Genomic DNA, 107,801 nt, shown 5'->3' with positions numbered 1-107,801 from the left:
AAAATCAACGAAGGAAGCCGACAATACAGAATAAAAGGGAACTGCACGCCTCGATCAACAATGAGAAGACGAAGTGCGCGACACGCGTGTGTTTGTGCTCCGACAAATTACGTGGTTTTGTGAGGAAATAAAAACTTTTTCCCCTCAGAAACTATCCAAATAGAGAAATAAACATTAATTGTAGTGTTTGTGAACATTATAAGTGCAGTGAACAATAGGAAGTGTCTGTGCTAGTGCTGTGTGCATGTTGCATGTGCTAGTTAGCAGTAGCTAGGAGTAGTTAGCAACAAAGCACAGCTAGCACCAAAGGCGCCATATTGAAGCTGACGATCAGTTTTGTTCAGGAACTTGCGTGGCCCCGAGAAGACACAACTCGAGAGCGCTCTTCTGATTGGTCGGGGAGACGCAAGCAAGGGAGCCAATCAGGGAGCCGCTTTTCCCGAGCATTTCATATAAATATCAGACTCATCATAGCCCTCGTCACAGTGCTCTGGAAGCACTCGATGCGTTCAGAGTGCCTAAAAATGAAAATTAGTTCCCCACCATAATAAAAGTGAAGGAAAAGGCAAAAAGAAAAATAGGCCAGCCGGGAGCAAGCCTAAAAAGCTCCTGGCAACAGCGTATACGGGAAACTACCAGCCAGTTAACAAAAATAATAAAACCTTACCAGCTAAACAGTGAACTGACAGAACAGAAAAACAGCCATAGTGTTAGTAAAATCACAATATCATAAACTCCGGCCCTTACAAGAGCCACATACGTGAACTCTCATACCAATATAATATATTGATCCCAGCTCTTACTAGAGTTACAGTGTGAGCATTTTACATTGCAATTAGTGCTCTGGCCCTTTCAAGAGCCACAGAGTGAACTCCCCACACCAATACAAGCCATTATCTCTGGCTTTTACTAGAGACACCCTGTGAACATCGTACATAGTACTAGTGTTCGGCCCTTACAAGGACCACAAGTGCACCCCGCTCAATCCTAGTGAGACATTGAGAAACTAGTGTCTACGACTGGCCCTTTCGAGAGCCACAAAAAGAAATCGAAATGCCTTTACAGGCTAAACGTACGCGGAAACCCATCCAGGACAGTAAGAACATTTTGAAAAAGTATAAAGCCTTGAAGTACACGCCCATTGGGCCTGTGCCAAAGAAACGAGTAGTGCCACCCTCCCCCCGAATTATCCCAGAGCCAATGGAGCCTCTACCCACCCACAAACCCACGAAGGACAACCAGCCAGCACCGAAGACAACGAGTCAGGAGGTCTTCCCCCCCCTCCCAACCCCACCCCAAGTGGAACAAGCAAACAAGACTAGTGAAGCTGAAACTGACAGCGCGAAAGCAGGTCCGTCAAGAACGTCAAATGACGACACATCAGGATATATCACCCCCAAGAAGACGTTCAGACCAAAAACGTCATTGTGTGCAACCATCGCTTCTGTAGTGCAATTCAGGAACCAGTACTCGGTGCTTCGACAGCAAAAACTTGACAGAGAAGCAGCAGCCGAAGAGGAAGAGGACGACGAAACAACAATCTCAGAAAAGATCGAGAAGATGGACATCATCCAAGAAACGGGAGAAAGCCCCAAAGAAATCCCCCTCCCGAATCTCGCAACGAAGAAGATACCACCCATATACATATACGGCATCAAGAACAGAAGTACATACGTCCAGACCTTGGCTGCCACATGTACAGAACCCCCAGAGGCTTTTCACAACAAAGATTTTATAAAAATACACTGCGCCAATATGCAGGACTTCCAGAAAATCGACGCCTACTGCCTCCAGACGAATGCGTCCTACTCCACGGAGCTACCAAAATCAAACAGACCTCTCAAAGTAGTAATCAGGAAGCTACCTCTTGACACATCACCTGACGACATACATAAAGCCTTAGAAGCACTGGGATACACCCCCGCTGCGGTCTCTCAACTCAGAGGCCGACCAGACGAGAAGGGAGTCAGACCACTCTTTCCGCTGTTCTTGGTCTCTCTCCCAAAAACAACCACCAACTCTGACATATATAAGGTTCGCTTCCTACTCCACTTCAGAGTAGAGATAGAACCGTACAAAGGCACAGACATGCTGCAGTGTTTCAGGTGCCAAAGGACAGGACATTCCCAGCTGACCTGCAATGCCACTCCACGCTGTGTCAAGTGTGCTGGACCCCACCACAACAGAGAGTGCCCCAAAACATCAAGGGACACACCAGCCAAGTGTGCTAACTGCCAGGGAGCCCACCCTGCAAATTACCAGGGCTGCGATTACCTGAAGAAAGCCAAAATGAAGAGGGGGAACCAACGATTCACCGCCCCCAATCCGCCATCAGATGACCCGACAAGCACCTCTGAGACAGCAGACACCCCACAAAAGACAACAAGACCAAGTACGTCCACCACAGACAAGACAGTGAGAAGTCGACCACGCCAAGAAGAGTCCACCAAACCTCAGCCAACGGAAACCAAACAGAACCCACCAGAGAAACCGACCATCAGAGAAACCACCCCAGAGGAAGGGCCAACCAGACGTCAAGATCCGCCACAACGAAAACAAAGCAACCAAGATCAGCCAACCCCAGCGCAACAAGACTGCAGCCAAGAACCATCCCTGGCAGCGACCATCAAGGAAGTGATGGAACTACTAAAGGGACTCAACATCAGGAAATTCATGAACACCTTGAAGTCAGGACTAGAGAAAATGAAAACAGCTACAGACCCCGTCACGAAGTTCACAACTCTCCTTGAAATTGCAGCCAGCATCCTCGATGATGGAACAGAATAAGTCAACCATAACCCGAGACCTGAGACTCGCGTTTTGGAACGCGAACGGAGTCAGAGACCAGAGGCTAGAGCTGACGGATTTTCTCACTCGAGAAAAGATTGACATAGCCCTACTCAGTGAAACTCATCTCCATCCTCCAGACACCTTCAAGATTCGCAATTACGTGATGTATAGAACAGACCGGCAAGGACGCAAGGGAGGCACAGCTGTTCTGGTGAAGAGACACATCGCTCACGACACACTACAGTTGCCACCGTTACAAACCATAGAGGCCACAGCAGTAACCATCCACTCTCCAGATGGCCCCCTTCAGCTCATCTCGGCGTACAAGAAGCCATTGGCACCTATCCAAGCCCAGGACCTGCAAGCGCTAAGAAGACTAGGACATCGAGTTCTCGTAGGCGGGGACCTGAATTGCAAGCACCCCGCTTGGAATTCCAGGGTATCCAACCAGGGCGGACGGGATTTGTTCCAAGCACTGAGAAACATCGACTTCCTGGCCACAGCTCCTCCAGATCCTACACACTTCCCGACTAATGGAGGTGAACCAGATGTGTTAGACATGGCTCTCACGGCTAACATTACAATCAAGGACGGACCAAATTCAGTTATCGCACTTCATTCAGACCACGTCCCAGTCACCATGACGGTAGCGCTGCGTACACACGTTCCAGCCAATCAAGTACCACGCCTCCGTCAAACTAACTGGGACGACTACACCAGGAATCTTGCAGAAATGATCGACCCCAGGCTGCCAGTCAACACACCGGACGAGATAGATGCCACACTTGCAACACTCACGGCATCAATGCAAACCGCATATAGACTGGCAACAACTACCCAACTCATCCCTCCAGAAGAGCAGAAACCAGAGGATCTGAGGACTACAGCACTCATCCACCTAAAGCGCTGGGCCAGGAAGAAATGGCAGGCCACACGCCACCCAGCATTCAAAACCCTATGGAATTCACTGACCACCAGGGTGAAGAAACGCCTCCAGCGCCTCCGACTCAACCAGTGGAACGCCAGACTTCAGGAGCTTGAAACGCCATCCAGAGACTTCTGGAGACTTCTAAAGTCATTGTCAAGAACACCTGGACCCCCCAAAACTCAACCACTACGAGGGCCGCAAGGACTAATTTATTCACCGAAACAGCAAGCTGACCTTCTCGCAGATCATCTGGAACAAACATTCACGGAGAACAACACTCCAGTGCCAGAGGGAATCCTGGAAGCAACACAGCAAAGCATGCAGCAACTAACTGGACAGCATCACCTACCAGCACAAGAGCTAACCACACCTCGGAAGATCCAGCAAATCATCCGAACAATCAATCCAAACAAAGCAGCGGGACCAGACAGGCTTCCACCACTGGCACTCAAACATGCTCCGAGGAAGGCTATAGTTCTACTATGTAGACTAACAAACGCAATTCTAGCAACAGGATACTACCCCGCCGCATGGAAAGAAGCAAGAGTAATTTTAATACTCAAACCAGGAGCGGCCAGGACTGAACCCAAAAGCTACAGACCCATCAGTCTGCTGTCACATCCAAGCAAAGTGGTCGAGCGAGTGATACAACAGAAACTGATGAAGCACATCGAGGAAAACAACATCCTTCCTCCTCACCAATTCGGGTTCAGGCCTGGTCACAGCACCACCCACCAACTGGTCAGAGTAGCTGAACAAATAACTTATCAGTTCAACGAAGGAGGCCACACTCTCGGTCTTTTCCTAGATATAGGCAAAGCGTTTGACAAAGTGTGGCATGCAGGACTACTACACAAACTACTGCAAGTAGGAGTACCACGACACTTAGTGAAAACTCTGAAAAGCTACCTGACCAACCGCACATTCAGAGTCTCCCATGCGAACAACCTCACAGAACCAAGAACAATCAGAGCAGGAGTGCCACAAGGATCCTGTCTATCCCCGATCCTGTACAATGTGTACACGGCAGATCTTCCCACCACCAGAACAACCATGACGGCGACCTTTGCGGATGATACTGCCATCTTCGCAAGTCACCATAACTTCAGATTTGCTCACCTGTACCTCCGCAGACACATCGAACAGCTGGAACAGTGGACCAATGACTGGAAAATTCAAGTCAACACAGAGAAGACAGCACTGGTCGACTTCACTAGGAACCGGACACCACGGGAATACAACTTCACCCTGCATGGAAGAAACATACCCATCCAACAACAGGCGAAATACCTTGGAGTAGTGCTGGACCGTCACTTGAAATTCGGAACCCACCTGGAGGCAACAGCCAAGAAAGCAACACAAAGATTCCGATCCCTTCTACCCATCCTGTTGAGCCCTCAACTCACCCAAGAAACAAAACGACATGTTTACCGAATGTACATCCTACCCATCCTAATGTACGCCCATCCAGCATGGGAACACACATACCAGTGTCACCTGCGCCACCTCCAGGTGGTACAAAACAGAGCCGCCAGGGCCATCACGGGCCATTCTATGGACACCCGAATACTTCAAATTCATGAGGACCTCGATATCCCACTACTTCAAGAACTGCGTCATCAGCAATCAACCAAATTCTGGATGAAGGCTTCAAGATCAACAGATCCAGTCATCGCATCCCTCGGAACCAAAGACCCACCCCGTCGACTGTACAAGATGCCAAAACCGCCTTAACAACATGAAGGACAACTAAAGGAACCTGCGACAGTTGCGGTTCCTTCAATCACATACGACCACCTCAAAATCAACGCCAAGTTTCAACACAGAAAGAAGACAAGGGCTTTGGCCCGTTACTTCCTACAAATAATCAACGGTCAAGAAAACACTCAGCGAAAATTTCATTCTTCAGTATCGTTGAGTTTATTGCAGAAAGCAATGGCAGATACGGCATCAGCACCTGCAGCCCCGGCACAGGCTTCTCCTAAGAAGTCTGCAAAGCCTAAGAAACCAAAAACAACACCTTCTCATCCAAGAACATCAGAAATGGTGAACAACGCCATCAAGAATTTGAAGGAAAGGGGAGGAAGTTCACTGCAAGCTATTAAGAAATACATCTCTCAGAACTACAAAGTGGATGCCGAGAAGCTTGCTCCATTTATCAAGAAATACTTGAGAAGTGCAGTTGCTTCTGGGTCTTTGGTTCAGACCAAGGGAAAAGGTGCATCTGGATCGTTTAAGCTTAGTGCTTCATCGCTGAAGGAGAAGCCTGAAGGTGGATCTTCAACCAAGGCGAAACGATCAGCATCAAAGGAGAAGAAGCCTGCGAAAAAGCCAGCAGCTAAACGTCCCAAGAAGACTGGTGAAAAGAAAAAGGCTGCTGCTCCCAAACCTAAGAAATCACCATCTAAAGTGAAGAAGGCAAAAACTCCCAAGAAGCCAAAGGCCCCGAAGCCAAAGAAGGCTACAGCAAAACCGAAAAGTGCTAAGAAGGCTGCACCAAAGAAGAAGTAAATGTGTCAGTAAATCATCTGACATTTTAAAACGGCTCTTTTTAGAGCCATCAAATACTTTGAGAAGAGTAAAATTGTGCTTTTCCTATCATTATCACATGTTCATTCATAGCAATGTATAGTATACACGCAAGGGACTTTGAGTTTTCTTTTTAACCGAAGCACTTCTTGATGTAAGTGCTTTATAACAGAGGGGAATTGAGGGTGGGGAAAGAAAGCTTTCACGGGTGTCAAGAATGGTGTACTCGAAAAAAAATGGGGAACACATTACGTAATGTCAATTTGTGATCACTTACTTTTTCCTTGTTCCTATCTTCAAGTAGCGAAACAGTACAGAAAACGCACTTAATGCATTTGTTAGAAAAACTTTTGCAGGCTGACTGGGTTCGATTCTCGGTGGGAGCTCAAATGTTTCGCATTGCACGTTAATAAGTAGGTCCACGTTTGAAACAGCCTTGCTGCTGAAAGGGACACTAAACTAAAATCAACTCTTTTCAAGGCTGGGGTGAAAGAAATGTTCGAACTTATTACAACTCGTGAAAGTGAAGTAGACTATGTTTCAATTTAACGTCGTACTATTATGATTTTTATGATAAAGGAGACGGGTGATTACGCCTAATGAATGATGGAAATACTGGTGTAATGAGAAAGTGTTAGGAAAAGGGAACACGCTAATAACCACGGATACCGTCTTATAATTCGTAATATTGCTATAAAGAAAAATAGTAACACCAGCAGAAATGTAGGTGTACAATTGAACTGATGTTAAGTACAAACAGACACTTAAAGAAAGTTTAGTTTAACGTTTGCATTCAACAGCAGCGACCTCTGACAAAATAATATTACTTTTGCTACCTTGGAAGAAGTACATATTTCGCCTGCGAGTTCTATCAGATTAATAACGTTGAGAAGGGCAAACAGTGGTTGAATCGAAGTTAAGTTATGCAACATATGGCAAAATCGAACCCTTGACCACATAAAACGAAGATAATCAATCGGTAAACATAGGGGAAAACTAAAGAATATACTTGAAAGATAGGATGATATACGAAACGACAGGAAAACGAAGGTAGATGTATTAACTATGCAACATACGGCGTGAGAATTTAAAAAAAAAAGATAACAAGTATGGACAAGATCCTTGTTAGGATAACAGCATCTCTAAGTAGTGTATTGGTCCTAAAAAGGACCGTTTTTGAACTCAGTGCCAGAACTTCAAACTTAAGCACGTTCCCCACGGATGCGGCGAGCAAGCTGAATGTCCTTAGGCATGATTGTGACTCTCTTTGCGTGAATAGCACACAAGTTGGTGTCTTCGAAAAGCCCTACAAGGTAAGCTTCACTTGCCTCCTGTAAAGCCATGACAGCTGAGCTTTGGAAGCGAAGATCTGTCTTGAAATCTTGTGCAATTTCTCGGACGAGTCGTTGGAAGGGCAGCTTGCGGATGAGCAATTCAGTGCTCTTCTGGTAACGACGAATTTCTCGGAGAGCCACAGTACCAGGCCTGTAACGATGGGGCTTTTTCACTCCACCGGTAGCTGGAGCACTCTTTCTTGCAGCTTTGGTGGCAAGCTGCTTTCGAGGAGCTTTGCCTCCAGTAGATTTCCTAGCTGTCTGCTTGGTACGTGCCATTGCAACTGTCACGACTTGTTTCAAATAATTGCGCGCTGAATGAAGTCAAGTTATATAAAGAGCAAAACCGTTAAATCAAGCTATTTCTCATTGGATAAAGTCAGTCGAAAAGGACAGTTCTCATTGGCTTAGACACGTTTTGTGTTTTTCCTCCGTGCTTTCCCTGCATGATCGAAGGAACAAAACCACGAGTCTTGGGCTGCTTGGGCTTGTATTTCTCGTGTGTGGTGAGCGAAGCAGTAACATATCGAAATGACAGGACGTGGAAAAGGAGGCAAGGGTCTTGGCAAAGGAGGTGCCAAGCGCCACCGTAAAGTTCTTCGTGACAACATCCAGGGTATCACCAAACCCGCTATTAGGCGTCTTGCTCGCCGTGGTGGTGTGAAGCGTATCTCTGGTCTCATTTATGAAGAGACCCGAGGAGTATTGAAAGTATTCCTGGAGAACGTAATCAGAGATGCTGTTACATACACAGAACACGCCAAGAGGAAGACAGTGACAGCTATGGATGTTGTGTATGCCTTGAAGAGGCAAGGAAGAACCCTGTACGGTTTCGGAGGTTAAGTTGGGGTTCCTCCTATTTTGGATATAAAATTGGCATAAACGGCTCTTTTCAGAGCCAACAAATTTATATAAAGGGAAAGATTTACTTTGTGCGATTTTCTGTTAGATTATAAGAATTCGTGTAACTACATTAAAGCCTTTTGATGCACACTAAATTACAGACGTAGAGAGATTAATTTGAGAAAATCATACGTTTTTTTTTACATTATGTACGTTCATGTATACGTATTCATATCATGTAGCAGTATTAATGCTGGAGAAGGGGTTCTGGTTGGAAATTGGCGATTTGTTGGAAGTAGCGAGCATGAGAGATGCGAAACGCAAGTCGGAATTTCTGTTCTGACAGTAGGATGTACGTATAGAGGCTTATACAACTTCTATACTGTGCTGTGAGGGGCGAATAATGCGTTAGAAACCTGAATCTTGTCCTTTATCTTGTTTACGTGGTCTTGGGTTCGATTTCTTTCTTTTGCGGTAGTGTCTATTGTGATTTACATGTAAATTAATGACACTTCGTAGCGGGTTACTAAAATAAAGAGTAATACAAATATGAGATGTAGGTTAATGCATTGTATACTTCACATTATTTACTAAAGAAAGGCAGTAGTTACAAGAAACCTAGGCTCGCTCGTTGGGCACAGTAGCAAATGAGTTCTGAGATCAGAGAATAAGAGTAGTTGCGTATTACAAACCATATACATATAACACATATCACACAAATATGAATATCGACCTTGCAAAGAATAAATCGTACTTAAGTGTGCATTTAATGTCATTACTATGTTGCAAAAGAAATTTAGGAAAGTTTTCTGATCCGCTCTGTTCATGATGTCATTGGGGCATAGTAATGAACAATAATAAATGTCGAGAACATATTGAACAGAGTAATTTCAGCCAAGCCAACGCAAGAGAGAAACATGAGTGCTTTAAGAATGTTGGAAATTCCTTTGTCTAGCATGAAGTACATGAGAATATGTGGTATGAGGTTTTCTTCCATTGCTGAGAATCTGGGCTCGACTGTCCTGTCCTCTGGGTAATATGAGCCCGATGTACGCAAATATCAAAAAAATGTAGCTAGCGACAATACAAAAGGTAATGATCTTATAATTAATAATGTAGTGGGAACTAAGCACATCGCTGTTTGGAGTATTCTAAAGTTAGTGTGACTTCCTATGGGCTTCAATTACGATCGACGACTACACATATACTAATTAATCGAATAGCAGCGAGAATTTCGAATGAAACTAAGCAACTATCTCAGACACTTTTGATGAGTCTGTATATCGAAAACAATTCATTTCAATCGTAAATCTCCTCTATAAAGGGGTTTGTGGCCCTCATAAGGGCCGATTTGTATGAGATATAGGTCTTACATTTATGCCTTCTTCTCAGTTTTCTTGGGCAGAAGTACAGCTTGAATGTTGGGCAAAACACCACCCTGAGCGATTGTAACTCCAGACAACAACTTGTTTAATTCCTCGTCGTTACGGATAGCTAACTGCAGATGACGTGGAATAATCCTAGTCTTCTTGTTGTCACGAGCAGCGTTGCCTGCCAACTCAAGAACTTCAGCTGCCAGGTATTCCATGACTGCAGCCAAATACACGGGAGCGCCAGCACCAACTCGTTCGGCATAGTTACCCTTTCGCAAAAGACGATGGATTCTGCCTACTGGGAATTGAAGGCCAGCCCTGCTGGAGCGGGACTTGCTCTTTCCCTTGACTTTTCCACCTTTGCCGCGACCAGACATTGTTCAATATTCTTTCGTAATAAGATGAGAGGAAAAATTGCGGCCTCCCATGAATCAAGTCAGTTTTGTTACTACTTCAAGCGTGCACCCGAGTGCATCAAATGAAAAGCAAGGCAGTTGGCGCGAATTGAAACACGTACTGTAATTTAAATGAAGTCGATAAATCGGCGGAACACACTTACACACACCGCTTCCTGTGGAAATAGGCATTGCTTTCCGTCGGCTAGACCCCCTATTGTGAGTCAAGCTTCGCGCTGGCCATATAGGTTGTACAGCCTTTGGCGACAGTCGGCTGACGGGAACCCAATACTATCTCCTCGGGATAGCATTAGAGGAGCAAAAACACTATCACATAGTGACTAAAAGGCCCTTTCGAGGACCATTCTCCCCAATCTGTGACATAGTGACGTGAAGTGTACCAAACAAGTGTGGCCCTTTTTAGGACCAAAACCAAGTGCAGTGCTTTTATAACGAAGTGAAAACACGTCAGAGCCATGCCCAGACCCAGGAAGAGGACGCCGACGAGGAGACCACCAGAGAAGGAGGAAGATGAAGAATTCATCGATGTGGTCACGGTCCCTGAAGCAACCCACCTAGACGTTTCATTCTCGTTAGTGGACCCGGTTACAATAGAGACGACCTTCAGAGCAGCCACGGCAGCTTATCTAACCAGAGTAATCAGCCTGAGAATACTAAAAGAAGAATTCTATGTTGTACAAGTGGAAGAAACCACATACAAAGTGCTCTTCAAATCGGAAGCGACGAGGGACAGATTCCTGAAAGTTTTCCAAGATGCAGACTTCGGCTCGAAGGCTAAGATATTGGAGAAGCAATCCGGATCCCATCCCAGAGAAGAGGTCAAATCGCCAAATAAAAAACAAGAAGCCCCATCACAGACAGAGAAGACTAGCCACACCCAGGAAGATGAACCATACGTCGGCTCTGCTACGAGCCCAAGCCCCATACAGGTGAAAAATCAAAAAACCCAGAAGCTGAAATCACACCCTGGTGAGAAGACTGGCCCTTATCAGGACCACAAAACTACTCCTGAAGACGATGCCAAATCGGACAAACACAAGGAAGAGGATTTCACGTTAGTGAAGTCGAGAAGACAAAAGAAAGAAGACGCCAAACAAGGGCCCGGCCCTTGTCAGGACCACAATTCCAGAGCAACAGCAAACGCAAACAGGAAGCAGCAAGAGTTAGAGACCCGTACTCCCCTGCAAGCCAATGGAAGTAAGAAGACTAAACAACCTGAAGGCTCAGAACCAATCAGATACAGGCAGAAATCAAAAGAAAGAAAAGAAGCAACATTTACGTGTGTTGTCAAAGGTGTCCCTATAAACATAGAAGTCCAGGAAGTAAGAGATGAACTAAGAAAACAGAAGATTGACTTCAGAGGCATAACCCGCATAAAATCAGACAAAGGACCCACACCATTACTAAGGATCTTCTCAGAGAACCCGGAACAAATTAGCAGATTACTGTCATCTGGAGTGAAAATTCAGCATACCCACTACAAAGTAGAATCGTCAAGAACAGTACCAAGACCACTTCCCTGCCATAACTGCTACCAATACGGTCACTTCAAGAACCGGTGCCAAGCCGAAAGAATCTGCAACCGATGTGGGAAACCACATGGAGAGGACTGCAATACACCCAGAAAAAGAAACTTCTGCGCTACATGTATTAGCGACACACACCGTACTGGTAGCGGAAACTGCCCCAAGAGACCAAGAGCTACACAACCAACCAGACCACCACCGCTGCTAACGCCCACAGATGTAACAAAAATCACAACCAACGGCTCTTGTCAGGACCAACAGGCAGCTCACCAAGAAGAAACCAACAAGTCGGAAACACCCAACAAGGAATTACAAAGATGGATCAAACAAGAACTAGAAGAAGCAACAAACAGAATCATAACATGGATGACCTACGTAATAACCACCACAACACCACAGCAACAACAGAAAAATCTTGCAATAGCTCTACAAACCGCCTCCAAGAAGATTTTTGATAATACAGTAAATGCACTCCAGACCACAACAGGGCACCTTTACATCACAAGGACTTTTGCCGACACAGTTAAAAGGAAAACCAGTACAGACCATGCGAAAACAAAGCGGAAGGAACAGCAAGCTGAGAAGGAAGGCAGGGGATAATGCAGCTGTGACGGAAGCAAACAGATGACGACCAGGCCTGGCCATGGACAATGAAACGACTTGCATGCTTAAAAAATAACAGATATCCCACTAACAACATAATCCCCCACCTACAGACAACACAGATTTGCATTAAAAAACTAACAGATTCTAAGCTAGGTTAGCAATATAACAAATAATTTATTTATTATTACAGACGCTTTTACATGGATTTTTGCCACCCTTCAAATGTGGTTTTGCCATGTAAATACTATTGCATGCAGCATGACCGATATAGGGGGTTTTTTCCTGGTTTCCAGGTTTTTTGTCCCTCTCTCAAAACATAATAAACCTTCTCTCGCGCTTTCCTATCATCTATTTTACCCTTCTTTCCTTCTATTTCACACATTGACAGACTCGCGTGTAAATGTCTTTCGAAAAAGATAGAAGCCGCGGCATACACCTACACCCGACAGATACTTTAGTGTACTAATTGCATGTGAGGAGAGGCATGTAGATAGATGGTTGATGCCTTACTCTCTGTCAGGGCGCGGGCTTTCCCGAGGGGCGTCCTTATTTTTAACTTTTCTGTTTTTCTGTTTCTGTTTTCTGTTTCTGCGGACACATCTAATTTTGCTGAACGAGTGAGTCATCATGCCACCAAAAACTAGCGGAAAGGCTGCAAAGAAGGCTGGTAAAGCCCAAAAGAATATCTCCAAGGGAGATAAGAAGAAGAAGAGGAGGAGGAAGGAGAGCTATGCCATTAACATCTACAAAGTTTTGAAGCAAGTGCATCCTGACACTGGCATATCTAGCAAAGCTATGAGTATCATGAACAGCTTTGTTAATGACATCTTCGAGCGTATTGCTGCTGAAGCTTCTCGTTTGGCCCATTACAATAAGCGGTCAACTATCACCAGCCGGGAAATCCAAACAGCTGTGCGCCTTCTTTTGCCTGGTGAACTTGCCAAGCACGCTGTAAGTGAGGGTACGAAGGCTGTTACCAAGTACACAAGCTCTAAGTAAAAATCTTCTTCAAGATTTTTCATTTCAAACGGTCCTTGTCAGGACCAACACATTATTCGAAAGAGTTAAATCACGAAATTTGCTTCATTCTGTTATGTAGAAACACGTTGAAATCCAATTTCTATATGCTGTTAGTAAAAAAGTAAAGCACATAGCGGAGATGTGTCGTGCTTGTATACGAAAGGCATTTACTCGCCGGAGATCTACACTTAGTCATAATAATTTACTTTTAAAAAGTGGTAATACATTCCGTGTTAAGTATAGTAGTAGGTGCACACGGATCGGAAATCAGGTTATTTTAATGTGCCGTGCAAATAAACAGGCTGTTAGTGTAAGAAATAGTGGGTATAACGCTTAGAATATCGATTAATCGCTATGAAATAATGTTGATAAATTATCTCTTGAAAGTACTATAAAATTAATGTTTCTAGTATTTTCGTACTTGAAGGATAATGAAATTTGAAAAAGAGATGCCAACAGCACCTGGTGTTCCCAGGCGGTCACCCATCCAAGTACTGACCAGGCCCGATGCTGCTTGACTTCGGTGATCGGACGAGAACCGGTATATTCAGCATGGTATGGCCGTTGGCGAATGCATATGGCTTCGAGTGAGTTATTGTAGCTACGTAGGTTTGTCGGTGAATACTCAAAAAGACCAGCGCGTGGAAAGCGTTGCTAATTGTTTTAAGTAATGCATGATTACGAAATTATCGTGGTGAACGATGTGAGAATATTCGTCTTTGTGAAAAACAAAATTAGAAAAAGTATACCAACAGCACCTGGTGTTCCCAGGCGGTCACCCATCCAAGTACTGACCAGGCCCGATGCTGCTTGACTTCGGTGATCGGACGAGAACCGGTATATTCAGCATGGTATGGCCGTTGGCAACTACCTTTTCTTCAATGTCCTGTTAAGGAAGTATGTTTTAAGTAAGAATTGACATTATTAACTATAAAGGCAAGCATATTAACGTCGTTAACATTACTTGGAATATACTAATATTCGAATAAATATTTGAATGTTCGAATGATGAGTGATTCGGATGTTCATAGTGCCACTGTGTCCTATCGAGTTTACTATCACGAACCACGTATGAAATTGTATATAAATAAATAAAAATAAATCCTTTATTAAGTATTGATTACAGGAAAAAGGCAAACTTACATTCTTTAATGTACACAATGAAATGTATGAAAGATATTTTTAAGATATGTTTCACTTACCCTTTATAACGCAAGGTAGTTTTCAGTGTAGCATTCTCTTCAGCTGCGAGATAACGTAAGGCAGATGATCATTCAGTCGTGAAGCACTAAAATGTAATATACATTTTAACTATTATCGATAAGAATTATTTACTGCAGGGATGCAAATAAAGTGAGGCAAATTAGTAAATAAAAACCGATACTGTAACTGATAATATAATTAGTTGTATCTGTATTAGTTGTATATACAGTAATCGCACGATTATCCGCGGAGTTGGATGTTGGCATAATCGCGCATAATCAGCAGTATGAGCAGAAAAGGGAAATGAAATGAAATATTTAGATTTACGTCGCATACTTATACCGGTTACGCTAAAGGAGACGGTGATGATGAGTACTGAATGAAGAAAGTGGGAGGAAACGGGAGAAACCCGAGAAAACCCATGAGCACGGTCTTTATGCACGACAAAGTTCACACGGCACGAGCTGGGATTGAATCAGGGACCCCAAGCACCGGAGGCCAAAAAACGGACAAAAAGTCTTTCGTGCAACTTTCGTTTTCGGTAAAAAGTTTACACATAATTTAGAAAGAGTAGTTTTCTGGTCTTTTTATTTCACAAGTTGGTTCATGTCTATATTTTTTACATGCATAAAAAATTTTTCAACTCCCTTGCTTATTTCCTGTTAAAGACCTCTACCTCTGATTGTATTTTTTGCACATATTCTTATTGTTTTCAGACAACATTTCTAAAAGCGTAATTTATCGTCAGCAAGAAAAGAAAAGGAAAGCCTCGGATAGTGGAATGTGTACTGTATATATATATATATATATATATATATATATATATATATATACGTATTAGTATATAGTTTTATTTTATACGTCTCCTATTATTACACAATGTGCAGATATTGTCAAAGCGCAAGTAAATATGTATAACTCCCCGTTCTGCACTTAATAACTTGAAAGAAGTTCGGGGAAGGTAGTGTAACAGAAAGTGCAAACAGAAATGAGGGTTTAAAGGCATTTAATATTATTCCGTAGTAGTATGATTTTTTGTAAAAAAAAAAATATATATATATATATATATATATATATATATATATATATATCTAAACATACATATTCAATGATATAGTAAGAGGTTAGCAGCACTGATAGAACTGCAGAAAGTACAAAACCGTTAATAAGAAAGAGAGAGAGATGGTGGCCGCTTTTGTGCTTTTCATTGGCTAATTCCGAATTGCGCGCGAATACGTACGAGATTTCTTTCTTTTTCCTCTTCGCAGCCCAGATGTTGCCAATTAGAAGTTTTTAGTACTACATTTGTATGAAAATGTTGCCTTTAAGAAATGTGGTTTGCATACAGAGAAAAGAGCAAAATGAATATTTACCTTAGTGGGCATGAAAAAAGACGAAACATTTTGCAAGATGGACACACGAACTTCCTTAATGCAGGCGTTCAGTACATTATTGTAAAGAAAAAAACACTAAAAAGAATTACTTCAATATCCCTAGCAACATTCAACAATTCATAGAGAAAAATCTTTATTTTGAGAACAATGGAAAACTATGTAATTGTAGATAACTACTAAATTTAATGATTAAGGAAAACGTTTAGGCCCGGCCCTTCAGAAAGAAAGTGCACAGAATATTCTCTCATGGAAGCAATTGCAAAATCAACATTTTGTTTGCAGTTATAATTAGAGGATCTATATACAGGGTGTTCGAAAAAGAATGTATCCTCTTGAAAGAAAATATTCTCTGGGCCCCTAATCCTTTATATACCGAAAGGAAGTTTGTATAGCATTTTTTCTTACCTTCGTTAGAAGAATTGAAAGTGACTACTATCGTGACACGGGAGATATTTAATCGATAGTCGAATTACTCACATACTCGAATGAACACGTCTCTTGTAAGGAGAGGAAAGGCTTCTGTGATCCGCTATCGCAGCTGTGTCATATCTGCAGAGAATGTTAGGACACAAACGTGATCTTTGAGAGCCTCGTGAAAAGAAGTCGCATAGTATCATGTGTGGAGACATCGGGGCCATCTGAAGAACGCTTCATCATTAGGACCAAGGGCGAGTTACGAAACACTCTGGGATATATTTATTAACATAACTTCTCGTCATTCTGCAAGTGTGGTGGAGCTCCATCCTATTGGAAAAGGAAACCTCGGGAGCCCTCTTCATGTGTAGGTATCGTTCACATCTGAAGCATGTGAAGATAGATTACTGTACTATCGTGTACCTAAAATCATTTTCTACGAATACGAACATGTCTACACTGAAGGCAGTGCAGCTCTTTTTCTCTTTTTTTTGGTCATGTATTGTAACGCGGGGCAATGCACACAATAACATGTAATGTTGTGTATCATCATAAAGGGCCAGGGCGATGATTGGATCTTGATGGACGTGGAGAACTGATAGGTGATGTGAGTGGTATTGTGATCTATGGTTGTATGTTTACTGATGAATGCATAAGGAGAGGTGAAGGGGTTGCCTTTTTTTTTATGTCGATCGGGAGGGAAGCGATTGGGAAACTTTTGACTTTGTTTTTCAACCGAATATATTGATTGAATAGGTCGCCGACAATTTTACGGGGCGTCACGTCGTTGCCTTTTTCATGTCGATCGCGAGCGAAGCGAGCGTTTTTTTTTTTTTTTTTTTTTTTTTTTTTTTTTTTTTTTTTTACCGACAATATGTATTGAATCGGTTGCCAACACCTTTAGGGGCGCGTCACGTCCTTCTTTCTGTGCTGATCGCGAGCGAAGCGAGCGCGAAATTTTTGACTTTTTTTTTTTTTTTTTTTTTTTTTTTACCCACAATATTTATTCAATCGGTCGCCAACACTTTTAGGGGTGCGTCACGTCCTCTTTTCTCTGCTGATCGCGAGCGAAGCGAGCGCGAAATTTTGACCTTTTTTTCTCTTTTTAATTCTTTTTTTTCTTTAAGAAAAAATATTGATTTCATAGGTCGCGAACATTTTTACGGGATGCAACATCGTTTATTTGTTTTTCCAACCGTCTTTCTGTCTTGAGCCCCCGCCAAGTTAACTTTATGGTGGACAAAAACTATGTGCGGTGGGTTACCGCGGGGTTCTCCCGTTTCCTCCCACTTTCTTCATTCCACCACCATTTCAATCATTTCTCATAATCAGCGCCTCTTTTAGCCTAAGCGGCATAACGTGGGACGTAAAACAAAGATTTCCTTTAGTTGCTTTCTGTCTTGATTACGAGCGCGAAATTTTTTACTTTTTTTTTCTTTCTTTTGATATTATTCATTTAATAGGACGGCAACACCTTTACGGGCCGCCGCGTCGTCGTTTACACTTCTTCAGCCCATATTCTTTCTGCTTGTTCGTTTTCCGGCATCTTGTTATCACCGCCCGCGGCAATGCCTATGTCTTTCATCGCTTTTTGAAGCAAATCTTTAATAAATATGCACTCTCACATTTGTACTAATATGCATACCACAGTGGATAGACTGTAACTAGGAAAGCAGAAGCCTGCATATCATATTATTTAACAGTTGAAAGTGAACTGTCATTTTAAGTTTGATTTTGATCAGATGAGTGCAGTTCAACTCGTCGACAATTGTGAAGATTCTCGAGGTTAGGGACCATCCATTTTGTGCTTTGTAATGAAAATGGCTGCAGCCAAACTTCTCTGATCTGAATGAAACTTGGCATGATGATACATCTTGACCTGCTCTACAAGTTTATTTAGTATTTTCCGTTGCGCAGGCTTTTGCTTCTCCAGGTTCTCCCATGGAACTGAGAAACGTATTCAGTCGAACTTCTGCGGTAAGTCAGTATATCATCCTGAGAAGTTTGATCGAGATAGCAGAGGTTCGACTATTCGTTTTTCAATTCCATGTGATATTACAACACGGTGAACTAAATTTATATAGAAACACTTTGATTTTGTTTTGTTTTTTGCTAGCATTAAACTGAGAAAATGTTATTCAATAGACAGAGAACACCACTCAAAGAAAAGTACATCATAAGAATATATATATGGTTGCTGTGGTTCTCGGTTTAATTTGCTAGTTAAGAAACTTGCTCTAAATAAGTACATCTTACAGGTGAAAAACTAAGCCAGGCGATAGAATTAAATATAAAGTTATACACTTTTATTTTACGTTTACTAGTGTTGGGTTACTACTGTAAAATAAGTCAGTATATATGAAAGATAACTGTATTAGGTACTATTTTCCACCGGCGGTGTATTCTTGCATAGTGTACTTAATGTTTACAAGCGGGGCGCTACTAGTATGGATGCATGACAAGTGCTATTGAAACTCGAAAACTAACTGGTTTCCACTACCCTTGCTTATACGTATACCCGCGTCGCCTTCGCTCCTGTTCACTTTGGACGCACATTCTTGCTATCGCTCAGGCCCCCAGCTTTCTCCTGTTTTGGCTCCCTTAAATAGTATTCGTGCTTTTTATTGGCCACCTGGCAAAGCACTTGTAATGATTTTACACCAGTAACTCTAAAATACATGTGTATTACTTTATTTAATTCTGTCGTCTGCAGAATTTTTTTTTTTTTCGTACAAATATGCCTTTTCATGCAGAACACTGAATTTTGCCTGTAAATTTTTGAGAATATGCTGTGACGAAACTTGAGCACCGTTCTTCTTTTCTTTCTTATCACGAGTCTTCTTTAGCCTAATGAGCACAATCATCACACGATAACGACTATTCTTTTCATTTAACTTGTAAACAAGTTGAACTAATAATAATAATTGATGTACAAAGGAGAAGTGTCCTACATATTTGAGGTAAAAAATAAAATAAATATACTTCTACTTCATCCGTGTTTACAAAGTTAAATGTTATCGATTTACAAAAAATGGTCACCTATCCACACACTGACCAGGCTCGACACTGCTTGACCATACATATTAAAACATCGGTCCCACTGAATACACAAGTAGTAAGCACATTCACATAAAAATAATTAGGATTACAGTATATAAAATGCGTTAATTAAAATAGCAAATGCCTTACCTTATCACAGGCGATCCAAAGCCACTGCACATCATCTGCTACGCACACTATATTCCTCCAATATTTCACTCACTTCCTATATCACGCAACAGAAAATATTAATAAAATTCACTTAGCAACATTTTCATTTTTAATCAACAATACGTATAACAATTAAGAATAAAATTAATTGTGAGCACATTGTTATAATTAGAATACTGTTTTTATTCGTTTACAAATATGGGATTAATATAGAGCTGGCAGCAACAATATATACAACTCATCCTGTATGTATCGTAAATCCTAACTTGAGAAGACATCTCTGACGCAAACAATGAGACAAGAAATCAAATACTATATCCGACACATTTGGGGTTTATTGAACTTCAATGTTGGAAGATACCACCTTGTCGGTAGTACAAATGTAATATCCTTACAACACGCGGAACTTTTGCCAGGCATATCTAGGAATTTGGGAAGATTAATTGATATCCTTAATGTGCAATGTATGATTATGACGCATTGTTATGTACACGCAGACGGAACCAGGACAATCTATAGATGACATTTGCACTGTGTTTGGACAATTTGTTCGCAGAAAATAACCGTTTTTGTCTATGAATACTTGAGAACATGGAAGGTATGAGATATACATTTTATGCGCAAATATTATAATACAAATCATTGTTAGTTTGGTGGATGCGTGAAAGAAAGAAAAGGAGTAGATTTTTGCAGACGTCCGGATATAAAGCGAGAACTGAGAATACGCATCTATAACATCTATTTTCTTTGTGTTAATGATATCGATGAACTAAACGGGGAAACTAAAATACAACTGTTTGCAGTATAATTCGAAGTATAGTCAAGTGCAGAGGCGTACTCACGGGGTGTCCACCGGGTGCGGACTCCTCGCAAAAGTTCCTAAGTGAACATACATTTGCAGACTTTCTCATTAAATGTAGTTATTAACAGGGAAAATATTGATGTATCATCAATATAAATCTGATCTTACACTTCATCTGTACTCTGTCTGTATCATGTTTTTGTGAAAAAGTAAGTGGAATATTTATCGTGTTTTCGAATGCAGAATAATAGTATATAGACATAGTGGCTTGTAGTATTGGAACCTTGCCCCCCGAAGCTTGGATCCCTTAGAAGAAAAAAAAATGCATGCGCGCCTGGTGAAATGGTTAACGAATTCAGTTCACTCGATGAATCGACAGATAGTAATACACATTTCGACAGATCGACAGCATTCGACAGATACAGACATATGAAAGTAGCACAAGAATTAGGCGAAAGTCCGTGCGTTTCCTCAATTCACGTAGGAAACAACAGAAAATATCAACTACCATAAAATAATCCGTATATATATTTAATTTATTTGGAATAAAATAAATATAGAAACAACCTGTTCATACATAACTACGGTAAGTGCGTTAATTGCTAACGTAAGAACAAATATGAAACAAGGCACAAAATAAAAAAGAAAAATAAAGTTAAAGGGAATAAATATTTAGGCTTGATTGTCATTCGTATTAAGAAGCTGGGTAATAAAATGTTAAAATCTACAGAAAATTATGAAATTAAATCAGGATTTGAAATAAAAGTCTATACATTGGAAGTAGGCCAGGGAGTTTGCAAGGCAGATGTGTGCGACACGCGTTACTTTATAGATTCCCTTCATTGAACTATAGTAAGCAGTACGAAGATGGTACTTTGCGTATAATCACAGGAAGGATTGAAGTTAATTACCATGGTAATATAATTATTTATTGATAAGTATTTCCATGTTAAATTATGAAAATTATAAGCACAAGGAGGGTGAAAAAGTAGTGTGACCGACTTAGCAATGACTGAAACATAAAATAGAAAAGCGAATAAAAACAAATGCCTTTTGAGTTATGTGGAATAAAGTTTCTTCTAGCCAGTAAGGAAGAATAGGATCTGGTGCATTCATTGAATACCTGAAAAAAATCGTTTATCAAAATAGAAGGAAACACACTTATCGTTGTGGCAACTACGAACTTCTGTTTACCTCAGCCCGCCTCAGCAAGTGCTTTCTATCCGGTCCGCGCTCCGTAACCAAACTCAACGCTGCCTGCTAGCGAAAATTTCATTCTTCAGTATCGTTGAGTTTATTGCAGAAAGCAATGGCAGATACGGCATCAGCACCTGCAGCCCCGGCACAGGCTTCTCCTAAGAAGTCTGCAAAGCCTAAGAAACCAAAAACAACACCTTCTCATCCAAGAACATCAGAAATGGTGAACAACGCCATCAAGAATTTGAAGGAAAGGGGAGGAAGTTCACTGCAAGCTATTAAGAAATACATCTCTCAGAACTACAAAGTGGATGCCGAGAAGCTTGCTCCATTTATCAAGAAATACTTGAGAAGTGCAGTTGCTTCTGGGTCTTTGGTTCAGACCAAGGGAAAAGGTGCATCTGGATCGTTTAAGCTTAGTGCTTCATCGCTGAAGGAGAAGCCTGAAGGTGGATCTTCAACCAAGGCGAAACGATCAGCATCAAAGGAGAAGAAGCCTGCGAAAAAGCCAGCAGCTAAACGTCCCAAGAAGACTGGTGAAAAGAAAAAGGCTGCTGCTCCCAAACCTAAGAAATCACCATCTAAAGTGAAGAAGCAAAAACTCCCAAGAAGCCAAAGGCCCCGAAGCCAAAGAAGGCTACAGCAAAACCGAAAAGTGCTAAGAAGGCTGCACCAAAGAAGAAGTAAATGTGTCAGTAAATCATCTGACATTTTAAAACGGCTCTTTTTAGAGCCATCAAATACTTTGAGAAGAGTAAAATTGTGCTTTTCCTATCATTATCACATGTTCATTCATAGCAATGTATAGTATACACGCAAGGGACTTTGAGTTTTCTTTTTAACCGAAGCACTTCTTGATGTAAGTGCTTTATAACAGAGGGGAATTGAGGGTGGGGAAAGAAAGCTTTCACGGGTGTCAAGAATGGTGTACTCGAAAAAAAATGGGGAAAACATTACGTAATGTCAATTTGTGATCACTTACTTTTTCCTTGTTCCTATCTTCAAGTAGCGAAACAGTACAGAAAACGCACTTAATGCATTTGTTAGAAAAACTTTTGCAGGCTGACTGGGTTCGATTCTCGGTGGGAGCTCAAATGTTTCGCATTGCACGTTAATAAGTAGGTCCACGTTTGAAACAGCCTTGCTGCTGAAAGGGACACTAAACTAAAATCAACTCTTTTCAAGGCTGGGGTTGAAAGAAATGTTCGAACTTATTACAACTCGTGAAAGTGAAGTAGACTATGTTTCAATTTAACGTCGTACTATTATGATTTTTATGATAAAGGAGACGGGTGATTACGCCTAATGAATGATGGAAATACTGGTGTAATGAGAAAGTGTTAGGAAAAGGGAACACGCTAATAACCACGGATACCGTCTTATAATTCGTAATATTGCTATAAAGAAAATAGTAACACCAGCAGAAATGTAGGTGTACAATTGAACTGATGTTAAGTACAAACAGACACTTAAAGAAAGTTTAGTTTAACGTTTGCATTCAACAGCAGCGACCTCTGACAAAATAATATTACTTTTGCTACCTTGGAAGAAGTACATATTTCGCCTGCGAGTTCTATCAGATTAATAACGTTGAGAAGGGCAAACAGTGGTTGAATCGAAGTTAAGTTATGCAACATATGGCAAAATCGAACCCTTGACCACATAAAACGAAGATAATCAATCGGTAAACATAGGGGAAAACTAAAGAATATACTTGAAAGATAGGATGATATACGAAACGACAGGAAAACGAAGGTAGATGTATTAACTATGCAACATACGGCGTGAGAATTTAAAAAAAAAAGATAACAAGTATGGACAAGATCCTTGTTAGGATAACAGCATCTCTAAGTAGTGTATTGGTCCTAAAAAGGACCGTTTTTGAACTCAGTGCCAGAACTTCAAACTTAAGCACGTTCCCCACGGATGCGGCGAGCAAGCTGAATGTCCTTAGGCATGATTGTGACTCTCTTTGCGTGAATAGCACACAAGTTGGTGTCTTCGAAAAGCCCTACAAGGTAAGCTTCACTTGCCTCCTGTAAAGCCATGACAGCTGAGCTTTGGAAGCGAAGATCTGTCTTGAAATCTTGTGCAATTTCTCGGACGAGTCGTTGGAAGGGCAGCTTGCGGATGAGCAATTCAGTGCTCTTCTGGTAACGACGAATTTCTCGGAGAGCCACAGTACCAGGCCTGTAACGATGGGGCTTTTTCACTCCACCGGTAGCTGGAGCACTCTTTCTTGCAGCTTTGGTGGCAAGCTGCTTTCGAGGAGCTTTGCCTCCAGTAGATTTCCTAGCTGTCTGCTTGGTACGTGCCATTGCAACTGTCACGACTTGTTTCAAATAATTGCGCGCTGAATGAAGTCAAGTTATATAAAGAGCAAAACCGTTAAATCAAGCTATTTCTCATTGGATAAAGTCAGTCGAAAAGGACAGTTCTCATTGGCTTAGACACGTTTTGTGTTTTTCCTCCGTGCTTTCCCTGCATGATCGAAGGAACAAAACCACGAGTCTTGGGCTGCTTGGGCTTGTATTTCTCGTGTGTGGTGAGCGAAGCAGTAACATATCGAAATGACAGGACGTGGAAAAGGAGGCAAGGGTCTTGGCAAAGGAGGTGCCAAGCGCCACCGTAAAGTTCTTCGTGACAACATCCAGGGTATCACCAAACCCGCTATTAGGCGTCTTGCTCGCCGTGGTGGTGTGAAGCGTATCTCTGGTCTCATTTATGAAGAGACCCGAGGAGTATTGAAAGTATTCCTGGAGAACGTAATCAGAGATGCTGTTACATACACAGAACACGCCAAGAGGAAGACAGTGACAGCTATGGATGTTGTGTATGCCTTGAAGAGGCAAGGAAGAACCCTGTACGGTTTCGGAGGTTAAGTTGGGGTTCCTCCTATTTTGGATATAAAATTGGCATAAACGGCTCTTTTCAGAGCCAACAAATTTATATAAAGGGAAAGATTTACTTTGTGCGATTTTCTGTTAGATTATAAGAATTCGTGTAACTACATTAAAGCCTTTTGATGCACACTAAATTACAGACGTAGAGAGATTAATTTGAGAAAATCATACGTTTTTTTTTACATTATGTACGTTCATGTATACGTATTCATATCATGTAGCAGTATTAATGCTGGAGAAGGGGTTCTGGTTGGAAATTGGCGATTTGTTGGAAGTAGCGAGCATGAGAGATGCGAAACGCAAGTCGGAATTTCTGTTCTGACAGTAGGATGTACGTATAGAGGCTTATACAACTTCTATACTGTGCTGTGAGGGGCGAATAATGCGTTAGAAACCTGAATCTTGTCCTTTATCTTGTTTACGTGGTCTTGGGTTCGATTTCTTTCTTTTGCGGTAGTGTCTATTGTGATTTACATGTAAATTAATGACACTTCGTAGCGGGTTACTAAAATAAAGAGTAATACAAATATGAGATGTAGGTTAATGCATTGTATACTTCACATTATTTACTAAAGAAAGGCAGTAGTTACAAGAAACCTAGGCTCGCTCGTTGGGCACAGTAGCAAATGAGTTCTGAGATCAGAGAATAAGAGTAGTTGCGTATTACAAACCATATACATATAACACATATCACACAAATATGAATATCGACCTTGCAAAGAATAAATCGTACTTAAGTGTGCATTTAATGTCATTACTATGTTGCAAAAGAAATTTAGGAAAGTTTTCTGATCCGCTCTGTTCATGATGTCATTGGGGCATAGTAATGAACAATAATAAATGTCGAGAACATATTGAACAGAGTAATTTCAGCCAAGCCAACGCAAGAGAGAAACATGAGTGCTTTAAGAATGTTGGAAATTCCTTTGTCTAGCATGAAGTACATGAGAATATGTGGTATGAGGTTTTCTTCCATTGCTGAGAATCTGGGCTCGACTGTCCTGTCCTCTGGGTAATATGAGCCCGATGTACGCAAATATCAAAAAAATGTAGCTAGCGACAATACAAAAGGTAATGATCTTATAATTAATAATGTAGTGGGAACTAAGCACATCGCTGTTTGGAGTATTCTAAAGTTAGTGTGACTTCCTATGGGCTTCAATTACGATCGACGACTACACATATACTAATTAATCGAATAGCAGCGAGAATTTCGAATGAAACTAAGCAACTATCTCAGACACTTTTGATGAGTCTGTATATCGAAAACAATTCATTTCAATCGTAAATCTCCTCTATAAAGGGGTTTGTGGCCCTCATAAGGGCCGATTTGTATGAGATATAGGTCTTACATTTATGCCTTCTTCTCAGTTTTCTTGGGCAGAAGTACAGCTTGAATGTTGGGCAAAACACCACCCTGAGCGATTGTAACTCCAGACAACAACTTGTTTAATTCCTCGTCGTTACGGATAGCTAACTGCAGATGACGTGGAATAATCCTAGTCTTCTTGTTGTCACGAGCAGCGTTGCCTGCCAACTCAAGAACTTCAGCTGCCAGGTATTCCATGACTGCAGCCAAATACACGGGAGCGCCAGCACCAACTCGTTCGGCATAGTTACCCTTTCGCAAAAGACGATGGATTCTGCCTACTGGGAATTGAAGGCCAGCCCTGCTGGAGCGGGACTTGCTCTTTCCCTTGACTTTTCCACCTTTGCCGCGACCAGACATTGTTCAATATTCTTTCGTAATAAGATGAGAGGAAAAATTGCGGCCTCCCATGAATCAAGTCAGTTTTGTTACTACTTCAAGCGTGCACCCGAGTGCATCAAATGAAAAGCAAGGCAGTTGGCGCGAATTGAAACACGTACTGTAATTTAAATGAAGTCGATAAATCGGCGGACACATCTAATTTTGCTGAACGAGTGAGTCATCATGCCACCAAAAACTAGCGGAAAGGCTGCAAAGAAGGCTGGTAAAGCCCAAAAGAATATCTCCAAGGGAGATAAGAAGAAGAAGAGGAGGAGGAAGGAGAGCTATGCCATTTACATCTACAAAGTTTTGAAGCAAGTGCATCCTGACACTGGCATATCTAGCAAAGCTATGAGTATCATGAACAGCTTTGTTAATGACATCTTCGAGCGTATTGCTGCTGAAGCTTCTCGTTTGGCCCATTACAATAAGCGGTCAACTATCACCAGCCGGGAAATCCAAACAGCTGTGCGCCTTCTTTTGCCTGGTGAACTTGCCAAGCACGCTGTAAGTGAGGGTACGAAGGCTGTTACCAAGTACACAAGCTCTAAGTAAAAATCTTCTTCAAGATTTTTCATTTCAAACGGTCCTTGTCAGGACCAACACATTATTCGAAAGAGTTAAATCACGAAATTTGCTTCATTCTGTTATGTAGAAACACGTTGAAATCCAATTTCTATATGCTGTTAGTAAAAAAGTAAAGCACATAGCGGAGATGTGTCGTGCTTGTATACGAAAGGCATTTACTCGCCGGAGATCTACACTTAGTCATAATAATTTACTTTTAAAAAGTGGTAATACATTCCGTGTTAAGTATAGTAGTAGGTGCACACGGATCGGAAATCAGGTTATTTTAATGTGCCGTGCAAATAAACAGGCTGTTAGTGTAAGAAATAGTGGGTATAACGCTTAGAATATCGATTAATCGCTATGAAATAATGTTGATAAATTATCTCTTGAAAGTACTATAAAATTAATGTTTCTAGTATTTTCGTACTTGAAGGATAATGAAATTTGAAAAAGAGATGCCAACAGCACCTGGTGTTCCCAGGCGGTCACCCATCCAAGTACTGACCAGGCCCGATGCTGCTTGACTTCGGTGATCGGACGAGAACCGGTATATTCAGCATGGTATGGCCGTTGGCGAATGCATATGGCTTCGAGTGAGTTATTGTAGCTACGTAGGTTTGTCGGTGAATACTCAAAAAGACCAGCGCGTGGAAAGCGTTGCTAATTGTTTTAAGTAATGCATGATTACGAAATTATCGTGGTGAACGATGTGAGAATATTCGTCTTTGTGAAAAACAAAATTAGAAAAAGTATACCAACAGCACCTGGTGTTCCCAGGCGGTCACCTATCCAAGTACTGACCAGGCCCGATGCTGCTTGACTTCGGTGATCGGACGAGAACCGGTATATTCAGCATGGTATGGCCGTTGGCAACTACCTTTTCTTCAATGTCCTGTTAAGGAAGTATGTTTTAAGTAAGAATTGACATTATTAACTATAAAGGCAAGCATATTAACGTCGTTAACATTACTTGGAATATACTAATATTCGAATAAATATTTGAATGTTCGAATGATGAGTGATTCGGATGTTCATAGTGCCACTGTGTCCTATCGAGTTTACTATCACGAACCACGTATGAAATTGTATATAAATAAATAAAAATAAATCCTTTATTAAGTATTGATTACAGGAAAAAGGCAAACTTACATTCTTTAATGTACACAATGAAATGTATGAAAGATATTTTTAAGATATGTTTCACTTACCCTTTATAACGCAAGGTAGTTTTCAGTGTAGCATTCTCTTCAGCTGCGAGATAACGTAAGGCAGATGATCATTCAGTCGTGAAGCACTAAAATGTAATACATTTTAACTATTATCGATAAGAATTATTTACTGCAGGGATGCAAATAAAGTGAGGCAAATTAGTAAATAAAAACCGATACTGTAACTGATAATATAATTAGTTGTATCTGTATTAGTTGTATATACAGTAATCGCACGATTATCCGCGGAGTTGGATGTTGGCATAATCGCGCATAATCAGCAGTATGAGCAGAAAAGGGAAATGAAATGAAATATTTAGATTTACGTCGCATACTTATACCGGTTACGCTAAAGGAGACGGTGATGATGAGTACTGAATGAAGAAAGTGGGAGGAAACGGGAGAAACCCGAGAAAACCCATGAGCACGGTCTTTATGCACGACAAAGTTCACACGGCACGAGCTGGGATTGAATCAGGGACCCCAAGCACCGGAGGCCAAAAAACGGACAAAAAGTCTTTCGTGCAACTTTCGTTTTCGGTAAAAAGTTTACACATAATTTAGAAAGAGTAGTTTTCTGGTCTTTTTATTTCACAAGTTGGTTCATGTCTATATTTTTTACATGCATAAAAAATTTTTCAACTCCCTTGCTTATTTCCTGTTAAAGACCTCTACCTCTGATTGTATTTTTTGCACATATTCTTATTGTTTTCAGACAACATTTCTAAAAGCGTAATTTATCGTCAGCAAGAAAAGAAAAGGAAAGCCTCGGATAGTGGAATGTGTACTGTATATATATATATATATATATATATATATATATATATATATATACGTATTAGTATATAGTTTTATTTTATACGTCTCCTATTATTACACAATGTGCAGATATTGTCAAAGCGCAAGTAAATATGTATAACTCCCCGTTCTGCACTTAATAACTTGAAAGAAGTTCGGGGAAGGTAGTGTAACAGAAAGTGCAAACAGAAATGAGGGTTTAAAGGCATTTAATATTATTCCGTAGTAGTATGATTTTTTGTAAAAAAAAAAATATATATATATATATATATATATATATATATATATATATATCTAAACATACATATTCAATGATATAGTAAGAGGTTAGCAGCACTGATAGAACTGCAGAAAGTACAAAACCGTTAATAAGAAAGAGAGAGAGATGGTGGCCGCTTTTGTGCTTTTCATTGGCTAATTCCGAATTGCGCGCGAATACGTACGAGATTTCTTTCTTTTTCCTCTTCGCAGCCCAGATGTTGCCAATTAGAAGTTTTTAGTACTACATTTGTATGAAAATGTTGCCTTTAAGAAATGTGGTTTGCATACAGAGAAAAGAGCAAAATGAATATTTACCTTAGTGGGCATGAAAAAAGACGAAACATTTTGCAAGATGGACACACGAACTTCCTTAATGCAGGCGTTCAGTACATTATTGTAAAGAAAAAAACACTAAAAAGAATTACTTCAATATCCCTAGCAACATTCAACAATTCATAGAGAAAAATCTTTATTTTGAGAACAATGGAAAACTATGTAATTGTAGATAACTACTAAATTTAATGATTAAGGAAAACGTTTAGGCCCGGCCCTTCAGAAAGAAAGTGCACAGAATATTCTCTCATGGAAGCAATTGCAAAATCAACATTTTGTTTGCAGTTATAATTAGAGGATCTATATACAGGGTGTTCGAAAAAGAATGTATCCTCTTGAAAGAAAATATTCTCTGGGCCCCTAATCCTTTATATACCGAAAGGAAGTTTGTATAGCATTTTTTCTTACCTTCGTTAGAAGAATTGAAAGTGACTACTATCGTGACACGGGAGATATTTAATCGATAGTCGAATTACTCACATACTCGAATGAACACGTCTCTTGTAAGGAGAGGAAAGGCTTCTGTGATCCGCTATCGCAGCTGTGTCATATCTGCAGAGAATGTTAGGACACAAACGTGATCTTTGAGAGCCTCGTGAAAAGAAGTCGCATAGTATCATGTGTGGAGACATCGGGGCCATCTGAAGAACGCTTCATCATTAGGACCAAGGGCGAGTTACGAAACACTCTGGGATATATTTATTAACATAACTTCTCGTCATTCTGCAAGTGTGGTGGAGCTCCATCCTATTGGAAAAGGAAACCTCGGGAGCCCTCTTCATGTGTAGGTATCGTTCACATCTGAAGCATGTGAAGATAGATTACTGTACTATCGTGTACCTAAAATCATTTTCTACGAATACGAACATGTCTACACTGAAGGCAGTGCAGCTCTTTTTCTCTTTTTTTTGGTCATGTATTGTAACGCGGGGCAATGCACACAATAACATGTAATGTTGTGTATCATCATAAAGGGCCAGGGCGATGATTGGATCTTGATGGACGTGGAGAACTGATAGGTGATGTGAGTGGTATTGTGATCTATGGTTGTATGTTTACTGATGAATGCATAAGGAGAGGTGAAGGGGTTGCCTTTTTTTTTATGTCGATCGGGAGGGAAGCGATTGGGAAACTTTTGGACTTTGTTTTTCAACCGAATATATTGATTGAATAGGTCGCCGACAATTTTACGGGGCGTCACGTCGTTGCCTTTTTCATGTCGATCGCGAGCGAAGCGAGCGTTTTTTTTTTTTTTTTTTTTTTTTTTTTTTTTTTTTTTTTACCGACAATATGTATTGAATCGGTTGCCAACACCTTTAGGGGCGCGTCACGTCCTTCTTTCTGTGCTGATCGCGAGCGAAGCGAGCGCGAAATTTTTGACTTTTTTTTTTTTTTTTTTTTTTTTTTTTACCCACAATATTTATTCAATCGGTCGCCAACACTTTTAGGGGTGCGTCACGTCCTCTTTTCTCTGCTGATCGCGAGCGAAGCGAGCGCGAAATTTTGACCTTTTTTTCTCTTTTTAATTCTTTTTTTTCTTTAAGAAAAAATATTGATTTCATAGGTCGCGAACATTTTTACGGGATGCAACATCGTTTATTTGTTTTTCCAACCGTCTTTCTGTCTTGAGCCCCCGCCAAGTTAACTTTATGGTGGACAAAAACTATGTGCGGTGGGTTACCGCGGGGTTCTCCCGTTTCCTCCCACTTTCTTCATTCCACCACCATTTCAATCATTTCTCATAATCAGCGCCTCTTTTAGCCTAAGCGGCATAACGTGGGACGTAAAACAAAGATTTCCTTTAGTTGCTTTCTGTCTTGATTACGAGCGCGAAATTTTTTACTTTTTTTTTCTTTCTTTTGATATTATTCATTTAATAGGACGGCAACACCTTTACGGGCCGCCGCGTCGTCGTTTACACTTCTTCAGCCCATATTCTTTCTGCTTGTTCGTTTTCCGGCATCTTGTTATCACCGCCCGCGGCAATGCCTATGTCTTTCATCGCTTTTTGAAGCAAATCTTTAATAAATATGCACTCTCACATTTGTACTAATATGCATACCACAGTGGATAGACTGTAACTAGGAAAGCAGAAGCCTGCATATCATATTATTTAACAGTTGAAAGTGAACTGTCATTTTAAGTTTGATTTTGATCAGATGAGTGCAGTTCAACTCGTCGACAATTGTGAAGATTCTCGAGGTTAGGGACCATCCATTTTGTGCTTTGTAATGAAAATGGCTGCAGCCAAACTTCTCTGATCTGAATGAAACTTGGCATGATGATACATCTTGACCTGCTCTACAAGTTTATTTAGTATTTTCCGTTGCGCAGGCTTTTGCTTCTCCAGGTTCTCCCATGGAACTGAGAAACGTATTCAGTCGAACTTCTGCGGTAAGTCAGTATATCATCCTGAGAAGTTTGATCGAGATAGCAGAGGTTCGACTATTCGTTTTTCAATTCCATGTGATATTACAACACGGTGAACTAAATTTATATAGAAACACTTTGATTTTGTTTTGTTTTTTGCTAGCATTAAACTGAGAAAATGTTATTCAATAGACAGAGAACACCACTCAAAGAAAAGTACATCATAAGAATATATATATGGTTGCTGTGGTTCTCGGTTTAATTTGCTAGTTAAGAAACTTGCTCTAAATAAGTACATCTTACAGGTGAAAAACTAAGCCAGGCGATAGAATTAAATATAAAGTTATACACTTTTATTTTACGTTTACTAGTGTTGGGTTACTACTGTAAAATAAGTCAGTATATATGAAAGATAACTGTATTAGGTACTATTTTCCACCGGCGGTGTATTCTTGCATAGTGTACTTAATGTTTACAAGCGGGGCGCTACTAGTATGGATGCATGACAAGTGCTATTGAAACTCGAAAACTAACTGGTTTCCACTACCCTTGCTTATACGTATACCCGCGTCGCCTTCGCTCCTGTTCACTTTGGACGCACATTCTTGCTATCGCTCAGGCCCCCAGCTTTCTCCTGTTTTGGCTCCCTTAAATAGTATTCGTGCTTTTTATTGGCCACCTGGCAAAGCACTTGTAATGATTTTACACCAGTAACTCTAAAATACATGTGTATTACTTTATTTAATTCTGTCGTCTGCAGAATTTTTTTTTTTTTCGTACAAATATGCCTTTTCATGCAGAACACTGAATTTTGCCTGTAAATTTTTGAGAATATGCTGTGACGAAACTTGAGCACCGTTCTTCTTTTCTTTCTTATCACGAGTCTTCTTTAGCCTAATGAGCACAATCATCACACGATAACGACTATTCTTTTCATTTAACTTGTAAACAAGTTGAACTAATAATAATAATTGATGTACAAAGGAGAAGTGTCCTACATATTTGAGGTAAAAAATAAAATAAATATACTTCTACTTCATCCGTGTTTACAAAGTTAAATGTTATCGATTTACAAAAAATGGTCACCTATCCACACACTGACCAGGCTCGACACTGCTTGACCATACATATTAAAACATCGGTCCCACTGAATACACAAGTAGTAAGCACATTCACATAAAAATAATTAGGATTACAGTATATAAAATGCGTTAATTAAAATAGCAAATGCCTTACCTTATCACAGGCGATCCAAAGCCACTGCACATCATCTGCTACGCACACTATATTCCTCCAATATTTCACTCACTTCCTATATCACGCAACAGAAAATATTAATAAAATTCACTTAGCAACATTTTCATTTTTAATCAACAATACGTATAACAATTAAGAATAAAATTAATTGTGAGCACATTGTTATAATTAGAATACTGTTTTTATTCGTTTACAAATATGGGATTAATATAGAGCTGGCAGCAACAATATATACAACTCATCCTGTATGTATCGTAAATCCTAACTTGAGAAGACATCTCTGACGCAAACAATGAGACAAGAAATCAAATACTATATCCGACACATTTGGGGTTTATTGAACTTCAATGTTGGAAGATACCACCTTGTCGGTAGTACAAATGTAATATCCTTACAACACGCGGAACTTTTGCCAGGCATATCTAGGAATTTGGGAAGATTAATTGATATCCTTAATGTGCAATGTATGATTATGACGCATTGTTATGTACACGCAGACGGAACCAGGACAATCTATAGATGACATTTGCACTGTGTTTGGACAATTTGTTCGCAGAAAATAACCGTTTTTGTCTATGAATACTTGAGAACATGGAAGGTATGAGATATACATTTTATGCGCAAATATTATAATACAAATCATTGTTAGTTTGGTGGATGCGTGAAAGAAAGAAAAGGAGTAGATTTTTGCAGACGTCCGGATATAAAGCGAGAACTGAGAATACGCATCTATAACATCTATTTTCTTTGTGTTAATGATATCGATGAACTAAACGGGGAAACTAAAATACAACTGTTTGCAGTATAATTCGAAGTATAGTCAAGTGCAGAGGCGTACTCACGGGGTGTCCACCGGGTGCGGACTCCTCGCAAAAGTTCCTAAGTGAACATACATTTGCAGACTTTCTCATTAAATGTAGTTATTAACAGGGAAAATATTGATGTATCATCAATATAAATCTGATCTTACACTTCATCTGTACTCTGTCTGTATCATGTTTTTGTGAAAAAGTAAGTGGAATATTTATCGTGTTTTCGAATGCAGAATAATAGTATATAGACATAGTGGCTTGTAGTATTGGAACCTTGCCCCCCGAAGCTTGGATCCCTTAGAAGAAAAAAAAATGCATGCGCGCCTGGTGAAATGGTTAACGAATTCAGTTCACTCGATGAATCGACAGATAGTAATACACATTTCGACAGATCGACAGCATTCGACAGATACAGACATATGAAAGTAGCACAAGAATTAGGCGAAAGTCCGTGCGTTTCCTCAATTCACGTAGGAAACAACAGAAAATATCAACTACCATAAAATAATCCGTATATATATTTAATTTATTTGGAATAAAATAAATATAGAAACAACCTGTTCATACATAACTACGGTAAGTGCGTTAATTGCTAACGTAAGAACAAATATGAAACAAGGCACAAAATAAAAAAGAAAAATAAAGTTAAAGGGAATAAATATTTAGGCTTGATTGTCATTCGTATTAAGAAGCTGGGTAATAAAATGTTAAAATCTACAGAAAATTATGAAATTAAATCAGGATTTGAAATAAAAGTCTATACATTGGAAGTAGGCCAGGGAGTTTGCAAGGCAGATGTGTGCGACACGCGTTACTTTATAGATTCCCTTCATTGAACTATAGTAAGCAGTACGAAGATGGTACTTTGCGTATAATCACAGGAAGGATTGAAGTTAATTACCATGGTAATATAATTATTTATTGATAAGTATTTCCATGTTAAATTATGAAAATTATAAGCACAAGGAGGGTGAAAAAGTAGTGTGACCGACTTAGCAATGACTGAAACATAAAATAGAAAAGCGAATAAAAACAAATGCCTTTTGAGTTATGTGGAATAAAGTTTCTTCTAGCCAGTAAGGAAGAATAGGATCTGGTGCATTCATTGAATACCTGAAAAAAATCGTTTATCAAAATAGAAGGAAACACACTTATCGTTGTGGCAACTACGAACTTCTGTTTACCTCAGCCCGCCTCAGCAAGTGCTTTCTATCCGGTCCGCGCTCCGTAACCAAACTCAACGCTGCCTGCTAGCGAAAATACAGAAGTTAGATGTAAACAGTGCAACCACGCGCGATTTTACTCTCTAATATCTGTGCTTTTCGTGTGGAAAAATAAACTTTTTCTCCCCACAAACATTACCAAACTGAATCGGAACACTTCCTCTCCTTATAGTGACAGTTTTGTGCCAATCTGTGTTGTGAAAGTGCTAAAAAGTGTGCTTTTGTAGCTAGGCTTTGTAGTTAGTGTGTGCATGTGCATGCCGCCAAAAGCACACAACAGGCCCACGCTACAGCACTGAGTATCTCCAACTAGTCATCTGAGAGAGCGGACGGGGTAGTAAGCACCCACCTGTGATTGGCCAGTTCGTACTGGAAAGGTCGAAGCTCATTGGCTGAAGTGATCCCCTACCCCAGACCGCCTATAAAATACAGGACAGACGTTCTACTCGTTCAGTCTGCCTGCGGAAGCGGCAGCGTGCGGTTCGTCGCACTGCCTGCACAAAAAAAGTGAAATTAGAACCCTGAATACCAATAAACATTTACAAACAAATTATATCCGATATAACTATAGTGATATTACCAAACAATAATTGGCAAAAAGAAAAATTGGCCAGCCGGGCGCAAGCCAAAAACGCCTCCGGCAAACGAAACAGTGCACATAAATAGCAAATCAAAAACTTTAGTGACTCTTAACAAAAAAAAATCACGGTAATTCACGCCGCAGCGGTCCTTTCAAGGGCCACAGCGTAGTGCTACCAGTTAACCAACCGAACTGTATCCGGCCCTTACAAGAGCCAGTACCACCAAGATAATAATATGAAACAGGCACCACCCAAACAGGACCCCAACGCCCAGGGCGGGGAGCCCCCCATCAGAAGACCCCCCCAAAGTACGCCAGTGACTACCTTAGCGAACCAACTGAAATCCATGCAATTTAGCACATTGGGTTCAGTGCAAAAACGCCGTGCATCCAATAGGACCAAGCAATTCCCCCCCCTCACCACCCAGGAGCTTCAAGAAGTGGCTAACACCAGTGGCGCCTCGCACCAGACCCCCCCACCACAGCATAACGACGAAAAGAACGAGTCGGTGACCCATCCGGACTCGAACCAAGAAGAGAACCTTATTGAAATGAGTGACTACACAGAAACAGAGGCGGAAGAAGATGGGCACGAGTTCCAGCGTGCCAAGAAGCGTGTGCGTCGCCGTGAAACAGTGAACGTTGCGTCCTTGATAGAATTCAAAAACCAATTCGCTCCCCTAGCGACCGAAGAAAATGATCAAGACCCACCAGAGCAAGCAGGCCCCAGTGAGTCAAACAGCCAAACCACCAGCAAACCCCCCCCGATTTATGTATATGGTGTCGAGAAAACTTACAACTTCTCTCGCACTGTGTCAGCAACATGCCATACTCCTCCAGCAGTGGACCATTGCAAGGAATACATCAAGTTCACTTGCCGTTCATGGGCAGACTACGAGAAAATAGAAGCCTACTGTGTACAAACAAACCGATCATTTGCCTCAGAAATCCCGAAATCAGCTCGATATTTCAAGGTGGTGATCCGCAAATTGCCCCTTGATACCCCCCCGGAAGACATAGAAGAGGAGCTCAACGAACTGGAATACCCAGTTCAAGAAGTGAGGCAGCTGAGGGGACGCACTGACCCGAACGGGACACGTCCACTCTTTCCGCTGTTCCTGGTATCATTGCGAAAAGTGCCAGGCATCTCAGCCATTTACAACCTTAACCGACTACTAAACTACAGAGTTACAATCGAGCCGTATCGCGGACCGACAGTACTGCAATGTCATAGATGCCAGAGGGTAGGGCACTCACAAAGAACCTGCCGAGCAACGCCACGATGTGTAAAATGTGAAGATTCCCACCTCAGCACACTGTGTCCCAAAACCACCCGGGATACACCAGCAAAGTGCGCAAACTGCGGGGGCCCTCACCCAGCTAATTACCAAGGCTGTCCTACATTGAAAGCGGCCAAAGCACGGCGCCAACCAAGAAACCCGGAAGGAAACAAGCAGAACTCCGAACAAACCAACAACGACCAAGGAAACAAAACACCACCACAGAAACACAAGGACTATGCCTCCGCCACCTCCGACAAGGCAACGCCTCCACCCACACACAACAGAAAAGAAAACCAAGCCAGCAACCAACAATCAAACAGCAGCAACAACCCAACCAACCAAGAAGAACAACAAGAGGCAGCACCCACACCACCCAGACCACGCAGGAACAACGCCAAGCAGAACAATTCAGGTCCACGCACCGACGCAGCAGGCAGCCAAGACAAGAACGAAACCACTTCCATTTTGTCCCTTGTGAAGGACATAAAGGAACTTTTCCAGGGGCTGAACCTGAAAACTTTCCTGGAAAAGATTAAAACAGGACTCCGTAAAATCGCAGCCGCTGAAGATCCCATCGAAAAAATGACGACAATGTTCGAAGTAGTAGCATCCCTGGTCGACGATGGAACGGACTAGATCGACAATCTCCCGTGACCTCAGGGTCGTCCACTGGAACGCGGATGGTATCCGTACCCAAAAAGTGATTCTGGAGGACTTCCTCCGACGAGAGAGAATCGACATCGCACTAGTCACAGAAACAAAGCTGAAACCACCCATCCCATTCCAAATCCCGAACTACACCATCCACAGAACAGACCGTCCTGGAGCAACCACCCTCGGTGGCACTGCTATCATCATCAAAAATTCCCTACCCCACGACCCACTTCCCCCCATCCAACTCCAGTCCCTAGAGGTCACGGGCATCACGCTCCACTCACCAGATGGACCAATCCAGATACTGGCAGCCTACAGACCGCATAGCAGGAACCTAGATCCAGAAGACCTTCGGACACTGCGCCGACTTGGCCACCGAGTCCTGATTGGAGGCGACCTAAACGCTAAACATCACGAGTGGAATTCCAGGGTGTCCAATGACAATGGCAGAATACTCCATCGAGCCCTTAGAACAATAGACTTCATCCCATCCGCCCCCACCGAACCAACTCATTACCCACGTAATGGAGGAAGACCAGACGTGCTGGACATGGTGCTGACCGCCAACCTCGCCCTTCTGGATGGCCCATCAGTCCTTCATACACTCAACTCAGACCACATCCCAGTGCTCCAAACAATAGCCATTCGCCACCACATACAGCGCTCCAACCTCCCGAAGATAACCACCACAGACTGGGGATACTTCCGCCAGCTGCTTGCTCAAATGGTGAACCCACGTCTGCCTGTCAACACACCAGATAGCTTGGACAACACAGTGGAGACACTGACAGCGCAAATTCAATCAGCTCACAAACTGGCGACAACATCTACCACAAGGGCCGAAAAACCCCCCAGTGCAGAAGAACATCGCACCACGGTGCTAGTGCAAATGAAGAGATTGGCACGAAAGAAGTGGCAGAGGACACGTCATCCAGCCTACAAAACACTCTGGAACGCTCTCACTTCCAGAGTGCGGAAGAGGCTCCTGCGGATAAAATTAGCACAATGGAATCAGAGACTACAAGAGCTGGACACGCCAAATCGAGACTTCTGGGGACTGGTCCGCCGATTCGCCAGACCATCGGCCGGTCCACGGAATTACCCGCTCCAAGGACCACAAGGCCTACTCTACGAGCCAGAAGAGCAAGCCCAACAGTTTGCAGACACCCTGGAAGCCACCCTCCAACCCAACATCACACCCGCACCAGCCGACACCCGTGAAGCAGTGCGACGCACCATAGAGGATACCAACTTTGACGATCCACCTCCGCCGGATGCACTCACCACTCCGAGGGAAGTCCAACAAGTCATCCGCCGCCAAGCATTGCATCGTGCCCCTGGACCGGACAGAATCACACCTGAAGCTCTCCGGAACATACCGAGGAAGGCCCTGGTCTTGCTCTGCAGGATATTCAATGCCATACTCACCACAGGATACTATCCGAAGGCCTGGAAACAAGCGAGGATCTGCATGATACCCAAACCGGGCGCTACTCGAACGAACCCATCAAATTATCGACCAATCAGCCTCCTTTCGCACACCAGTAAGGTGTTCGAAAGGATCTTCCAAAGAAGACTCATTCAGTTCGTCAACGACAACAATCTGTTGCCCAACCACCAATTTGGATTCCGTGCTGGCCACAGCGCCGAAATGCAACTCGTTCGAGTAGTCGAGCTCATCACCGCCCGATTCAACGACGGAGGCCACACCTTGGGTGTATTCCTCGACATCGAGAAAGCCTTCGACAAGGTGTGGCACGAAGGTCTGATACACAAGCTCCACCTCCAGGCCTTCCCGCACTACCAACTGAGAGTGATAGCCTCGTACCTGTACGAGAGAAGTTTCTACATCTCCCACGCAGGGCACAGCACCAACCCAAGACCTATCCACGCAGGAGTTCCGCAAGGCTCCTGCATTTCACCTATCCTATACGCCTTATACACCAACGACATTCCCACCACCCTAAACACCACCCTAGCAACCTTTGCGGACGACACAGCGATCTTCGCAACACATGGCAACCAACGCTACGCTTCGGTCTACTTGCGAAGACATCTCCAACTCCTCGACGAGTGGACTCAGCGGTGGAGGATCAAGGTCAACCCCCGCAAAACTTCAGTAGTGAACTTTACCAGACGAAGAGTACTAGAGCCTACAGAATTCCAACTAGCGGGAACACCACTACCTGAAGAAGGACAAGCAAAATACCTCGGAGTCCACTTAGACCGAAAGCTGACGTTCGACCACCACATACAAACAGTCACGAAGAAAGCGTCGCAAAGGTTCAAAGCGCTACTACCCATACTCCTCTCCCCATCCCTAGCTCATAAGACACGGAAACATGTGTACGAAATGAGCATCCGTCCAATCCTCCTCTACGCTCACCCTGCGTGGCAACACGCAGCACCTACCAGACTCCGACAACTTCAAGTCCTACAGAACAGAGCAGCCAGGGCCATCACAGGACATTCCATGGACACGCGCCTCCAACAGATCCACGAGGACCTGGATCTGCCGTTCCTCGAAGATGTCAGAAGAAGACGTACAGCAACATTCTGGAGAGCCATCAGGCACTCACCCCACCAGCATGTCACCAACATCGGACGAGCAGAGCCTCATCGAAGAGTCTACAGGATGCCAGGGCCACTACCCTGAACCACTGCCATCAAAGGGACACGCGACAGTTGCGACCCTTTCAGAAGATGACTAACAACCATCAACAGTAATCAATTACAAAACATGATTGAAGGCAAGGGCAAAAGCCCGTAACTTCAAACCCAGGTTAATGCCTGCCACATACTGTCTGTCTGTCTGTCTGTCTAGCGAAAATTTCATTCTTCAGTATCGTTGAGTTTATTGCAGAAAGCAATGGCAGATACGGCATCAGCACCTGCAGCCCCGGCACAGGCTTCTCCTAAGAAGTCTGCAAAGCCTAAGAAACCAAAAACAACACCTTCTCATCCAAGAACATCAGAAATGGTGAACAACGCCATCAAGAATTTGAAGGAAAGGGGAGGAAGTTCACTGCAAGCTATTAAGAAATACATCTCTCAGAACTACAAAGTGGATGCCGAGAAGCTTGCTCCATTTATCAAGAAATACTTGAGAAGTGCAGTTGCTTCTGGGTCTTTGGTTCAGACCAAGGGAAAAGGTGCATCTGGATCGTTTAAGCTTAGTGCTTCATCGCTGAAGGAGAAGCCTGAAGGTGGATCTTCAACCAAGGCGAAACGATCAGCATCAAAGGAGAAGAAGCCTGCGAAAAAGCCAGCAGCTAAACGTCCCAAGAAGACTGGTGAAAAGAAAAAGGCTGCTGCTCCCAAACCTAAGAAATCACCATCTAAAGTGAAGAAGGCAAAAACTCCCAAGAAGCCAAAGGCCCCGAAGCCAAAGAAGGCTACAGCAAAACCGAAAAGTGCTAAGAAGGCTGCACCAAAGAAGAAGTAAATGTGTCAGTAAATCATCTGACATTTTAAAACGGCTCTTTTTAGAGCCATCAAATACTTTGAGAAGAGTAAAATTGTGCTTTTCCTATCATTATCACATGTTCATTCATAGCAATGTATAGTATACACGCAAGGGACTTTGAGTTTTCTTTTTAACCGAAGCACTTCTTGATGTAAGTGCTTTATAACAGAGGGGAATTGAGGGTGGGGAAAGAAAGCTTTCACGGGTGTCAAGAATGGTGTACTCGAAAAAAAATGGGGAACACATTACGTAATGTCAATTTGTGATCACTTACTTTTTCCTTGTTCCTATCTTCAAGTAGCGAAACAGTACAGAAAACGCACTTAATGCATTTGTTAGAAAAACTTTTGCAGGCTGACTGGGTTCGATTCTCGGTGGGAGCTCAAATGTTTCGCATTGCACGTTAATAAGTAGGTCCACGTTTGAAACAGCCTTGCTGCTGAAAGGGACACTAAACTAAAATCAACTCTTTTCAAGGCTGGGGTGAAAGAAATGTTCGAACTTATTACAACTCGTGAAAGTGAAGTAGACTATGTTTCAATTTAACGTCGTACTATTATGATTTTTATGATAAAGGAGACGGGTGATTACGCCTAATGAATGATGGAAATACTGGTGTAATGAGAAAGTGTTAGGAAAAGGGAACACGCTAATAACCACGGATACCGTCTTATAATTCGTAATATTGCTATAAAGAAAAATAGTAACACCAGCAGAAATGTAGGTGTACAATTGAACTGATGTTAAGTACAAACAGACACTTAAAGAAAGTTTAGTTTAACGTTTGCATTCAACAGCAGCGACCTCTGACAAAATAATATTACTTTTGCTACCTTGGAAGAAGTACATATTTCGCCTGCGAGTTCTATCAGATTAATAACGTTGAGAAGGGCAAACAGTGGTTGAATCGAAGTTAAGTTATGCAACATATGGCAAAATCGAACCCTTGACCACATAAAACGAAGATAATCAATCGGTAAACATAGGGGAAAACTAAAGAATATACTTGAAAGATAGGATGATATACGAAACGACAGGAAAACGAAGGTAGATGTATTAACTATGCAACATACGGCGTGAGAATTTAAAAAAAAAAGATAACAAGTATGGACAAGATCCTTGTTAGGATAACAGCATCTCTAAGTAGTGTATTGGTCCTAAAAAGGACCGTTTTTGAACTCAGTGCCAGAACTTCAAACTTAAGCACGTTCCCCACGGATGCGGCGAGCAAGCTGAATGTCCTTAGGCATGATTGTGACTCTCTTTGCGTGAATAGCACACAAGTTGGTGTCTTCGAAAAGCCCTACAAGGTAAGCTTCACTTGCCTCCTGTAAAGCCATGACAGCTGAGCTTTGGAAGCGAAGATCTGTCTTGAAATCTTGTGCAATTTCTCGGACGAGTCGTTGGAAGGGCAGCTTGCGGATGAGCAATTCAGTGCTCTTCTGGTAACGACGAATTTCTCGGAGAGCCACAGTACCAGGCCTGTAACGATGGGGCTTTTTCACTCCACCGGTAGCTGGAGCACTCTTTCTTGCAGCTTTGGTGGCAAGCTGCTTTCGAGGAGCTTTGCCTCCAGTAGATTTCCTAGCTGTCTGCTTGGTACGTGCCATTGCAACTGTCACGACTTGTTTCAAATAATTGCGCGCTGATAGGCATAGGCATAGGCATAGTCTGTTTACCATCAGAAGATGGAAGGATATATTAGCTATTAGCTACTTCATCCAGAGAAAATATTAATAAATTGATGTGATGAGTTGGTAGCAGCGATGATAAGCGCACAACTGGTCTCAACAAGTCTTAACACGAAGGCTTCTGTTCTTGGGTCTGCTGATTGTGTGCTTCCGATGTTGAGTGAAGCCGATGCATAAGTGCGTCCATCAGGTAGATGGTCCTGTTCGTGGTCCTGTACTTGGCCGTTGAAAGTCTTCTTATCTTCTTGGTTGGAGCTTTTGATCTTCTATCTTCTTCTCTTTGTGAATCCGTGAAGAGTGCCGAAGAGAGAAGTTTTTGGCATTGAGTTCAAAAACATTGTGTGTGTGTTAATGTAGGTGGGATGATTTATGTGATGTGAGAAGAATTAGATGTGTTGTTTTTCTGTGGAAATGGGGATAAATTTTTATGAGTGATATAGATATTGCCATGAGTGGTTGTGAGAATATTTAACTGTTTTCGAAAAATTTGTCTGGTGGCTTGAGAAATGGCCTGATGGAGTGTTTTTTGTTTCGGGGGTTCTGTTACTATTGCAAGTATTGATGCTACCCATTTCATGATGGAATTTGTGGCTCGTTCTATTGCTTCGTTAATTTGGTCTTGAAAATCTGAATTTGGAGTGGTCTGTTGCTGGTCGGGTTCTTCTGCTTCTTCATCTTCTGGAATTGTGGAGGTCTGGTGGTGATCCTTGCAAGGGCCAGTTTCTGGTAGTGGTGGGAATTCTGTTGTATTCAAAATGTTTGGGATGATTTGTCTTCTTTCTGTGAAGTGTGGCCTCTTGGGGCAGTCACTGCTTCCTGTGCGGTGTCCTATTGTCTTACAGGTGGCGCAGAACATGCGGTTAATTGGTCTTCCACAAGGTGAAGTGTGACTTTCGCCACAACGAAAACAGACTCTACTCTGCGTACAGAGATGGGTTAGATGGTCGTATTTGTAACAATTGTAACATGGTGTAGGTCGTGCCGCCGATCTTGATGCCTCAACTCGATGTTTCTTGTTGTTAATGATGATACCCTTCGCAATTAAGCTGCTAATGGTTTCTGTATTTGAAGAGAAAAGCCTTATTAGCGGAAGTGGACCATCAGAGTTGCGGATTCTTGTTAGGTTGCAAAAATCTAATCCTGCTTTTGTGAATGATTCCTTGAGCTCTGGAATAGTAAGGTCGACATCTACGCCTTTGATGACGCATGTATAAGTATGTCTGCTGTTCTTCTTGGTATGTTTGTTTGGCGGTGGTGGTAGGATTCCGTCAGCCTTTTTGATGTCTTCAGGAGTCAAAATTGGTGTTATTCTGGTTTTGGGGCCAAAATCACTCGGTTTGAACTTCTTATGAAATGCGTCAAGAGCTCCTTGACACTTAAAGGCAAGATGATATCCTTCTTTGTTAAGGGTTGGACGGCCTGCAATACAATATTCAAAGCCTGGAAGTCGGTCTCTGAGAGGCGAATAGAATTCTTCAATGTCATGAAATTGGGTAGCTAAATGTGTAAACACATAATGTGCAGTATATGAGTTGGCTATTGGTTTAGTATTCTTCTCTGTTTGATGAGGGGGCATGTTTCTGAGTCAGTGGTGGAGGTATCAGAGTTCTTCTCTGGATTTGTGTTGGTGAGTGAATTGTCAGAGTTCTTCTCTGTATGTGTGTTGGTGGGTGAAATATTAGAGTTCTTCTCTGTTTCTGTAGACTGTTGTGTATCACTATCTTCGTGTGTTGAGGGGGGGTCTGGTTTGGAGGTGATAGGCTTCCGAAGACGTTTTCGCCCCATTATAGTGGAGTAAAGTATACTGTGTACGCTATCACTCTTCTCGCACTGTCGTTGTTGCGCGCTGAATGAAGTCAAGTTATATAAAGAGCAAAACCGTTAAATCAAGCTATTTCTCATTGGATAAAGTCAGTCGAAAAGGACAGTTCTCATTGGCTTAGACACGTTTTGTGTTTTTCCTCCGTGCTTTCCCTGCATGATCGAAGGAACAAAACCACGAGTCTTGGGCTGCTTGGGCTTGTATTTCTCGTGTGTGGTGAGCGAAGCAGTAACATATCGAAATGACAGGACGTGGAAAAGGAGGCAAGGGTCTTGGCAAAGGAGGTGCCAAGCGCCACCGTAAAGTTCTTCGTGACAACATCCAGGGTATCACCAAACCCGCTATTAGGCGTCTTGCTCGCCGTGGTGGTGTGAAGCGTATCTCTGGTCTCATTTATGAAGAGACCCGAGGAGTATTGAAAGTATTCCTGGAGAACGTAATCAGAGATGCTGTTACATACACAGAACACGCCAAGAGGAAGACAGTGACAGCTATGGATGTTGTGTATGCCTTGAAGAGGCAAGGAAGAACCCTGTACGGTTTCGGAGGTTAAGTTGGGGTTCCTCCTATTTTGGATATAAAATTGGCATAAACGGCTCTTTTCAGAGCCAACAAATTTATATAAAGGGAAAGATTTACTTTGTGCGATTTTCTGTTAGATTATAAGAATTCGTGTAACTACATTAAAGCCTTTTGATGCACACTAAATTACAGACGTAGAGAGATTAATTTGAGAAAATCATACGTTTTTTTTTACATTATGTACGTTCATGTATACGTATTCATATCATGTAGCAGTATTAATGCTGGAGAAGGGGTTCTGGTTGGAAATTGGCGATTTGTTGGAAGTAGCGAGCATGAGAGATGCGAAACGCAAGTCGGAATTTCTGTTCTGACAGTAGGATGTACGTATAGAGGCTTATACAACTTCTATACTGTGCTGTGAGGGGCGAATAATGCGTTAGAAACCTGAATCTTGTCCTTTATCTTGTTTACGTGGTCTTGGGTTCGATTTCTTTCTTTTGCGGGTGTCTATTGTGATTTACATGTAAATTAATGACACTTCGTAGCGGGTTACTAAAATAAAGAGTAATACAAATATGAGATGTAGGTTAATGCATTGTATACTTCACATTATTTACTAAAGAAAGGCAGTAGTTACAAGAAACCTAGGCTCGCTCGTTGGGCACAGTAGCAAATGAGTTCTGAGATCAGAGAATAAGAGTAGTTGCGTATTACAAACCATATACATATAACACATATCACACAAATATGAATATCGACCTTGCAAAGAATAAATCGTACTTAAGTGTGCATTTAATGTCATTACTATGTTGCAAAAGAAATTTAGGAAAGTTTTCTGATCCGCTCTGTTCATGATGTCATTGGGGCATAGTAATGAACAATAATAAATGTCGAGAACATATTGAACAGAGTAATTTCAGCCAAGCCAACGCAAGAGAGAAACATGAGTGCTTTAAGAATGTTGGAAATTCCTTTGTCTAGCATGAAGTACATGAGAATATGTGGTATGAGGTTTTCTTCCATTGCTGAGAATCTGGGCTCGACTGTCCTGTCCTCTGGGTAATATGAGCCCGATGTACGCAAATATCAAAAAAATGTAGCTAGCGACAATACAAAAGGTAATGATCTTATAATTAATAATGTAGTGGGAACTAAGCACATCGCTGTTTGGAGTATTCTAAAGTTAGTGTGACTTCCTATGGGCTTCAATTACGATCGACGACTACACATATACTAATTAATCGAATAGCAGCGAGAATTTCGAATGAAACTAAGCAACTATCTCAGACACTTTTGATGAGTCTGTATATCGAAAACAATTCATTTCAATCGTAAATCTCCTCTATAAAGGGGTTTGTGGCCCTCATAAGGGCCGATTTGTATGAGATATAGGTCTTACATTTATGCCTTCTTCTCAGTTTTCTTGGGCAGAAGTACAGCTTGAATGTTGGGCAAAACACCACCCTGAGCGATTGTAACTCCAGACAACAACTTGTTTAATTCCTCGTCGTTACGGATAGCTAACTGCAGATGACGTGGAATAATCCTAGTCTTCTTGTTGTCACGAGCAGCGTTGCCTGCCAACTCAAGAACTTCAGCTGCCAGGTATTCCATGACTGCAGCCAAATACACGGGAGCGCCAGCACCAACTCGTTCGGCATAGTTACCCTTTCGCAAAAGACGATGGATTCTGCCTACTGGGAATTGAAGGCCAGCCCTGCTGGAGCGGGACTTGCTCTTTCCCTTGACTTTTCCACCTTTGCCGCGACCAGACATTGTTCAATATTCTTTCGTAATAAGATGAGAGGAAAAATTGCGGCCTCCCATGAATCAAGTCAGTTTTGTTACTACTTCAAGCGTGCACCCGAGTGCATCAAATGAAAAGCAAGGCAGTTGGCGCGAATTGAAACACGTACTGTAATTTAAATGAAGTCGATAAATCGGCGGACACATCTAATTTTGCTGAACGAGTGAGTCATCATGCCACCAAAAACTAGCGGAAAGGCTGCAAAGAAGGCTGGTAAAGCCCAAAAGAATATCTCCAAGGGAGATAAGAAGAAGAAGAGGAGGAGGAAGGAGAGCTATGCCATTTACATCTACAAAGTTTTGAAGCAAGTGCATCCTGACACTGGCATATCTAGCAAAGCTATGAGTATCATGAACAGCTTTGTTAATGACATCTTCGAGCGTATTGCTGCTGAAGCTTCTCGTTTGGCCCATTACAATAAGCGGTCAACTATCACCAGCCGGGAAATCCAAACAGCTGTGCGCCTTCTTTTGCCTGGTGAACTTGCCAAGCACGCTGTAAGTGAGGGTACGAAGGCTGTTACCAAGTACACAAGCTCTAAGTAAAAATCTTCTTCAAGATTTTTCATTTCAAACGGTCCTTGTCAGGACCAACACATTATTCGAAAGAGTTAAATCACGAAATTTGCTTCATTCTGTTATGTAGAAACACGTTGAAATCCAATTTCTATATGCTGTTAGTAAAAAAGTAAAGCACATAGCGGAGATGTGTCGTGCTTGTATACGAAAGGCATTTACTCGCCGGAGATCTACACTTAGTCATAATAATTTACTTTTAAAAAGTGGTAATACATTCCGTGTTAAGTATAGTAGTAGGTGCACACGGATCGGAAATCAGGTTATTTTAATGTGCCGTGCAAATAAACAGGCTGTTAGTGTAAGAAATAGTGGGTATAACGCTTAGAATATCGATTAATCGCTATGAAATAATGTTGATAAATTATCTCTTGAAAGTACTATAAAATTAATGTTTCTAGTATTTTCGTACTTGAAGGATAATGAAATTTGAAAAAGAGATGCCAACAGCACCTGGTGTTCCCAGGCGGTCACCCATCCAAGTACTGACCAGGCCCGATGCTGCTTGACTTCGGTGATCGGACGAGAACCGGTATATTCAGCATGGTATGGCCGTTGGCGAATGCATATGGCTTCGAGTGAGTTATTGTAGCTACGTAGGTTTGTCGGTGAATACTCAAAAAGACCAGCGCGTGGAAAGCGTTGCTAATTGTTTTAAGTAATGCATGATTACGAAATTATCGTGGTGAACGATGTGAGAATATTCGTCTTTGTGAAAAACAAAATTAGAAAAAGTATACCAACAGCACCTGGTGTTCCCAGGCGGTCACCCATCCAAGTACTGACCAGGCCCGATGCTGCTTGACTTCGGTGATCGGACGAGAACCGGTATATTCAGCATGGTATGGCCGTTGGCAACTACCTTTTCTTCAATGTCCTGTTAAGGAAGTATGTTTTAAGTAAGAATTGACATTATTAACTATAAAGGCAAGCATATTAACGTCGTTAACATTACTTGGAATATACTAATATTCGAATAAATATTTGAATGTTCGAATGATGAGTGATTCGGATGTTCATAGTGCCACTGTGTCCTATCGAGTTTACTATCACGAACCACGTATGAAATTGTATATAAATAAATAAAAATAAATCCTTTATTAAGTATTGATTACAGGAAAAAGGCAAACTTACATTCTTTAATGTACACAATGAAATGTATGAAAGATATTTTTAAGATATGTTTCACTTACCCTTTATAACGCAAGGTAGTTTTCAGTGTAGCATTCTCTTCAGCTGCGAGATAACGTAAGGCAGATGATCATTCAGTCGTGAAGCACTAAAATGTAATATACATTTTAACTATTATCGATAAGAATTATTTACTGCAGGGATGCAAATAAAGTGAGGCAAATTAGTAAATAAAAACCGATACTGTAACTGATAATATAATTAGTTGTATCTGTATTAGTTGTATATACAGTAATCGCACGATTATCCGCGGAGTTGGATGTTGGCATAATCGCGCATAATCAGCAGTATGAGCAGAAAAGGGAAATGAAATGAAATATTTAGATTTACGTCGCATACTTATACCGGTTACGCTAAAGGAGACGGTGATGATGAGTACTGAATGAAGAAAGTGGGAGGAAACGGGAGAAACCCGAGAAAACCCATGAGCACGGTCTTTATGCACGACAAAGTTCACACGGCACGAGCTGGGATTGAATCAGGGACCCCAAGCACCGGAGGCCAAAAAACGGACAAAAAGTCTTTCGTGCAACTTTCGTTTTCGGTAAAAAGTTTACACATAATTTAGAAAGAGTAGTTTTCTGGTCTTTTTATTTCACAAGTTGGTTCATGTCTATATTTTTTACATGCATAAAAAATTTTTCAACTCCCTTGCTTATTTCCTGTTAAAGACCTCTACCTCTGATTGTATTTTTTGCACATATTCTTATTGTTTTCAGACAACATTTCTAAAAGCGTAATTTATCGTCAGCAAGAAAAGAAAAGGAAAGCCTCGGATAGTGGAATGTGTACTGTATATATATATATATATATATATATATATATATATATATATACGTATTAGTATATAGTTTTATTTTATACGTCTCCTATTATTACACAATGTGCAGATATTGTCAAAGCGCAAGTAAATATGTATAACTCCCCGTTCTGCACTTAATAACTTGAAAGAAGTTCGGGGAAGGTAGTGTAACAGAAAGTGCAAACAGAAATGAGGGTTTAAAGGCATTTAATATTATTCCGTAGTAGTATGATTTTTTGTAAAAAAAAAATATATATATATATATATATATATATATATATATATATATATATCTAAACATACATATTCAATGATATAGTAAGAGGTTAGCAGCACTGATAGAACTGCAGAAAGTACAAAACCGTTAATAAGAAAGAGAGAGAGATGGTGGCCGCTTTTGTGCTTTTCATTGGCTAATTCCGAATTGCGCGCGAATACGTACGAGATTTCTTTCTTTTTCCTCTTCGCAGCCCAGATGTTGCCAATTAGAAGTTTTTAGTACTACATTTGTATGAAAATGTTGCCTTTAAGAAATGTGGTTTGCATACAGAGAAAAGAGCAAAATGAATATTTACCTTAGTGGGCATGAAAAAAGACGAAACATTTTGCAAGATGGACACACGAACTTCCTTAATGCAGGCGTTCAGTACATTATTGTAAAGAAAAAAACACTAAAAAGAATTACTTCAATATCCCTAGCAACATTCAACAATTCATAGAGAAAAATCTTTATTTTGAGAACAATGGAAAACTATGTAATTGTAGATAACTACTAAATTTAATGATTAAGGAAAACGTTTAGGCCCGGCCCTTCAGAAAGAAAGTGCACAGAATATTCTCTCATGGAAGCAATTGCAAAATCAACATTTTGTTTGCAGTTATAATTAGAGGATCTATATACAGGGTGTTCGAAAAAGAATGTATCCTCTTGAAAGAAAATATTCTCTGGGCCCCTAATCCTTTATATACCGAAAGGAAGTTTGTATAGCATTTTTTCTTACCTTCGTTAGAAGAATTGAAAGTGACTACTATCGTGACACGGGAGATATTTAATCGATAGTCGAATTACTCACATACTCGAATGAACACGTCTCTTGTAAGGAGAGGAAAGGCTTCTGTGATCCGCTATCGCAGCTGTGTCATATCTGCAGAGAATGTTAGGACACAAACGTGATCTTTGAGAGCCTCGTGAAAAGAAGTCGCATAGTATCATGTGTGGAGACATCGGGGCCATCTGAAGAACGCTTCATCATTAGGACCAAGGGCGAGTTACGAAACACTCTGGGATATATTTATTAACATAACTTCTCGTCATTCTGCAAGTGTGGTGGAGCTCCATCCTATTGGAAAAGGAAACCTCGGGAGCCCTCTTCATGTGTAGGTATCGTTCACATCTGAAGCATGTGAAGATAGATTACTGTACTATCGTGTACCTAAAATCATTTTCTACGAATACGAACATGTCTACACTGAAGGCAGTGCAGCTCTTTTTCTCTTTTTTTTGGTCATGTATTGTAACGCGGGGCAATGCACACAATAACATGTAATGTTGTGTATCATCATAAAGGGCCAGGGCGATGATTGGATCTTGATGGACGTGGAGAACTGATAGGTGATGTGAGTGGTATTGTGATCTATGGTTGTATGTTTACTGATGAATGCATAAGGAGAGGTGAAGGGGTTGCCTTTTTTTTTATGTCGATCGGGAGGGAAGCGATTGGGAAACTTTTGACTTTGTTTTTCAACCGAATATATTGATTGAATAGGTCGCCGACAATTTTACGGGGCGTCACGTCGTTGCCTTTTTCATGTCGATCGCGAGCGAAGCGAGCGTTTTTTTTTTTTTTTTTTTTTTTTTTTTTTTTTTTTTTTTACCGACAATATGTATTGAATCGGTTGCCAACACCTTTAGGGGCGCGTCACGTCCTTCTTTCTGTGCTGATCGCGAGCGAAGCGAGCGCGAAATTTTTGACTTTTTTTTTTTTTTTTTTTTTTTTTTTTACCCACAATATTTATTCAATCGGTCGCCAACACTTTTAGGGGTGCGTCACGTCCTCTTTTCTCTGCTGATCGCGAGCGAAGCGAGCGCGAAATTTTGACCTTTTTTTCTCTTTTTAATTCTTTTTTTTCTTTAAGAAAAAATATTGATTTCATAGGTCGCGAACATTTTTACGGGATGCAACATCGTTTATTTGTTTTTCCAACCGTCTTTCTGTCTTGAGCCCCCGCCAAGTTAACTTTATGGTGGACAAAAACTATGTGCGGTGGGTTACCGCGGGGTTCTCCCGTTTCCTCCCACTTTCTTCATTCCACCACCATTTCAATCATTTCTCATAATCAGCGCCTCTTTTAGCCTAAGCGGCATAACGTGGGACGTAAAACAAAGATTTCCTTTAGTTGCTTTCTGTCTTGATTACGAGCGCGAAATTTTTTACTTTTTTTTTCTTTCTTTTGATATTATTCATTTAATAGGACGGCAACACCTTTACGGGCCGCCGCGTCGTCGTTTACACTTCTTCAGCCCATATTCTTTCTGCTTGTTCGTTTTCCGGCATCTTGTTATCACCGCCCGCGGCAATGCCTATGTCTTTCATCGCTTTTTGAAGCAAATCTTTAATAAATATGCACTCTCACATTTGTACTAATATGCATACCACAGTGGATAGACTGTAACTAGGAAAGCAGAAGCCTGCATATCATATTATTTAACAGTTGAAAGTGAACTGTCATTTTAAGTTTGATTTTGATCAGATGAGTGCAGTTCAACTCGTCGACAATTGTGAAGATTCTCGAGGTTAGGGACCATCCATTTTGTGCTTTGTAATGAAAATGGCTGCAGCCAAACTTCTCTGATCTGAATGAAACTTGGCATGATGATACATCTTGACCTGCTCTACAAGTTTATTTAGTATTTTCCGTTGCGCAGGCTTTTGCTTCTCCAGGTTCTCCCATGGAACTGAGAAACGTATTCAGTCGAACTTCTGCGGTAAGTCAGTATATCATCCTGAGAAGTTTGATCGAGATAGCAGAGGTTCGACTATTCGTTTTTCAATTCCATGTGATATTACAACACGGTGAACTAAATTTATATAGAAACACTTTGATTTTGTTTTGTTTTTTGCTAGCATTAAACTGAGAAAATGTTATTCAATAGACAGAGAACACCACTCAAAGAAAAGTACATCATAAGAATATATATATGGTTGCTGTGGTTCTCGGTTTAATTTGCTAGTTAAGAAACTTGCTCTAAATAAGTACATCTTACAGGTGAAAAACTAAGCCAGGCGATAGAATTAAATATAAAGTTATACACTTTTATTTTACGTTTACTAGTGTTGGGTTACTACTGTAAAATAAGTCAGTATATATGAAAGATAACTGTATTAGGTACTATTTTCCACCGGCGGTGTATTCTTGCATAGTGTACTTAATGTTTACAAGCGGGGCGCTACTAGTATGGATGCATGACAAGTGCTATTGAAACTCGAAAACTAACTGGTTTCCACTACCCTTGCTTATACGTATACCCGCGTCGCCTTCGCTCCTGTTCACTTTGGACGCACATTCTTGCTATCGCTCAGGCCCCCAGCTTTCTCCTGTTTTGGCTCCCTTAAATAGTATTCGTGCTTTTTATTGGCCACCTGGCAAAGCACTTGTAATGATTTTACACCAGTAACTCTAAAATACATGTGTATTACTTTATTTAATTCTGTCGTCTGCAGAATTTTTTTTTTTTCGTACAAATATGCCTTTTCATGCAGAACACTGAATTTTGCCTGTAAATTTTTGAGAATATGCTGTGACGAAACTTGAGCACCGTTCTTCTTTTCTTTCTTATCACGAGTCTTCTTTAGCCTAATGAGCACAATCATCACACGATAACGACTATTCTTTTCATTTAACTTGTAAACAAGTTGAACTAATAATAATAATTGATGTACAAAGGAGAAGTGTCCTACATATTTGAGGTAAAAAATAAAATAAATATACTTCTACTTCATCCGTGTTTACAAAGTTAAATGTTATCGATTTACAAAAAATGGTCACCTATCCACACACTGACCAGGCTCGACACTGCTTGACCATACATATTAAAACATCGGTCCCACTGAATACACAAGTAGTAAGCACATTCACATAAAAATAATTAGGATTACAGTATATAAAATGCGTTAATTAAAATAGCAAATGCCTTACCTTATCACAGGCGATCCAAAGCCACTGCACATCATCTGCTACGCACACTATATTCCTCCAATATTTCACTCACTTCCTATATCACGCAACAGAAAATATTAATAAAATTCACTTAGCAACATTTTCATTTTTAATCAACAATACGTATAACAATTAAGAATAAAATTAATTGTGAGCACATTGTTATAATTAGAATACTGTTTTTATTCGTTTACAAATATGGGATTAATATAGAGCTGGCAGCAACAATATATACAACTCATCCTGTATGTATCGTAAATCCTAACTTGAGAAGACATCTCTGACGCAAACAATGAGACAAGAAATCAAATACTATATCCGACACATTTGGGGTTTATTGAACTTCAATGTTGGAAGATACCACCTTGTCGGTAGTACAAATGTAATATCCTTACAACACGCGGAACTTTTGCCAGGCATATCTAGGAATTTGGGAAGATTAATTGATATCCTTAATGTGCAATGTATGATTATGACGCATTGTTATGTACACGCAGACGGAACCAGGACAATCTATAGATGACATTTGCACTGTGTTTGGACAATTTGTTCGCAGAAAATAACCGTTTTTGTCTATGAATACTTGAGAACATGGAAGGTATGAGATATACATTTTATGCGCAAATATTATAATACAAATCATTGTTAGTTTGGTGGATGCGTGAAAGAAAGAAAAGGAGTAGATTTTTGCAGACGTCCGGATATAAAGCGAGAACTGAGAATACGCATCTATAACATCTATTTTCTTTGTGTTAATGATATCGATGAACTAAACGGGGAAACTAAAATACAACTGTTTGCAGTATAATTCGAAGTATAGTCAAGTGCAGAGGCGTACTCACGGGGTGTCCACCGGGTGCGGACTCCTCGCAAAAGTTCCTAAGTGAACATACATTTGCAGACTTTCTCATTAAATGTAGTTATTAACAGGGAAAATATTGATGTATCATCAATATAAATCTGATCTTACACTTCATCTGTACTCTGTCTGTATCATGTTTTTGTGAAAAAGTAAGTGGAATATTTATCGTGTTTTCGAATGCAGAATAATAGTATATAGACATAGTGGCTTGTAGTATTGGAACCTTGCCCCCCGAAGCTTGGATCCCTTAGAAGAAAAAAAAATGCATGCGCGCCTGGTGAAATGGTTAACGAATTCAGTTCACTCGATGAATCGACAGATAGTAATACACATTTCGACAGATCGACAGCATTCGACAGATACAGACATATGAAAGTAGCACAAGAATTAGGCGAAAGTCCGTGCGTTTCCTCAATTCACGTAGGAAACAACAGAAAATATCAACTACCATAAAATAATCCGTATATATATTTAATTTATTTGGAATAAAATAAATATAGAAACAACCTGTTCATACATAACTACGGTAAGTGCGTTAATTGCTAACGTAAGAACAAATATGAAACAAGGCACAAAATAAAAAAGAAAAATAAAGTTAAAGGGAATAAATATTTAGGCTTGATTGTCATTCGTATTAAGAAGCTGGGTAATAAAATGTTAAAATCTACAGAAAATTATGAAATTAAATCAGGATTTGAAATAAAAGTCTATACATTGGAAGTAGGCCAGGGAGTTTGCAAGGCAGATGTGTGCGACACGCGTTACTTTATAGATTCCCTTCATTGAACTATAGTAAGCAGTACGAAGATGGTACTTTGCGTATAATCACAGGAAGGATTGAAGTTAATTACCATGGTAATATAATTATTTATTGATAAGTATTTCCATGTTAAATTATGAAAATTATAAGCACAAGGAGGGTGAAAAAGTAGTGTGACCGACTTAGCAATGACTGAAACATAAAATAGAAAAGCGAATAAAAACAAATGCCTTTTGAGTTATGTGGAATAAAGTTTCTTCTAGCCAGTAAGGAAGAATAGGATCTGGTGCATTCATTGAATACCTGAAAAAAATCGTTTATCAAAATAGAAGGAAACACACTTATCGTTGTGGCAACTACGAACTTCTGTTTACCTCAGCCCGCCTCAGCAAGTGCTTTCTATCCGGTCCGCGCTCCGTAACCAAACTCAACGCTGCCTGCTAGCGAAAATTTCATTCTTCAGTATCGTTGAGTTTATTGCAGAAAGCAATGGCAGATACGGCATCAGCACCTGCAGCCCCGGCACAGGCTTCTCCTAAGAAGTCTGCAAAGCCTAAGAAACCAAAAACAACACCTTCTCATCCAAGAACATCAGAAATGGTGAACAACGCCATCAAGAATTTGAAGGAAAGGGGAGGAAGTTCACTGCAAGCTATTAAGAAATACATCTCTCAGAACTACAAAGTGGATGCCGAGAAGCTTGCTCCATTTATCAAGAAATACTTGAGAAGTGCAGTTGCTTCTGGGTCTTTGGTTCAGACCAAGGGAAAAGGTGCATCTGGATCGTTTAAGCTTAGTGCTTCATCGCTGAAGGAGAAGCCTGAAGGTGGATCTTCAACCAAGGCGAAACGATCAGCATCAAAGGAGAAGAAGCCTGCGAAAAAGCCAGCAGCTAAACGTCCCAAGAAGACTGGTGAAAAGAAAAAGGCTGCTGCTCCCAAACCTAAGAAATCACCATCTAAAGTGAAGAAGGCAAAAACTCCCAAGAAGCCAAAGGCCCCGAAGCCAAAGAAGGCTACAGCAAAACCGAAAAGTGCTAAGAAGGCTGCACCAAAGAAGAAGTAAATGTGTCAGTAAATCATCTGACATTTTAAAACGGCTCTTTTTAGAGCCATCAAATACTTTGAGAAGAGTAAAATTGTGCTTTTCCTATCATTATCACATGTTCATTCATAGCAATGTATAGTATACACGCAAGGGACTTTGAGTTTTCTTTTTAACCGAAGCACTTCTTGATGTAAGTGCTTTATAACAGAGGGGAATTGAGGGTGGGGAAAGAAAGCTTTCACGGGTGTCAAGAATGGTGTACTCGAAAAAAAATGGGGAACACATTACGTAATGTCAATTTGTGATCACTTACTTTTTCCTTGTTCCTATCTTCAAGTAGCGAAACAGTACAGAAAACGCACTTAATGCATTTGTTAGAAAAACTTTTGCAGGCTGACTGGGTTCGATTCTCGGTGGGAGCTCAAATGTTTCGCATTGCACGTTAATAAGTAGGTCCACGTTTGAAACAGCCTTGCTGCTGAAAGGGACACTAAACTAAAATCAACTCTTTTCAAGGCTGGGGTGAAAGAAATGTTCGAACTTATTACAACTCGTGAAAGTGAAGTAGACTATGTTTCAATTTAACGTCGTACTATTATGATTTTTATGATAAAGGAGACGGGTGATTACGCCTAATGAATGATGGAAATACTGGTGTAATGAGAAAGTGTTAGGAAAAGGGAACACGCTAATAACCACGGATACCGTCTTATAATTCGTAATATTGCTATAAAGAAAAATAGTAACACCAGCAGAAATGTAGGTGTACAATTGAACTGATGTTAAGTACAAACAGACACTTAAAGAAAGTTTAGTTTAACGTTTGCATTCAACAGCAGCGACCTCTGACAAAATAATATTACTTTTGCTACCTTGGAAGAAGTACATATTTCGCCTGCGAGTTCTATCAGATTAATAACGTTGAGAAGGGCAAACAGTGGTTGAATCGAAGTTAAGTTATGCAACATATGGCAAAATCGAACCCTTGACCACATAAAACGAAGATAATCAATCGGTAAACATAGGGGAAAACTAAAGAATATACTTGAAAGATAGGATGATATACGAAACGACAGGAAAACGAAGGTAGATGTATTAACTATGCAACATACGGCGTGAGAATTTAAAAAAAAAAGATAACAAGTATGGACAAGATCCTTGTTAGGATAACAGCATCTCTAAGTAGTGTATTGGTCCTAAAAAGGACCGTTTTTGAACTCAGTGCCAGAACTTCAAACTTAAGCACGTTCCCCACGGATGCGGCGAGCAAGCTGAATGTCCTTAGGCATGATTGTGACTCTCTTTGCGTGAATAGCACACAAGTTGGTGTCTTCGAAAAGCCCTACAAGGTAAGCTTCACTTGCCTCCTGTAAAGCCATGACAGCTGAGCTTTGGAAGCGAAGATCTGTCTTGAAATCTTGTGCAATTTCTCGGACGAGTCGTTGGAAGGGCAGCTTGCGGATGAGCAATTCAGTGCTCTTCTGGTAACGACGAATTTCTCGGAGAGCCACAGTACCAGGCCTGTAACGATGGGGCTTTTTCACTCCACCGGTAGCTGGAGCACTCTTTCTTGCAGCTTTGGTGGCAAGCTGCTTTCGAGGAGCTTTGCCTCCAGTAGATTTCCTAGCTGTCTGCTTGGTACGTGCCATTGCAACTGTCACGACTTGTTTCAAATAATTGCGCGCTGAATGAAGTCAAGTTATATAAAGAGCAAAACCGTTAAATCAAGCTATTTCTCATTGGATAAAGTCAGTCGAAAAGGACAGTTCTCATTGGCTTAGACACGTTTTGTGTTTTTCCTCCGTGCTTTCCCTGCATGATCGAAGGAACAAAACCACGAGTCTTGGGCTGCTTGGGCTCATTCTTGCGGAGGTACCCTAACATAACGGACGGTCGCGTTTATGGTTCTTCCTTCGTTTTCGCGGTATCTGCACAGATTTAGTGCCACTATATAGGATATCCCGCTGAAAACCTAGAGCTAAATCCTTTTACCAATACACTCAGTGGAATATCCTATCGCGACGATTATAGCGGAAAGTAGCATAGTGTAGTGATCAGTGTGTTCTGTTCGGATAAGAGAAGCGAGCCACACGTCTAATAGCGGAAAAAAAAATATATTTATACAAACGTGTATGACTGTACTACAACCTCGCAGACCGTCTGCTGTCTTGAGTCGCCTCGACCTTCCCAGCACTAAGATTCGCACTGGTACTGGTGTACGTACAGGCCTTGCCGACAGTCGGGGGTGACTCGAACCATCAGCGATCTGAGAGGTACTGCACCAAGACTAGAACACACCCGGAATTCAACTCTGGATACCTACTGGTGCGAACGAAGGGGTTTGATTTCCGTCTACACGCACGCACACCACATAACATATACTCATCACACTTCCCGCTTAAGGGGAGGACGTGATAGGGACTGACAAAGACCGGTCCACGGACCGCCCCCCCCAACTACCCCCAGACTTTAGTACAAGACGCAAAAACAAGTTAAACTAAATTACAAATAGTTTGGTATATATACACTTACAGACATATATATATATATATACATATATATATATATATATACATAATTCTTCTACAACAAAATGTCTACGTCACAATTATACAGACAGAGCAGTACATCCAATAGTAGATCTCCAGGCCGTCCCCACAACCTGCCTTCGCTAAAGAAGGAAAAGGAAACGAAGGCAAGCACGAAGAATTGGAAGCAACGAACATCAAGCACCTCTACTGCGACAGCAAGCACCAGCAAAACAACATGGCCATCGATAGATAGTCATCCCACACTACCCGCACAAGAAGTGAGAAGTCAAAGTTTCTGGGAGATACAGCACAGTGGGAAATCCATTCCCCAGAGGGAACAGGCTAAAGAAGAAGAGGCAGCTGTGTCCCCCCAAATGAGCACCAGAGCAAGCAAGCAACGAAGGACCACGGCCAGAATAAAAGATATCAGCAAGAACCTAACACAATACCCAAGTGACACCATTGCTAATGAGCGAGCGCTCCCCCACACATCAGAACTCAGGAGGCCGCGAACCCCAAGCACCCCTAGGAACAATACTGCCGAAAATGGCCCTGATAAGGCCCTCACACTAGGGAATCTAGGCCAGAAGCGTCCAAGGAAACAGGCGATCCAAACTAGACCCTGGTATTCGGACGAAGAAGTTGAAAATGACGGGAGACATCAAGAACGAAATAATAGAGCAAAAACCGACACGAACTACAAAGAAGCAGAACTGACAGAAAATTACACCAGCGACACCGAACCCTCATCAGAGGAAGACATTTCCCCTGACAGCGACTGCCCAGGCAGCCAGGGACCGAGCAGCGCTGCCGCAGTGAAAAACACGGGAGTGGCCAGCTCCGTGGCCAATGAAAGAACACCACTGCCCAGCTCACAGACCAATGAGAGGACTCCTGAGGCTAGCCCCTCGACCAATGAGAGGACTCCCCCAGAAAGCCCCTCGCCCAATGAGAGGACTTCAGCAGATGTAGTAGAAGAAGAAGAAGAGGAAAGGTTACTAGCCAATGAGAAACCACTCTCAAAGCCAATACCAAACACCACACCACAAAACAACCACAGCTCAGCTACGAACATCATACAACCAGTGATAATCTACAACATTAAGAGGGAGTTCCAAGACCCTATAACGCTGGAAAAATTCATTACAAACAGGCTAGCAAATATTGCAGTCAACGCATACAACATCAGTAGCGCAAACGGTCTCAGACTAAACTTCAAAACTAAAGAAGATAAAACACGTTTCCTTGCTATATACACACCTAAGGACTTCGGACCCAGCGCCGAATGGGACACTGACAATGAAAGACAACCGGCAAAACGCCCCAAGAATATGGACACTAGGGCCACTTTCACGTGTGTAATACGAGGTGTAAGCACGGAATCAAAAATCGAAGAAATTAAAGCACAGCTATCAGAAAGAGGCATTTCTTTCACCAACATTATCAGAATGAGAAATGACGCGGGGCCAATCCCACTCTTGCGTCTCTTCTCGAAAGACCCAACACAGATAAATACCCTTATCACACACGGAATATCCATTGGCTTTCACACATTTAAAGTCGAGCCCTCCAGAAACTCTGGGCGCCCAGCACCGTGCCCCAGATGCTATGAATATAACCACGATTACAGGTCATGCACAAAAGCACAAAAGTGCTACAAATGTGGGAATAATTATGATAGGAACCACACCTGCTCGCAAACAGGAAAGCGCCCACTGTGCGTTACCTGCAAAAAAGAGGGCCACAAAACTGGAGGGGCACAATGCCCGAGACGCCCTAAACACTCCAAAACTCTCGGAAAGCTAAAACTTCTAGTAACTGACACAAATGGCGCCCCACAGACCAACATCATGGAAGGGGAGAAACCCCCCTCTCCCCCCAGATCCGCACACAAGACAAATGCCACTCGGTCAGAAAGCGAAGAACCGGAGGCAAATCGAGAACATGAACCGAACAGTGACTTACACGCCACCATCAAACAAGAAATAGCTGAGGCCACACTAAAAATCAGAAAATGGGTTGCTGCAATTTTTGCGTTCCAAAACAACGACAAACTAACAGCGCTAAATGAAGCAATTAACACTGCGTCGGAACAATTTTTCGGTGACAGGCTAAACATTTTACTGTCAACCCACGGACATATCAACATCACCAATATCCCCTACACTAATTACCAGAAAGTGAACCACAGGAAAACCAAACTACAGGACCAACACATGCTACAAGAAGAACATGAAGACAGCACATAACGATACAAGTAGAGAAAGAAACCTAAACCAACTAAACATCCTATATGTGAACATACGGGGAATCAGAAACAAAATCAAGGCAATAAGCACCTACGCAGAGGACCACCAAATCGACGTCATCGTACTGAATGAAACGAAACTGACCTCCAACGTGAGACTGAACTCAGTGGGATACACAGCACACAGAGAGGACCGGGACACCCCTGATGGGGGCACTGCCATACTCGTAAGAAAGGACATCCCACACAGAGCCCTCACCCTCCCCGCTAAATACAGAAGCAAAATCACCACCCCGCTTGCCATAGAAATACAAGGGAAATATAAACTAACCATAGCAACCCTCTACAATTCCCCGGATACAAACATAGAGGACTCATTCCCACTCCTGAACTACCTGGCAAAATCACACAACATGATCCTAGCAGCGGATCTAAACAGCCAACACAGGCTCATGGGGGACCCCATTACCACCGAAAATGGCAAAAAATTCTTCCCGTATCTGGCAAATGCCTCATTAATGAAAGTTCATATCGATGGCCCCACCCGCAAAGGAAGCACTGGAGAAGTAGACACGAAACCGGACATAGTACTTAGCACCGTGGGGAACCTACGTATCCATAATCCGACCACCAAAAGAGATTTTGCCTTCAGGAGTGACCACGCCGGAATAGTAATTCAACTACAAAATGTGCCAATTACGCCTGTTCCGCACAAGAAATTCAAAATCTACAGAAAGGCAGATTGGGACGCCTACAAGACGGAAATAGAGGAGGCCGTCAAACATCTTCATCACATGGACACCCCTGAAGGCATAGACATACTAAATAATAATCTCACACAAATCATCCAAAAAGCAGATGAAAAGCATGTACCAACCGCCACCAGGAAAAACAACGGGGAAATACTTCCTATAGAAATAATACGGAAAATACGACTCAAAAGGCACTACTTACGACTACAGAATAACACACCCTCAGAAGCAATTAAAAATCAGATTAACAAACTGGGAAGAGAAATAACAAACGATATAAAAGCGTTCAGGCAGGCACGCTTTGAGATGTTCTGCGACGATCTTGCAGAAGCATACAGGACAAATCTGACCAAATTTTGGAAAATGCTCCAAAACAACAATAAAGACAAACATCACATGGAAAACAGCATCGATGGGGAACTTCTCTCCACGCCAACGGAAAAATGCGCATTCTTCCAGCACAAAATACAACAGAAATACACAGAATCCCCAATTACAGAAGGGGCACATCAGTACATACAGGAATGTGCAGAACGTATCAAGGCGACGTTAAGCCACCACAATGACCTCACTACACAGGTTGCGCACAGACAACCTAGGGGAGATCGTAGGGCGCTAGTGGCCCCCGTGGAAGTTAGCGAAATTCAGGCCGCCCTAAGGAAGAAGAAGAACACAGCCCCTGGCCCTGACCAAATCCAAGCCATACACATAAAGAAAGCACCACCAGCATTCCATGCCGCCCTTGCCCGGCTTTTCACTGCCACAATTAGAACTGGATACGTGCCATCAGCCTGGAAAACTGCCCACCTAATTCTGATCCCCAAGCCTGGAAAAGATGCGAAGAAGTCTGAAAACTACAGACCTATCTCATTAACTAACACCTTCTCCAAACTCATGGAAAAAATTCTAGTTAACAGACTTCATAGCTATTTACAGCAAAGCCACCAACTGTCAAACCAGCAGGCAGGCTTCAGACCGGGGCACTCCACAGTGGACCAGCTGGTGAGACTCAAAAATGACATAAATGAAGCCACTCTAAACAAGAAGAGGGGAGGAGCCATCTTCATGGACCTCAGCTCCGCGTTCGACACTGTATGGCACGACGGTCTGCTCGTCAAACTCTCAGATTTAGATCTACCCACCGCCATAGTCCGCTGGATTCACAACTTTCTTAGGGGCAGAAGCACGCGTGTCCTTATCGAAGGAGAACTATCACAAGAAATAAATCTAGAAAAAGGGGTCCCCCAGGGCTCTACAATTGCCCCCCTACTGTACATATTATATGTCAATGACACTCCTCTGAGGAAAGACTCTAAATGCACAATGGCCCTGTACGCAGACGACACGGCGTACTGGACCACGGCGGCCAATACAACACATATATTAAATAGATTCGGAAAAGAAATTCAAAATTTCAGCAACTGGTGCCACAAATGGAGGCTCACAATAAACCCAAAAAAGACTCAGATCCTCTTATGCTACCCAAACAGAAGGGGAACTAGAAGAGATCTCGATAAAACCATTATGCTGGGAAGGACACATATTTTCCCTTCCAAAACAGCTAAATACCTTGGTGTCACTTTCGACAGATTACTCAATCTCAACGGCCACATAAAAAACACCAAACGAAGAGCCAAAGTAGCTGCCCTAAAAACAAGAAACAAGATAAAAACTGCACCACTGACAACAAAAAACAAAATGCATATCTACAAAACCATCATCAGATCAATTCTACTATACGGACATCAAATCTACAGCAGGGCAAATATAGAAGCCCTCGCTAAGACTGAACGATACTGGCTGCGGCTAACTCTCAACCTTTTTCAAACACCAAAGGAAGAACTCTATCGGCAGGCGGGGATCAACCCACTACCCCTGGAAATCGCAAGACTGAATCACAGATATGCACAAAAAATCAGAAACTCCCCTATCTTCACCCAAAACTACTCGCCAAACTATCTTCAGCGCAGAGAAAGTAAAAGCCTAATTTCCTGCCTACTCCATGCGAGACGTTAGGTAGCACTTATACAAACATACAATCAATAAGAAGAACACAACATCTAACACTACTCCCCCCACAATGAAGAACACAATAGCAACAACCCACACCTCAGAACAAACACACACCTTTTCCCACACAGAAGAACTCAACATCACACTCACAAACAAGTAATACAACAATTTACACAACACAGTTTATGCCTTTTTTATATCTAAAGTAGGAGGAAAGAAATGTATTAAGAAAAGCAATAAAAAATAAATAAATAAAAAAAAAATAATAATAATAATAATAATAAAAAAAAAAAAAAAAAACATAGTAAGTACAACAGACAAAACGCAATGCACCACCACGAGAAACACTGGCAGACAAACCAAAGACAAATAAGACGTAAAGACCCAAAGACACATGACAATTTTACATAATGGATAGAGTAGCAACGGTGCTAATAAATCCTCCCTTCTCTTTGAAGGGGAACCTTCGGTTCAATGATGATGATGATGATGGCTGCTTGGGCTTGTATTTCTCGTGTGTGGTGAGCGAAGCAGTAACATATCGAAATGACAGGACGTGGAAAAGGAGGCAAGGGTCTTGGCAAAGGAGGTGCCAAGCGCCACCGTAAAGTTCTTCGTGACAACATCCAGGGTATCACCAAACCCGCTATTAGGCGTCTTGCTCGCCGTGGTGGTGTGAAGCGTATCTCTGGTCTCATTTATGAAGAGACCCGAGGAGTATTGAAAGTATTCCTGGAGAACGTAATCAGAGATGCTGTTACATACACAGAACACGCCAAGAGGAAGACAGTGACAGCTATGGATGTTGTGTATGCCTTGAAGAGGCAAGGAAGAACCCTGTACGGTTTCGGAGGTTAAGTTGGGGTTCCTCCTATTTTGGATATAAAATTGGCATAAACGGCTCTTTTCAGAGCCAACAAATTTATATAAAGGGAAAGATTTACTTTGTGCGATTTTCTGTTAGATTATAAGAATTCGTGTAACTACATTAAAGCCTTTTGATGCACACTAAATTACAGACGTAGAGAGATTAATTTGAGAAAATCATACGTTTTTTTTTACATTATGTACGTTCATGTATACGTATTCATATCATGTAGCAGTATTAATGCTGGAGAAGGGGTTCTGGTTGGAAATTGGCGATTTGTTGGAAGTAGCGAGCATGAGAGATGCGAAACTCAAGTCGGAATTTCTGTTCTGACAGTAGGATGTACGTATAGAGGCTTATACAACTTCTATACTGTGCTGTGAGGGGCGAATAATGCGTTAGAAACCTGAATCTTGTCCTTTATCTTGTTTACGTGGTCTTGGGTTCGATTTCTTTCTTTTGCGGTAGTGTCTATTGTGATTTACATGTAAATTAATGACACTTCGTAGCGGGTTACTAAAATAAAGAGTAATACAAATATGAGATGTAGGTTAATGCATTGTATACTTCACATTATTTACTAAAGAAAGGCAGTAGTTACAAGAAACCTAGGCTCGCTCGTTGGGCACAGTAGCAAATGAGTTCTGAGATCAGAGAATAAGAGTAGTTGCGTATTACAAACCATATACATATAACACATATCACACAAATATGAATATCGACCTTGCAAAGAATAAATCGTACTTAAGTGTGCATTTAATGTCATTACTATGTTGCAAAAGAAATTTAGGAAAGTTTTCTGATCCGCTCTGTTCATGATGTCATTGGGGCATAGTAATGAACAATAATAAATGTCGAGAACATATTGAACAGAGTAATTTCAGCCAAGCCAACGCAAGAGAGAAACATGAGTGCTTTAAGAATGTTGGAAATTCCTTTGTCTAGCATGAAGTACATGAGAATATGTGGTATGAGGTTTTCTTCCATTGCTGAGAATCTGGGCTCGACTGTCCTGTCCTCTGGGTAATATGCCCGATGTACGCAAATATCAAAAAAATGTAGCTAGCGACAATACAAAAGGTAATGATCTTATAATTAATAATGTAGTGGGAACTAAGCACATCGCTGTTTGGAGTATTCTAAAGTTAGTGTGACTTCCTATGGGCTTCAATTACGATCGACGACTACACATATACTAATTAATCGAATAGCAGCGAGAATTTCGAATGAAACTAAGCAACTATCTCAGACACTTTTGATGAGTCTGTATATCGAAAACAATTCATTTCAATCGTAAATCTCCTCTATAAAGGGGTTTGTGGCCCTCATAAGGGCCGATTTGTATGAGATATAGGTCTTACATTTATGCCTTCTTCTCAGTTTTCTTGGGCAGAAGTACAGCTTGAATGTTGGGCAAAACACCACCCTGAGCGATTGTAACTCCAGACAACAACTTGTTTAATTCCTCGTCGTTACGGATAGCTAACTGCAGATGACGTGGAATAATCCTAGTCTTCTTGTTGTCACGAGCAGCGTTGCCTGCCAACTCAAGAACTTCAGCTGCCAGGTATTCCATGACTGCAGCCAAATACACGGGAGCGCCAGCACCAACTCGTTCGGCATAGTTACCCTTTCGCAAAAGACGATGGATTCTGCCTACTGGGAATTGAAGGCCAGCCCTGCTGGAGCGGGACTTGCTCTTTCCCTTGACTTTTCCACCTTTGCCGCGACCAGACATTGTTCAATATTCTTTCGTAATAAGATGAGAGGAAAAATTGCGGCCTCCCATGAATCAAGTCAGTTTTGTTACTACTTCAAGCGTGCACCCGAGTGCATCAAATGAAAAGCAAGGCAGTTGGCGCGAATTGAAACACGTACTGTAATTTAAATGAAGTCGATAAATCGGCGGACACATCTAATTTTGCTGAACGAGTGAGTCATCATGCCACCAAAAACTAGCGGAAAGGCTGCAAAGAAGGCTGGTAAAGCCCAAAAGAATATCTCCAAGGGAGATAAGAAGAAGAAGAGGAGGAGGAAGGAGAGCTATGCCATTTACATCTACAAAGTTTTGAAGCAAGTGCATCCTGACACTGGCATATCTAGCAAAGCTATGAGTATCATGAACAGCTTTGTTAATGACATCTTCGAGCGTATTGCTGCTGAAGCTTCTCGTTTGGCCCATTACAATAAGCGGTCAACTATCACCAGCCGGGAAATCCAAACAGCTGTGCGCCTTCTTTTGCCTGGTGAACTTGCCAAGCACGCTGTAAGTGAGGGTACGAAGGCTGTTACCAAGTACACAAGCTCTAAGTAAAAATCTTCTTCAAGATTTTTCATTTCAAACGGTCCTTGTCAGGACCAACACATTATTCGAAAGAGTTAAATCACGAAATTTGCTTCATTCTGTTATGTAGAAACACGTTGAAATCCAATTTCTATATGCTGTTAGTAAAAAAGTAAAGCACATAGCGGAGATGTGTCGTGCTTGTATACGAAAGGCATTTACTCGCCGGAGATCTACACTTAGTCATAATAATTTACTTTTAAAAAGTGGTGTAATACATTCCGTGTTAAGTATAGTAGTAGGTGCACACGGATCGGAAATCAGGTTATTTTAATGTGCCGTGCAAATAAACAGGCTGTTAGTGTAAGAAATAGTGGGTATAACGCTTAGAATATCGATTAATCGCTATGAAATAATGTTGATAAATTATCTCTTGAAAGTACTATAAAATTAATGTTTCTAGTATTTTCGTACTTGAAGGATAATGAAATTTGAAAAAGAGATGCCAACAGCACCTGGTGTTCCCAGGCGGTCACCCATCCAAGTACTGACCAGGCCCGATGCTGCTTGACTTCGGTGATCGGACGAGAACCGGTATATTCAGCATGGTATGGCCGTTGGCGAATGCATATGGCTTCGAGTGAGTTATTGTAGCTACGTAGGTTTGTCGGTGAATACTCAAAAAGACCAGCGCGTGGAAAGCGTTGCTAATTGTTTTAAGTAATGCATGATTACGAAATTATCGTGGTGAACGATGTGAGAATATTCGTCTTTGTGAAAAACAAAATTAGAAAAAGTATACCAACAGCACCTGGTGTTCCCAGGCGGTCACCTATCCAAGTTGACCAGGCCCGATGCTGCTTGACTTCGGTGATCGGACGAGAACCGGTATATTCAGCATGGTATGGCCGTTGGCAACTACCTTTTCTTCAATGTCCTGTTAAGGAAGTATGTTTTAAGTAAGAATTGACATTATTAACTATAAAGGCAAGCATATTAACGTCGTTAACATTACTTGGAATATACTAATATTCGAATAAATATTTGAATGTTCGAATGATGAGTGATTCGGATGTTCATAGTGCCACTGTGTCCTATCGAGTTTACTATCACGAACCACGTATGAAATTGTATATAAATAAATAAAAATAAATCCTTTATTAAGTATTGATTACAGGAAAAAGGCAAACTTACATTCTTTAATGTACACAATGAAATGTATGAAAGATATTTTTAAGATATGTTTCACTTACCCTTTATAACGCAAGGTAGTTTTCAGTGTAGCATTCTCTTCAGCTGCGAGATAACGTAAGGCAGATGATCATTCAGTCGTGAAGCACTAAAATGTAATATACATTTTAACTATTATCGATAAGAATTATTTACTGCAGGGATGCAAATAAAGTGAGGCAAATTAGTAAATAAAAACCGATACTGTAACTGATAATATAATTAGTTGTATCTGTATTAGTTGTATATACAGTAATCGCACGATTATCCGCGGAGTTGGATGTTGGCATAATCGCGCATAATCAGCAGTATGAGCAGAAAAGGGAAATGAAATGAAATATTTAGATTTACGTCGCATACTTATACCGGTTACGCTAAAGGAGACGGTGATGATGAGTACTGAATGAAGAAAGTGGGAGGAAACGGGAGAAACCCGAGAAAACCCATGAGCACGGTCTTTATGCACGACAAAGTTCACACGGCACGAGCTGGGATTGAATCAGGGACCCCAAGCACCGGAGGCCAAAAAACGGACAAAAAGTCTTTCGTGCAACTTTCGTTTTCGGTAAAAAGTTTACACATAATTTAGAAAGAGTAGTTTTCTGGTCTTTTTATTTCACAAGTTGGTTCATGTCTATATTTTTTACATGCATAAAAAATTTTTCAACTCCCTTGCTTATTTCCTGTTAAAGACCTCTACCTCTGATTGTATTTTTTGCACATATTCTTATTGTTTTCAGACAACATTTCTAAAAGCGTAATTTATCGTCAGCAAGAAAAGAAAAGGAAAGCCTCGGATAGTGGAATGTGTACTGTATATATATATATATATATATATATATATATATATATATATATACGTATTAGTATATAGTTTTATTTTATACGTCTCCTATTATTACACAATGTGCAGATATTGTCAAAGCGCAAGTAAATATGTATAACTCCCCGTTCTGCACTTAATAACTTGAAAGAAGTTCGGGGAAGGTAGTGTAACAGAAAGTGCAAACAGAAATGAGGGTTTAAAGGCATTTAATATTATTCCGTAGTAGTATGATTTTTTGTAAAAAAAAAAATATATATATATATATATATATATATATATATATATATATATCTAAACATACATATTCAATGATATAGTAAGAGGTTAGCAGCACTGATAGAACTGCAGAAAGTACAAAACCGTTAATAAGAAAGAGAGAGAGATGGTGGCCGCTTTTGTGCTTTTCATTGGCTAATTCCGAATTGCGCGCGAATACGTACGAGATTTCTTTCTTTTTCCTCTTCGCAGCCCAGATGTTGCCAATTAGAAGTTTTTAGTACTACATTTGTATGAAAATGTTGCCTTTAAGAAATGTGGTTTGCATACAGAGAAAAGAGCAAAATGAATATTTACCTTAGTGGGCATGAAAAAAGACGAAACATTTTGCAAGATGGACACACGAACTTCCTTAATGCAGGCGTTCAGTACATTATTGTAAAGAAAAAAACACTAAAAAGAATTACTTCAATATCCCTAGCAACATTCAACAATTCATAGAGAAAAATCTTTATTTTGAGAACAATGGAAAACTATGTAATTGTAGATAACTACTAAATTTAATGATTAAGGAAAACGTTTAGGCCCGGCCCTTCAGAAAGAAAGTGCACAGAATATTCTCTCATGGAAGCAATTGCAAAATCAACATTTTGTTTGCAGTTATAATTAGAGGATCTATATACAGGGTGTTCGAAAAAGAATGTATCCTCTTGAAAGAAAATATTCTCTGGGCCCCTAATCCTTTATATACCGAAAGGAAGTTTGTATAGCATTTTTTCTTACCTTCGTTAGAAGAATTGAAAGTGACTACTATCGTGACACGGGAGATATTTAATCGATAGTCGAATTACTCACATACTCGAATGAACACGTCTCTTGTAAGGAGAGGAAAGGCTTCTGTGATCCGCTATCGCAGCTGTGTCATATCTGCAGAGAATGTTAGGACACAAACGTGATCTTTGAGAGCCTCGTGAAAAGAAGTCGCATAGTATCATGTGTGGAGACATCGGGGCCATCTGAAGAACGCTTCATCATTAGGACCAAGGGCGAGTTACGAAACACTCTGGGATATATTTATTAACATAACTTCTCGTCATTCTGCAAGTGTGGTGGAGCTCCATCCTATTGGAAAAGGAAACCTCGGGAGCCCTCTTCATGTGTAGGTATCGTTCACATCTGAAGCATGTGAAGATAGATTACTGTACTATCGTGTACCTAAAATCATTTTCTACGAATACGAACATGTCTACACTGAAGGCAGTGCAGCTCTTTTTCTCTTTTTTTTGGTCATGTATTGTAACGCGGGGCAATGCACACAATAACATGTAATGTTGTGTATCATCATAAAGGGCCAGGGCGATGATTGGATCTTGATGGACGTGGAGAACTGATAGGTGATGTGAGTGGTATTGTGATCTATGGTTGTATGTTTACTGATGAATGCATAAGGAGAGGTGAAGGGGTTGCCTTTTTTTTTATGTCGATCGGGAGGGAAGCGATTGGGAAACTTTTGACTTTGTTTTTCAACCGAATATATTGATTGAATAGGTCGCCGACAATTTTACGGGGCGTCACGTCGTTGCCTTTTTCATGTCGATCGCGAGCGAAGCGAGCGTTTTTTTTTTTTTTTTTTTTTTTTTTTTTTTTTTTTTTTTTACCGACAATATGTATTGAATCGGTTGCCAACACCTTTAGGGGCGCGTCACGTCCTTCTTTCTGTGCTGATCGCGAGCGAAGCGAGCGCGAAATTTTTGACTTTTTTTTTTTTTTTTTTTTTTTTTTTTACCCACAATATTTATTCAATCGGTCGCCAACACTTTTAGGGGTGCGTCACGTCCTCTTTTCTCTGCTGATCGCGAGCGAAGCGAGCGCGAAATTTTGACCTTTTTTTCTCTTTTTAATTCTTTTTTTTCTTTAAGAAAAAATATTGATTTCATAGGTCGCGAACATTTTTACGGGATGCAACATCGTTTATTTGTTTTTCCAACCGTCTTTCTGTCTTGAGCCCCCGCCAAGTTAACTTTATGGTGGACAAAAACTATGTGCGGTGGGTTACCGCGGGGTTCTCCCGTTTCCTCCCACTTTCTTCATTCCACCACCATTTCAATCATTTCTCATAATCAGCGCCTCTTTTAGCCTAAGCGGCATAACGTGGGACGTAAAACAAAGATTTCCTTTAGTTGCTTTCTGTCTTGATTACGAGCGCGAAATTTTTTACTTTTTTTTTCTTTCTTTTGATATTATTCATTTAATAGGACGGCAACACCTTTACGGGCCGCCGCGTCGTCGTTTACACTTCTTCAGCCCATATTCTTTCTGCTTGTTCGTTTTCCGGCATCTTGTTATCACCGCCCGCGGCAATGCCTATGTCTTTCATCGCTTTTTGAAGCAAATCTTTAATAAATATGCACTCTCACATTTGTACTAATATGCATACCACAGTGGATAGACTGTAACTAGGAAAGCAGAAGCCTGCATATCATATTATTTAACAGTTGAAAGTGAACTGTCATTTTAAGTTTGATTTTGATCAGATGAGTGCAGTTCAACTCGTCGACAATTGTGAAGATTCTCGAGGTTAGGGACCATCCATTTTGTGCTTTGTAATGAAAATGGCTGCAGCCAAACTTCTCTGATCTGAATGAAACTTGGCATGATGATACATCTTGACCTGCTCTACAAGTTTATTTAGTATTTTCCGTTGCGCAGGCTTTTGCTTCTCCAGGTTCTCCCATGGAACTGAGAAACGTATTCAGTCGAACTTCTGCGGTAAGTCAGTATATCATCCTGAGAAGTTTGATCGAGATAGCAGAGGTTCGACTATTCGTTTTTCAATTCCATGTGATATTACAACACGGTGAACTAAATTTATATAGAAACACTTTGATTTTGTTTTGTTTTTTGCTAGCATTAAACTGAGAAAATGTTATTCAATAGACAGAGAACACCACTCAAAGAAAAGTACATCATAAGAATATATATATGGTTGCTGTGGTTCTCGGTTTAATTTGCTAGTTAAGAAACTTGCTCTAAATAAGTACATCTTACAGGTGAAAAACTAAGCCAGGCGATAGAATTAAATATAAAGTTATACACTTTTATTTTACGTTTACTAGTGTTGGGTTACTACTGTAAAATAAGTCAGTATATATGAAAGATAACTGTATTAGGTACTATTTTCCACCGGCGGTGTATTCTTGCATAGTGTACTTAATGTTTACAAGCGGGGCGCTACTAGTATGGATGCATGACAAGTGCTATTGAAACTCGAAAACTAACTGGTTTCCACTACCCTTGCTTATACGTATACCCGCGTCGCCTTCGCTCCTGTTCACTTTGGACGCACATTCTTGCTATCGCTCAGGCCCCCAGCTTTCTCCTGTTTTGGCTCCCTTAAATAGTATTCGTGCTTTTTATTGGCCACCTGGCAAAGCACTTGTAATGATTTTACACCAGTAACTCTAAAATACATGTGTATTACTTTATTTAATTCTGTCGTCTGCAGAATTTTTTTTTTTTTCGTACAAATATGCCTTTTCATGCAGAACACTGAATTTTGCCTGTAAATTTTTGAGAATATGCTGTGACGAAACTTGAGCACCGTTCTTCTTTTCTTTCTTATCACGAGTCTTCTTTAGCCTAATGAGCACAATCATCACACGATAACGACTATTCTTTTCATTTAACTTGTAAACAAGTTGAACTAATAATAATAATTGATGTACAAAGGAGAAGTGTCCTACATATTTGAGGTAAAAAATAAAATAAATATACTTCTACTTCATCCGTGTTTACAAAGTTAAATGTTATCGATTTACAAAAAATGGTCACCTATCCACACACTGACCAGGCTCGACACTGCTTGACCATACATATTAAAACATCGGTCCCACTGAATACACAAGTAGTAAGCACATTCACATAAAAATAATTAGGATTACAGTATATAAAATGCGTTAATTAAAATAGCAAATGCCTTACCTTATCACAGGCGATCCAAAGCCACTGCACATCATCTGCTACGCACACTATATTCCTCCAATATTTCACTCACTTCCTATATCACGCAACAGAAAATATTAATAAAATTCACTTAGCAACATTTTCATTTTTAATCAACAATACGTATAACAATTAAGAATAAAATTAATTGTGAGCACATTGTTATAATTAGAATACTGTTTTTATTCGTTTACAAATATGGGATTAATATAGAGCTGGCAGCAACAATATATACAACTCATCCTGTATGTATCGTAAATCCTAACTTGAGAAGACATCTCTGACGCAAACAATGAGACAAGAAATCAAATACTATATCCGACACATTTGGGGTTTATTGAACTTCAATGTTGGAAGATACCACCTTGTCGGTAGTACAAATGTAATATCCTTACAACACGCGGAACTTTTGCCAGGCATATCTAGGAATTTGGGAAGATTAATTGATATCCTTAATGTGCAATGTATGATTATGACGCATTGTTATGTACACGCAGACGGAACCAGGACAATCTATAGATGACATTTGCACTGTGTTTGGACAATTTGTTCGCAGAAAATAACCGTTTTTGTCTATGAATACTTGAGAACATGGAAGGTATGAGATATACATTTTATGCGCAAATATTATAATACAAATCATTGTTAGTTTGGTGGATGCGTGAAAGAAAGAAAAGGAGTAGATTTTTGCAGACGTCCGGATATAAAGCGAGAACTGAGAATACGCATCTATAACATCTATTTTCTTTGTGTTAATGATATCGATGAACTAAACGGGGAAACTAAAATACAACTGTTTGCAGTATAATTCGAAGTATAGTCAAGTGCAGAGGCGTACTCACGGGGTGTCCACCGGGTGCGGACTCCTCGCAAAAGTTCCTAAGTGAACATACATTTGCAGACTTTCTCATTAAATGTAGTTATTAACAGGGAAAATATTGATGTATCATCAATATAAATCTGATCTTACACTTCATCTGTACTCTGTCTGTATCATGTTTTTGTGAAAAAGTAAGTGGAATATTTATCGTGTTTTCGAATGCAGAATAATAGTATATAGACATAGTGGCTTGTAGTATTGGAACCTTGCCCCCCGAAGCTTGGATCCCTTAGAAGAAAAAAAAATGCATGCGCGCCTGGTGAAATGGTTAACGAATTCAGTTCACTCGATGAATCGACAGATAGTAATACACATTTCGACAGATCGACAGCATTCGACAGATACAGACATATGAAAGTAGCACAAGAATTAGGCGAAAGTCCGTGCGTTTCCTCAATTCACGTAGGAAACAACAGAAAATATCAACTACCATAAAATAATCCGTATATATATTTAATTTATTTGGAATAAAATAAATATAGAAACAACCTGTTCATACATAACTACGGTAAGTGCGTTAATTGCTAACGTAAGAACAAATATGAAACAAGGCACAAAATAAAAAAGAAAAATAAAGTTAAAGGGAATAAATATTTAGGCTTGATTGTCATTCGTATTAAGAAGCTGGGTAATAAAATGTTAAAATCTACAGAAAATTATGAAATTAAATCAGGATTTGAAATAAAAGTCTATACATTGGAAGTAGGCCAGGGAGTTTGCAAGGCAGATGTGTGCGACACGCGTTACTTTATAGATTCCCTTCATTGAACTATAGTAAGCAGTACGAAGATGGTACTTTGCGTATAATCACAGGAAGGATTGAAGTTAATTACCATGGTAATATAATTATTTATTGATAAGTATTTCCATGTTAAATTATGAAAATTATAAGCACAAGGAGGGTGAAAAAGTAGTGTGACCGACTTAGCAATGACTGAAACATAAAATAGAAAAGCGAATAAAAACAAATGCCTTTTGAGTTATGTGGAATAAAGTTTCTTCTAGCCAGTAAGGAAGAATAGGATCTGGTGCATTCATTGAATACCTGAAAAAAATCGTTTATCAAAATAGAAGGAAACACACTTATCGTTGTGGCAACTACGAACTTCTGTTTACCTCAGCCCGCCTCAGCAAGTGCTTTCTATCCGGTCCGCGCTCCGTAACCAAACTCAACGCTGCCTGCTAGCGAAAATTTCATTCTTCAGTATCGTTGAGTTTATTGCAGAAAGCAATGGCAGATACGGCATCAGCACCTGCAGCCCCGGCACAGGCTTCTCCTAAGAAGTCTGCAAAGCCTAAGAAACCAAAAACAACACCTTCTCATCCAAGAACATCAGAAATGGTGAACAACGCCATCAAGAATTTGAAGGAAAGGGGAGGAAGTTCACTGCAAGCTATTAAGAAATACATCTCTCAGAACTACAAAGTGGATGCCGAGAAGCTTGCTCCATTTATCAAGAAATACTTGAGAAGTGCAGTTGCTTCTGGGTCTTTGGTTCAGACCAAGGGAAAAGGTGCATCTGGATCGTTTAAGCTTAGTGCTTCATCGCTGAAGGAGAAGCCTGAAGGTGGATCTTCAACCAAGGCGAAACGATCAGCATCAAAGGAGAAGAAGCCTGCGAAAAAGCCAGCAGCTAAACGTCCCAAGAAGACTGGTGAAAAGAAAAAGGCTGCTGCTCCCAAACCTAAGAAATCACCATCTAAAGTGAAGAAGGCAAAAACTCCCAAGAAGCCAAAGGCCCCGAAGCCAAAGAAGGCTACAGCAAAACCGAAAAGTGCTAAGAAGGCTGCACCAAAGAAGAAGTAAATGTGTCAGTAAATCATCTGACATTTTAAAACGGCTCTTTTTAGAGCCATCAAATACTTTGAGAAGAGTAAAATTGTGCTTTTCCTATCATTATCACATGTTCATTCATAGCAATGTATAGTATACACGCAAGGGACTTTGAGTTTTCTTTTTAACCGAAGCACTTCTTGATGTAAGTGCTTTATAACAGAGGGGAATTGAGGGTGGGGAAAGAAAGCTTTCACGGGTGTCAAGAATGGTGTACTCGAAAAAAAATGGGGAACACATTACGTAATGTCAATTTGTGATCACTTACTTTTTCCTTGTTCCTATCTTCAAGTAGCGAAACAGTACAGAAAACGCACTTAATGCATTTGTTAGAAAAACTTTTGCAGGCTGACTGGGTTCGATTCTCGGTGGGAGCTCAAATGTTTCGCATTGCACGTTAATAAGTAGGTCCACGTTTGAAACAGCCTTGCTGCTGAAAGGGACACTAAACTAAAATCAACTCTTTTCAAGGCTGGGGTGAAAGAAATGTTCGAACTTATTACAACTCGTGAAAGTGAAGTAGACTATGTTTCAATTTAACGTCGTACTATTATGATTTTTATGATAAAGGAGACGGGTGATTACGCCTAATGAATGATGGAAATACTGGTGTAATGAGAAAGTGTTAGGAAAAGGGAACACGCTAATAACCACGGATACCGTCTTATAATTCGTAATATTGCTATAAAGAAAAATAGTAACACCAGCAGAAATGTAGGTGTACAATTGAACTGATGTTAAGTACAAACAGACACTTAAAGAAAGTTTAGTTTAACGTTTGCATTCAACAGCAGCGACCTCTGACAAAATAATATTACTTTTGCTACCTTGGAAGAAGTACATATTTCGCCTGCGAGTTCTATCAGATTAATAACGTTGAGAAGGGCAAACAGTGGTTGAATCGAAGTTAAGTTATGCAACATATGGCAAAATCGAACCCTTGACCACATAAAACGAAGATAATCAATCGGTAAACATAGGGGAAAACTAAAGAATATACTTGAAAGATAGGATGATATACGAAACGACAGGAAAACGAAGGTAGATGTATTAACTATGCAACATACGGCGTGAGAATTTAAAAAAAAAAGATAACAAGTATGGACAAGATCCTTGTTAGGATAACAGCATCTCTAAGTAGTGTATTGGTCCTAAAAAGGACCGTTTTTGAACTCAGTGCCAGAACTTCAAACTTAAGCACGTTCCCCACGGATGCGGCGAGCAAGCTGAATGTCCTTAGGCATGATTGTGACTCTCTTTGCGTGAATAGCACACAAGTTGGTGTCTTCGAAAAGCCCTACAAGGTAAGCTTCACTTGCCTCCTGTAAAGCCATGACAGCTGAGCTTTGGAAGCGAAGATCTGTCTTGAAATCTTGTGCAATTTCTCGGACGAGTCGTTGGAAGGGCAGCTTGCGGATGAGCAATTCAGTGCTCTTCTGGTAACGACGAATTTCTCGGAGAGCCACAGTACCAGGCCTGTAACGATGGGGCTTTTTCACTCCACCGGTAGCTGGAGCACTCTTTCTTGCAGCTTTGGTGGCAAGCTGCTTTCGAGGAGCTTTGCCTCCAGTAGATTTCCTAGCTGTCTGCTTGGTACGTGCCATTGCAACTGTCACGACTTGTTTCAAATAATTGCGCGCTGAATGAAGTCAAGTTATATAAAGAGCAAAACCGTTAAATCAAGCTATTTCTCATTGGATAAAGTCAGTCGAAAAGGACAGTTCTCATTGGCTTAGACACGTTTTGTGTTTTTCCTCCGTGCTTTCCCTGCATGATCGAAGGAACAAAACCACGAGTCTTGGGCTGCTTGGGCTTGTATTTCTCGTGTGTGGTGAGCGAAGCAGTAACATATCGAAATGACAGGACGTGGAAAAGGAGGCAAGGGTCTTGGCAAAGGAGGTGCCAAGCGCCACCGTAAAGTTCTTCGTGACAACATCCAGGGTATCACCAAACCCGCTATTAGGCGTCTTGCTCGCCGTGGTGGTGTGAAGCGTATCTCTGGTCTCATTTATGAAGAGACCCGAGGAGTATTGAAAGTATTCCTGGAGAACGTAATCAGAGATGCTGTTACATACACAGAACACGCCAAGAGGAAGACAGTGACAGCTATGGATGTTGTGTATGCCTTGAAGAGGCAAGGAAGAACCCTGTACGGTTTCGGAGGTTAAGTTGGGGTTCCTCCTATTTTGGATATAAAATTGGCATAAACGGCTCTTTTCAGAGCCAACAAATTTATATAAAGGGAAAGATTTACTTTGTGCGATTTTCTGTTAGATTATAAGAATTCGTGTAACTACATTAAAGCCTTTTGATGCACACTAAATTACAGACGTAGAGAGATTAATTTGAGAAAATCATACGTTTTTTTTTACATTATGTACGTTCATGTATACGTATTCATATCATGTAGCAGTATTAATGCTGGAGAAGGGGTTCTGGTTGGAAATTGGCGATTTGTTGGAAGTAGCGAGCATGAGAGATGCGAAACGCAAGTCGGAATTTCTGTTCTGACAGTAGGATGTACGTATAGAGGCTTATACAACTTCTATACTGTGCTGTGAGGGGCGAATAATGCGTTAGAAACCTGAATCTTGTCCTTTATCTTGTTTACGTGGTCTTGGGTTCGATTTCTTTCTTTTGCGGTAGTGTCTATTGTGATTTACATGTAAATTAATGACACTTCGTAGCGGGTTACTAAAATAAAGAGTAATACAAATATGAGATGTAGGTTAATGCATTGTATACTTCACATTATTTACTAAAGAAAGGCAGTAGTTACAAGAAACCTAGGCTCGCTCGTTGGGCACAGTAGCAAATGAGTTCTGAGATCAGAGAATAAGAGTAGTTGCGTATTACAAACCATATACATATAACACATATCACACAAATATGAATATCGACCTTGCAAAGAATAAATCGTACTTAAGTGTGCATTTAATGTCATTACTATGTTGCAAAAGAAATTTAGGAAAGTTTTCTGATCCGCTCTGTTCATGATGTCATTGGGGCATAGTAATGAACAATAATAAATGTCGAGAACATATTGAACAGAGTAATTTCAGCCAAGCCAACGCAAGAGAGAAACATGAGTGCTTTAAGAATGTTGGAAATTCCTTTGTCTAGCATGAAGTACATGAGAATATGTGGTATGAGGTTTTCTTCCATTGCTGAGAATCTGGGCTCGACTGTCCTGTCCTCTGGGTAATATGAGCCCGATGTACGCAAATATCAAAAAAATGTAGCTAGCGACAATACAAAAGGTAATGATCTTATAATTAATAATGTAGTGGGAACTAAGCACATCGCTGTTTGGAGTATTCTAAAGTTAGTGTGACTTCCTATGGGCTTCAATTACGATCGACGACTACACATATACTAATTAATCGAATAGCAGCGAGAATTTCGAATGAAACTAAGCAACTATCTCAGACACTTTTGATGAGTCTGTATATCGAAAACAATTCATTTCAATCGTAAATCTCCTCTATAAAGGGGTTTGTGGCCCTCATAAGGGCCGATTTGTATGAGATATAGGTCTTACATTTATGCCTTCTTCTCAGTTTTCTTGGGCAGAAGTACAGCTTGAATGTTGGGCAAAACACCACCCTGAGCGATTGTAACTCCAGACAACAACTTGTTTAATTCCTCGTCGTTACGGATAGCTAACTGCAGATGACGTGGAATAATCCTAGTCTTCTTGTTGTCACGAGCAGCGTTGCCTGCCAACTCAAGAACTTCAGCTGCCAGGTATTCCATGACTGCAGCCAAATACACGGGAGCGCCAGCACCAACTCGTTCGGCATAGTTACCCTTTCGCAAAAGACGATGGATTCTGCCTACTGGGAATTGAAGGCCAGCCCTGCTGGAGCGGGACTTGCTCTTTCCCTTGACTTTTCCACCTTTGCCGCGACCAGACATTGTTCAATATTCTTTCGTAATAAGATGAGAGGAAAAATTGCGGCCTCCCATGAATCAAGTCAGTTTTGTTACTACTTCAAGCGTGCACCCGAGTGCATCAAATGAAAAGCAAGGCAGTTGGCGCGAATTGAAACACGTACTGTAATTTAAATGAAGTCGATAAATCGGCGGACACATCTAATTTTGCTGAACGAGTGAGTCATCATGCCACCAAAAACTAGCGGAAAGGCTGCAAAGAAGGCTGGTAAAGCCCAAAAGAATATCTCCAAGGGAGATAAGAAGAAGAAGAGGAGGAGGAAGGAGAGCTATGCCATTTACATCTACAAAGTTTTGAAGCAAGTGCATCCTGACACTGGCATATCTAGCAAAGCTATGAGTATCATGAACAGCTTTGTTAATGACATCTTCGAGCGTATTGCTGCTGAAGCTTCTCGTTTGGCCCATTACAATAAGCGGTCAACTATCACCAGCCGGGAAATCCAAACAGCTGTGCGCCTTCTTTTGCCTGGTGAACTTGCCAAGCACGCTGTAAGTGAGGGTACGAAGGCTGTTACCAAGTACACAAGCTCTAAGTAAAAATCTTCTTCAAGATTTTTCATTTCAAACGGTCCTTGTCAGGACCAACACATTATTCGAAAGAGTTAAATCACGAAATTTGCTTCATTCTGTTATGTAGAAACACGTTGAAATCCAATTTCTATATGCTGTTAGTAAAAAAGTAAAGCACATAGCGGAGATGTGTCGTGCTTGTATACGAAAGGCATTTACTCGCCGGAGATCTACACTTAGTCATAATAATTTACTTTTAAAAAGTGGTAATACATTCCGTGTTAAGTATAGTAGTAGGTGCACACGGATCGGAAATCAGGTTATTTTAATGTGCCGTGCAAATAAACAGGCTGTTAGTGTAAGAAATAGTGGGTATAACGCTTAGAATATCGATTAATCGCTATGAAATAATGTTGATAAATTATCTCTTGAAAGTACTATAAAATTAATGTTTCTAGTATTTTCGTACTTGAAGGATAATGAAATTTGAAAAAGAGATGCCAACAGCACCTGGTGTTCCCAGGCGGTCACCCATCCAAGTACTGACCAGGCCCGATGCTGCTTGACTTCGGTGATCGGACGAGAACCGGTATATTCAGCATGGTATGGCCGTTGGCGAATGCATATGGCTTCGAGTGAGTTATTGTAGCTACGTAGGTTTGTCGGTGAATACTCAAAAAGACCAGCGCGTGGAAAGCGTTGCTAATTGTTTTAAGTAATGCATGATTACGAAATTATCGTGGTGAACGATGTGAGAATATTCGTCTTTGTGAAAAACAAAATTAGAAAAAGTATACCAACAGCACCTGGTGTTCCCAGGCGGTCACCCATCCAAGTACTGACCAGGCCCGATGCTGCTTGACTTCGGTGATCGGACGAGAACCGGTATATTCAGCATGGTATGGCCGTTGGCAACTACCTTTTCTTCAATGTCCTGTTAAGGAAGTATGTTTTAAGTAAGAATTGACATTATTAACTATAAAGGCAAGCATATTAACGTCGTTAACATTACTTGGAATATACTAATATTCGAATAAATATTTGAATGTTCGAATGATGAGTGATTCGGATGTTCATAGTGCCACTGTGTCCTATCGAGTTTACTATCACGAACCACGTATGAAATTGTATATAAATAAATAAAAATAAATCCTTTATTAAGTATTGATTACAGGAAAAAGGCAAACTTACATTCTTTAATGTACACAATGAAATGTATGAAAGATATTTTTAAGATATGTTTCACTTACCCTTTATAACGCAAGGTAGTTTTCAGTGTAGCATTCTCTTCAGCTGCGAGATAACGTAAGGCAGATGATCATTCAGTCGTGAAGCACTAAAATGTAATATACATTTTAACTATTATCGATAAGAATTATTTACTGCAGGGATGCAAATAAAGTGAGGCAAATTAGTAAATAAAAACCGATACTGTAACTGATAATATAATTAGTTGTATCTGTATTAGTTGTATATACAGTAATCGCACGATTATCCGCGGAGTTGGATGTTGGCATAATCGCGCATAATCAGCAGTATGAGCAGAAAAGGGAAATGAAATGAAATATTTAGATTTACGTCGCATACTTATACCGGTTACGCTAAAGGAGACGGTGATGATGAGTACTGAATGAAGAAAGTGGGAGGAAACGGGAGAAACCCGAGAAAACCCATGAGCACGGTCTTTATGCACGACAAAGTTCACACGGCACGAGCTGGGATTGAATCAGGGACCCCAAGCACCGGAGGCCAAAAAACGGACAAAAAGTCTTTCGTGCAACTTTCGTTTTCGGTAAAAAGTTTACACATAATTTAGAAAGAGTAGTTTTCTGGTCTTTTTATTTCACAAGTTGGTTCATGTCTATATTTTTTACATGCATAAAAAATTTTTCAACTCCCTTGCTTATTTCCTGTTAAAGACCTCTACCTCTGATTGTATTTTTTGCACATATTCTTATTGTTTTCAGACAACATTTCTAAAAGCGTAATTTATCGTCAGCAAGAAAAGAAAAGGAAAGCCTCGGATAGTGGAATGTGTACTGTATATATATATATATATATATATATATATATATATATATATACGTATTAGTATATAGTTTTATTTTATACGTCTCCTATTATTACACAATGTGCAGATATTGTCAAAGCGCAAGTAAATATGTATAACTCCCCGTTCTGCACTTAATAACTTGAAAGAAGTTCGGGGAAGGTAGTGTAACAGAAAGTGCAAACAGAAATGAGGGTTTAAAGGCATTTAATATTATTCCGTAGTAGTATGATTTTTTGTAAAAAAAAAAATATATATATATATATATATATATATATATATATATATATATCTAAACATACATATTCAATGATATAGTAAGAGGTTAGCAGCACTGATAGAACTGCAGAAAGTACAAAACCGTTAATAAGAAAGAGAGAGAGATGGTGGCCGCTTTTGTGCTTTTCATTGGCTAATTCCGAATTGCGCGCGAATACGTACGAGATTTCTTTCTTTTTCCTCTTCGCAGCCCAGATGTTGCCAATTAGAAGTTTTTAGTACTACATTTGTATGAAAATGTTGCCTTTAAGAAATGTGGTTTGCATACAGAGAAAAGAGCAAAATGAATATTTACCTTAGTGGGCATGAAAAAAGACGAAACATTTTGCAAGATGGACACACGAACTTCCTTAATGCAGGCGTTCAGTACATTATTGTAAAGAAAAAAACACTAAAAAGAATTACTTCAATATCCCTAGCAACATTCAACAATTCATAGAGAAAAATCTTTATTTTGAGAACAATGGAAAACTATGTAATTGTAGATAACTACTAAATTTAATGATTAAGGAAAACGTTTAGGCCCGGCCCTTCAGAAAGAAAGTGCACAGAATATTCTCTCATGGAAGCAATTGCAAAATCAACATTTTGTTTGCAGTTATAATTAGAGGATCTATATACAGGGTGTTCGAAAAAGAATGTATCCTCTTGAAAGAAAATATTCTCTGGGCCCCTAATCCTTTATATACCGAAAGGAAGTTTGTATAGCATTTTTTCTTACCTTCGTTAGAAGAATTGAAAGTGACTACTATCGTGACACGGGAGATATTTAATCGATAGTCGAATTACTCACATACTCGAATGAACACGTCTCTTGTAAGGAGAGGAAAGGCTTCTGTGATCCGCTATCGCAGCTGTGTCATATCTGCAGAGAATGTTAGGACACAAACGTGATCTTTGAGAGCCTCGTGAAAAGAAGTCGCATAGTATCATGTGTGGAGACATCGGGGCCATCTGAAGAACGCTTCATCATTAGGACCAAGGGCGAGTTACGAAACACTCTGGGATATATTTATTAACATAACTTCTCGTCATTCTGCAAGTGTGGTGGAGCTCCATCCTATTGGAAAAGGAAACCTCGGGAGCCCTCTTCATGTGTAGGTATCGTTCACATCTGAAGCATGTGAAGATAGATTACTGTACTATCGTGTACCTAAAATCATTTTCTACGAATACGAACATGTCTACACTGAAGGCAGTGCAGCTCTTTTTCTCTTTTTTTTGGTCATGTATTGTAACGCGGGGCAATGCACACAATAACATGTAATGTTGTGTATCATCATAAAGGGCCAGGGCGATGATTGGATCTTGATGGACGTGGAGAACTGATAGGTGATGTGAGTGGTATTGTGATCTATGGTTGTATGTTTACTGATGAATGCATAAGGAGAGGTGAAGGGGTTGCCTTTTTTTTTATGTCGATCGGGAGGGAAGCGATTGGGAAACTTTTGACTTTGTTTTTCAACCGAATATATTGATTGAATAGGTCGCCGACAATTTTACGGGGCGTCACGTCGTTGCCTTTTTCATGTCGATCGCGAGCGAAGCGAGCGTTTTTTTTTTTTTTTTTTTTTTTTTTTTTTTTTTTTTTTTACCGACAATATGTATTGAATCGGTTGCCAACACCTTTAGGGGCGCGTCACGTCCTTCTTTCTGTGCTGATCGCGAGCGAAGCGAGCGCGAAATTTTTGACTTTTTTTTTTTTTTTTTTTTTTTTTTTACCCACAATATTTATTCAATCGGTCGCCAACACTTTTAGGGGTGCGTCACGTCCTCTTTTCTCTGCTGATCGCGAGCGAAGCGAGCGCGAAATTTTGACCTTTTTTTCTCTTTTTAATTCTTTTTTTTCTTTAAGAAAAAATATTGATTTCATAGGTCGCGAACATTTTTACGGGATGCAACATCGTTTATTTGTTTTTCCAACCGTCTTTCTGTCTTGAGCCCCCGCCAAGTTAACTTTATGGTGGACAAAAACTATGTGCGGTGGGTTACCGCGGGGTTCTCCCGTTTCCTCCCACTTTCTTCATTCCACCACCATTTCAATCATTTCTCATAATCAGCGCCTCTTTTAGCCTAAGCGGCATAACGTGGGACGTAAAACAAAGATTTCCTTTAGTTGCTTTCTGTCTTGATTACGAGCGCGAAATTTTTTACTTTTTTTTTCTTTCTTTTGATATTATTCATTTAATAGGACGGCAACACCTTTACGGGCCGCCGCGTCGTCGTTTACACTTCTTCAGCCCATATTCTTTCTGCTTGTTCGTTTTCCGGCATCTTGTTATCACCGCCCGCGGCAATGCCTATGTCTTTCATCGCTTTTTGAAGCAAATCTTTAATAAATATGCACTCTCACATTTGTACTAATATGCATACCACAGTGGATAGACTGTAACTAGGAAAGCAGAAGCCTGCATATCATATTATTTAACAGTTGAAAGTGAACTGTCATTTTAAGTTTGATTTTGATCAGATGAGTGCAGTTCAACTCGTCGACAATTGTGAAGATTCTCGAGGTTAGGGACCATCCATTTTGTGCTTTGTAATGAAAATGGCTGCAGCCAAACTTCTCTGATCTGAATGAAACTTGGCATGATGATACATCTTGACCTGCTCTACAAGTTTATTTAGTATTTTCCGTTGCGCAGGCTTTTGCTTCTCCAGGTTCTCCCATGGAACTGAGAAACGTATTCAGTCGAACTTCTGCGGTAAGTCAGTATATCATCCTGAGAAGTTTGATCGAGATAGCAGAGGTTCGACTATTCGTTTTTCAATTCCATGTGATATTACAACACGGTGAACTAAATTTATATAGAAACACTTTGATTTTGTTTTGTTTTTTGCTAGCATTAAACTGAGAAAATGTTATTCAATAGACAGAGAACACCACTCAAAGAAAAGTACATCATAAGAATATATATATGGTTGCTGTGGTTCTCGGTTTAATTTGCTAGTTAAGAAACTTGCTCTAAATAAGTACATCTTACAGGTGAAAAACTAAGCCAGGCGATAGAATTAAATATAAAGTTATACACTTTTATTTTACGTTTACTAGTGTTGGGTTACTACTGTAAAATAAGTCAGTATATATGAAAGATAACTGTATTAGGTACTATTTTCCACCGGCGGTGTATTCTTGCATAGTGTACTTAATGTTTACAAGCGGGGCGCTACTAGTATGGATGCATGACAAGTGCTATTGAAACTCGAAAACTAACTGGTTTCCACTACCCTTGCTTATACGTATACCCGCGTCGCCTTCGCTCCTGTTCACTTTGGACGCACATTCTTGCTATCGCTCAGGCCCCCAGCTTTCTCCTGTTTTGGCTCCCTTAAATAGTATTCGTGCTTTTTATTGGCCACCTGGCAAAGCACTTGTAATGATTTTACACCAGTAACTCTAAAATACATGTGTATTACTTTATTTAATTCTGTCGTCTGCAGAATTTTTTTTTTTTTCGTACAAATATGCCTTTTCATGCAGAACACTGAATTTTGCCTGTAAATTTTTGAGAATATGCTGTGACGAAACTTGAGCACCGTTCTTCTTTTCTTTCTTATCACGAGTCTTCTTTAGCCTAATGAGCACAATCATCACACGATAACGACTATTCTTTTCATTTAACTTGTAAACAAGTTGAACTAATAATAATAATTGATGTACAAAGGAGAAGTGTCCTACATATTTGAGGTAAAAAATAAAATAAATATACTTCTACTTCATCCGTGTTTACAAAGTTAAATGTTATCGATTTACAAAAAATGGTCACCTATCCACACACTGACCAGGCTCGACACTGCTTGACCATACATATTAAAACATCGGTCCCACTGAATACACAAGTAGTAAGCACATTCACATAAAAATAATTAGGATTACAGTATATAAAATGCGTTAATTAAAATAGCAAATGCCTTACCTTATCACAGGCGATCCAAAGCCACTGCACATCATCTGCTACGCACACTATATTCCTCCAATATTTCACTCACTTCCTATATCACGCAACAGAAAATATTAATAAAATTCACTTAGCAACATTTTCATTTTTAATCAACAATACGTATAACAATTAAGAATAAAATTAATTGTGAGCACATTGTTATAATTAGAATACTGTTTTTATTCGTTTACAAATATGGGATTAATATAGAGCTGGCAGCAACAATATATACAACTCATCCTGTATGTATCGTAAATCCTAACTTGAGAAGACATCTCTGACGCAAACAATGAGACAAGAAATCAAATACTATATCCGACACATTTGGGGTTTATTGAACTTCAATGTTGGAAGATACCACCTTGTCGGTAGTACAAATGTAATATCCTTACAACACGCGGAACTTTTGCCAGGCATATCTAGGAATTTGGGAAGATTAATTGATATCCTTAATGTGCAATGTATGATTATGACGCATTGTTATGTACACGCAGACGGAACCAGGACAATCTATAGATGACATTTGCACTGTGTTTGGACAATTTGTTCGCAGAAAATAACCGTTTTTGTCTATGAATACTTGAGAACATGGAAGGTATGAGATATACATTTTATGCGCAAATATTATAATACAAATCATTGTTAGTTTGGTGGATGCGTGAAAGAAAGAAAAGGAGTAGATTTTTGCAGACGTCCGGATATAAAGCGAGAACTGAGAATACGCATCTATAACATCTATTTTCTTTGTGTTAATGATATCGATGAACTAAACGGGGAAACTAAAATACAACTGTTTGCAGTATAATTCGAAGTATAGTCAAGTGCAGAGGCGTACTCACGGGGTGTCCACCGGGTGCGGACTCCTCGCAAAAGTTCCTAAGTGAACATACATTTGCAGACTTTCTCATTAAATGTAGTTATTAACAGGGAAAATATTGATGTATCATCAATATAAATCTGATCTTACACTTCATCTGTACTCTGTCTGTATCATGTTTTTGTGAAAAAGTAAGTGGAATATTTATCGTGTTTTCGAATGCAGAATAATAGTATATAGACATAGTGGCTTGTAGTATTGGAACCTTGCCCCCCGAAGCTTGGATCCCTTAGAAGAAAAAAAAATGCATGCGCGCCTGGTGAAATGGTTAACGAATTCAGTTCACTCGATGAATCGACAGATAGTAATACACATTTCGACAGATCGACAGCATTCGACAGATACAGACATATGAAAGTAGCACAAGAATTAGGCGAAAGTCCGTGCGTTTCCTCAATTCACGTAGGAAACAACAGAAAATATCAACTACCATAAAATAATCCGTATATATATTTAATTTATTTGGAATAAAATAAATATAGAAACAACCTGTTCATACATAACTACGGTAAGTGCGTTAATTGCTAACGTAAGAACAAATATGAAACAAGGCACAAAATAAAAAAGAAAAATAAAGTTAAAGGGAATAAATATTTAGGCTTGATTGTCATTCGTATTAAGAAGCTGGGTAATAAAATGTTAAAATCTACAGAAAATTATGAAATTAAATCAGGATTTGAAATAAAAGTCTATACATTGGAAGTAGGCCAGGGAGTTTGCAAGGCAGATGTGTGCGACACGCGTTACTTTATAGATTCCCTTCATTGAACTATAGTAAGCAGTACGAAGATGGTACTTTGCGTATAATCACAGGAAGGATTGAAGTTAATTACCATGGTAATATAATTATTTATTGATAAGTATTTCCATGTTAAATTATGAAAATTATAAGCACAAGGAGGGTGAAAAAGTAGTGTGACCGACTTAGCAATGACTGAAACATAAAATAGAAAAGCGAATAAAAACAAATGCCTTTTGAGTTATGTGGAATAAAGTTTCTTCTAGCCAGTAAGGAAGAATAGGATCTGGTGCATTCATTGAATACCTGAAAAAAATCGTTTATCAAAATAGAAGGAAACACACTTATCGTTGTGGCAACTACGAACTTCTGTTTACCTCAGCCCGCCTCAGCAAGTGCTTTCTATCCGGTCCGCGCTCCGTAACCAAACTCAACGCTGCCTGCTAGCGAAAATTTCATTCTTCAGTATCGTTGAGTTTATTGCAGAAAGCAATGGCAGATACGGCATCAGCACCTGCAGCCCCGGCACAGGCTTCTCCTAAGAAGTCTGCAAAGCCTAAGAAACCAAAAACAACACCTTCTCATCCAAGAACATCAGAAATGGTGAACAACGCCATCAAGAATTTGAAGGAAAGGGGAGGAAGTTCACTGCAAGCTATTAAGAAATACATCTCTCAGAACTACAAAGTGGATGCCGAGAAGCTTGCTCCATTTATCAAGAAATACTTGAGAAGTGCAGTTGCTTCTGGGTCTTTGGTTCAGACCAAGGGAAAAGGTGCATCTGGATCGTTTAAGCTTAGTGCTTCATCGCTGAAGGAGAAGCCTGAAGGTGGATCTTCAACCAAGGCGAAACGATCAGCATCAAAGGAGAAGAAGCCTGCGAAAAAGCCAGCAGCTAAACGTCCCAAGAAGACTGGTGAAAAGAAAAAGGCTGCTGCTCCCAAACCTAAGAAATCACCATCTAAAGTGAAGAAGGCAAAAACTCCCAAGAAGCCAAAGGCCCCGAAGCCAAAGAAGGCTACAGCAAAACCGAAAAGTGCTAAGAAGGCTGCACCAAAGAAGAAGTAAATGTGTCAGTAAATCATCTGACATTTTAAAACGGCTCTTTTTAGAGCCATCAAATACTTTGAGAAGAGTAAAATTGTGCTTTTCCTATCATTATCACATGTTCATTCATAGCAATGTATAGTATACACGCAAGGGACTTTGAGTTTTCTTTTTAACCGAAGCACTTCTTGATGTAAGTGCTTTATAACAGAGGGGAATTGAGGGTGGGGAAAGAAAGCTTTCACGGGTGTCAAGAATGGTGTACTCGAAAAAAAATGGGGAACACATTACGTAATGTCAATTTGTGATCACTTACTTTTTCCTTGTTCCTATCTTCAAGTAGCGAAACAGTACAGAAAACGCACTTAATGCATTTGTTAGAAAAACTTTTGCAGGCTGACTGGGTTCGATTCTCGGTGGGAGCTCAAATGTTTCGCATTGCACGTTAATAAGTAGGTCCACGTTTGAAACAGCCTTGCTGCTGAAAGGGACACTAAACTAAAATCAACTCTTTTCAAGGCTGGGGTGAAAGAAATGTTCGAACTTATTACAACTCGTGAAAGTGAAGTAGACTATGTTTCAATTTAACGTCGTACTATTATGATTTTTATGATAAAGGAGACGGGTGATTACGCCTAATGAATGATGGAAATACTGGTGTAATGAGAAAGTGTTAGGAAAAGGGAACACGCTAATAACCACGGATACCGTCTTATAATTCGTAATATTGCTATAAAGAAAAATAGTAACACCAGCAGAAATGTAGGTGTACAATTGAACTGATGTTAAGTACAAACAGACACTTAAAGAAAGTTTAGTTTAACGTTTGCATTCAACAGCAGCGACCTCTGACAAAATAATATTACTTTTGCTACCTTGGAAGAAGTACATATTTCGCCTGCGAGTTCTATCAGATTAATAACGTTGAGAAGGGCAAACAGTGGTTGAATCGAAGTTAAGTTATGCAACATATGGCAAAATCGAACCCTTGACCACATAAAACGAAGATAATCAATCGGTAAACATAGGGGAAAACTAAAGAATATACTTGAAAGATAGGATGATATACGAAACGACAGGAAAACGAAGGTAGATGTATTAACTATGCAACATACGGCGTGAGAATTTAAAAAAAAAAGATAACAAGTATGGACAAGATCCTTGTTAGGATAACAGCATCTCTAAGTAGTGTATTGGTCCTAAAAAGGACCGTTTTTGAACTCAGTGCCAGAACTTCAAACTTAAGCACGTTCCCCACGGATGCGGCGAGCAAGCTGAATGTCCTTAGGCATGATTGTGACTCTCTTTGCGTGAATAGCACACAAGTTGGTGTCTTCGAAAAGCCCTACAAGGTAAGCTTCACTTGCCTCCTGTAAAGCCATGACAGCTGAGCTTTGGAAGCGAAGATCTGTCTTGAAATCTTGTGCAATTTCTCGGACGAGTCGTTGGAAGGGCAGCTTGCGGATGAGCAATTCAGTGCTCTTCTGGTAACGACGAATTTCTCGGAGAGCCACAGTACCAGGCCTGTAACGATGGGGCTTTTTCACTCCACCGGTAGCTGGAGCACTCTTTCTTGCAGCTTTGGTGGCAAGCTGCTTTCGAGGAGCTTTGCCTCCAGTAGATTTCCTAGCTGTCTGCTTGGTACGTGCCATTGCAACTGTCACGACTTGTTTCAAATAATTGCGCGCTGAATGAAGTCAAGTTATATAAAGAGCAAAACCGTTAAATCAAGCTATTTCTCATTGGATAAAGTCAGTCGAAAAGGACAGTTCTCATTGGCTTAGACACGTTTTGTGTTTTTCCTCCGTGCTTTCCCTGCATGATCGAAGGAACAAAACCACGAGTCTTGGGCTGCTTGGGCTTGTATTTCTCGTGTGTGGTGAGCGAAGCAGTAACATATCGAAATGACAGGACGTGGAAAAGGAGGCAAGGGTCTTGGCAAAGGAGGTGCCAAGCGCCACCGTAAAGTTCTTCGTGACAACATCCAGGGTATCACCAAACCCGCTATTAGGCGTCTTGCTCGCCGTGGTGGTGTGAAGCGTATCTCTGGTCTCATTTATGAAGAGACCCGAGGAGTATTGAAAGTATTCCTGGAGAACGTAATCAGAGATGCTGTTACATACACAGAACACGCCAAGAGGAAGACAGTGACAGCTATGGATGTTGTGTATGCCTTGAAGAGGCAAGGAAGAACCCTGTACGGTTTCGGAGGTTAAGTTGGGGTTCCTCCTATTTTGGATATAAAATTGGCATAAACGGCTCTTTTCAGAGCCAACAAATTTATATAAAGGGAAAGATTTACTTTGTGCGATTTTCTGTTAGATTATAAGAATTCGTGTAACTACATTAAAGCCTTTTGATGCACACTAAATTACAGACGTAGAGAGATTAATTTGAGAAAATCATACGTTTTTTTTTACATTATGTACGTTCATGTATACGTATTCATATCATGTAGCAGTATTAATGCTGGAGAAGGGGTTCTGGTTGGAAATTGGCGATTTGTTGGAAGTAGCGAGCATGAGAGATGCGAAACGCAAGTCGGAATTTCTGTTCTGACAGTAGGATGTACGTATAGAGGCTTATACAACTTCTATACTGTGCTGTGAGGGGCGAATAATGCGTTAGAAACCTGAATCTTGTCCTTTATCTTGTTTACGTGGTCTTGGGTTCGATTTCTTTCTTTTGCGGTAGTGTCTATTGTGATTTACATGTAAATTAATGACACTTCGTAGCGGGTTACTAAAATAAAGAGTAATACAAATATGAGATGTAGGTTAATGCATTGTATACTTCACATTATTTACTAAAGAAAGGCAGTAGTTACAAGAAACCTAGGCTCGCTCGTTGGGCACAGTAGCAAATGAGTTCTGAGATCAGAGAATAAGAGTAGTTGCGTATTACAAACCATATACATATAACACATATCACACAAATATGAATATCGACCTTGCAAAGAATAAATCGTACTTAAGTGTGCATTTAATGTCATTACTATGTTGCAAAAGAAATTTAGGAAAGTTTTCTGATCCGCTCTGTTCATGATGTCATTGGGGCATAGTAATGAACAATAATAAATGTCGAGAACATATTGAACAGAGTAATTTCAGCCAAGCCAACGCAAGAGAGAAACATGAGTGCTTTAAGAATGTTGGAAATTCCTTTGTCTAGCATGAAGTACATGAGAATATGTGGTATGAGGTTTTCTTCCATTGCTGAGAATCTGGGCTCGACTGTCCTGTCCTCTGGGTAATATGAGCCCGATGTACGCAAATATCAAAAAAATGTAGCTAGCGACAATACAAAAGGTAATGATCTTATAATTAATAATGTAGTGGGAACTAAGCACATCGCTGTTTGGAGTATTCTAAAGTTAGTGTGACTTCCTATGGGCTTCAATTACGATCGACGACTACACATATACTAATTAATCGAATAGCAGCGAGAATTTCGAATGAAACTAAGCAACTATCTCAGACACTTTTGATGAGTCTGTATATCGAAAACAATTCATTTCAATCGTAAATCTCCTCTATAAAGGGGTTTGTGGCCCTCATAAGGGCCGATTTGTATGAGATATAGGTCTTACATTTATGCCTTCTTCTCAGTTTTCTTGGGCAGAAGTACAGCTTGAATGTTGGGCAAAACACCACCCTGAGCGATTGTAACTCCAGACAACAACTTGTTTAATTCCTCGTCGTTACGGATAGCTAACTGCAGATGACGTGGAATAATCCTAGTCTTCTTGTTGTCACGAGCAGCGTTGCCTGCCAACTCAAGAACTTCAGCTGCCAGGTATTCCATGACTGCAGCCAAATACACGGGAGCGCCAGCACCAACTCGTTCGGCATAGTTACCCTTTCGCAAAAGACGATGGATTCTGCCTACTGGGAATTGAAGGCCAGCCCTGCTGGAGCGGGACTTGCTCTTTCCCTTGACTTTTCCACCTTTGCCGCGACCAGACATTGTTCAATATTCTTTCGTAATAAGATGAGAGGAAAAATTGCGGCCTCCCATGAATCAAGTCAGTTTTGTTACTACTTCAAGCGTGCACCCGAGTGCATCAAATGAAAAGCAAGGCAGTTGGCGCGAATTGAAACACGTACTGTAATTTAAATGAAGTCGATAAATCGGCGGACACATCTAATTTTGCTGAACGAGTGAGTCATCATGCCACCAAAAACTAGCGGAAAGGCTGCAAAGAAGGCTGGTAAAGCCCAAAAGAATATCTCCAAGGGAGATAAGAAGAAGAAGAGGAGGAGGAAGGAGAGCTATGCCATTTACATCTACAAAGTTTTGAAGCAAGTGCATCCTGACACTGGCATATCTAGCAAAGCTATGAGTATCATGAACAGCTTTGTTAATGACATCTTCGAGCGTATTGCTGCTGAAGCTTCTCGTTTGGCCCATTACAATAAGCGGTCAACTATCACCAGCCGGGAAATCCAAACAGCTGTGCGCCTTCTTTTGCCTGGTGAACTTGCCAAGCACGCTGTAAGTGAGGGTACGAAGGCTGTTACCAAGTACACAAGCTCTAAGTAAAAATCTTCTTCAAGATTTTTCATTTCAAACGGTCCTTGTCAGGACCAACACATTATTCGAAAGAGTTAAATCACGAAATTTGCTTCATTCTGTTATGTAGAAACACGTTGAAATCCAATTTCTATATGCTGTTAGTAAAAAAGTAAAGCACATAGCGGAGATGTGTCGTGCTTGTATACGAAAGGCATTTACTCGCCGGAGATCTACACTTAGTCATAATAATTTACTTTTAAAAAGTGGTAATACATTCCGTGTTAAGTATAGTAGTAGGTGCACACGGATCGGAAATCAGGTTATTTTAATGTGCCGTGCAAATAAACAGGCTGTTAGTGTAAGAAATAGTGGGTATAACGCTTAGAATATCGATTAATCGCTATGAAATAATGTTGATAAATTATCTCTTGAAAGTACTATAAAATTAATGTTTCTAGTATTTTCGTACTTGAAGGATAATGAAATTTGAAAAAGAGATGCCAACAGCACCTGGTGTTCCCAGGCGGTCACCCATCCAAGTACTGACCAGGCCCGATGCTGCTTGACTTCGGTGATCGGACGAGAACCGGTATATTCAGCATGGTATGGCCGTTGGCGAATGCATATGGCTTCGAGTGAGTTATTGTAGCTACGTAGGTTTGTCGGTGAATACTCAAAAAGACCAGCGCGTGGAAAGCGTTGCTAATTGTTTTAAGTAATGCATGATTACGAAATTATCGTGGTGAACGATGTGAGAATATTCGTCTTTGTGAAAAACAAAATTAGAAAAAGTATACCAACAGCACCTGGTGTTCCCAGGCGGTCACCCATCCAAGTACTGACCAGGCCCGATGCTGCTTGACTTCGGTGATCGGACGAGAACCGGTATATTCAGCATGGTATGGCCGTTGGCAACTACCTTTTCTTCAATGTCCTGTTAAGGAAGTATGTTTTAAGTAAGAATTGACATTATTAACTATAAAGGCAAGCATATTAACGTCGTTAACATTACTTGGAATATACTAATATTCGAATAAATATTTGAATGTTCGAATGATGAGTGATTCGGATGTTCATAGTGCCACTGTGTCCTATCGAGTTTACTATCACGAACCACGTATGAAATTGTATATAAATAAATAAAAATAAATCCTTTATTAAGTATTGATTACAGGAAAAAGGCAAACTTACATTCTTTAATGTACACAATGAAATGTATGAAAGATATTTTTAAGATATGTTTCACTTACCCTTTATAACGCAAGGTAGTTTTCAGTGTAGCATTCTCTTCAGCTGCGAGATAACGTAAGGCAGATGATCATTCAGTCGTGAAGCACTAAAATGTAATATACATTTTAACTATTATCGATAAGAATTATTTACTGCAGGGATGCAAATAAAGTGAGGCAAATTAGTAAATAAAAACCGATACTGTAACTGATAATATAATTAGTTGTATCTGTATTAGTTGTATATACAGTAATCGCACGATTATCCGCGGAGTTGGATGTTGGCATAATCGCGCATAATCAGCAGTATGAGCAGAAAAGGGAAATGAAATGAAATATTTAGATTTACGTCGCATACTTATACCGGTTACGCTAAAGGAGACGGTGATGATGAGTACTGAATGAAGAAAGTGGGAGGAAACGGGAGAAACCCGAGAAAACCCATGAGCACGGTCTTTATGCACGACAAAGTTCACACGGCACGAGCTGGGATTGAATCAGGGACCCCAAGCACCGGAGGCCAAAAAACGGACAAAAAGTCTTTCGTGCAACTTTCGTTTTCGGTAAAAAGTTTACACATAATTTAGAAAGAGTAGTTTTCTGGTCTTTTTATTTCACAAGTTGGTTCATGTCTATATTTTTTACATGCATAAAAAATTTTTCAACTCCCTTGCTTATTTCCTGTTAAAGACCTCTACCTCTGATTGTATTTTTTGCACATATTCTTATTGTTTTCAGACAACATTTCTAAAAGCGTAATTTATCGTCAGCAAGAAAAGAAAAGGAAAGCCTCGGATAGTGGAATGTGTACTGTATATATATATATATATATATATATATATATATATATATATACGTATTAGTATATAGTTTTATTTTATACGTCTCCTATTATTACACAATGTGCAGATATTGTCAAAGCGCAAGTAAATATGTATAACTCCCCGTTCTGCACTTAATAACTTGAAAGAAGTTCGGGGAAGGTAGTGTAACAGAAAGTGCAAACAGAAATGAGGGTTTAAAGGCATTTAATATTATTCCGTAGTAGTATGATTTTTTGTAAAAAAAAAAATATATATATATATATATATATATATATATATATATATCTAAACATACATATTCAATGATATAGTAAGAGGTTAGCAGCACTGATAGAACTGCAGAAAGTACAAAACCGTTAATAAGAAAGAGAGAGAGATGGTGGCCGCTTTTGTGCTTTTCATTGGCTAATTCCGAATTGCGCGCGAATACGTACGAGATTTCTTTCTTTTTCCTCTTCGCAGCCCAGATGTTGCCAATTAGAAGTTTTTAGTACTACATTTGTATGAAAATGTTGCCTTTAAGAAATGTGGTTTGCATACAGAGAAAAGAGCAAAATGAATATTTACCTTAGTGGGCATGAAAAAAGACGAAACATTTTGCAAGATGGACACACGAACTTCCTTAATGCAGGCGTTCAGTACATTATTGTAAAGAAAAAAACACTAAAAAGAATTACTTCAATATCCCTAGCAACATTCAACAATTCATAGAGAAAAATCTTTATTTTGAGAACAATGGAAAACTATGTAATTGTAGATAACTACTAAATTTAATGATTAAGGAAAACGTTTAGGCCCGGCCCTTCAGAAAGAAAGTGCACAGAATATTCTCTCATGGAAGCAATTGCAAAATCAACATTTTGTTTGCAGTTATAATTAGAGGATCTATATACAGGGTGTTCGAAAAAGAATGTATCCTCTTGAAAGAAAATATTCTCTGGGCCCCTAATCCTTTATATACCGAAAGGAAGTTTGTATAGCATTTTTTCTTACCTTCGTTAGAAGAATTGAAAGTGACTACTATCGTGACACGGGAGATATTTAATCGATAGTCGAATTACTCACATACTCGAATGAACACGTCTCTTGTAAGGAGAGGAAAGGCTTCTGTGATCCGCTATCGCAGCTGTGTCATATCTGCAGAGAATGTTAGGACACAAACGTGATCTTTGAGAGCCTCGTGAAAAGAAGTCGCATAGTATCATGTGTGGAGACATCGGGGCCATCTGAAGAACGCTTCATCATTAGGACCAAGGGCGAGTTACGAAACACTCTGGGATATATTTATTAACATAACTTCTCGTCATTCTGCAAGTGTGGTGGAGCTCCATCCTATTGGAAAAGGAAACCTCGGGAGCCCTCTTCATGTGTAGGTATCGTTCACATCTGAAGCATGTGAAGATAGATTACTGTACTATCGTGTACCTAAAATCATTTTCTACGAATACGAACATGTCTACACTGAAGGCAGTGCAGCTCTTTTTCTCTTTTTTTTGGTCATGTATTGTAACGCGGGGCAATGCACACAATAACATGTAATGTTGTGTATCATCATAAAGGGCCAGGGCGATGATTGGATCTTGATGGACGTGGAGAACTGATAGGTGATGTGAGTGGTATTGTGATCTATGGTTGTATGTTTACTGATGAATGCATAAGGAGAGGTGAAGGGGTTGCCTTTTTTTTTATGTCGATCGGGAGGGAAGCGATTGGGAAACTTTTGACTTTGTTTTTCAACCGAATATATTGATTGAATAGGTCGCCGACAATTTTACGGGGCGTCACGTCGTTGCCTTTTTCATGTCGATCGCGAGCGAAGCGAGCGTTTTTTTTTTTTTTTTTTTTTTTTTTTTTTTTTTTTTTTTACCGACAATATGTATTGAATCGGTTGCCAACACCTTTAGGGGCGCGTCACGTCCTTCTTTCTGTGCTGATCGCGAGCGAAGCGAGCGCGAAATTTTTGACTTTTTTTTTTTTTTTTTTTTTTTTTTTACCCACAATATTTATTCAATCGGTCGCCAACACTTTTAGGGGTGCGTCACGTCCTCTTTTCTCTGCTGATCGCGAGCGAAGCGAGCGCGAAATTTTGACCTTTTTTTCTCTTTTTAATTCTTTTTTTTCTTTAAGAAAAAATATTGATTTCATAGGTCGCGAACATTTTTACGGGATGCAACATCGTTTATTTGTTTTTCCAACCGTCTTTCTGTCTTGAGCCCCCGCCAAGTTAACTTTATGGTGGACAAAAACTATGTGCGGTGGGTTACCGCGGGGTTCTCCCGTTTCCTCCCACTTTCTTCATTCCACCACCATTTCAATCATTTCTCATAATCAGCGCCTCTTTTAGCCTAAGCGGCATAACGTGGGACGTAAAACAAAGATTTCCTTTAGTTGCTTTCTGTCTTGATTACGAGCGCGAAATTTTTTACTTTTTTTTTCTTTCTTTTGATATTATTCATTTAATAGGACGGCAACACCTTTACGGGCCGCCGCGTCGTCGTTTACACTTCTTCAGCCCATATTCTTTCTGCTTGTTCGTTTTCCGGCATCTTGTTATCACCGCCCGCGGCAATGCCTATGTCTTTCATCGCTTTTTGAAGCAAATCTTTAATAAATATGCACTCTCACATTTGTACTAATATGCATACCACAGTGGATAGACTGTAACTAGGAAAGCAGAAGCCTGCATATCATATTATTTAACAGTTGAAAGTGAACTGTCATTTTAAGTTTGATTTTGATCAGATGAGTGCAGTTCAACTCGTCGACAATTGTGAAGATTCTCGAGGTTAGGGACCATCCATTTTGTGCTTTGTAATGAAAATGGCTGCAGCCAAACTTCTCTGATCTGAATGAAACTTGGCATGATGATACATCTTGACCTGCTCTACAAGTTTATTTAGTATTTTCCGTTGCGCAGGCTTTTGCTTCTCCAGGTTCTCCCATGGAACTGAGAAACGTATTCAGTCGAACTTCTGCGGTAAGTCAGTATATCATCCTGAGAAGTTTGATCGAGATAGCAGAGGTTCGACTATTCGTTTTTCAATTCCATGTGATATTACAACACGGTGAACTAAATTTATATAGAAACACTTTGATTTTGTTTTGTTTTTTGCTAGCATTAAACTGAGAAAATGTTATTCAATAGACAGAGAACACCACTCAAAGAAAAGTACATCATAAGAATATATATATGGTTGCTGTGGTTCTCGGTTTAATTTGCTAGTTAAGAAACTTGCTCTAAATAAGTACATCTTACAGGTGAAAAACTAAGCCAGGCGATAGAATTAAATATAAAGTTATACACTTTTATTTTACGTTTACTAGTGTTGGGTTACTACTGTAAAATAAGTCAGTATATATGAAAGATAACTGTATTAGGTACTATTTTCCACCGGCGGTGTATTCTTGCATAGTGTACTTAATGTTTACAAGCGGGGCGCTACTAGTATGGATGCATGACAAGTGCTATTGAAACTCGAAAACTAACTGGTTTCCACTACCCTTGCTTATACGTATACCCGCGTCGCCTTCGCTCCTGTTCACTTTGGACGCACATTCTTGCTATCGCTCAGGCCCCCAGCTTTCTCCTGTTTTGGCTCCCTTAAATAGTATTCGTGCTTTTTATTGGCCACCTGGCAAAGCACTTGTAATGATTTTACACCAGTAACTCTAAAATACATGTGTATTACTTTATTTAATTCTGTCGTCTGCAGAATTTTTTTTTTTTTCGTACAAATATGCCTTTTCATGCAGAACACTGAATTTTGCCTGTAAATTTTTGAGAATATGCTGTGACGAAACTTGAGCACCGTTCTTCTTTTCTTTCTTATCACGAGTCTTCTTTAGCCTAATGAGCACAATCATCACACGATAACGACTATTCTTTTCATTTAACTTGTAAACAAGTTGAACTAATAATAATAATTGATGTACAAAGGAGAAGTGTCCTACATATTTGAGGTAAAAAATAAAATAAATATACTTCTACTTCATCCGTGTTTACAAAGTTAAATGTTATCGATTTACAAAAAATGGTCACCTATCCACACACTGACCAGGCTCGACACTGCTTGACCATACATATTAAAACATCGGTCCCACTGAATACACAAGTAGTAAGCACATTCACATAAAAATAATTAGGATTACAGTATATAAAATGCGTTAATTAAAATAGCAAATGCCTTACCTTATCACAGGCGATCCAAAGCCACTGCACATCATCTGCTACGCACACTATATTCCTCCAATATTTCACTCACTTCCTATATCACGCAACAGAAAATATTAATAAAATTCACTTAGCAACATTTTCATTTTTAATCAACAATACGTATAACAATTAAGAATAAAATTAATTGTGAGCACATTGTTATAATTAGAATACTGTTTTTATTCGTTTACAAATATGGGATTAATATAGAGCTGGCAGCAACAATATATACAACTCATCCTGTATGTATCGTAAATCCTAACTTGAGAAGACATCTCTGACGCAAACAATGAGACAAGAAATCAAATACTATATCCGACACATTTGGGGTTTATTGAACTTCAATGTTGGAAGATACCACCTTGTCGGTAGTACAAATGTAATATCCTTACAACACGCGGAACTTTTGCCAGGCATATCTAGGAATTTGGGAAGATTAATTGATATCCTTAATGTGCAATGTATGATTATGACGCATTGTTATGTACACGCAGACGGAACCAGGACAATCTATAGATGACATTTGCACTGTGTTTGGACAATTTGTTCGCAGAAAATAACCGTTTTTGTCTATGAATACTTGAGAACATGGAAGGTATGAGATATACATTTTATGCGCAAATATTATAATACAAATCATTGTTAGTTTGGTGGATGCGTGAAAGAAAGAAAAGGAGTAGATTTTTGCAGACGTCCGGATATAAAGCGAGAACTGAGAATACGCATCTATAACATCTATTTTCTTTGTGTTAATGATATCGATGAACTAAACGGGGAAACTAAAATACAACTGTTTGCAGTATAATTCGAAGTATAGTCAAGTGCAGAGGCGTACTCACGGGGTGTCCACCGGGTGCGGACTCCTCGCAAAAGTTCCTAAGTGAACATACATTTGCAGACTTTCTCATTAAATGTAGTTATTAACAGGGAAAATATTGATGTATCATCAATATAAATCTGATCTTACACTTCATCTGTACTCTGTCTGTATCATGTTTTTGTGAAAAAGTAAGTGGAATATTTATCGTGTTTTCGAATGCAGAATAATAGTATATAGACATAGTGGCTTGTAGTATTGGAACCTTGCCCCCCGAAGCTTGGATCCCTTAGAAGAAAAAAAAATGCATGCGCGCCTGGTGAAATGGTTAACGAATTCAGTTCACTCGATGAATCGACAGATAGTAATACACATTTCGACAGATCGACAGCATTCGACAGATACAGACATATGAAAGTAGCACAAGAATTAGGCGAAAGTCCGTGCGTTTCCTCAATTCACGTAGGAAACAACAGAAAATATCAACTACCATAAAATAATCCGTATATATATTTAATTTATTTGGAATAAAATAAATATAGAAACAACCTGTTCATACATAACTACGGTAAGTGCGTTAATTGCTAACGTAAGAACAAATATGAAACAAGGCACAAAATAAAAAAGAAAAATAAAGTTAAAGGGAATAAATATTTAGGCTTGATTGTCATTCGTATTAAGAAGCTGGGTAATAAAATGTTAAAATCTACAGAAAATTATGAAATTAAATCAGGATTTGAAATAAAAGTCTATACATTGGAAGTAGGCCAGGGAGTTTGCAAGGCAGATGTGTGCGACACGCGTTACTTTATAGATTCCCTTCATTGAACTATAGTAAGCAGTACGAAGATGGTACTTTGCGTATAATCACAGGAAGGATTGAAGTTAATTACCATGGTAATATAATTATTTATTGATAAGTATTTCCATGTTAAATTATGAAAATTATAAGCACAAGGAGGGTGAAAAAGTAGTGTGACCGACTTAGCAATGACTGAAACATAAAATAGAAAAGCGAATAAAAACAAATGCCTTTTGAGTTATGTGGAATAAAGTTTCTTCTAGCCAGTAAGGAAGAATAGGATCTGGTGCATTCATTGAATACCTGAAAAAAATCGTTTATCAAAATAGAAGGAAACACACTTATCGTTGTGGCAACTACGAACTTCTGTTTACCTCAGCCCGCCTCAGCAAGTGCTTTCTATCCGGTCCGCGCTCCGTAACCAAACTCAACGCTGCCTGCTAGCGAAAATTTCATTCTTCAGTATCGTTGAGTTTATTGCAGAAAGCAATGGCAGATACGGCATCAGCACCTGCAGCCCCGGCACAGGCTTCTCCTAAGAAGTCTGCAAAGCCTAAGAAACCAAAAACAACACCTTCTCATCCAAGAACATCAGAAATGGTGAACAACGCCATCAAGAATTTGAAGGAAAGGGGAGGAAGTTCACTGCAAGCTATTAAGAAATACATCTCTCAGAACTACAAAGTGGATGCCGAGAAGCTTGCTCCATTTATCAAGAAATACTTGAGAAGTGCAGTTGCTTCTGGGTCTTTGGTTCAGACCAAGGGAAAAGGTGCATCTGGATCGTTTAAGCTTAGTGCTTCATCGCTGAAGGAGAAGCCTGAAGGTGGATCTTCAACCAAGGCGAAACGATCAGCATCAAAGGAGAAGAAGCCTGCGAAAAAGCCAGCAGCTAAACGTCCCAAGAAGACTGGTGAAAAGAAAAAGGCTGCTGCTCCCAAACCTAAGAAATCACCATCTAAAGTGAAGAAGGCAAAAACTCCCAAGAAGCCAAAGGCCCCGAAGCCAAAGAAGGCTACAGCAAAACCGAAAAGTGCTAAGAAGGCTGCACCAAAGAAGAAGTAAATGTGTCAGTAAATCATCTGACATTTTAAAACGGCTCTTTTTAGAGCCATCAAATACTTTGAGAAGAGTAAAATTGTGCTTTTCCTATCATTATCACATGTTCATTCATAGCAATGTATAGTATACACGCAAGGGACTTTGAGTTTTCTTTTTAACCGAAGCACTTCTTGATGTAAGTGCTTTATAACAGAGGGGAATTGAGGGTGGGGAAAGAAAGCTTTCACGGGTGTCAAGAATGGTGTACTCGAAAAAAAATGGGGAACACATTACGTAATGTCAATTTGTGATCACTTACTTTTTCCTTGTTCCTATCTTCAAGTAGCGAAACAGTACAGAAAACGCACTTAATGCATTTGTTAGAAAAACTTTTGCAGGCTGACTGGGTTCGATTCTCGGTGGGAGCTCAAATGTTTCGCATTGCACGTTAATAAGTAGGTCCACGTTTGAAACAGCCTTGCTGCTGAAAGGGACACTAAACTAAAATCAACTCTTTTCAAGGCTGGGGTGAAAGAAATGTTCGAACTTATTACAACTCGTGAAAGTGAAGTAGACTATGTTTCAATTTAACGTCGTACTATTATGATTTTTATGATAAAGGAGACGGGTGATTACGCCTAATGAATGATGGAAATACTGGTGTAATGAGAAAGTGTTAGGAAAAGGGAACACGCTAATAACCACGGATACCGTCTTATAATTCGTAATATTGCTATAAAGAAAAATAGTAACACCAGCAGAAATGTAGGTGTACAATTGAACTGATGTTAAGTACAAACAGACACTTAAAGAAAGTTTAGTTTAACGTTTGCATTCAACAGCAGCGACCTCTGACAAAATAATATTACTTTTGCTACCTTGGAAGAAGTACATATTTCGCCTGCGAGTTCTATCAGATTAATAACGTTGAGAAGGGCAAACAGTGGTTGAATCGAAGTTAAGTTATGCAACATATGGCAAAATCGAACCCTTGACCACATAAAACGAAGATAATCAATCGGTAAACATAGGGGAAAACTAAAGAATATACTTGAAAGATAGGATGATATACGAAACGACAGGAAAACGAAGGTAGATGTATTAACTATGCAACATACGGCGTGAGAATTTAAAAAAAAAAGATAACAAGTATGGACAAGATCCTTGTTAGGATAACAGCATCTCTAAGTAGTGTATTGGTCCTAAAAAGGACCGTTTTTGAACTCAGTGCCAGAACTTCAAACTTAAGCACGTTCCCCACGGATGCGGCGAGCAAGCTGAATGTCCTTAGGCATGATTGTGACTCTCTTTGCGTGAATAGCACACAAGTTGGTGTCTTCGAAAAGCCCTACAAGGTAAGCTTCACTTGCCTCCTGTAAAGCCATGACAGCTGAGCTTTGGAAGCGAAGATCTGTCTTGAAATCTTGTGCAATTTCTCGGACGAGTCGTTGGAAGGGCAGCTTGCGGATGAGCAATTCAGTGCTCTTCTGGTAACGACGAATTTCTCGGAGAGCCACAGTACCAGGCCTGTAACGATGGGGCTTTTTCACTCCACCGGTAGCTGGAGCACTCTTTCTTGCAGCTTTGGTGGCAAGCTGCTTTCGAGGAGCTTTGCCTCCAGTAGATTTCCTAGCTGTCTGCTTGGTACGTGCCATTGCAACTGTCACGACTTGTTTCAAATAATTGCGCGCTGAATGAAGTCAAGTTATATAAAGAGCAAAACCGTTAAATCAAGCTATTTCTCATTGGATAAAGTCAGTCGAAAAGGACAGTTCTCATTGGCTTAGACACGTTTTGTGTTTTTCCTCCGTGCTTTCCCTGCATGATCGAAGGAACAAAACCACGAGTCTTGGGCTGCTTGGGCTTGTATTTCTCGTGTGTGGTGAGCGAAGCAGTAACATATCGAAATGACAGGACGTGGAAAAGGAGGCAAGGGTCTTGGCAAAGGAGGTGCCAAGCGCCACCGTAAAGTTCTTCGTGACAACATCCAGGGTATCACCAAACCCGCTATTAGGCGTCTTGCTCGCCGTGGTGGTGTGAAGCGTATCTCTGGTCTCATTTATGAAGAGACCCGAGGAGTATTGAAAGTATTCCTGGAGAACGTAATCAGAGATGCTGTTACATACACAGAACACGCCAAGAGGAAGACAGTGACAGCTATGGATGTTGTGTATGCCTTGAAGAGGCAAGGAAGAACCCTGTACGGTTTCGGAGGTTAAGTTGGGGTTCCTCCTATTTTGGATATAAAATTGGCATAAACGGCTCTTTTCAGAGCCAACAAATTTATATAAAGGGAAAGATTTACTTTGTGCGATTTTCTGTTAGATTATAAGAATTCGTGTAACTACATTAAAGCCTTTTGATGCACACTAAATTACAGACGTAGAGAGATTAATTTGAGAAAATCATACGTTTTTTTTTACATTATGTACGTTCATGTATACGTATTCATATCATGTAGCAGTATTAATGCTGGAGAAGGGGTTCTGGTTGGAAATTGGCGATTTGTTGGAAGTAGCGAGCATGAGAGATGCGAAACGCAAGTCGGAATTTCTGTTCTGACAGTAGGATGTACGTATAGAGGCTTATACAACTTCTATACTGTGCTGTGAGGGGCGAATAATGCGTTAGAAACCTGAATCTTGTCCTTTATCTTGTTTACGTGGTCTTGGGTTCGATTTCTTTCTTTTGCGGTAGTGTCTATTGTGATTTACATGTAAATTAATGACACTTCGTAGCGGGTTACTAAAATAAAGAGTAATACAAATATGAGATGTAGGTTAATGCATTGTATACTTCACATTATTTACTAAAGAAAGGCAGTAGTTACAAGAAACCTAGGCTCGCTCGTTGGGCACAGTAGCAAATGAGTTCTGAGATCAGAGAATAAGAGTAGTTGCGTATTACAAACCATATACATATAACACATATCACACAAATATGAATATCGACCTTGCAAAGAATAAATCGTACTTAAGTGTGCATTTAATGTCATTACTATGTTGCAAAAGAAATTTAGGAAAGTTTTCTGATCCGCTCTGTTCATGATGTCATTGGGGCATAGTAATGAACAATAATAAATGTCGAGAACATATTGAACAGAGTAATTTCAGCCAAGCCAACGCAAGAGAGAAACATGAGTGCTTTAAGAATGTTGGAAATTCCTTTGTCTAGCATGAAGTACATGAGAATATGTGGTATGAGGTTTTCTTCCATTGCTGAGAATCTGGGCTCGACTGTCCTGTCCTCTGGGTAATATGAGCCCGATGTACGCAAATATCAAAAAAATGTAGCTAGCGACAATACAAAAGGTAATGATCTTATAATTAATAATGTAGTGGGAACTAAGCACATCGCTGTTTGGAGTATTCTAAAGTTAGTGTGACTTCCTATGGGCTTCAATTACGATCGACGACTACACATATACTAATTAATCGAATAGCAGCGAGAATTTCGAATGAAACTAAGCAACTATCTCAGACACTTTTGATGAGTCTGTATATCGAAAACAATTCATTTCAATCGTAAATCTCCTCTATAAAGGGGTTTGTGGCCCTCATAAGGGCCGATTTGTATGAGATATAGGTCTTACATTTATGCCTTCTTCTCAGTTTTCTTGGGCAGAAGTACAGCTTGAATGTTGGGCAAAACACCACCCTGAGCGATTGTAACTCCAGACAACAACTTGTTTAATTCCTCGTCGTTACGGATAGCTAACTGCAGATGACGTGGAATAATCCTAGTCTTCTTGTTGTCACGAGCAGCGTTGCCTGCCAACTCAAGAACTTCAGCTGCCAGGTATTCCATGACTGCAGCCAAATACACGGGAGCGCCAGCACCAACTCGTTCGGCATAGTTACCCTTTCGCAAAAGACGATGGATTCTGCCTACTGGGAATTGAAGGCCAGCCCTGCTGGAGCGGGACTTGCTCTTTCCCTTGACTTTTCCACCTTTGCCGCGACCAGACATTGTTCAATATTCTTTCGTAATAAGATGAGAGGAAAAATTGCGGCCTCCGAAACAGAAACAGAAAAGCTAGAATACAGAGGGCCCCTTAGCAAGAAAGCTCGCCCCGTGAGTGAAGCACCAACCTATATCTACGTGCTTCTCCTGCATGCGTTAGTAAACCTAAAGCATGTGTCGGTAGGTGTGTTCCGCGGCTTCTATCTTTACGAGACATTTACACGCGAGTCTGAGTTGTATAAATAGGAAGAAAGAAGGGTAAGAAAAAGAAGATAGGAAAGCGCGAGAAGTTTTTTCACATTCTGAGATTTGATAGAGGGATAAAAAACCTGGAAACCAGGAAAAAACCCCCAAACGGTCATGTTACATGCAGTAGTCTATTTACATGGCAAAACCACACTTGAAGGGGTGGGAAAAAATCCATGTAAACATGTCTGTAGTAGTAAATTAATAACTTATCTATTTAATTGTAACCTATCTTTAAATCTGTTAAGTGTTATTACAAATCTGTGTTGTCTGTAAAGGGGGAGGTGTTTTGTTAGTGTGGTTTCTGTTATTTTTTGATCATGCAATGCCGCAGTCTTGTTCCTTGTACTCGCCTTTTCTTCTTGTTGACCTGGAGCTACATCTGTAAAGAGACTAGGTGATCTGTTAGCTTTTGTGGTTATGGCTAGAAGCGTATTACATACATTTGGAATATATTTTATATACATTTGGCATGGATCTATGTAGTCCTTTGTCATCATTTTTATAAATATGTGTATATATATTTATATATTTTTATTTGATATGTTTTGCTTTCTTTGTTATTATTATTTTCTTTTTTATTTACTTATTTATTTATTTTTATTATATTTCATTTATTTATTCATTATTAATATCTTGAGTCTAGGTACATATATACACGCATTCGTACTGTTGCACTCTCTTATACTTTGATACTTATATATACACATTCAC

The 107,801-nt window shown here is 40.1% G+C and overlaps 7 protein-coding genes, 11 non-coding genes and 1 pseudogene across 18 annotated transcripts; 7 read left to right on the top strand and 12 right to left on the bottom strand.

Annotated features, from left to right (window-relative positions):
* Nucleotides 1–5,508: 5,508 nt before the first annotated feature.
* On the top strand, nucleotides 5,509–6,272 carry LOC145677078 (uncharacterized). The gene has a single exon (XM_081747756.1). It carries the CDS (start codon nucleotides 5,654–5,656, stop codon nucleotides 6,227–6,229), a length of 576 nt encoding a protein of 191 aa, XP_081603882.1. The 5' UTR covers nucleotides 5,509–5,653; the 3' UTR covers nucleotides 6,230–6,272.
* A 7,543-nt stretch (nucleotides 6,273–13,815) lies between these two features.
* LOC145677085 (5S ribosomal RNA) lies at nucleotides 13,816–13,934 on the bottom strand. The gene has a single exon (XR_014129615.1). It is a non-coding gene; the product is annotated as a 5S ribosomal RNA (ribosomal RNA).
* Nucleotides 13,935–14,111: 177 nt separating this feature from the next.
* LOC145677089 (5S ribosomal RNA) lies at nucleotides 14,112–14,230 on the bottom strand. Its single transcript, XR_014129619.1, has one exon. It is a non-coding gene; the product is annotated as a 5S ribosomal RNA (ribosomal RNA).
* Nucleotides 14,231–21,697: 7,467 nt separating this feature from the next.
* LOC145677079 (histone H1-like) lies at nucleotides 21,698–35,736 on the top strand. The gene is made up of 2 exons (XM_081747757.1): nucleotides 21,698–22,034; nucleotides 35,642–35,736. The coding sequence occupies exons 1-2, from the start codon at nucleotides 21,698–21,700 to the stop codon at nucleotides 35,734–35,736; spliced, it is 432 nt and encodes a 143-aa protein (XP_081603883.1).
* Nucleotides 27,265–27,383, bottom strand: LOC145677095 (5S ribosomal RNA). The gene has a single exon (XR_014129624.1). It is a non-coding gene; the product is annotated as a 5S ribosomal RNA (ribosomal RNA).
* LOC145677090 (5S ribosomal RNA) lies at nucleotides 27,561–27,679 on the bottom strand. Its single transcript, XR_014129620.1, has one exon. It is a non-coding gene; the product is annotated as a 5S ribosomal RNA (ribosomal RNA).
* A 4,720-nt stretch (nucleotides 35,737–40,456) lies between the features above and the next one.
* On the top strand, nucleotides 40,457–41,075 carry LOC145677080 (uncharacterized). The gene has a single exon (XM_081747759.1). The coding sequence runs from the start codon at nucleotides 40,457–40,459 to the stop codon at nucleotides 41,030–41,032; it is 576 nt and encodes a 191-aa protein (XP_081603885.1). The 3' UTR covers nucleotides 41,033–41,075.
* A 6,839-nt stretch (nucleotides 41,076–47,914) lies between these two features.
* LOC145677094 (5S ribosomal RNA) lies at nucleotides 47,915–48,033 on the bottom strand. Its single transcript, XR_014129623.1, has one exon. It is a non-coding gene; the product is annotated as a 5S ribosomal RNA (ribosomal RNA).
* A 177-nt stretch (nucleotides 48,034–48,210) lies between these two features.
* LOC145677088 (5S ribosomal RNA) lies at nucleotides 48,211–48,329 on the bottom strand. The gene has a single exon (XR_014129618.1). It is a non-coding gene; the product is annotated as a 5S ribosomal RNA (ribosomal RNA).
* A 7,466-nt stretch (nucleotides 48,330–55,795) lies between these two features.
* LOC145677081 (uncharacterized) lies at nucleotides 55,796–56,414 on the top strand. The gene has a single exon (XM_081747760.1). It carries the CDS (start codon nucleotides 55,796–55,798, stop codon nucleotides 56,369–56,371), a length of 576 nt encoding a protein of 191 aa, XP_081603886.1. The 3' UTR covers nucleotides 56,372–56,414.
* Nucleotides 56,415–67,552: 11,138 nt separating this feature from the next.
* On the bottom strand, nucleotides 67,553–67,671 carry LOC145677093 (5S ribosomal RNA). The gene has a single exon (XR_014129622.1). It is a non-coding gene; the product is annotated as a 5S ribosomal RNA (ribosomal RNA).
* Nucleotides 67,672–67,848: 177 nt separating this feature from the next.
* LOC145677091 (5S ribosomal RNA) lies at nucleotides 67,849–67,965 on the bottom strand (annotated as a pseudogene).
* Nucleotides 67,966–75,434: 7,469 nt separating this feature from the next.
* On the top strand, nucleotides 75,435–76,053 carry LOC145677076 (uncharacterized). Its single transcript, XM_081747755.1, has one exon. The coding sequence runs from the start codon at nucleotides 75,435–75,437 to the stop codon at nucleotides 76,008–76,010; it is 576 nt and encodes a 191-aa protein (XP_081603881.1). The 3' UTR covers nucleotides 76,011–76,053.
* Nucleotides 76,054–81,002: 4,949 nt separating this feature from the next.
* On the bottom strand, nucleotides 81,003–81,121 carry LOC145677092 (5S ribosomal RNA). Its single transcript, XR_014129621.1, has one exon. It is a non-coding gene; the product is annotated as a 5S ribosomal RNA (ribosomal RNA).
* A 177-nt stretch (nucleotides 81,122–81,298) lies between these two features.
* LOC145677087 (5S ribosomal RNA) lies at nucleotides 81,299–81,417 on the bottom strand. The gene has a single exon (XR_014129617.1). It is a non-coding gene; the product is annotated as a 5S ribosomal RNA (ribosomal RNA).
* Nucleotides 81,418–88,882: 7,465 nt separating this feature from the next.
* Nucleotides 88,883–89,501, top strand: LOC145677082 (uncharacterized). Its single transcript, XM_081747761.1, has one exon. It carries the CDS (start codon nucleotides 88,883–88,885, stop codon nucleotides 89,456–89,458), a length of 576 nt encoding a protein of 191 aa, XP_081603887.1. The 3' UTR covers nucleotides 89,459–89,501.
* Nucleotides 89,502–94,450: 4,949 nt separating this feature from the next.
* On the bottom strand, nucleotides 94,451–94,569 carry LOC145677084 (5S ribosomal RNA). Its single transcript, XR_014129614.1, has one exon. It is a non-coding gene; the product is annotated as a 5S ribosomal RNA (ribosomal RNA).
* A 177-nt stretch (nucleotides 94,570–94,746) lies between these two features.
* On the bottom strand, nucleotides 94,747–94,865 carry LOC145677086 (5S ribosomal RNA). Its single transcript, XR_014129616.1, has one exon. It is a non-coding gene; the product is annotated as a 5S ribosomal RNA (ribosomal RNA).
* Nucleotides 94,866–102,326: 7,461 nt separating this feature from the next.
* LOC145677083 (uncharacterized) lies at nucleotides 102,327–102,945 on the top strand. Its single transcript, XM_081747762.1, has one exon. It carries the CDS (start codon nucleotides 102,327–102,329, stop codon nucleotides 102,900–102,902), a length of 576 nt encoding a protein of 191 aa, XP_081603888.1. The 3' UTR covers nucleotides 102,903–102,945.
* The last annotated feature ends 4,856 nt before the right edge of the window (nucleotides 102,946–107,801 follow it).

This window comes from Thermobia domestica, unplaced genomic scaffold, assembly GCF_964235325.1.
Source record: "Thermobia domestica unplaced genomic scaffold, izTheDome1.hap1.1 HAP1_SCAFFOLD_607, whole genome shotgun sequence".
NCBI lineage: Eukaryota > Metazoa > Arthropoda > Insecta > Zygentoma > Lepismatidae > Thermobia > Thermobia domestica.
Note: the sequence above shows the minus strand (reverse complement) of the source record. Positions and strands in the feature narration are given on the sequence as shown.

Bases quoted from the DNA above. Each gene is read 5' to 3' on its own strand.
- LOC145677080 (XM_081747759.1), top strand. From the start codon at position 40,457: ATGGCAGATACGGCATCAGCACCTGCAGCCCCGGCACAGGCTTCTCCT.
- LOC145677082 (XM_081747761.1), top strand. From the start codon at position 88,883: ATGGCAGATACGGCATCAGCACCTGCAGCCCCGGCACAGGCTTCTCCT.
- LOC145677076 (XM_081747755.1), top strand. From the start codon at position 75,435: ATGGCAGATACGGCATCAGCACCTGCAGCCCCGGCACAGGCTTCTCCT.
- LOC145677078 (XM_081747756.1), top strand. From the start codon at position 5,654: ATGGCAGATACGGCATCAGCACCTGCAGCCCCGGCACAGGCTTCTCCT.
- LOC145677079 (XM_081747757.1), top strand. From the start codon at position 21,698: ATGGCAGATACGGCATCAGCACCTGCAGCCCCGGCACAGGCTTCTCCT. The intron at 22,035-35,641 runs GTGGATCTTCAA...ATATAACTATAG, and splicing joins GCTGAAGGAGAAGCCTGAAG to TGATATTACCAAACAATAAT.
- LOC145677083 (XM_081747762.1), top strand. From the start codon at position 102,327: ATGGCAGATACGGCATCAGCACCTGCAGCCCCGGCACAGGCTTCTCCT.
- LOC145677081 (XM_081747760.1), top strand. From the start codon at position 55,796: ATGGCAGATACGGCATCAGCACCTGCAGCCCCGGCACAGGCTTCTCCT.